This window comes from Bufo gargarizans, chromosome 1 (assembly GCF_014858855.1).
Source record: "Bufo gargarizans isolate SCDJY-AF-19 chromosome 1, ASM1485885v1, whole genome shotgun sequence".
Classification (NCBI taxonomy): Eukaryota; Metazoa; Chordata; class Amphibia; order Anura; family Bufonidae; genus Bufo; species Bufo gargarizans.
In genome coordinates this window covers 507,473,428-507,617,606 of record NC_058080.1, presented here as the reverse complement: position 1 = coordinate 507,617,606, position 144,179 = coordinate 507,473,428, and the positions used below count along the sequence as shown (strand labels likewise).

At 43.3% G+C, this 144,179-nt stretch overlaps 1 protein-coding gene across 2 annotated transcripts; it reads right to left on the bottom strand.

Annotated features, from left to right (window-relative positions):
* Positions 1 to 25,406: 25,406 nt before the first annotated feature.
* On the bottom strand, positions 25,407 to 142,657 carry GAL3ST1 (galactose-3-O-sulfotransferase 1). 2 transcript variants are annotated; one of them, XM_044288475.1, is made up of 3 exons: positions 142,532 to 142,657; positions 51,341 to 51,474; positions 25,407 to 27,379 (listed from the first exon to the last, which is right to left on the bottom strand). In XM_044288475.1, the coding sequence occupies exons 2-3, from the start codon at positions 51,472 to 51,474 to the stop codon at positions 26,224 to 26,226; spliced, it is 1,290 nt and encodes a 429-aa protein (XP_044144410.1). In that variant the 5' UTR covers positions 142,532 to 142,657; the 3' UTR covers positions 25,407 to 26,223. The 2 variants fall into 2 exon arrangements, with proteins under 2 accessions (XP_044144410.1, XP_044144419.1); XM_044288484.1 differs by having other exon boundaries at positions 142,582 to 142,633.
* Between the last annotated feature and the right edge of the window lie 1,522 nt (positions 142,658 to 144,179).

Sequence of the window (144,179 nt, the reverse complement as noted above, 5' to 3'; positions counted from 1 at the left end):
CAGTGTAAGCAAAATACAGTACAGTACAATATATATTGTACTGTACTGTATTATACAGACATCAGACCCACTGGATCTTCAAGAACCAAGTGAAAAAAAGTAAAGATAATAAAAACACATTTATCACTGAATAAAAAAATAAATAAAAATACACTACACATATTAGGTATCGACGCGTCCGTAACGACCTGATCTATAAAACGGTCATGTTACGTTTCCCGCACGGTGAGCGCCATAAAAATAAAAAAATAAAAACTATCAGGAAATTTAGATTTTGCCCACCTTACTTTCTAAAAAAGTTAATAAAAGTGATCAAAAGAGTCGCATGCACGCCGAAATAGTATCACTCAAACCGTCACATCATCCCGCAAAAAATGAGCCTCTACATGAGACAATGGCCCAAAAAAAAAAAAAAATAAACTATGGGGACACTATACCATGATTTTTTTTTGTATCAAAAATGATATTATTGTGTAAAACTTACATAAATAAAAAAAAGTATACATATTAGGTATCGCCGCGTCCGTATCGACCAGCTCTATAATATCACATGAGCTAACCCCTCAGATGAACACCGTAAAAAATAAAAAATAAAAACTGTGCTAAATAAACAATTTATTGTCACCTTAAATCACAAAAAGTGTAATAGCAAGCGATCAAAAAGTCGTATGCACCCCATAATACCGCCAATCAAACCATCATCTCATCCCGCAAAAATCATACCCTACCCAAGATAATCGCCCAAAAACTGAAAAAACTATGGCTCTTAGACTATGGAAACACTAAAACATGATTTTTTTTGTTTCAAAAATGAAATCATTGTGTAAAACTTACATAAATAAAAAAAAGTATACATATTAGGTATCGCCGCGTCCGTATCGACCGGCTCTATAAAAATATCACATGACCTAACCCCTCAGGTGAACACCGTAAAAAAATAAAAATAAAAACGGTGTAAAAAAAGCCTTTTTTTTTCATCTTATGTCACAAAAAGTGTAATAGCAAGCGATCAAAAAGTCATATGCACCCCAAAATAGTGCCAATAAAACCGTCATCTCATCCCACAAAAAATAAGACTCTACTTTAGATATTCACCCAAAAACTGAAAAAACTATGGCTCTCAGACTATGGAGATACTAAAACAAATTTCTTTTGTTTCAAAAATGAAATCATTGTGTAAAACTTACATAAATAAAAAAAATGTATACATATTAGGTCCGTGACAACCTGCTCTATGAAAATACCACATGATCTAACTTGTCAGATTAATGTTGTAAATAACAAAAAAAAAAAAAGGTGCCAAAAAAGCTATTTCTTGTTACCTTGCCTCACAAAAAATGTAATATAGTGCAACCAAAAATCATATGTACCCTAAACAAGTACCAACAAAACTTCCAACCTATCCCTTAGTTTCTAAAATGGGGTCACTTTTTTGGAGTTTCTACTCTAGGGGTGCATCAGGGGGGCTTCAAATGGGACACGGTGTCCAAAAATAACTGTCTAGCAAAATCTGCCTTTCCAAAACCGTATGGCATTCCTTTCCTTCTGTGTCCTACCGTGTGCCCGTACAGTGGTTTACGACCACATATGGGGCGTTTCTGTAAACTACAGAATCAGGGCCATAAATAATGAGTTTTGTTTGGCTGTTAACCCTTGCTTTGTAACTGGAAAAAAAATTGTAAAATGAAAAATTTGCCCAAAAATTGAAATTCTGAAATGTCATCTCTATTTGCCAATAACCCTTGTGGAACACCTAAAGGGTTAACAACGTTTGTAAAATCAGTTTTGAATACCTTTAGGGGTGTAGTTTCTTAGATGGAGTCACTTTTATGGAGTTTCTACTCTAGGGGTGCATCAGGGGGGCTTTAAATGGGACATGGTGTCAAACAAAAACCTGTCTAGCAAAATCTGCCTGTAATGACCGGTGTCACGCACAGGGAGGGAAAAGGGAAAGCCCTGCCCAAGGGAGAGGGAAAGGTGGTGACCCCTGACTCACCTTGCGGCTGGCACCTGACTGCCCTGACGTTCCTAGACGGGTTCCTCACCCGTGCGGCGATCTCGTGCCTAAGCCCTGGCTTTCCCTAAAATGAGCCCTAGAACGGGCCGGTGGGATCGCTAGTCCGCACCACTGACACTTAGAGGAAAACACCAGGGAGAGGACAGACAATACAGACAAACACATAAACCCAGGTGGGCGACCACAGCAGACCACAAAGGTCCAACAGGGTTCTGGAGGGAATTGTTCTGGACCAACAACCAGAGAACGCAGCAACACAGCTCCAGTGGGTCAGTATAGAAGTCCAGGCAGGAAGCTCTATATCTGGCAACCAGAGAAGTGTGAGAGGGGAATATAAGGAGGTTGGGAGTGCTGGACAAGGAACAGCTGGAGGAGAAGGAGCTACGGATCCCTGAGTGAGCCAAAAAGGGTTGCAAAGCAAACCCAGAAAGCTACCATAAAGAAACAGCCCTATCCTACTACATAGAGCGCGCAGCCAACCGCTGCGACTTCCTGACCCCGGGTATAACAGAGTCAGGCGTGGTTCTTGAAACCCTCGTGACAGTACCCCCCTCTCTACGAGGGGCCTCCGGACACTCAGGACCAGGTCTCTCAGGATGAGAGGCATGAAAAGCCCGAACTAGCCTGTCGGCGTTTACCTCAGACGCAGGAACCCACATTCTTTCCTCGGGACCGTAACCTCTCCAATGCACCAGATATTGAAGAGAGCGGCGGACCCGACGAGAATGAACAATTTTGGATATCTGAAACTCTAGATTACCATCCACAACAACAGGAGGGGGAACATATTTTTTGAGTAACGACTTATGAAAGACGTTATGGATTTTAAAAGTCTGAGGTAGCTCCAGGCGAAAAGCCACGGGGTTGATGATGGCTACAATTTTGTAAGGGCCAATGAACCTAGGACCCAGTTTCCAAGAGGGAACCTTTAATTTAATATTCCTAGTAGACAACCACACATAGTCATTCACTCCTAGGTCCGGACCTGGCGACCGTCTCTTATCAGCCATGCATTTGTATTTACCTCCCATATTTTTCAAGTTAGCTTGCACCTTCTGCCATACCGATGAAAGAGATGACGAAAACCGTTCCTCTTCGGGAACCCCAGAAGACCTCTTTGAAAGTACAGAATTGGGGATGAAAACCATATGCACCAAGAAATGGTGACTTGCCAGTGGATTCCCGACGACGATTATTTATGGCAAACTCAACTAACGGTAAATATGATGACCACAACTCTTGGTTTTCAGACACAACATCAACAACATCAACAACATCTTAGATATGTCTCAAGGTTTTGGTTGGTACGCTCAGTCTGTCCATTCGACTGAGGATGGAAAGCTGAGGAAAACGACAAGTGTACCCCCAAACGGGAACAAAAAGCTTTCCAAAATTTAGAAATAAACTGGGTACCCCGATCCGAAACAACATCGGAAGGGACCCCGTGAAGCTTCACGATTTCACTGATGAATACCTGAGCAAGAGTCTTGGCATTAGGTAGTGCGGGTAACGCAATGAAGTGTACCATTTTGCTAAACCTGTCCACTACTACCAAAATAACTGTTTTACCCGCAGACAAAGGTAAGTCAGTGATAAAATCCATTGACAGATGTGTCCATGGTCTATTAGGAATGACGAGTGGTAATAGAGACCCTGCAGGACGTGTATGCGAAACTTTTGCACGCGCACAGGTAGAACAAGAAGACACAAAATCCAATACATCCTGACGCAACCTTGGCACCCAAAAACGACGAGACAATAGCTCCAAGGTTGCTTTACTAGGTTCCCAGCAAGTGCCGAATTATGATGTTCCTTTAATAATTCGAAACGCAGGTTCAACGGTACAAACAATTTCTCTGAGGGGCAAGAGACCGGGGCATCCCCCTGGGCCTCTAACACCTTCCCCTCCAGAGCAGAGTGTACCGCAGAAACAACCACTCCTCTTTGAAGAATGGGTACCGGATCACTCACATTACCCCCTCCAGGGAAACAACGAGTGCATCAGCCTTGGTATTTTTTGCCCCAGGACGATAGGTAATAGCAAAGTTAAACCTGGAAAAAAATAGCGACCACCTAGCTTGTCTAGGAGTGACACGCTTAGCTGATTCGAGGTACAGAAGATTTTTGTGGTCCGTAATCACAGTGATGGGGTGGACTGCCCCCTCTAAAAAGTGACGCCATTCTTCAAACGCTAGTTTAATAGCTAATAGTTCCCTATTGCCAATATCGTAGTTCTTTTCTGCTGCAGATAGTTTTTTAGAAAAGAAATCACAAGGACGCCATTTGCCAGGAGACGGACCCTGAGACAGCACCGCCCCCACTCCCACCTCTGACGCATCGACTTCAACAATAAAAGGCTGAGAGACATCAGGTTGGACTAGTACAGGTGCCGAGGTAAACCTCTCTTTTAGAGAGGAAAAAGCAACTTTAGCGGCGTCAGACCATTTAGAAAAATCAGTCCCCTTCCTAGTCATGTCAGTAAGGGGTTTTACAGGCAGTGCAGAATTATTAGGCAAATGAGTATTTTGACCACATCATCCTCTTTATGCATGTTGTCTTACTCCAAGCTGTATAGGCTCGAAAGCCTACTACCAATTAAGCATATTAGGTGATGTGCATCTCTGTAATGAGAAGGGGTGTGGTCTAATGACATCAACACCCTATATCAGGTGTGCATAATTATTAGGCAACTTCCTTTCCTTTGGCAAAATGGGTCAAAAGAAGGACTTGACAGGCTCAGAAAAGTCAAAAATAGTGAGATATCTTGCAGAGGGATGCAGCACTCTTAAAATTGCAAAGCTTCTGAAGCGTGATCATCGAACAATCAAGCGTTTCATTCAAAATAGTCAACAGGGTCGCAAGAAGCGTGTGGAAAAACCAAGGCGCAAAATAACTGCCCATGAACTGAGAAAAGTCAAGCGTGCAGCTGCCAAGATGCCACTTGCCACCAGTTTGGCCATATTTCAGAGCTGCAACATCACTGGAGTGCCCAAAAGCACAAGGTGTGCAATACTCAGAGTCATGGCCAAGGTAAGAAAGGCTGAAAGACGACCACCACTGAACAAGACACACAAGCTGAAACGTCAAGACTGGGCCAAGAAATATCTCAAGACTGATTTTTCTAAGGTTTTATGGACTGATGAAATGAGAGTGAGTCTTGATGGGCCAGATGGATGGGCCCGTGGCTGGATTGGTAAAGGGCAGAGAGCTCCAGTCCGACTCAGACGCCAGCAAGGTGGAGGTGGAGTACTGGTTTGGGCTGGTATCATCAAAGATGAGCTTGTGGGGCCTTTTCGGGTTGAGGATGGAGTCAAGCTCAACTCCCAGTCCTACTGCCAGTTTCTGGAAGACACCTTCTTCAAGCAGTGGTACAGGAAGAAGTCTGCATCCTTCAAGAAAAACATGATTTTCATGCAGGACAATGCTCCATCACACGCGTCCAAGTACTCCACAGCGTGGCTGGCAAGAAAGGGTATAAAAGAAGAAAATCTAATGACATGGCCTCCTTGTTCACCTGATCTGAACCCCATTGAGAACCTGTGGTCCATCATCAAATGTGAGATTTACAAGGAGGGAAAACAGTACACCTCTCTGAACAGTGTCTGGGAGGCTGTGGTTGCTGCCGCACGCAATGTTGATGGTGAACAGATCAAAACACTGACAGAATCCATGGATGGCAGGCTCTTGAGTGTTCTTGCAAAGAAAGGTGGCTATATTGGTCACTGATTTGTTTTTGTTTTGTTTTTGAATGTCAGAAATGTATATTTGTGAATGTTGAGATGTTATATTGGTTTCACTGGTAAAAATAAATAATTGAAATGGGTATATATTAGTTTTTTGTTAAGTGGCCTAATAATTATGCACAGTAATAGTCACCTGCACACACAGATATCCCCCTAAAATAGCTAAAACTAAAAACAAACTAAAAACTACTTCCAAAAATATTCAGCTTTGATATTAATGAGTTTTTTGGGTTCATTGAGAACATGGTTGTTGTTCAATAATAAAATTAATCCTAAAAAATACAACTTGCCTAATAATTCTGCACTCCCTGTACAATAACTGAATAATTTGTAATGAATTTCCTATAGAAATTCGCGAAGCCCAAGAACCGTTGCAGTGCTTTGAGGTTCTCAGGAAGATCCCAATCTAAAATTGCCTGGACCTTCCTAGGATCCATACGAAAACCTGAAGCAGATAAAAAATAACCTAGGAATTGTATCTCCTGAACGGCGAAGACACATTTTTCAATTTTAGCATATAATTTATTCGTCCGTAGGACCTGCAGTACTTGTCTGACATGCACCTCATGTGTTCTCAGATCAGACAAATAAATTAAAATATCATCTAGGTATATTACCACAAACCTGCTGATTAGATGACTAAAAATGTCATTAACGAAATGTTGAAAGACGGCAGGAGCATTGGTCAGACCGAAAGGCATAACTAGATTTTCATAATGCCCCTCATGGGTGTTAAAAGCTGTCTTCCACTCATCACCCTCCTTGATACGAATCAGATTGTAGGCCCCCCCTAAGATCAAGTTTGGAGAACCACCTAGCACCCGCAATCTGGTTAAACAGGTCAGGAATGAGAGGAAGAGGGTATGGGTCTCGGATGGTTATCCGATTTAATTCGCGAAAATCTAGGCAAGGACGCAGACCCCCATCTTTCTTTTTACCGAAGAAAAACCCTGCAGCCACGGGTGAAGAAAGGGTCTGATGTGTCCCTTAGCCAAGCTCTCGGAGATATAATCTTTCATGGCTTGTCTCTCTGGACCCAAAAGATTATATAACCTGGTCTTGGGTAATTTTGCGCCGGGAATAAGGTTAACCGGGCAATCATAAGGACGGTGAGGTGGTAACTTCTGACAACCCTTTTCAGAAAAAACGTCCTCAAAATCCGAAATAAATGTAGGTAGGGTAGTTATGGAAGGCGACTAAGCAATTGCTATTTAAGCAATTTTCTCTGCAATGCTACTCCACTCCGATATCTCCCTGGCCTGCCAATCCACCACTGGATTGTGCGCTACCAACCAGGGAAGGCCCAGCACTACCGGAGTGGGAAGCCCCTCCAGAACATAACATGAAAGCATCTCGTTATGGAGGTCCCCTACCCGAAGGTGTAAGTTATGGACAATGTGGGTGAGGTTTCTCTGAGACAGAGGAGCAGAATCAATAGCGAATATGGGAATAGGTCTCTGTAGCGTACAGAGAGACAAACCCATAGTGCGGGCAAAATGGGCATCTATCAAATTTACCCCTGCTCCACTGTCTAGAAAGAAAGAAATAGTCTCCGTCTTAACACCAAAAACAATAACCGCTGGCAACACAAATTGCGATGTACGTATGGAGGAAACATATACCCCCCGGCTGACATCCTCCACACAGCCTGGGGTTAGTAGTTTTCCGACGGTCTTTTGTTTCTGAGAAAAGAAGGACAGACATTAATGAAATGACCCCTCTCCCCACAAAAAAAACAAACCCCACGCCTACGGCGAACCTCAGGAGGACGGACCTGACGAGTGGTTCCTCCTAGCTGCATAGGCTCGTCTAAGTCCGTACAGACTAACTGCTGCTTGGGAGGGGTTACCAATTGCTCCGGTATTTTCAACCTGTCCCTAAGGCGTCTATCTATTCGGATAGAAAGGGACATAACCGCATCAAGGGAAAAGGGGGTCTCATATAATGCAAGCGCATCCTTAACCCTTTCGGATAACCCAGAGCAGAACTGACTCCTGAGAGCCGGGTCGTTCCATTGGGTATCCGTAGCCCACCTACGGAAGTCAGAGCAATACTCCTCTACCGGCCGCTCTCCCTGTAGGAGTCTCCGTAATCTTGATTCAGCCAGTGCGACTCGGTCAGGGTCGTCATATATGAGACCCAAGGCCCCGAAAAACTCATCCACTGACCGAAGAGCCTGGGAATCAGTGGGTAAAGAGAACGCCCAGGACTGCGGGTCCCCCTGCAACAGGGAAATAACAACCCCCACCCGCTGTTCTTCATTACCAGAGGAGTAAGGGCGCAGTTTAAAATATAATTTACAGGCCTCACGGAATGTCAAAAACTTGTCCCTTCCCCCAGAAAATTTGTCAGGGAGAGGAACCTTGGGTTCCGCAACAACCTGGTTACCAGTAGAAACCGCTGGGCTTGCGGTCAGTTGTAATTGCTGCTGTTGCTGGAGGACCGAAGCCTTCAATCCTGCCACCTCCAAAGACAGGCCATGAAATTGCTTGGACAGAGCAGCAATTGGATCCATACTGGATTCTAAGTAGGTAAAAAAAAAATATTTTTTTTACCTACACAAAATAAGGGCCAGATATAATGTAATGACCGGCGTCACGCACAGGGAGGGAAAAGGGAAAGCCCTGCCCAAGGGAGAGGGAAAGGTGGTGACCCCTGACTCACCTTGCGGCTGGCACCTGACTGCCCTGACGTCCCAAGACGGATTCCTCACCCGTGCGGCGATCACGTGCCTAAGCCCTGGCTTTCCCTAAAATGAGCCCTAGATAGTGAACGGGCCGGTGGGATCGCTAGTCCGCACCACTGACACTTAGAGGAAAACACCAGGGAGAGGACAGACAATACAGACAAACACATAAACCCAGGTGGGCGACCACAGCAGACCACAAAGGTCCAACAGGGATCCGGAGGGAAACGTTCTGGACCATCAACCAGAGAACGCAGCAACACAGCTCCAGTGGGTCAGTATAGTAGTCCAGGCAGGAAGCTCTATATCTGGCAACCAGAGAAGTGTGAGAGGGGAATATAAGGAGGTTGGGAGTGCTGGACAAGGAACAGCTGAGGAGAAGGAGCTACGGATCCCTGAGTGAGCCAAAAAGGGTTGCAAAGCAAACCCAGAAAGCTACCATAAAGAAACAGCCCTATCCTACTACATAGAGCGTGCAGCCAACCGCTGCGACTTCCTGACCCCGGGTATAACGGAGTCAGGCGTGGTTCTTGACACCCTCGTGACACTGCCTTTCCAAAACCGTATGGCATTCCTTTCCTTCTGCGCCCTGCCGTGTGCCCGTACAGTGGTTTATGACCACATATGGAGTGTTTCTGTAAACTACAGAATCAGAGCCATAAATATTGAGTCTTGTTTGGCTGTTAACCCTTGCTTTGTAACTGGAAAAAAAATTATTAAAATGGAAAATATGCCAAAAAAGTGAAATTTTGAAATTGTATCTGTATTTTCCATTAATTCTTGTGGAACACCTAAAGGGTTAACAAAGTTTGTCAAATCAGTTTTGAATACCTTGAGGGGTGTAGTTTCTAGAATGGTGTAAATTTTGGGTGGTTTCTATTATATAAGCCTCACAAAGTGACTTCAGACCTGAACTGGTCCCTAAAAACTTGGTTTTTGAAAAGTTCAGAACAATTTCAAGATTTGCTTCCAAACTTCTAAGCCTTGTAACATCCCCAAAATATAAAATATAATTCCCAAAATGATGCAAACATGAAGTAGACATATGGGGAATGTAAAGTAATAAATATGTTTGGAGGTATTACTATGTATTATAGAAGTAGAGAAATTGAAACTTGGAAATTAGCAATTTTTTACAAATTTTGGGTGAATTTGGTATTTCTTTATAAATCATTTTTTTTTTAATTTTACTTCATTTTACCATTGTCATGAAGTACAATATGTGCCGAAAAAACAATCTCAGAATGGCCTGGATAAGTTAAAGCGTTTTAAAGTTATCACCACTTAAAGTGACACTGGTCAGATTTGCAAAAAATGGCCTGGTCCTTAAGGTGAAAATGAGCCGGGTCCTTAAGGTGTTAAAAGGACTGTGATACTCAGCTCCTTCTAGACATTTACTGGTGTGTTTACAAACATGGTGAAGTCAAGAGAATGGTCCAGGAAGACAAGAGAAGAGGTGATTTCTCTTCACAGGAAGGGCAATGGCTATAAGAAGATTGCAAAGATGTTAAACATACCAAGAGACACCATAGGAAGCATCATTCGCAAATTCAAGGCAAAGGGCACTGTTGAAACGCTTCCTGGTCATGGCACAAAGAAGATGCTGACTTTGACTGCTGTGCGCTACCTGAAGCGCAAAGTGGAGAAAAGTCCCCGTGTGACTGCTGAGGAACTGAAAAAAGATTTGTCAGATGTGGGTACTGAAGTTTCAGCTCAGACAATAAGGCGCACACTGCGTAATGAAGGCCTCCATGCCAGAACTCCCAGACGTACCCCCTTGCTGTCTCCAAAGAATAAGAAGAGTCGACTGCAGTATGCCAAAAGTCATGTGGACAAACCACAAACGTTTTGGGATAGTGTTCTGTGGACTGATGAAACAAAATTAGAACAGTTTGGGCCCATGGATCAACGCTATGTTTGGAGGAGGAAGAACAAGGCCTATGAAGAAAAGAACACCTTGCCTACTGTGAAGCATGGCGGGGAGTCAATCATGCTTTGGGGCTGTTTTGCTTCTACAGGTACAGGGAAGCTTCAGCGTGTGTAAGGTACCATGAATTCTCTTCAGTACCAGGAGATATCGGATGAAAATGTGATGCAGTCCGTCACAAACCTGAGGCTTGGGGGACGTTGGACCTTTCAACAGGACAATGATCCCAAGCATACCTCCAAGTCCACTAGAGCATGGTTGCAGATTAAAGGCTGGAACATTTTGAAGTGGCCATCGCAGTCACCAGACTTAAATCCGATTGAGAACCTCTGGTGGGACTTAAAGAAAGCAGTTGCAGCGCGCAAGCCTAAGAATGTGACTGAACTGGAGGCTTTTGCCCATGAAGAATGGGCGAAGATACCCGTAGATCGCTGCAAGACACTTGTGTCAAGCTATGCTTCACGTTTAAAAGCTGTTATAACTGGAAAAGGATGTTGTACTAAGTACTAAGATTGAATGTCACTTGGGGGTTGAATAAAACTGATAATGATGTGAGCACAGAAAATACATTTGTGGTTATTTCATTATAAATGTTATGTTATATTTGTCTGACTTACAAGTGCCTCTTTGATTTTAATTGTAAACAAGATGACTGAAATTATCAAAATCAATGGGGTTGAATAATTTTGAACACAACTGTGTATATATATATATATATATATACACACACACACTCACCTAAAGAATTATTAGGAACACCATACTAATACGGTGTTGGACCCCCTTTTGCCTTCAGAACTGCCTTAATTCTACGTGGCATTGATTCAACAAGGTGCTGATAGCATTCTTTAGAAATGTTGGCCCATATTGATAGGATAGCATCTTGCAGTTGATGGAGATTTGAGGGATGCACATCCAGGGCACGAAGCTCCCGTTCCACCACATCCCAAATATGCTCTATTGGGTTGAGATCTGGTGACTGTGGGGGCCATTTTAGTACAGTGAACTCATTGTCATGTTCAAGAAACCAATTTGAAATGATTCGAGCTTTGTGACATGGTGCATTATCCCGCTGGAAGTGTCCATCAGAGGATCGGTACATGGTGGTCATGAAGGGATGGACATGGTCAGAAACAATGCTCAGGTAGCCCGTGGCATTTAAACGATGGCCAATTGGCACTAATGGGTCTAAAGTGTGCCCAGAAAACATCCCCCACACCATTACACCACCACCACCAGCCTGCACAGTGGTAACAAGGCATGATGAATACATGTTCTCATTCTGTTTACGCCAAATTCAGACTCTACCATTTGAATGTCTCAACAGAAATCGAGACTCATCAGACCAGGCAACATTTTACTGTGGTCCACATGCGGTCGGGCTGCTCCCCCAATAGAAGACACGCCACAGTGTCAGGGGTTTGGCAGCTCCTCCAGAATTGCCACTATATATTTTTTTTGTTTTTTGGTTTCTGCCTTGTTAGATTTGAGTGCGTTTGCCTTTACTTGGCATTCTAACACTCTTTTGCACCTGGTAACCTCCATCACATGGTCTGGTGTGGGTGTGGCTCGCGGCCTGGCTTCATTCACATTGTACAACCGCAGTATTCATGCTGGGCATTTGTGGGGAGCTTGGCTGCGAGCTGAATTGTATCACCTTCAGACCGTGTTCACACCACAGTTAGAGCAGCGGTTAGGACCCCTTGCCATGCTGAGAACCGTGACGTGGTGCATGATGGGCTCCGATATCTCCATGACTGGAATATATTGGCAAAAGTCTCAGCTTTTAATACCTTTATTCATGTCTTGCCAGCATAGTCAGTGTTATATCTGTTTGGTGCATTTTCTCTCTCTGTGTTTCAACATTTTTCCAGTCTTCAACAGTCCAATTTTGGAGAGCTTGTGCAAATTGTAGCCTCTTTTTCCTATTTGTAGTGGAGATGAGTGGCACCCGGTGGGGTCTTCTGCTGTTGTAGCCCACCTTTCTTTCCCATTCTGACATTCAGTTTGGAGTTCAGGAGATTGTCTTGGCCAGGACCACAACCCTACATGCATTGAAGCAACTGCCATGTGATTGGTTGACTAGATAATCGCATTAATGAGAAATATAACAGGTGTTCCTAATAATTCTTTAGGTGAGTGTATATCTACATAGATATAAAACTGGGGGTCTGAATGGGCAGCAATAAGCCCACCTACACATATATATTATAAACATAGAGATGTATGCTGACAAGGGGGCAAACATACCTCTCTATGTATACACCTACACCACCTGGACCGGCCCATGCAAAATGGCCAATATATATGCATATATGTAAGGGCATATATACGTGTTAGGCAATATGATTGCCGTGTTTGTGAGAGGGGAGGCGGGGCCCTATTGCCTACTTATACCTGCAGGCGCACAGCCACAGGTGCGGTTCGACGGCGTTGCAGCCCTCCCAAACCCCCCCTTTCTTAGGGCACTTCATATTAGGGTTGCCCTCTTTAGGCTGCCCTTCTACAGCAGTTCCGGCATAATCCTGCTGCTATTAGGTAGAGTTAGGTAGGGTGTGTTCTTACATGAGCCGATCCGAGCATAAATATATATTTAAATCTAACACCTCCCTCAACACTTGCACACTATAGGGAAAGGCTGGAAGTGTGCATAGGCCAGCACCTTTACCTATAGTGTGCAAGCACGGCCACCACTGCTGAACTACACGGTGGTAATAACCACGGATACATGCCGTGTATAATGTGATGGAAAGGAGGCAATATGGACAATCACAATACATTAGTTAGTGCCTTGTATTAACTTTCTCTACATAATAAATGTCAATTGCTGAAGTGAGACAACCCCTTTAAGTGTGCTACACTTAATAGCGTTAGGCATAGATGTCTTGGTGTGTGCATTGCTTGATTCCTATGTGTGATTGGTGTGTGCTATATATGATCTATGTATCAGTGGTGTATGTGCAGCATGTGACATATGCATCAGTGGCATGTGAGCCATGTACCGTGAGGAACAGAAGTATTTGAACACCCTGCGATTTTGCAAGTTCTCCCACTTAGAAATCATGGAGGGGTCTGAAATTCACATTGTAGGTGCGTTCCCACTCTGAGAGACAGAATAAATAAATAAATAAAAATCAGGAAATCACATTGTATGATATATAAAGAATTTATTTGTCTTGCACTTCTGAACATAAGTATTTGAAAACCTGAGAACATCTACAGGTCCTTCTCAAATAATTAGCATATTGTGATAAAGTTCATTATTTTCTGTAATGTACTGATAAACATTAGACTTTCATATATTTTAGATTCATTACACACCAACTGAAGTAGTTCAAGCCTTTTATTGTTTTAATATTGATGATTTTGGCATACAGCTCATGAAAACCCAAATTTCCTATATCAAAAAATTAGCATATTTCATCTGACCAATAAAAGAAAAGTGTTTTTAATACAAAAAAAGTCAACCTTCAAATAATTATGTTCAGTTATGCACTCAATACTTGGTCGGGAATCCTTTTGCAGAAATGACTGCTTCAATGCGGCGTGGCATGGAGGCAATCAGCCTGTGGCACTGCTGAGGTGTTATGGAGGCCCAGGATGCTTCGATAGCGGCCTTAAACTCATCCAGAGTGTTGGGTCTTGCGTCTCTCAACTTTCTCTTCCCAATATCCCACAGATTCTCTATGGGGTTCAGGTCAGGAGAGTTGGCAGGCCAATAGAGCACAGTGATACCATGGTCAGTAAACCATTTACCAGTGGTTTTGGCACTGTGAGCAGGTGCCAGGTCGTGCTGAAAAATGAAATCTTCATCTCCATAAAGCTTTTCAGCAGATGGCAGCAGGAAGTGCTCCAAAATCTCCTGATAGCTAGCTGCATTGACCCTGCCCTTGATAAAACACAGTGGACCGACACCAGCAGCTGACATGGCACCCCAGACCATCACTGACTGTGGTTACTTGACACTGGACTTCAGGCATTTTGGCATTTCCCTCTCCCCAGTCTTCCTCCAGACTCTGGCACCTTGATTTCCGAATGACATGCAAAATTTGCTTTCATCCGAAAAAAGTACTTTGGACCACTGAGCAACAGTCCAGTGCTGCTTCTCTGTAGCCCAGGTCAGGCGCTTCTGCCGCTGTTTCTGGTTCAAAAGTGGCTTGACCTGGGGTATGCGGCACCTGTAGCCCATTTCCTGCACACGCCTGTGGATGTTTCTACTCCAGACTCAGTCCACTGCTTCCGCAGGTCCCCCAAGGTCTGGAATCGGTCCTTCTCCACAATCTTCCTCAGGGTCCGGTCACCTCTTCTCATTGTGCAGCGTTTTCTGCCACACTTTTTCCTTCCCACAGACTTCCCACTGAGGTGCCTTGATACAGCACTCTGGGAACAGCCTATTCGTTCAGAAATTTCTTTCTGTGTCTTACCCTCTTGCTTGAGGGTGTCAATGATGGCCTTCTGGACAGCAGTCAGGTCGGCAGTCTTACCCATGATTGCGGTTTTGAGTAATGAACCAGGCTGGGAGTTTTTAAAAGCCTCAGGAATCTTTTGCAGGTGTTTAGAGTTAATTAGTTGATTCAGATGATTAGTTTAATAGCTCGTTTAGAGAACCTTTTCATGATATGCTAATTTTTTGAGATAGGAATTTTGGGTTTTCATGAGCTGTATGCCAAAATCATCAATATTAAAACAATAAAAGGCTTGAACTACTTCAGTTGGTGTGTAATGAATCTAAAATATATGAAAGTCTAATGTTTATCAGTACATTACAGAAAATAATGAACTTTATCACAATATGCTAATTTTTTTAGAAGGACCTGTATGTTAATATTCGGTACAGAAGCCTTTGTTTGCAACTACAGAGGTCAAACGTTTCCTGTAGTTGTTTACCAGGTTTGCACACACTGCAACAGGGATTTTGCTGAACAACACAGCGTTTCAGCTCCCTCCAAAGATGTTCTATTGGATTTAGGTCTGGAGACTGGCTAGGCCACTCCAGAACCTTGATATGCTTCTTACAGAGCCACTCCTTGGTTATCCTGGCTGTGTGCTTCGGGTCGTTGTCATGTTGGAAGACCCAGCCACGACAAAATCTCACAATAAATGGCCCCATTCATCCTCTCCTTAATACAGTGCAGTTGTCCTGTCCCCTTTGCAGAAGAGCACCCCCAAAGCATGATATTACGACCCCCATAGTTCACAGTAGGGATGGTGTTCTTAGGATGCAACTCATCCTTCTTTTTCCTCCAAACACGACAAGTGAAGTTTAGACCAAAAAGTTCTACTTTGGTCTCATCTGACCACATGACTTTCTCCCATGCCTCCTCTGGATCATCCAGATGGTCATTGGCAAACTTCAGACTGGACTGTGATGACTTGAGCAGGGGAACCTTCCGTGCAATGCAAATTTTGACACTATGACGGAGTAGTGTTCTACTGACAGTGACCTTTGAAACTGTGGTCCCGGCTCTTTTCATGTCATTGACCATCTCCTCCCTTGTAGTTCTGGGCTGATTCCTCACCTTTCTTATTATCAGTGATACCCCACAAGGTGAGATCTTGCATGAAGCCCCAGTCTGAGGGAGACTGACAGTCATCTTTAGCCTCTTCCATTTTCTAACAATTGCTCCAACAGTTGATCTATTTTCACCAAGCTGCTTGGCAATTGCCCCATAGCCCTGTCCAGCCTTGTGGAGGTCCACAATTTTGTCTCTGGTGTCTTTTGACAGCTCTTTGGTCTTGCCCATGGTAGTAGTTGGCGTCTGACTGTGGGGTGGACAGGTGTCTTTAAAGAGCTCAGACAGGTGCTACTAAATTAGATTAATGATCGGCGTAGAGGTGGACTTTTTAAAGGGAACCTGTCACCAGGATTTGGGGTATAGAGCTGAGGACATGGGTTGCTAGATGGCCACTAGCACACCTGCAATATCCAGTCCCCATAGCTCCCTGTGCTTTTATTGTGTAAAAAAAACTATTTGATACATATGCAAATTAACATAAAAGAGTCATATCTTACTTGTGTGACCAGAGAAGAGTCATATTTTCAAGCTCTGACTCATCTCAGGGTAATTTGCATATATATCAAATCGGTTTTTATACACAATAAAAACACACAGAGCTATGGGGACTAGATATTGCGGATGTGCTGAGAACTTGCAAAATCGCAGGGTGTTCAAATACTTCTGTGGATCACTGTATCAAGTGTGCCACATGTGTCCAATGAGTGATTGGTGTGCGCTGCATGTGACTTGTTTCTGACTGACTTAAGTGCAGGATATCCATATGTGTGTAAATTCTTCCACATGTATGTGCAACGGAAGGCCAGGGGACGCGCTGGGGTCCCTTTAAAGAATGGGATAATGGTTTGTTTTTCGTGACGCCAGTTGCCATGAAGCAACAAGGGCACAGGGCCCCTTTTAGTGAGGTAGTGGATGGTACCCAGGTGTAGGAATGCCAGAGTGGTGTCGGGTAGCCTATAATGTCCCTGAATGTTGATGCACGTGTCACGGTGCTCCTACCTGGATATGTTGGAACCCCAGGCTTTAGCTCTGCAGCAATGAAAAAGGGGTAGTTGATAAAGGGGATGATGAAATAAATTGAGTCCAGACCTTGTGATGAAGTTGATAATTGCTTTACTTTGCATAGATGTTTCTCCAAACAGTTTAAAGGCTTTGTCTTGGTTTCCAGCAGGCTTTGGCATTAACTGTGGCAGGCAAACTCCTCTCTGCTACGTCAGTTACTCTCTCGCTCTGCTGTGCTAACAGGCTGGCTATAGAACTCAGCTTCTTCTTTAAGCTGTACTTCACTTTCTGTGATCTGTTCTGTCTCTAGCTTTATCTAGGGAACTTTTCACCTGGTTTTAGAGGCTTCCAGCTTTGGCCTCCATATCCAGCTGAGCTGAAGGTGCGCAAGCTGGTCTAGACAGGGCTCATCCAACAGGGACGGGCTCCTGCTTCCTTCCCCTAGCAGGGGGTAAGCTAGACTCTCTCTAACTACAACTCCACCCTCCCTGCAGCAAGTGGGACATGCCCACCACACCACAGAGGGGGGTGTTAGAATGGAAAGAAAAGCTCCATTCTCTGTAAATGTAGCTCTGCCGTGTTTGCTGCCACCTGCTGGTGAACCAGGCACATTACATATTAACAGTTACAGAACAAGATTATGAATACACATTGTGCCGGACCTGGAAATGAATACACAGGATGACATTAGGTTAACCATAGGAGATAGTGGCGGGGTGCAGAAATGGTAATGCACCTCTGGGGCGTTACATATGTTTGTGCATTTTGCTGTGAATGTCTGCCATCATACTTCATCTTTATTATTTCTGTTATCACTATAAGTTCTCATGAACACAACAGTTGGATGTTTTGTAGTCCGCAAGTTGCGAATCCGCAAACATGGATACCGGGTGTGTGCATTCCACATTATGCTAAACAGAACAGCCGGCCTCCAGTAGAACAGTCCTATCCTTGTCTGTAATGCCGACAATAATAGGGCATGTTCTATCATTTTGCAGAACGACCACGCGGACATACAGACACAGAATACACACAGGCTCAATTATTTTTACAGCTGGCAGGGGGATGCTTTTACATCAAGAAGAGTGTGATGGATCGCTGTAACAACTTGCTACAGTGATGCCATGCAGAGAGAACACTTTGACTGGTCTCCAGGATACTGACTGTGACTGTAGCTATCTAATGACAGTGTGGTTACAGAGATCTGCGGTGCCTCGGGGCATCAATCAGTAGATTGTGATGTAACCCAACGGGTTACAGATAAGAGCTTACCCCCAGTGGTAAGCAAAAATTTTAGCACAGTGATGTAAAAGTCTCTAACAGTTGCAATCTTAACAAGAATACATACAGGTAGTGTGAAACTTGAAACAGTATAAAAAAGGACTATACACTAAACGACATGTACGAACAGGTAAAGAATATACATAAGAAAATGAGTTTCATGCTGAAAAACAGTGAGAATGAAACTAATATTTGAAAGCAAAGTAATTTAGAATAAGCAGATCCTGTATTGTGCTTATTATTAGAGCAAACTGGGTCAGACTGCCATAGACCCTATTGGAAAGATTCCTTGTGAACACTGTTCATCCTCTCAGGCCTATGGGGCAGTGCACAAATGACGCAGGTGGTGGCGAAGGGATTAAAAGATGCAGACAGCACCGTGGAACAGGACTCAGGTATTAGATTTTTTATATTTTTTACTTGGGAAGCATACTATAAAAGACATTACTGGGGGCACTATAGGCATTACTGAGGAGACTACTGAGGTCATTTTAATACTGGGGCACTATGGAGGCATTACTGAGGGCACTACTAGAGCAATTTTTGTATGGGGCATTATTAATAGTGGGGGGACTATAGGGACATTACTGAGGCACTTAATGGGACATTTTTATACTGGTGACACCATAGTTAACATTACTGGGGGCACTACTGGGTGCATTTTTATACTGGGGCACTATGGGGGCATTACTGAGGGCAAATACAAGGGGCACTACGTGGTGCATTTTCAATACCTGGGCACTATAGGGGCATTCCTTGGGTACTACTGGGGCAGTATATGGGCTCTATAGGGGGCATTTATACACTGCATAGGGCATTTTGGGGGCCATTATTATTACTGGTTGCACAATAGGGGCATTATTTTTGCTGGAAACACTACAGGGGGTATTATTAATAATTATAGCACTATAAAGGACATTACTTGCGTCACTAATGTAATATTAGGCATTTTAATCCTGGGGTACCCATTCAGGAGCATTATTGGGGCAATATGGAGGCATTATTACTGGTGGCACTATACGAACATCATTACTACTAGGATTACTATTGGGAATGTTATTACTATAATGGGCAGTATAGGGGGGCTTAATGACTACTGGGGGTACTATGGGGTGGGGCTTAAATTTTACTGGAGCCACTCTGGAGGAGCATATTACTACTGGGGCCACTACTGGGAGGCATTGTTATTACTGGGGGCCCTATAAGGAAGCACCATAACTGTTGAGGGCACTCTGCTTTGTATCTGTATAGTATTTGGGGACATTGGACAGCACAATGGGTATAGTATTGGGGATAGCAACAAGATGATACACTTGATGCACAAGGATATGGAGTCTGTGTTTCTGAAGGTAGGCAGCATGATGGAAAACTGAGCAACCTAAGATGTCTGTGCTGTACTTTCCTGTATGTTTGATAGCACTGAAATACCAGGCAGTGTGTTGTTTGTAGGGCTGACTTCGTGCTGTGACCCATGTCTCACCTCCTCCATATCTTATTTAGAGACAACTGGGGGAGAAGGACAGAATGTGTCAGCTGGCACTGGTCTGGAGAGTTTATTTTGCACTGCTTTGGTGCTGGTGGGGCAGAATATTGTGCTGCACTTTGGTATTTCATTCTGTTGGGGGCGGTATTTTGTGCTGCCCTATAGTAATGCTGACCCCACCTACTTATGTTGGTGCTGCCTAGTTATGTTGTCCCCACCTACTTATGTTGGCCCTGCCTTCTGTCAATTTAGACTGACCTACAACATGGAGCCGCTTTTAGTTTTTTGTAGGGTCACTTTAAATTCCCAGTCCACCTTTGGAGGTACAGTACCAAATAACAAAATGTTCTAATAAAAAATTGCTTGCTTACTCTAGTATGGGATTCTAGGGTTCCGCAACATACACTAGTTTACCTCAGAGTGCAAAATATTTGGAAGTTGCTTCCCTTTTACTCATTTAGGAGCTTTCTAAAATATAAAGAAAAGCTGCAGGACTGTGGGACTACTGAACGCCTGTGTATTAAAACTGTCCTTTTAGAAGCCACAATTTTATCTATACCTCTGAAAAATTTGGTATTATTGTCGTTAGTTCTAATAGCTAATGTGCAATAGTATACTGCTGCTAGCATTTTACTAATGATAGCATTACTGTATTATTATCATTGGGTTACAGATGAGGTTCTGCATGCTTCACAGTAGGGATGACCACACAGCCATTACATCATGAGAAGAGAGCCCATTGAGAAATTCTCAGGCTATACGTAGTAAAGATCACCACCCCAAAACAAGAGTACACAGCAATATAATATATAAAGTACATATTTTATTGTTCAAATATACAAGAAATAAAATAAAAAAATAAAAAAATATATAAGGTATAAAAGTTCAGGGCAGCACACCTTGTGAAACAACCAGTAGCAAGGGGTGTCAGCGGTATTGCACCTTACCAAGGTGATAATCGATAAAAAATAAATACACCGCAGCACTTCCAGTAGGTGAAAATAGTGGGATCCTTTTATTCAAAATTGAAGGCATACTGAACCAGCCTGGCTACCACAGCATCTTGCAGCAGCATGCTATTCCATCCGTTTGCGTTTAGTTGACCATCATTTATTTTATAACAGGACAATGACCCCAAACACACCTCCAGGCTGTGTAAGGGCTATTTGACCATGAAGGAGAGTGATAGGGTGCTGCGCCAGATGACCTGGCCTCCACAGTCACCTGACCTGAACTCAATCGAGATGGTTTGGGGTGAGCTGGACCGCAGAGTGAAGGCAAAAGGGCCAACAAGTGCTTAGCATCTCTGGGAACTCCTTCAAGACTGTTGGAAGACCATTTCAGGTGACTACCTTTTGAAGCTCATCAAGAGAATGCCAAGAGTGTGCAAAACAGTAATCAAAGCAAAAGGTGGCTACTTTGAAGAACCTAGAATATGACATATTTTCAGTTGTTTCACACTTTTTTGTTATGTATATAATTCCACATGTGTTAATTCATAGTTTTGATGCCTTCAGTGTGAATCTACAATTTTCATAGTCATGAAAATAAAGAAAACTCTTTGAATGAGAAGGTGTGTCCAAACTTTTGGTCTGTACTGTATATAAAATCTACAAACCGGATTCCCAAAAAGTTGGGATACTATACAAATCGTGAATAAAAACTGAATGCAATGATGTGGAGGTGCCAACTTCTAATATTTTATTCAGAATAGAACATAAATCACGGACCAAAAGTTTTTACTGAGAAAATGTACCATTTTAAGGGAAAAATATGTTGAATCAGAATTTCATGGTGTCAACAAATCCCCAAAAAGTTGGGACAAGGCCATTTTCACCACTGTGTGGCATCTCCCCTTCTTCTTACAACACTTAACAGACGTCTGGGGACCGAGGAGACCAGTTTCTCAAGTTTAGAAATAGGAATGCTCTCCCATTCTTGTCTAATACAGGCCTCTAACTGTTCAATCGTCTTGGGCCTTCTTTGTTGCACCTTCCTCTTTATGATGCGCCAAATGTTCTCTATAGGTGAAAGATCTGGACTGCAGACTGGCCATTTCAGTACCCGGATCCTTCTCCTACGCAGCCATGATGTTGTGATTGATGCAGAATGTGGTCTGGCATTATCTTGTTGAAAAATGCAGGGTCTTCCCTGAAAGAGATGACGTCTGGATGGGAGCATATGTTGTTCTAGAACCTGAATATATTTTTCTGCATTGATGGTGCCTTTCCAGACATGCAAGCTGCCCATGCCACACGCACTCATGCAACCCCATACCATCAGAGATGCAGGCTTCTGAACCGAGCGTTGATAACAACTTGGGTTGTGTCCTTGTCCTCTTTGGTCCGGATGACATGGCGTCCCAGATTTCCAAAAAGAACTTCGAATCGTGACTCGTCTGACCACAGAACAGTCTTCCATTTTGCCACACTCCATTTTAAATGATCCCTGGCCCAGTGAAAAAACGCCTGAGCTTGTGGATCTTGCGTAGAAAGATGGTTTTACAGCCTTGACCCTTACGCACAAAGATTTTTCCAGATTCTCCGAATCTTCGGATGATGTTATACACAGTTGATAATGATAGATGCAAAGTCTTTGCAATTTTTCGCTGGGTAACACCTTTCTGATATTGCTCCACTATCTTTCTGCGCAACATTGTGGGAATTGGTGATCCTCTACCCATCAAGGCTTCTGAGAGACACTGCCACTCTGAGAAGCTCTTTTTCTACCCAATCATGTTGCCAATTGACCTAATTAGTGTTAATTGGTCTTCCAGCTCTTTGTTATGCTCAAATTTACTTTTTCCAGCCTCTTATTGCTACTTGTCCCAACTTTTTTGGGATTTGTTGACACCGTGAAAATTTTAATCAACGAATTTTTCCTTTAAAATGATACATTTACTCGGATTAAACGTTTGATCTGTCATCTACGTTCTATTACAAATAAAATATTGACATTTGCCATCTCCACATCATTGCATTCAGTTTTTATTCACAATTTGTTTAGTGTCCCAACTTTTTGGGAATCCGGTTTGTAGTACTAGTAGCATACATACACAGGAATAAAGAATACCGGACCACATCAAAATGTCATATGTCAATCTATACAACCCCTGGATGAAAGATATTCATGTTCAATTTCCTTTTACACCACCTAGACCTATAGGAGAGAGGAGACAGCTCTCTCCTAAAGGTGGAGGGATTTATGTGCTCGAATAGGGACGAAATGCCATAGATTTGAGTATGAGATATATAATATGGTTTGGGATTTTCAATTGCTCCTGCAAAAAAAGACACAGGAGAGAAAGCTATTGAAAGAAAGACAGTAAAGGATACATAAAAGGGAAGGATTGAATGAAAAAGCTATACCATAGACCATCAATCAAGAACAACATCTATCTTACCTATTTGAAACATTATTATATTACATGTCCATATTGATTATATAAGAATTGGAGGGTTTTTCACACATATTTAATACTTGTATTTATTTTTTCACTAATGCATTGACACATTTGAAGTATTTATTGTTGAGTTTTGAGCACTGTGCATTGTCACTGTCACTTTGCATTGTCATGTTTGCTGCACTTTTGCACTTTATATATATATTTTTTGTATACACTAAGTAGGGTATGAATTTAGGGAGTAATTAGATATAATTATGGTATGCAATTGAGTAATTATATATAATTTGGTATGCAAATAATAATGGGGACATTAATATAATCATGGTATGTAACTGTTATTTATTTAAAAATAATTACAGCATTTACTGTTATTATGTGTCTTATACAAATATAGTTATGACATGCAACATAGTGGGTGTCATCATGTGCTGTGGTGATTTTTTTTAAATATATTTTCATTGTATTTTGATTCACTGATCTTATTATGATATAAATAAGGCTTTATTATATTGTAAGGGGTTGCTCTCTCAAGCAGGGAGGCGGTGACAGATTTGTTTGCAGACAACAGGATTAAAGTCCAAATTGGTGCTTTATTTTATGACACTTCAGCAATTTACAGGCAAACCCAGTTATAATCCACTAGGTACGGTGAAGTTCCAGAACCACAAAACAAAAGCCAAACAAAATAAACTCCTGCTCGTCTGGGCTCCAACTAATACAGATTAGTTTCTAGCTCACCTATTGAGCGCAGGTGACACACAAGAGAATCTGGTATCTCCAGCCAGCAAGGCATAACTCTCCCAGACTGACAGCCTGGGATGTGTTTTTATTTCCCCCTAATGATCCCAGCTGGCTACTCCTGGGGATCCCTCAGGCTAGGGGAAAACCTGCCCTGGAATGGGAGAGGTCCCACTACCAAACCTTCCTTCCCAGTCCAAATAAAATCCAGCCCTTGAACTTTAAAACAAAACTGTCTCAGCAAGCTACACCTTGCTGAAACCACTTTAGATTTCTGGATTTTACTTACCTCACCCAGTTGAGGAGCCTGGGTGAGATATACACCAATCCCAAGACTTTTCTATACACTTTAGCACAATATATATATTTTATGAATTGATTTATAGTATTGCGATTATAGCCAACTTATCATCATCTATAATCATGACAATATAACTATGAACTTATGTGCATATCTTTTCAATATGGTCGATTGATGCTGTAGTGAACGATGCATTCCAGTTTGGAACGCAATCAGACGCCTGGAGAGGGTGGATTGGGATCTACGTTCTACGGTGGTGCACATGCTGGATATCCGGCTTGGGTATATGCGTTCCACTGTGGATTGCGCCTCTGATCCGCCTCCTCCTAGAATATATCTACATTTATGGAGGTCTAAATCGGCACCTTATAATGAATTTCAGCCTCTCTCTTCCATTTTTATATATTCACTTTCCACCATTTGTGGGTGGATCTCTAGTGAGATAACCAGGAGATGGTTCCCTACTAGGAACTGAATGCAACATCATGCGTTCCAGCGTGGAACGCACGCCATATCCACACCCTAAGTACATGGGTCGGCACATTTTCTAAAGGTATTTCACACTTGTTTTAGATGTTTCAATTAGTAGGGTATATAAGGATAAGGAGCACACTATACTATTTATTCCCTGAGGAAGCGACTGCGAAACGGGTGTCGGTGTCAGGAATACATTGGTCGGTATTATGCTATAGTATTACTCTTTGATGAATTGTCTATTTTATTGCACTATGCACTTTATTTGTTATTTATATTGGAATTCTCTGACTTTTTCCAACAAGGAGGGTGCACTTTGCAGTTCGGGGTAAACCTAATGTCCCTCTTTCCTATTGGTCTAGGTTGTGTAAAAGGAAATTGAACATGAATATCTTTCATCCAGGGGTTGTATAGATTGACATATGACATTTTGATGTGGTCCGGTTTTCTTTATTCCTTTGTATGTATGCTGCTAGTACTGGAATTTTTATAGATATATATAATATATATATATATATATATATATATATATATATATTTATTTTTTATTTTTTTATTTTTTGTATATTTGAATAATAAAATATGTACTTTATATATTATATTGCTGTGTACTCTTGTTTTGGGGTGGTGTTTTGAGCTTGCAACACACAGCAATTGAATTGTTTGGAGCCAACGGTAATTTGATGTTTATACGTAGTAAAGGCAAACACCCCTGCGCCTATAGCTCTGACCCCATGGTCAGTCACCCTGTACAATGACCGTACAGGTATAGATCCCAGATAACTCTTACGACCCTGAAAGTTTTTCTTGGCTTATATAACTGCACAACAAGACAAACAATCTTTAGGTTTATTTAACAAAAAAAAGCTTACATAGAGCATAGTATGTACATTTATCGTCCATAGCGGTTTCAACCAATCAGAAAGTAACTAACTATTAATTTTAGTGCAAGATATTATAATTATATTATCTAACTGGTTGCTTCAAGTGACTGCACATTTATGCCATTTGCAGCTCTATATAAACACACGTCCTAAAACACTGTGATCTCAAAATGCAATTGTAAAATGAGGTCTATTGCTAATCTTAATTGTGCTGAAAGATCGAGACATCCCTAATGGATAGAGTCATCTTGCTGAGCTTCTATATGATAATAAAACTGAACAATTCCAAAAGGACTACAAAAAAAACATTAGTTTAAAGCATACACAATTAGTCCTGGAGCTGGGGCTTCATACATGACCATAAAGATACATTATCCACCCCTGTTGTCCCAAAGTGAGAGCAATTCTAATGTTTTTTTTATTTTTATAAAGACTATATTCATAAAATCCTCCCAGCTGTCCATCTGACGTGACTGAGTCAGAGCCATGAATTGAAACCAGTGCACAGTTAATGATTCTCTCAGTCTTTCACTGGTACAAAGACACCCTGTTCAGAAGATATTTTACGCAGTTAACATACCATGCCTAAAATACTGATTCTAGACAAATACTTGAGCGGGTATAAAGTAACATCATCACAAAGTGTTCACTCTTTATAGCATCCTGCTTTTATCTCAGCTTGCTTTTATTGCCTTTTGGTCAACTCAAATACTGCATGTAGGTCCCAGCACATTTGAAGCACATAATTTCTTCTCTATTCACCAGTCACCAGTTCAGCAGGGCTCTAATTTTACTCCATAATCGTGTGACCCACAGGTCTGCCCCCAGCCGGCTCATGTACTGTAATTCAGGAGTCAGCATATTCCTACACAGCTGTCTGTGTTTGGGTGAAATGTTTTTTCGGAGGTTATATCCTTGGATAGATATTTTCCCCAAAGGTTGCCACGGCTGAAGGCCAGATTCCTGTATCTTGCTGGCATCTACTGGGCCACCCCCTGCAATGCACTCTTGTTTAAGTTCTTCATTTCGCCTCCTTAATTCTAGGACATCCATTTTCATCCTCTCCACTCCATACTTCTCTACCTTTTTCCAGAATGTTGCATTGAAATGTTGGTAGATAAGTGCGTCTAGTGCATTCCATTGCTGAGCTAGTCGGTATATCTCTGGGCTTAAACGTGAGCCAGTAGAGTCTTTTCGGGCATTAAGTTTAAAGTAAAGTATGTCATCCATGTTCCAACACATCAAGTCACGCAAGAGCAGCAAAGACTCATCAAAATACTCTAACAGCATAATTAAATGAAAGCGACTATCAAGTTGCTTAAGTAAATTTGATACTGCAGAGTCTTCAATATCCATTTCATTGTCATAGCCAAGGTCAAATGTCAACAAGTTATGCAGGTAGTGAGCACTGAATCCATTGGAATCATAGTAGTTCCTTGGGTTGCGCAAGAAGGTGTCCATCTTCTGCTCACTTGTAGCACCTGGTAACTTCCAAGTTAAGGGTACAATACGTGCAAAGTACTGAAATGAAGATTCAAAGAGAAGAGCTGGATTTCTCAGCACAGTGACAAACACTGTATGTGGGGGTATGAGCAGGTTTACCTCTGAATGGTGGTATCGCAGGTGATTGCAAATTATATTATAACATAAGCCAGGATGGTATCCCTCAACTTGCCATCGCTGGAAATAGCTCGGGTAGTCAAAATCATTGCGTCCACGAGGGAAGGCAAACCGGAGTCGATGCTTCTCTCCATAACGGAACAAGATGTTAAGGATTGTGCTACTGCCTGTCTTGTGAGTTTTAAGAAACATAAGGTTATGGCGTGGGAGGCAGTGCAATTCAGAATTTGCAGAGGAATTGGATCCAGGTAAAGTGGATTCACGAAGTGAAGATGGGCGACACTGGAAGGATGTAGGGTTTCTGAAAGAAAAAAAAGTAATCAATATAATAGAATAACAGACATTTACATTTTACAAATTATGGGGCACATTTATTAAGACAGGCGTTTTAGACACTGGTCTTAATAAGCCCTAGCGCTGGATCGCCGAAGTTTATGTAGAGGTGTCGGCCTCTACATATCTTGAGAGTATCCACCGCCGATTCTAAATGTAAGATGCTGTATAAAAGGTAAGAACACTGATGCAGAAACACCAACTCATTATCAGATATTCTGTCCAGTTCTTTTTATCAGACAGATTATGTGTGAACTCATCATTACAGTGCACCAGATTGTACTGTCTAAACAGGGATCTGCTGCCCAAGAACGATGATTTTCTAGAGGGACAACTGATCACTGTAACGACTGCTTATCCCCATACAGAGGACATATGGGGATAAATGTAGATTCATCTCTGCTGGGCAATCAGGAAATTATCAGGAACATTTAATTTCTTCCTGATAATCAGCCTGATTACGGTCCGTGTAAAACAGGGGTGCACAAGCTTTTCTAGTTGGGGCCACACTGTGAGAATGAACCAATCCCAAGGGCCGAAAGTAAAACTTAAAAGCTTATTACCAACTAAAATACTGTATTTATGGCATATCGAACATACAGTATATATCATAAATGTCAGGACTCCCATCTAATGGGCGAATACATGAAAAATTAATGTGAGCACCGACAAGACATAGACATACATGTATGTTACCAGATGGTGACCGAATGATATCGAGGACTGCATGTGGCTCCCGGGCTGCAGATTGTGCACCCCTGGTGTTAAAGGACCTTTAGGAGGGACTTTACAAATGCCTTTTGAAAAGAACACAGAGATATTTGTCACGGTCTCTGTTGTGTGCACCTTGACACAGTTGCCGTACATGCTGTTGCCTGCGGCAATGTGTTGTTGCGGCATATAGGTGGCTCCTCCTTTCCCCAGGGTCCTTCCCTGTCTAGTGCCGGAGGGGTTAATTATCTGGCTGGTGTGTCCAGTGGGAGGGTCTCCTAGCTAGACATCAATGTCACCTTGATGTCTCCCCTATGTCTTTTCCTTCCCTTGTATCTATGTTTGGTGTGGGTTATGTGAGGGGTCTGTTGTATGTCTAGTTGTCGTTACATGTCTGGCATGTGGTGTCTCCGGAAGGGGGTGTCAGGGTTTCCCGGAGGGGGAATCACTAGTCGGTGAGCAGCTCTGCCTGGGGCCGCCATGCTTTCTGTCTGCATGGGGGTCCAGTTGTCGTTGTGGCTGCGGCAGGTAAGTGCGTGTTGTTTCTGGGCTCTTACCTGCCGTTTCAGTGGCTGTTCACTGGCTGTCCTTTCCTTGCAGCTAGGCCGTTGGAGACTCCTGTTCATCTGTGTCAGGATGAACAGGTCGTCTCCTGCTCCTAACCTTATTTCAGGGATCTTCAGGGTGACTCAGGGTCTGAGGTTCCTGTGTATGAGCCCACCTACCATCTGGGTCGGCTCATACGGTTAGGAGTCAGGTGACCTGCTCCCTTTTCCTGGTTTCCAGGCATAGCTGCTTCGCCGTTTTCCTACGCTATATGGTGGGGAGCTTTCTCCCACTCCCCACTGTGACAATATTAGAGTAAATTAGTATTATCAATGTCACAAGGCTGCAGCAAATTATCCACACTGTATGGTTCACCATAGTCATAGGTTTAAAGTCACCTTTTTAGAACTTTAGATCAAATTAGTAAAATTATTTATACCTCATTAGGCCTGATACCTGCAGACAAAGTAAGTAGAATCCAGATGGCACTAAATCCATGTTCACACATGTGCCTCAAAACTGCACAACAACCCCAAGGAAAGAGTTGATCCATAAAATTGTGCAGCAAGCTTGTGTTTTATTTAATTGCTCACAGAACTGACAATGTTTGTATGCATATTTACATGCATTTTCAGTTGAAAAATATTAATGATATTTGTACATTCATGTTACACTCGAAAGTTAATATGTAAAAATGGCATTAGATGCCAGTCGTAATACCCCTTGCGCTTGTGTAAGCTTACGCTTCTATTTTCAGTAATTCCTTTTAAGTTAATGGAGAGAATTGCATATATATGAAAACCTCTCCATTCACAGCAGTCACAAGATGGGCATGAGGGGACCCAGATCTATTGGATATTTGTGGCTATATGACTCTTTTCTCTGTGTCACCTCACAGGACTGGATTAAGCATTGAGGAGGTCTCTGGGTAAAGATCTGATGGGGACCCCCATTATTTTTAAACGCAACCATAGCTGCCATAGTGCCATGCATGCCTGTCAGCTGCTGCCACCATCATTCAACAACCAACTATATTAAAATCATGCTTTTTTAGATAACTGGCTAACAAGAGATTTTTAATATGCCAAATATTACTGCCCTTTATAAACACTGTAAGGCTACTTTCACACTAGCGTTCGGCTGTCCGCTCGTGAGCTCCGTTTGAAGGGGCTCACGAGCGGACCCGAACGCTTCCGTCCAGCCCTGATGCAGTCTGAATGGATGCGGATCCGCTCAGACTGCATCAGTCTGGCGGCGTTCAGCCTCCGCTCCGCTCGCCTCCGCGCGGACAGGCGGACAGCTGAACGCTGCTTGCAGCGTTCGGGTGTCCGCCTGGCCGTGCGGATCCGTCCAGACTTACAATGTAAGTCAATGGGGACGGATCCGTTTGAAGATGCCACAATATGGCTCAATCTTCAAGCGGATCCGTCCCCCATTGACTTTACATTGAAAGCCTGGACGGATCCGTCCGAGGCTATTTTCACACTTAGCTTTCATATGCCAAAATAATGCAGACGGATCCGTTCTGAACGGAGCCTCCGTCTGCATTATTATGATCGGATCCGTTCAGAACGGATCCGATCGAACGCTAGTGTGAAAGTAGCCTAATCAGTTCAAATTTTAATGTAAATGCTGCTCCTATCAGTTTACAGTCTAGTGTAAATTCTGTACCAATCAGTCCATAGTCTAGTGTAAAGGCTGTTCCGGTCAGTCCACAGTCTACTGTAAGTGCTGCAGATTGTTACGTACGCAATGATATCAAATATGTCTACTGTCTATGTTTGTTGTTTATGAAAAAAAAAATATGTTTTTGTGTCATTTTCTGAACGCCTTATTTTTTTTAGTTTTCTGCCGATTGTCTTGTGCGGGGACTCGTTTTTTGCAGAAAGAGTTGATGTTTTTAGTGGTATCATTTTTGGGTACATATGATTTTTTGATCATTTATTATTACACTTTAGGGGGCAAGGTGACAAAAAAAATTGGTTGTTTTGGAACAGTTTTTATTTATTTATTTTTACAGCGTTCACCTGAAGGGTTAGGTCCTGTGAAATTTTTATAGAGCAGATCATTTTGGACGTGTCAATACCTAATATGTATACTTTTTCTTATTTATTTAATCTTCACACAATAATAGAATTTTTTAAACAAAAAAATGATGTTTTAGTGTCTCCATAGTCTGAGAGCCATAGCTTTTTAATTTTTTTGACCAATTGTCTTAAATAGGGTCTCATTTTTTGCAGGATGAGTTGATTTTGGGAGGCATACGACTTTTTGATTGCTTGGTGTTTTTTTTTGGGAAGTAAGGTGACCAAAAAATTGCTTTTTTGGCACAGATTTATTTTTTTACGGTGTTCAGCTGAGGGGTTAGGTCATGTGATATTTTTATCGAACTGGTTGTTACGGACGCGCAATACCTAATATGTCTACTTTTTAAAATTTATTTCAATTTAACACAAAAGAATATTAAAAAAAAAAAAATATATGATCTTTTAGTGTCTCCACGTTCTAAGAGCTATAGTTTTTTTTATTTTATAAGCGATTTTCTTATGTTGGGGCTCATTTTTTGCGGGATGAGGTGACGGTTTTATTGGTACTATTTTGTAGTACATACGTCTTTTTGATCGCTTAGTGTTTGATCGCTTACTTTTTTTTATATAGGGTGCCAAAAATGGCTTTGACACAGTTTTTATTTTTATGGTGTTTATCGGACAGCGTGGATCATGTGATATATTTATAGAGCCGGTCGTTACGGATTCGGTGATGCCTAATATGTGTAGTTTATTTATTTATTTTCTATTTTTTAATCTCTTGTAAATGAGCAGATATAGGAAAAGGCAATTTATTTTATTTTTCATTTACATTTTTATTTATTTATTTTTTGTACTTTTTCTATTTTCATGCTTTTTTTATCAAGTCCTACTTGGATATTGAAGATCCAGTGGGGCTGATGGCTGTACTATACTCTTGCATTGCAAAGTATAATACTATCAGTTTTACACTGATAGATGGCAACACTGGACGCCTTTGCAAGGCGTCAAGTTGCCATGGCAACCATAGGGCGCTACCATCGTAGCGCGGCAGCCCGATAATGGAGAGAGGCAGCCCCCTCCCTCTGTTAACCCCTTGGATGCCGCGGCATCAAAGGGGTTACAGCAGTGTGTCAGAATACAGCTGACACTCGCTGCTGATGGCGGTGGCTCAGGAACGGAGCTGCCGCCATCACAAATAGTAGGGGGACCCACCAGGGGCAGGGGGGGGGGGGGGGTCGAAATGAGGGCAGGGCCGGCACAGATGGGGGCAGGGCTGGCACAGATGGGGGCAGGGCATGAAGGAAACACATCCACAACCTGCGGACACCAGGGAAGACATCAAGGGGCAGACAGGCCACAGGAAGACATCAGGGGGCACAGATCGGGGTACACAGCAGCCAGTGCCTGATTTCAGGCTCCGAACTGCAGAGTACAGATCAGAGCCTGAAACCGGCATTTTAACATTGCCGCAATCTGATTGGTTAGTTTGCACAGACTAACCAATCTGTGCGACTCCCGCAAGGGACCACTCTGATTGGTCCCTTGCCAGCATTACTGGACTGTACACTGTCTGTGACAGCAGCAGTCCAGGGGCAGAAGCTTTAATCCAAGCGCTTTGCAGCGCTTGGATTAAAGAGCTGCCATGACGTTTATACACGCGCTAGCTGCACGGGGTATGTGCAGATAGCACATATATAGCCGTATGGCAGTCAGGAAGGGGATAATGCTGTGTTAGTCAGTCCACAGTCTAGTGTAAATGCTGCACCAATCAGTCCATAGTCTAGTGTAACTGCTGCTACGGTCAGTCCAAAATCTTGTGCAAATGCTGCTACGGTCAGTCCACAGTCTACTGTAACTGCTGCTCCGGTCAGTCCAAAGTCTAGTGTAAATGCTGCACCAGTCAGTCTACCGTCTAGTGTAAATGCTGCACCAGTCAGTCCATAGTCTAGTGTAAATGCTGCACCAGTCAGTTCACAGTCTAGTGAAAATGTTGCACCAATCAGTCTACAGTCTAGTGTAAATGTTGTACAAGTCAGTTCACAGTGTAGTGTAAATGCTGCACCAGTCAGTTCACAGTTTAATGTAAATGCTGTGCCAGTCAGTCCACAGTCTATTGTAAATGTTGTGCCAGTCAGTCCACAGTCTATTGTAAATGTTGTGCCAGTCAGTTTACAGTGTAGTGTAAATGCTGCACCGGTCAGTCCACAGTCTAATGTAAATGCTGCTCCGATCAGTCAACAGTCTATTGTATCTGCTGCACCAATCAGTATACAGTCTAGACTAGAGGGACGGCCATACTGGACTTAGTATTAACCAATAGACCTGACAGAACCACAGATGTCCAGGCCAGGGGACACCTGGGAAATAGTGACCATAAAGTAATAACCTCCCAATTGTCATTCAAAAGTGTTTCTTCAGGAGGAACAAAAATACAAATTTTGCCAACTGACTGGGGGTCATTCACATTGGGGTCTGATCTGAGGTCTTATTGGGGTCTTATTAACATTGGAAGTCTGATTGCTGGTCTGACCTGAGGTCTAATGAAAAATATTTTTTTCTTATTTTCCTTCTGTAAAACCTAGGTGCGTCTTATAGGGCGAAAAATACGGTAATTGCCAAAGAGCGTGAAACTAACCCTAAAACGTTCTTCAATTATATAAATGGTAAAAAGTATAAATTTGAAGTTGTCGGCCCTTTACAGAGTAATGAGGGGGGAGTTGCAGAGAGTGATGAGGAGAAAGCAAAGCTATTATATATTTGTTTCTCCACTGTAATCACTAAGGAAAATAAACTGTCAGATGACATGCAGAATGTAACAGTAAATTTCCCATTAAAAGTGCCCTGTCTGACCCGGGAAGAAGTATAGTGGCGTCTTAAAAAGATTAAAATAGACAAATTGCCAGGACAGATGGCATACACCCCCGTATCCTAAGAGAATTAAGTAATATTCCAATCAAAGGTGACCACAGCACTCGTGTATAGGGCTTTTGTGGGTGCACGCCTCCAAACGATTCCTTCCACCCCAGGTGTCTTGTATACAATTTTCCACAAAAGATGGCGGAGACAGCACACCAAATGAAGTTGCTATTTGAGTTTTAAAAAGAAGTAAAATGGGCACTCATATATCTAGATCACAAGGTAGGCAAAGCGACTCAAATGATATATTAATTTATTAATAGCGATAAGTTGAACAAATTTATATGAGCAATACACAATAATAATGTACCCTAAATAGAACTAATTTCCCGAAATCAACATAAAATGATAAAACTTATAAAATTGATAAAATGAGCATACAACTGTCCACTGTTATAGCTGATAAAAAATCCAAGTATCCAATCCAGTGTTAATAGGTCCAGTCTGACATTAGCAGATGTAACACAGTACTTTTGTCTTCTATTATCTACAACAGTGGTTGACAGCAAATATATCTCCAGAAAAAGGATAAATAAATAGATAGATCAGTGAGTGAATAAATAAATGAATAGTAAGTGCACAGTGACTAATGGTGACCAATGGGTAAAATGCAGCATAAAATGTTACATAAAATCCACTGGATCAACAATATATAATTGAAAAACAATTGGTGAGATGATGTGTATGAATGAATAAATAAATAAGTATATTTCTGAATAGAAATGGCTCTTACTCACATATCGTCCTATTCCCACCGTGGCGTCCCACGTGGTGTAGTTGTTGCCGGTGTATTGTCAGATCCAATTGCTCCTTGCCAGACGCGTTTCAAAGGCTAGCCACTGAGGAAGAAGGCAGGTAGCCTTTGAAACGCGTCTGGCAAGGAGCAATTGGATCTGACAATACACCGGCAACAACTTTGTACGGTATTGGATTGAAAGCGCTTTCTAAAAGGACTATTATCATCGATCCAAAGAGGCAGAATATCTATCTACCTCAAGCAAAGACATTGGACGTGGATCTGCAGCGTGACACAGCCAGCACTTCTGCTCACAGCCGGGTGGATACAGCATCGTTAGCAGCTAATTCAGCTGTGTTATCCAAAGGCAAGTCCTGTTTGCATCTACACCACGTGGGACGCCACGGTGGGAATAGGACGATATGTGAGTAAGAGCCATTTAGCTCCATAATACTGCTGGATATATGTATATTGCTGCCCAAACATCTTGATTTGCTGTTTGAATATTGCGTAATATTGCTGGACATATCTATACCATTGCTCAAGTATCCTGCCGCATATATTGCGGTTGTTCAAACATACAGCCTATTCAGGCAGATATCTGCTCAAATTGAATATATTTGTGGACAATTGTACGGACCAAGCCAGGATTTTAGGCCACATGTTCTACCACTAAAGAAACACTGCGGCATCAGTGGTATACAGCCACTTTATTGACTCTTCAGAAATATACTTATTTATTTATTTATTCATTCATACACATCATCTCACCAATTGTTTTTCAATTATATATTGTTGATCCAGTGGATTTTATGTAACATTTTATGCTGCATTTTACCCATTGGTCACCATTAGTCACTGTGCACTTACTATTCATTTATTTATTCACTCACTGATCTATCTATTTATTTATCCTTTTTCTGGAGATATATTTGCTGTAAACCACTGTTGTAGATAATAGAAGACAAAAGTACTGTGTTACATCTGCTAATGTCAGACTGGACCTATTAACACTGGATTGGATACTTGGATTTTTTATCAGCTATAACAGTGGACAGTTGTATGCTCATTTTATCAATTTTATAAGTTTTATCATTTTATTTTGATTTCGGGAAATTAGTTCTATTTAGGGTACATTATTATTGTGTATTGCTCATATAAATTTGTTCAACTTATCGCTATTAATAAATTAATATATCATTTGAGTCGCTTTGCCTACCTTGTGATCTAGATATATGAGTGCCCATTTTACTTCTTTTTAATATTATTGTTCTTGGTGATTGGGTACAACATCTGTTTTGGTGCACCTTGCCATCCCAAACCAGAGGTGAGCCGTCCTTTATCCCTTTTATCGCTATTTGAGTTTTATTCGTACAGTAGTACACACGATTACATTTTACGGCTTATGCAACGTTTCGGGCCCTAATACGGTACCCTTTGTCAAGCTTGAGCCTGGGTTATGACAGGTATGGCGTGGTGCTGTTAGGACGCTGATCAATCGCAATTTTTTATTAAACTCGCTTTATTGGAAAATGATAAGCAAGTTATGTAACAGTACATTCAAGGATTCTTACATTGAACAGAGTCGTACAGTGTTGCATAGAGAATATTGCCATAGCATGCAGTTCTTGTCATTACAAAGAGCAAAAAACAGTATTCAGTATCCACAATACATCATTTGTCTGACGTCATTAGGCCATGCATTACAGGTCATATTATGATTTACGGCATGCAAGTGAAACGCTTCAACAGAACCTGATAACTCTCATTCAGGCGGGAACACCCCTCAATCCATCGAATGCAGATGGGCCGTCGTAGCAGTCAGATGGGAAGCACACCATGGACCCCATATTTTCTCAAATTTTTGAGGGCAACCCCTGCGAGAGTACATAATCCTCTCGAAGGGAATAATGTTATTGACCAAGGTCTTCCACTGTCCAACCGTAGGAGGTCTGTCCGCCATCCATCTAATTGCAATGGCTTTCCTGGCCAAAAATAGGGTTTCCCTAATGAGGGTGAGAGTGTAACGTGATCGTGACTCATCTTCCACTATACCCAGAAGGCAAGATTTGGGACAAACAATTAGTGAGTCCGGAATCAGGGACGAGACCACATCCACCACTCCTTTCCAAAACAATTGTATGTGACTACAATCCCATATTAGATGCCAGAAGTCCGCATTCGCCAGTGAGCACCTATGGCACTCCGTGTTCTGCCTCCTACCCCTTTTAAAAAGCCTGGTTGGGGTCAAATAACATCTATTTAAAATGAAGAGCTGTGTCAATCTGTTATTGAGAGATGGGGATACAGCCACCGGAGCCTCCAGAGCTTCTCCCCATTCCTCACCCGTCAAAGTAGGTATATTCCCTCTGAAATTTTGAGACCAAGTAAGTGTGCATAAATGGCGGATATCAATCCCTTCGGGCCTTGGGTCCTGAAGACCCCTATCAGGGGATAAACTGACACCGGCCTATTCAGATCCTTCAACTGAGCTTGGAGGGCATGTCTCAATTGCAGATATCTGAAAAAGTGTGACCTCAAAACACCCACTTTGGACTGCAGCTGTGAGAAGGAGAACAGTATACCCTTTTCATATAGATCTTTCAAACAGCACACCCCATATCCTCTCCAAATCACCTCCCATTCACTCTGCAACAGATGCGGAAACATCGGGTTGTTCCACAATGGTATATCCTCTGGTAGGTCCTTATATTGCTGCAACTTTGCAGCTCCCCATACCTGGTGCGCCAATTTATGAATCGGTAGGAGCGAGCCCGACACCGAAGATCGGCCCTCGAGTACAGGCCACAGGGTGGGAAGCTGCAAAAATTCCCGCAAATAGTATTCAGAACTAGGAAGCACGTCCCGGGTCACCCATGGCACCAGATATCTCAACTGACCAGCAAGGAAATATAGATGCAAGTCTGGCAGAGCTGCTCCACCCTGATCCCAACTCCTCTGTAGAGACTTGACGGCTAATTTTCTTCTATTCCTACCCCAGATAAATGTCGCCATAAGGGAGTGTAGCTTATCAAAGAATACTCGTGGGACAGGTGTACAAGCGTGTTCTAATAGGTATAAGGCTTTGGGCTGAAGAACCATTTTGATTAAGTTTACCCGGCCCATCGTGGACAGCGGTAAAGTATTCCAGGATTTAAACTTGTCCATGAAGTATGCTACCGGGGGGGACTATCTTCAGCAAATGAGAGGACTCCGGGACTTTAGTAATAATCACTCCCAGATATTTAAATCCGTCCACCACTAATAGATTCCGGTACACCGCTGGCCAGGCTGAGGTCCATAAAGGCATAATGGCCGACTTGGCCCAGTTTATACATAGTCCGGAGAATGCACCAAATTGCTCAATAATGGATATTGCTCTCGGTAAAGTGCACTCTACGGAATCCATGTAAAAAATAAGATCGTCAGCATATAAACCCAGCCTGTCCTCCCTGCCTCCCAACCCCACACCTCTATAGACTGCATCCTGACGAATTCTCAGCGCCAGATGTTCGATGGCAACCGCAAATAACAAGGGAGACAGGGAGAACCCCTGCCTGGTACCTCTGTATAGCCTAAATGTGGGTGATAAGGAGCCATTAATCATGATGTTCGCAGATGGGGAGCTATATAGTATATTGATCCACTTGGTAAACCCAGGACCAAAGCCAAAAAACTGCAGGACCTGCACTAAGAAGGGCCTCTCGAAGGAATCAAACGCTTTGGCAGTGTCCAAGGCCGCCAGCGCCCATGGCCTCCCATCCGCACAACCCAGCTGGGCAATAGCCTGCGCTCTGCGTATATTACTAGAGGTAGATCTACCTGGAATAAAGCCTGATTGGTCGTCATGTATGATAGTAGATATGACTCTGTTCAGTCTATTCGCAAATATTTTAGTTAGGATCTTGTAGTCTAGATTTAACAGTGAAATGGGCCGGTATGACCCACACTCTATAGGTTCCTTATCAGGTTTTAATAAGACTACAATGGAAGCCTTGTACAATGTCTCCGGAAGGACCCCACTGCTCAGAGACGCCTTGTACATGCGCAGGAGCTGTGGTGCCAAAATCTCCACATATTTGGAGTATACCTCCAATGGTATCCCGTCCGGCCCGGGGGCTTTTCCCAGATTTAACCCTGCAATTGGATCAATCGCAATTTATAGCGCCAAATATATAAATTGCGATTGATCAGCGTCCTAGCAGCACCACGCCATACCTGTCATAACCCAGGCTCAAGCTTCACAAAGGGTACCGTATTAGGGCCCGAAACGTTGCATAAGCCGTAAAATGTAATCGTGTGTACTACTGTACGAATAAAACTCAAATAGCAACTTCATTTGGTGTGCTGTCTCCGCCATCTTTTGTGGAAAAGAGAATTAAGTAATGTCATAGCCAGACCCTTATTTCTGATATTTAAGGGCTCTATACTGACACAGGATTGGCGCATAGCAAATGTGGTGCCAATATTCAAATAGGGTCCAAAAACAGAGCCTTGAAACTATAGGCCGGTAGGTTTAACATCTCTCGTAGGCAAACTGTTTGAAGGTTTTCTCTGAGACGCTATCTTGGAGTACCTCAATGAAAATAAGCAAATAACGCCATATCAGCATGGCTTCATGAGGGATCAAAGAAAAAGGGGGTTAGTCAGCACATCCCAATGCGCAGGTGCGCGCTGTCATGGCTAGAAACACAAATAAAAATAAAAAAACACAATGCAACAGCACTCTGCAAACTAAATAAAGTACAATAATGCCATAGTAATAAAAAATGTTCTGGTAGCTGCATCCCCTACATTTTGGCACCAAGAATGATAAAAAGCAGAGTGAACCCAGCATGCATGTGGAACCTGCACTCCCTGAATTTTATGGTGGCCGTTATGGCACATAAGAGGTAGCATTTGGTGTTAGGTTCCCGTCTTACAGAGATCGCCTTGACATGTGGCAGACGGGGCCAAATAATTTTGTACAAAATGTACCGTATTTTTCGCCCCATAAGACGCACTTTCCCCCCCCCCCAAAAAATGGGGAGAAATGCCCCTGCGTCTTATGGGGCGAATGCTGACATATTTACATCGCAGGCTGCGATGTATGAGTGACCGGGGAGGGACTGGGAGGAGGAGCTGGGGGCCGGCAATTGTGGCGGGGCGGTGCAGTCACTGTACTCCGGCCCCGCCGCTCCAGTGCTGCATTATGCAGATATAAAATGTCTCATTCAATTAAAAGTGATTAAACATGCCCCCTCACTCCTAATATTACCGTACACACTAACAGCTTCTGTAGAATGCAGGCAGGCAGGCCAGGCGGGCGGCAGCGTAATTCCCTGATGTCACGTGCCTGCGCCGCCTACTTTATGAATGAAGCATGAGGGCCTGCCTGCGTTGTACAGAAGTTGTTAGTGTGTAGTGTACAGTAATATTAGGAGTGAGGGGGCATGTTTAATCACTTTTAATTGAATGAGACATTTTATATTTGTATACTGCAGAACTGGAACGTTGGGGGGGAAATCTGTTGATGACAGTTTTATGGGGGACATCTGTGGATGGCACTGTTAAGGGGTGGGGGGTCTGTGGATGGCACTGTTATGGGCTGGGGGGGGTCGGTGGATGGCACTGTTATGGGCGGGGGGGGGGGAAGGGGTCTGTGGATGGCACATATTTAAACAGTGACATCCACAGATCCCCCATAACAGTGTCAGCCACAGATCCCCCTCTGTAACAGTATCCTTCACAGATCCCCCCATAACAGTGTTCATCACATAACCCCCCATAACAGTGCATCACCCACAGATCCCCCCATAACAGTGAGTCATCCACAGATCCCCCAAAACAGTGTCCTTCACAGATCCCCCCCATAACAGTGTCCTTCACAGATCCCCCCCATAACCGTGTCCTTCACAGATCCCCCCCATAACAGTGTCCTTCACAGATCCCCCATAATAGTGCCATCCACAGATCCCCAGTAATAGTGCCATCCACAGACCACCATTAGTTCCAAACCCACCAAAAGCACACCAAATTTAATCAGTTTCTATGAGGAGGTAAGTTCTAGACTTGACCGGCGAATCAATGGATGTCAATGGATGTTGTATATCTGGACTTCTCCAAAGCATTTGACACTGTACCACATAAAAGGTTAGTACTGTATATAAAACGAGAATGCTTGGACTGGGAGAAAATGCCTGTGGGTAAGAAACTGACTCAGTGATAGAAAACAGAGGGTGGTTATTAATGGTACACACTCAGATTGGGTCACTGTCACTAGTGGAGTACTACAGGGGTCAGTATTCTCTTCAGTATATTTATTAAAGATCTTGTAGAAGGCTTGCACAGTAAAATATAAATTTTTGCAGATGACACTAAACTTTGTAAAGTAATTAACAAGGAAGAGGACAGTATACTACTACAGAGGCTTGGGCAGAGAAGTGGCAGATGAGGTTTAACACTGACAAATGTAAGATTATGCATATGGGAAGGAATTATGCAAGTCACTTGTACATACTAAATGGTAAAACACTGGGTAACACTGACATGGAAAAGGACCTAGGAATTTTAGTGAACAGCAAATTAAGCAGTAGAAACCAGTGTCAGGCAGCTGCTACCAAGGCCAATAAGATAATGGGTTGCATCAAAAGGAGCATAGATGCCCGTGATGAGAACATAGTCCTGGCATTTTACAACTCACCTGTGAACAAGGTAGACATAGCAGAGCTGGAGAGGGTTCAGAGGAGAGCAGCTAAAGTAATAAATAGAATGGGTGGACTACAGTGCCCAGAAAGATTATCAAAGGACTGTGACGAGGGGACATTCTCTGCGTCTGGAGGAAAGAAGGTTTGTACACAAACATAGAAGAGGATTCTTTTTTACGGTATGGAACTCTCTGCCTGAGGAGGTGGTGATGCTGAATTCACTAAAAGAGTTCAAGAGGGGCCTGGATGTATTTCTGGAGTGTAATAATATTACAGGTTATAGCTACTAGAAATGGGTTGTTGATCCAGGGAGTTATTCTGATTGCCTGATTGGAGTCAGGAAGGAATTTGTTTCCCCTAAAGTGAGGAAAATTGGCTTCTACCTCAGCTTTTTTTTGCCTTCCTCTGGATCAACTTGCAGCATAGCAGGCTGAACTGGATGGACAGATGTATTTTTTCAGCCTTATAAACTATGTTACTATGTTAGTGTAAATGTTGTGTCAGTCAGTTTAACCCCTTAAGGACACAGGGCGTACAGGTACGCCCTTGTGCCCTGGTACTTAAGGACACAGGGCGTACATGTACGCCCTGTGCATTTTCGATCACTGCCGTGCGGCTGGCAGTGATCGGAACCCGGTGCCTGCTCAAATCATTGAGCAGGCACCTAGGCTAAATGCGCGGGGGGGTCCCGTGACCCCCCCATGTCGGCGATCGCGGCAAACCGCAGGTCAATTCAGACCTGCGGTTTGCTGCGATTTCTGCAGTTTCTGATCCCCGCGGTCCCTGACCGCGGGGATCAGAAACTTTTGCATTTGTAAAATATAAATGTATCCCTCCCCCCTGCACCCCTTAGTGATTTTTGCCCGGTGGGAGGTGCAGGGGGAGGGTTGCGGGCGGTGCGGGCGGTGCGGGAGGCGGGCGGTGCGGTAGGCGGGATCGCGATCCCCCGCCCGCCTCCCATTGCGTAATCGTTGGCGTCTAGTGGGTTATACCAGGGTGCCAGCACATTGCTGGCACCCTGGTATAAACGGCTGACATCGGTGATGCGATGTCAGCCGTTTAACCCTTTCCATACAGCGGTCCGTACGGACCGCTGTATGGAAAAGGTTAACAGTAAGAGGGAGCTCCCTCCCTCTCCGATCGGGGGGCTGCTGTGCCTTTGCAGCCCCCCGATGGGAGAGGGAGAGAGCTCACAGGCAGCCCCCCCAAGCCCCGTCCTTACCCTTCCCCGTCTGCGAAGTTCTGGCCACTACTGAGCAGACGGGGAAGGTTCCCATGGCAACAGGACGCCTCTCAGGCGTCCTGCTGTCCATGGTGCTGAACAGATCTGTGCTGAAAGCATAGATCTGTTCAGTGTAAGTAAAATACAGTTACAGATACCTATATAGGTTCTGTACTGTATTTTACAGACATCAGACCCACTGGATCTTCAAGAACCAAGTGGGTCTGGGTCAAAAAAAAAGTGAAAAAAGTGAAAAATAAAGTAAAAATCAAAAAACACATTTATCACTGATTAAAAATGAAAAAAATAAAATTCCCTACACATGTTTGGTATCGCCGCGTCCGTAACGACCTGATCTATAAAACGGTCATGTTACTTTACCCGAACGGTGAACGCCATAAAAATAAAAAATTAAAAACTATGATGAAATTGGAATTTTGCCCACCCTACTTCCCAAAAATAGGTAATAAAAGTGATCAAAAAAGTCGCATCTACGCCAAAATTGTAACAATCAAACCGTTATCTCATCCCGCAAAAATCATACCCTACCCAAGATAATCGCCCAAAAACTGAAAAAGTTATGGCTCTTAGACTATGGAAACACTAAAACATGATTTATTTTGTTTCAAAAATGAAATCATTGTGTAAAACTTACATAAAAAAAAAAAAGTATACATATTAGGTATCGCCGCGTCCGTATTGAACGGCTCTATAAAAATATCACATGAACTAACCCCTCAGATGACCACCGTAAAAAAATTAAAATAAAAACGGTGTAAAAAAAGCCATTTTTTGTCATCTTCCGTCACAAAAAGTGTAATAGCAAGCAATCAAAAAGTCATGTGCACCCCAAAATAGTGCCAATCAAACCGTCATCTCATCCCACAAAAAATGAGACCCTACTTAAGATAATCGCCCAAAAATTTAAAAAACTATGGCTCTTAGACTATGGAGACACTAAAACATTTATTTTGTTTTAAAAATGAAATAATTGTGTAAAACGTACATAAATAAAAAAAAATTGTATACATATTGGGTATCACCGCGTCCGTGACAACCTGCTCTTTAAAATTACGTCATGATCTAACCTGTCAGATGAATGGTGTAAATAACAAAAAAAAAAAACGGTGCCAAAAAAGCAATTTCTTGTTACCTTGCCGCACAAAAAGTGTAATATAGAGCAACCAAAAATCATATGTACCCTAAACTTGTACCAACAAAACTGCCACCCTATCCCGTAGTTTCTAAAATGGGGTCACTTTTTTGGAGTTTCTACTCTAGGGGTGCATCAGGGGGCTTCAAATGGGACATGGTGTCAAAAAAACCAGTCCAGCAAAATCTGCCTTCCAAAAACCGTATGGCATTCCTTTCCTTCTGCGCCCTGCCGTGTGCCCGTACAGCGGTTTACGACCACATATGGGGTGTTTCTGTAAACTACAGAATCAGGGCCATAAATAATGAGTTTTGTTTGGCTGTTAACCCTTGCTTTGTAACTGGAAAAAAAATATTAAAATGGAAAATCTGCCAAAAAAGTGAAATTTTGAAATTGTATCTCTATTTTCCATTAAATCTTGTGCAACACCTAAAGGGTTGACAAAGTTTGTGAAATCAGTTTTGAATACCTTGAGGGGTGTAGTTTCTTAGATGGGGTCACTTTTTTGGAGTTTCTACTCTAGGGGTGCATCAGGGGGGCTTCAAATGGGACATGGTGTAAAAAAAACTGTCCAGCAAAATCTGGCTTCCAAAAACCATACGGCGCACCTTTCCCTCTACGCCCTGCCGTGTGCCCGTACAGCAGTTTACGGCCACATATTGGGTGTTTCTGTAAACTACAGAATCAGGGCCATGAATAATGAGTTTTGTTTGGCTGTTAACCCTTGCTTTGTAACTGGAAAAAAAATATTAAAATGGAAAATCTGCTAAAAAAAGTGAAATTTTGAAATTGTATCTCTATTTTCCATTAAATCTTGTGCAACACCTAAAGGGTTAACACAGTTTGTAAAATCAGTTTTGAATACCTTGAGGGGTGTAGTTTCTTAGATGGGGTCACTTTTATGGAGTTTCTACTCTAGGGGTGCATCAGGGGGCTTCAAATGGGACATGGTGTCAAAAAAACTGTCCAGCAAAACATGCCTTCCAAAAACCAAACGGCGCACCTTTCACTCTACGCCCCGCTGTGTGGCCGTACAGTAGTTTACGGCCACATATGGCGTGTTTCTGTAAACGGCAGAGTCAGGGCCATAAAGATACAGTCTTGTTTGGCTGTTAACCCTTGCTTTGTTAGTGGAAAAAATGGGTTAAAATGGAAAATTAGGCAAAAAAATGAAATTCTCAAATTTCATCCCCATTTGCCAATAACTCTTGTGCAACACCTAAAGGGTTAACAAAGTTTGTAAAATCAGTTTTGAATACCTTAAGGGGTGTAGTTTCTTAGATGGGGTCACTTTTATGGAGTTTCTACTCTAGGGGTGCATCAGCGGGCTTCAAATGGGACATGGTGTCAAAAAACCAGTCCAGCAAAACATGCCTTCCAAAAACCAAACGGCGCACCTTTCACTCTACGCCCCGCTGTGTGGCCGTACAGTAGTTTACGGCCACATATGGGGTGTTTCTGTAAACGGCAGAGTCAGGGCAATAAAGATACAGTCTTGTTTGGCTGTTAACCCTTGCTTTGTTAGTGGAAAAAATTGGTTAAAATGGAAAATTAGGCAATAAAATGAAATTCTCAAATTTCATCCCCATTTGCCAATGACTCTTGTGCAACACCTAAAGGGTTAACAAAGTTTGTAAAATCAGTTTTGAATACCTTGAGGGGTGTAGTTTATAGAATGGGGTCATTTTTGGGTGGTTTCTATTATGTAAGCCTCGCAAAGTGACTTCAGAGCTGTAGTATTCCCTAAAAATTGGGTTTTTGTAAATTTCTGAAAAATTTCAAGATTTGCTTCTAAACTTCTAAGCCTTGTAACATCCCCAAAAAATAAAATATCATTCCCAAAATAATTCAAACATGAAGTAGACATATGGGGAATGTAAAGTCATCACAATTTTTAAGGGTATTACTATGTATTACAGAAGTAGAGAAACTGAAACTTTGAAATTTGCTAATTTTTCCCAATTTTTGGTAAATTTGACATTTTTTTACCAGTGTCATGAAGTACAATATGTGACGAAAAAACAATCTCAGAATGGCCTGGATAAGTCAAAGCGTTTTAAAGTTATCATCACTTAAAGTGACACTGGTCAGATTTTCAAAAAATGGCCTGGTCCTAAGGTGTAAAAAGGCTGTGTCCCTAAGGGGTTAAAGTCTAGTGTAAATGCTGCCACCAGTGAGTCCACAGTATAATGTAAGTGCTGCACCAGTCAGTCCACAATCTAGTGTAAATGCTGCACCAGTCAGTCCACAATCTAGTGTAAATGCTGCACCAGTCACTCCATAGTCTAATGCAAGTGCTGCCACCAGTCAGTCCACAGGCTAGTGCAAATATTGCGCCAGTCAGTCCATAGTCTAGTGTAAATGCTGCACTAGTCAGTCCACATTCTAGTGTAAATGTTGTGCCAGTCAGTCCGCAGTCTAGTATAAATGCTGCACCAGTCAGTCCACAGGCTAGTGTAAATGCTGCACCAGTCACTCCATAGTCTAATGCAAGTGCTGCCACCAGTCAGTCCACAGTCTAGTGTGAATGTTGTGCCAGTCAGTTCAAAGTTAGTGTAAATGCTGCCACCAGTCAGTCCACAGTTTAGTGTCAATTTTGCTCCAGTCAGTTTAGAATGTAGTGAAAATGCTGCTCCAGTCAGTCTAGTCTAGTACTGATCCTCTCCCAATCAGTCCCCAGTCCTCCACCAGTCAGTCCACAGTTTAGTGGTAATGTTACTGCCAGTTAGTCCACAGTCTAGTATAAATGGTGCATCAGCCAGTCCACAGTCTTGTGAAAACACTGTTGCCATTCAGATATTAGTCTAGTGTAAATGCTGCCACTAGTCAGTCCACAGTCTAGTGTAAATGTTGTGTCAGTCAGTTTACAAGCTAATGTAAATGCTCTGCCAGTCAGTCCAGTCTAAAGTAAACACTGCTACCACTCAGTCCAGTCTAGTGTAAATGTTGCCACCAGTCAACAGTCTAGTGCAGTGATGGTGAACCTTTTAGAGACCGAGTGCCCAAACTGCAACCAAATACCCACTTATTTATCGCAAAGTGCCAATACGGCAATTTAACCTGAATACCAATATAGTATATCTTCTATGTACTTTATTATTTAGCTATAATAGCTTAATAGCCTACATTCAGTGTGCAGTGTGCTGCCTGTGCTGTTTATAGTGCGTCCTGTGCTGATGAATGGCAGGAAAAGTCTAAAGCATATTGGTACGCCATAGACTTTTTCCAAGGCGCGGGTGCCCACAGAGAGGGCTCTGAGTGCCACCTCTGGCACCCGTGCCATAGGTTCGCCATCACTGCTCTAGTGTAAACACTGCCACCAGGTAGTCCACAGACTAGTGCAAATGCTGCCATTGGTCAGTCCACAATGTAGTGCAAATGTTATCGCTGGACAGTCCACAGTCTAGCGTCACTGCTGCTGTCAGTCTACAGTCTCATGTAAATGCTTACTGAGTCACTATTTGGCAAAATTCTGTAGGGGTAGTTGAGCCCAAAGTGACAGGTCTGCAGGGGCGTGGGGGGGGGGGGGTACAATAAGTGATGGGTGAGAGAGGCAGTGCAGGGGAGTGAGATTAGTTGGCAAAGACTATTTGGGGGATGTCATGATGTGGCAGTACTCTGTGACAGGGACAGGTAGGACAAAAACAGCCAGATCTCGGATGTGGCATAGAAAGGGCAGTGAGAGACATAACCTGCCAGGGGCTCTGCGGGGGATGGAGGGGCAAAGTGAAGTAACCACTTGGTAGTGAATGGCAAAGTACCTACCTACCACAGTGACTCAAACAGCCACTGACCGGTAAAGTTTCCTAATTATAGCAGCCACTTTACTTGGTTGAGGAAGGAATGCAGGAAGACTTCCCTTGTTCATCTTCCTCTTTTTTATCTTCACTTTCTAGCAGCAGGGAGTAGTGGTACTGCCAGTCCACCAAATTTAACACACCTGCTCACTATTCACACTTAAGACCTTGTAACACTAAGGTGACACCGGGGAGGGAAAATGGCTAATTGGGCACAATTCGACCATTTTTACTTAGGGGTGTACTCACTTTTGTTGTCAGCGGTTTCGACAGTAATGGCTGCATGTTGAGTTATTTAGAGGGCACACCAAATTTACGCTCTTATACGAGCTGTACACTGACTACTTTACTACTTTGTCATATCTTCAGTGTTGGCCCATGAAAAGATATAATAAAATATTTACAAAAAATGTGAGGGGTGTACTGACTTCCGTGAGGTATTTGTAGTATCATTACCAACAGAATGCAGCATCACACTCTGCCACCTACTAGTTGGAATGATTATCTCCCCTCCTAAAGAGGAGGAGAGATAGTTATTTCTGCAGCAAATATGGGCCCCTTCTTTCCTTTGTGGCCCAAGCAGTGTGAGGACCAAGAGGACTGTAGATACAGCAGATGCTCCCTTTTATTAAAGGGCTGTTTCAGCCTCTAGTGTCTTGCTGCAGGTTTCGGCAGAGCAACAGTCTGAACCTGCTGATCTGATCTTCCTACTTAGTGGTGAAGACCCCTTTAATTCACCTCTGCTCCTCCTGTTCTTCACTCAGGTGTCTGGCTGAAAAAATACTTGGGGTGGGGTGCATTGGGACAAAAAAATCATTAAACTCTATCCCCTGAGGTAAACCTCACCACCAAATTTCATCTCCAGTCAAAGATCGGAGTATAAAAAACTGTTTGTGCCAGGCTCCTACAGAAAATGGAGACGACTGACAAACAGTGAGGGCAACTACATAGTGGGAGTCATATTATTATGACCAACATCTAATATCCAGAGTAATCGCCATGTGCAACATGGGCAGCAGCTAGACAGGCTGGGAGTGACTCAGTCGGGTTTTGGTGGGTTGTCTCATATATCTGGAGCCTTGTTGACTGTAGTGCATCACACAGCTGCTGGAGAGTGGGTACGGGAGGATCCACAGAGCAAACATGATTATCGAGGTGGTCAGTTGGGTACAAGTCTGGGGAATTGGGGGTCCAGGGCAGTACTTATAAGGTTTGGTCATGCTCTTCCAACCTACTGTAGAAACTCAGTCGGCACTGCAGCCTGGGATCAGTGGTGCACGTGTCCTAGGGTTGGCGTCCCACACATCAATGTCAAAAGAAGGACCGGCACTCAATATTGATTTACATGCAAATAGTACTTCTTTATTGCCACATAACTGACGCTTTTCGACACCACACCGTGCCTTTGTCAAACCAATACTACAAGGAATTTAGACTAGAACCTTCAGAATCACAGGTGCATATCCATGAAGCAAACATGATAAACAAAATAAAATGGCTGCACACCATTATACATACATACATACAATAGAGCTAAGAAATGGGGGTCATTCTAAATAAAAGTGGTACAATACCGACTATAAATGAGTTAATGGAAGCTCTTAGCACACATATTTGATCAAACGTGTGTCGGGCCCATCTACCAGGCGTCAAGGTGGCTTCCACAGATGGGTCCCTAACACTAATATACTGCCTCTCTTTAGACTTACCTAAGCCTACAATATTCAGGGCAGTGTAGAGACCAGCTACATACGAACTCTGCTCAGAAGTCCCAGGTAGATGGGCATGTTCAGTCTAAAAGAGGCGCTACCCTCAATATATACTACAAGAAAATTTAGACTAGAACCTTCAGAATCACAGGTGCATATCCATGAAGCAAGCATGATTAAAAAATTAAATGGCTGCACACCATTAAACAATAGGGCTAAGAAATGGGGGTCATTCTAAATAAAAGTGGTACAATACTGACCAAGCTCTATTGTTTGTATGTATAATGGTGTGCAGCCATTTTTATTTATTTTTTTATCAAACCAATGTCGGATATTTCTAGCAGTGTGACATGTCGTATTGTCCTGCTGGAAGATCCCATCCGCCCTAGGGAAGACAATCAGCATGTATGGGTGTACGTGGTCTAAATCAGTTGAGAGTGCCTTCCACATGGATGAGTGGGTCCAGAGAATGCCATAAAAACATTACCCAGACCATAACGCTGCTCTTCTTCCAGCAATGGTTGCAAGGTGTTTGATCTATGATGTTTCTCGCCTGACACGCCAAAGTCCATCCGTTCAATGAAGCAGAAACGTAACTCATTGGAGAAGCAGAAGCAAAAATCCTATTCCGATACTCATGAGAAAATTGAAGCCTTTTCTGACAATACAACTTCGTTTACAGAGGTGAGTGACCATTCATCTGCTTCGGAGCCCCATACACAGCAGGGTCATTTTGGCGGTGAGCTGCTCAATTGTAGAGTTTCGGTCTGCCCTTGTGCACTTTCATAGCTGACGTTCACCTCTCACACCATTGGTACGTGATGCTCTGCAGTTTTGACATCACTTATTGCCAGTGGTGCCATTTGTCCACTCACAATACACTTTTATCACAGCAGCACATGAACAAATCACAAACTGCATAATTTCAGAAATACTGCCACCACTTGACCCAAAAGACAGAAATAGCTAATTTTGACCATTTAAAATTTATCTCTCAGAAGACTGAATCTCTACCTTTCTTGAAGCACCAAATCTGTCACGTAGGGATGAGAGCAGTAGATTGTGCAAAACTCAATAAGAATTCAACAGGGATGTCTGGTTGTTGTGGCAGGGAGCAGTGGGTGGCATAGTGGCGGTGGGTGGGGTCTGGGACGAATGCACAGGAGGCAGTTATAGGACAGTCATACACAATGTATTGGACTATTGCATAGTATAGTGTACTTGACGTCTCTGTACTTCACATCTATGGGTACTGTGGCTTTCACTATAAGGTGTCAAGCACACAACTGTATCCGTTTAGCAGTCACGGATATGGTCCGCGTGCAATCCGCATTTTCTTGCGAACCCATTGACTTCAGTGGGTCGGCCAGAACAAGACATGCTCTATCTTTTGCAGCATGGAGACGTGGATAGCACATGAATGTCCATATTTTGTGGATCAGCAATTTGCAGACCTCAAAATGGATACAGTCGTGTACATGAGAACTAATGGGGGCAAAATGGCTGTCCCTATATCTGGGACAATCTATTGCCCATTTGCCAACCCTCCTTTGTTTTCCTGGAGTCTCCCTAAAAATTTCAAGCCCTCTTAGATCCCAGCAGGATATATATAACATTGCACCAATCACAAATTGTGCCGTCTAATTACGATAAATTCATTTAATGTGCTCACCAATCATAAAAGTCTTCCATGTAATGACAAGCTACTAGTCCAATAGTCACATTCACTTCATGAAGTTCTGGACGGTCAGGCTGCGGGTCACTTTCTCATGTGCTTACAGCGTCCTCTCTAGTGAGGAACGTGCGCCCAAACTCATAGCCCACCCCAACTCATCACCATCATCCCCCCACCCCACACCCAATCTCCATATCAACATGCGCTGCGCCCGACTGGCCTAGCACGGACCCGATCATTTTATTCATCCGACCAGGGCAAGCATGCTCAGGCATATTGGCACTCTTGGTATCTGGTTACTATGGAGTTTGGGCGCACATTCTTCACTGGAGAGGACGCCGTGAGCACATGGAGGAAGTGACCCACAGCCCAAAACCGCTTACCCCGCCAGGCGCAACCTGGTGAGAATCTTGCACCGCTGTAGGACTCTTCCTCCTCACTTCAGAGCGTTGTGCCGAATGGTCCGGCTGCCCGCTCAAACCGACCAATAACAAAGCTCCTTGATGTAAGGATCTTTGTTATTGGTCATTTCAGGCACAGGCCCGCGCCGTTCACAGCGCTCACTGCACTGATGAAAGGCAGGGAAAAGTCTATTGGTACGCCTTAGACTTTTTTTAAGGAGTAAAATCGCGTGAACACGCGTCTATGAAAATGTCACAGTCAAGTAAATCATAATTATTTGAATTACTGTATATAATACACAAATGAAATGTAAATGTTTGTATGGGAATGAAATCAGATGACTCACTCTGTGCTGCTAAAGCTAAGTGGAGGAGCTGCATATGAATATAGCAATATCACAAAAGTGGTGAGAAGAGTTCCCAAGACCAAACCTTTCCATACTGATCGACAGACCTTGCCCTGCATCTGCGCACACGTCATCTGCAAAAGAAGATGCATAAAGCTGTTATGGATTGCTATTCAGATTTGCAGTCAGAGAAAATATTCATTCAACTTAAAGGAGTTTTCCGAGATTTCAGTACTGATGACCTAACCCCTGAATAGAGTAAAATTGTATTTGAGAGCAGCACCAATAACCTTGAAGATGTATTCAGGAATGCATCAGCTCGTCCTTGACCTCAGATCCATTCAGTCATTAGAAAAACATACAAAATCCAGATTGACAGCAGCATCTCCATAAAAGAAAGCTTCTTTATTCACAGTGGGTCAATGAAAAGCATGTGTACAAACGCACCAGTAAAAAATGCAACGTTTCGCTACATGGCAGCCTTTCTCAAGCATAACATGAAGTGAAATACAGGAGTTTAAATGGTGCTTATACTCCTCCCCTCGACTAATTATTCCAATGAATTATGTTAATATACAAAAAAATCATTGCCTCCAAACAGATATAGACCAATACCAGTGTATCTTATCCTATCCACCTACCAATATCTTTGTTCCCTCCTCTCCTCAGTGGACCCATATATGATATTGAGGAAGAAAGAATTAAGATGGATTTATAATTTGAGATCATTACAATCCCATGGATTGAATATTGATTTTAATGTAAGCGGAATTGAATAATAACAATCTATAAGAACAATAAAAAATGATGAATGAGATAGGAATAAATACATAAATAAATAATGATAATAGATTCTCCATAAACTCAATGTATATAGAATTAACTCCACTCTGGTATGGAAGGTATTTAGTCCATTGATATTAATCCTCTTACTATTCAGTGCTTTTCATTATCTAATCCATCCACTATAAAATCGATTAGGTAGTTCAAGACAAATAGTTCTTTATAGCAGTTCTCCTTAGTTATATTATTTCGATTAATGTGAATTTTGCCTTTTCTCTTGAAATTGTAGCATTAAATCTTTAGACGGTTAGGGATCGTATCGATCTAGCGGTATACGTGTATTCGATATCACACGATTATATTCCAGAGGTACTCACTGTTCAGTCGGTCTCTACGAGGTATGTGTATAAAGAGGTATGTGTATAATCTTCAGTGTGGGTCTTTCTTGCTTACCTCCGCTTCCAACCTTATTTCGTATTGGTCCATTGGTCCAGTGTTTTTATGTATATTAACATAAGTAATTGGAATAATTAGTTGAGAGGAGGAGTATGAGTACCATTTAAACTCCTGCATTTCACTTCATGTTAGGCTTGAGAAAGGCTGCCATGTAGTGGCAGCCTTTTTTACTGGTGCGTTTGTACACATGCTTTTCATGGACCCACTGTGAATAAAGAAACTTTTTATGTATGGAGATGCTGCCGTCAATCTGGATTTTGTATGCTATTCTAATGACCGAATGGATCTGAGGTCAAGGACGAGCTGATGCATTTCTGAATACATCTTCAAGGTTATTGGTGCTGCTCTTAAACACAATTTTACTCTATTTCTGTATCTGGTGAGCGTGCACAGGGGAACTTCTCTTCTGATGAAAATGGAGGATATCTCTGGACTGGGTAAGACCAAAGACACTTTGGGCATGATTATGTGTTTGTACACTGAAGAAGACATACATAGACTTATTAATGGGCAGAAAAGTGATGTATCTTTTTTGATTACACCTTCTTTTGATCTCCTGAAAAAGAAAATATGAACAAGAGTCTAAGAGACTAACGACTATTGAATTACATTTGAATACCTAACGGGAATACTATAAAATATAGAAGATCCCACGGGGATTGAGATCTCACTTACGACCTAATCTGTTTCCTAATAACAGTGACTTTTGTAAGAAGTTTGAGTTGGTCAGTAATAAATATTAGTTTGAAATTATGTTATGAATATCTATAGAAGGAGGTAGAGAATATTAAGAAGACCCTACTAATTCTGACAACCCAGATACAAGATCTATTCGGGGTTGATGAGTTCACGACCCAAGAGAAGAGAGCACAATATGTTCAATGCCACAGAGTAGAGGTGGAGAGAGCAAAAAGAGATAAATGGGACCGTGACCTAGATGATTATCAATCTTGGAAGGTGTACAATTGGCAGAGCAATCAAACTCATGGGAAACCCAGGAGAAGAAAAGGTAGAAAATTTGAGCAGGGCCACTTTTGATTTAACACCTGTGATTCCGAATCTACTGATGAATCGGCGCAATCTGTCTTTTTAGACAATCAAAGAAAAGGAGGAAATACAGGAGGGGTGGGAAGAAACATTGTAGGCCCCAGAAGAAATTTATCTCCACAGGGACAGCAATCACGGAGACACAAGGACGTACAACGAGACGGAATACACAGAAATAAATAATTTGGTAGTTAATATATCCTCGGTGGAGTTAAGATCTGATAAGATTAAGGTTTTGAGTTGTGGACTCTCTTACAGTCCAGTTGCCAATAGCGACTGGTTTGAAATAGAACTTGACCTTCAGAGATACTTTAGACGATTACGTCTGAAGGGGTATTTTGCTGATGAAGTATTGAGAGACACTAGAATAAATTAAGATAAAAATATGCTATGTTTAAAAGATCTAGATTTGAGGAATAAGAGTTATTTTTCTCCTCCTCAGAATACCCACACTATAGAGTCTTACATTGAAATTGTCACTAAACAAATTAAAACATTAAAAGATAATGAATTGAGAAGTAGCTCATGTAATATGTCCAGGCGAGAGAATGAGGCCCTTAGGAATTTAGAGAAAAACAAGAATATAACTATTAAACCTGACGACAAAGGTGGAGCGGTGGTGGTTTTAGACACTATAAAGTACAAAAATGAAGTGTTTAGACAGCTGGAGGATGTTGAGGTGTATGAGGTGCTGAGAACTGATCCCAAGCCCGAGATTGTGGATCTTGTAGCAGTTTTATGTGGAGAAAGCTTTGGATGAAAAGATTATTGATAAGGAATTGGGTAAATATTTGAGGGTACAATACCCTATAACCCCTCTGTTATATATACTGCCTAAGATCCATAAAGGACTTGAGGATCCCCCGGGGAGAACAATTGTCTCTGGGAGGGGGATCTGTCTTTAGCACCATAGCAATATTCCTTGATAGGTTCCTCCGAAAATATGCCATTGAAGCCCCCTCGTATATTAGGGATACAAGTCTTTTTTTTTTTTTTTTAGTTTCTTTTGATATTGTTTCTTTATATAAATCTATTAAACATGAAGACGGCTAGAGGGCAGTCGGTATGGCGCTAGACAGCATAGGGTTCTCTCCGACTGGTGCACTGTTTGTCCTCCAGCTCCTAGAAGTGGTCCTCAGGAGGAATTATTTCCTTTTTGGGGACTCCTTTTACCAACAGAAGCGCGGAACCGCGATGGGGTCACATGTGGCCCCCACTTATGTCAACATCTATATGGCGGGAGTGGAGATCAGGCTGGTGTACCGGTCAGAGTTAATGGAGAGGATCCTGTGCTGGTAGTGCTATATATGATTACAAATGTCGAGTTGGAGCTATTTCATAAACACCTGAATAGTGCTATTCCAGGCCTACAATTTACTATGACTGTATCCACTAATGAATTACAGTTCTTGGATGTGAGGATTTTTGTGGAGGATGGTGGAATTAAAACTGATTTGTTCCAAAAGGCCACAGATAGGAATAATCTGTTGAGGTACGATAGTGCACATCCACGACGAATGTTAGAATCACTCCCCTGGAGCCAATTCCTTAGAGTTAAGAGAGTGGTTTCAGATAATCTGATTTTTGATGCTCGAGTTGATGAAATGTGTGACAAATTTACTGTTAGAAGTTATACTCGAAGGTTGTTGCAGAGATCTAGCGAAAATGTTAAGGATGTTGAAAGAGAAACCACACTGCAGACTAAACAAATAATCAAACAAGGTATACAGAGGATTACATTTGTAACCACGCTTGGTTAACATAGCGCCCACATATCCGATATTTTGAAGAGCGATTGGAGTATCCTACAGAAGGGTTTGCCCTCAAAAGGAGAGTTTGGAATACCTCCATTGATGGCATATAGGAGGAATACCAATTTACGTGACAGGCTGCTAAACCACCTCAACCCCCCTAGCTTAAACACCCTTAATGACCAGACCACTTTTTACAATTCTGCACTACACTACTTTCACCGTTTATTGCTCGGTCATGCAACTTACCACCCAAAAGAATTTTGCCTCCTTTTCTTCTCACTAATAGAGCTTTCATTCGGTGGTATTTTATTGCTGCTGACATTTTTACTTTTTTTGTCATTAATCGAAATTTACTGAAATTTTTGCAAAAAAATGACATTTTTCACTTTCAGTTGTAAAAATTTTCTAAAAAAACGACATCTATATATAAATTTTTCTCGAAATTTATTGTTCTACATGTCTGATTAAAAAAAAAATGTTTGGGTAAAAAAAAAGAAAAAATTGGGGTAAAAGTTATAGCGTTTACAAACTATGGTACAAAAATGTGAATTTCCGCTTTTTGAAGCAGCTCTGACTTTCTCAGCACCTGTCATGTTTCCTGAGTTTCTACAATGCCAGACAGTAGAAAAACCTCACAAATGACCCCAATTCGGAAAGTAGACACCCTAAGGTATTCGCTGATGGGCATAGTGAGTTCATAGAACTTTTTATTTTTTGTCACAAGTTAGCGGAAAATGATGAGAAGTAGGGCAATGTGTTTTGGGGTGTCTTTTTACATATACCCATGCTGGGTGAGAGAAATATCTCGGCAAAAGACAACTTTTCCCATTTTTTTATACAAAGTTGGCATTTGACCAAGATATTTATCTCACCCAGCATGGGTATATGTAAAAAGACACCCCAAAACACATTGCCCAACTTCTCCTGAGTACGGCGATACCACATGTGTGACACTTTTTTGCAGCCTAGGTGGGCAAAGGGGCACAAATTCCAAAGAGCACCTTTAGGATTTCACAGGGCATTTTTTACACATTGTGATTTCAAACTACTTCTCACGCATTAGGGCCCCTAAAATGCCAGGGCAGTATAACTACCCCACAAGTGACCCCATTTTGGAAAGAAGACACCCCAAGGTATTCCGTGAGGGGCATGGCGAGTTCATAGAAGATTTTTTTTTGGGGCAGAAGTTAGCGGAAATTGATTTATTATTTTTTTTCTCACAAAGTCTCCCTTTCCACTAACTTGGGACAAAAAGTTAAATCTTTCATGGACTCAATATGCCCCTCAGCGAATACCTTGGGGTGTCTTCTTTCCGAAATGGGGTCACATGTGGGGTATTTATACTGCCCTGGCATTTTAGGGGCCCTAAAGCGTGAGAAGAAGTCTGGAATATAAAAGTCTAAAAAATGTTACGCATTTCGATTCCATGAGGGGTGTGGTGAGTTCATGTGAGATTTATTTTTTGACACAAGTTAGTGGAATATGAGACTTTGTAAGAAAAAAAAAATATATCAATTTCCGCTAACTTGTGCCAAAAAAAGTCTAAATGGAGCCTTACAGGGGGGTGATCAATGACAGGGGGGTGATCAGGGAGTCTATATGGGGTGATCACCACCCTGCCATTGATCACCCCCCTGTAAGGCTCCATTCAGACGTCCGTATGTGTTTTGTGAATCCGCGGTGTCCGTGTTTTGCGGATCCGTAAAACACATACGGACGTCTGAATGGAGCCTTACAGGGGGGTGATCAATAACAGGGGGTTGATCAGGGAGTCTATATGGGGTGATCACCCCCCTGTCATTGATCACCCCCCTGTAAGGCTCCATTCAGACGTCCATATGTGTTTTGCGGATCCGATCCATGGATCCATGGTTTTTTGCCAGAAGTTAGCAGAAATGGAAACTTTATTATTTATTTTTTTCCCTCAGAAAGTGTCATTTTCCGCTAACCTGTGAAAAAAAATTAGATCATACATGAACTCACTATGCCCCTCCGCAAATACTTTGGGGTGTCTTCTTTCTACAATGGGGTCATTTGGGGGGTATTTATACTATCCTGGCATTCTAGCACCTCAGGAAACATGACAGGTGCTCAGAAAGTCAGAGCTGCTTCAAAATTTTTTTTATCAAAGACATGTAGCACAATATATTCTGACACAAACATGTATAGAAATGTAATTATATTTGAACAATTTTACCAGAAAAAGTTAAAAATACACTTTCTTTGAGAAAATTGCGGTCTTTTTGGATTAATATCAGAAAAAAAGAAAAATCTCAGCAGCAATCAAATACCACCAAAAGAAAGCTGTATTTGTGAGAAGAAAAGGAGGTAAAGTTCATTTGGGTGCCAAGTTGCATGACCGAGCAATAAACCGTTAAATTTGTGAAGTGCCGATTTGTAAAAAAAGGGCCTGGTCCCTAGGGGGGTATAAACCTGTGGCCCTTAAGTGGTATTAATATTTAGTCTAATTGAGTTTATATATTTTTAAGATAGGTGGGATACTGCTATAGGCGTTCTACATCATGAATAAAAAAGCTATATTGAAATATGCCCGGGATAAGGTAATATAAAAGTCATCCTTTCCTATAATAACACTACCTTCTTGTGCTGTCATTTCACTAATATACAACACAATGACTGATGTAATCAGTCTGCGTTTGTGTCGCATGGTGGGTCGTTTCCTTGGATATAGGACGCTTCCTTGATAGGGAGGAGTGTGCTGATGCTTAGGGAGGAATGATGTGTACGGGCGCTCAGAATTACGTTCATGTGATGTGTCACGTGATTAGAACCGGTCACATGTCCGAAAGAGGTGGAGAAAGCGCTTGGGCATGCGCATTGTCGTCGGGGGAACGCTGAGCTGTACATCATGATGTGAAACCTATGACTGTGTCCCACGAGACCTGTTTTTAATGCACTGAGTCACTATTGGTAAGTGGATAGAATAAGATACACTGGTATTGGTCTATGTCTGTTTGGAGGCAGTGATTTTTTGTATATTAACATAATTCATTGGAATAATTAGTCGAGGGGAGGAGTATAAGCACCATTTAAACTCCTGTATTTCACTTCATGTTACGCTTGAGAAAGGCTGCCATGTAGCCGAAACGTTGCATTTTTTACTGGTGCGTTTGTACACACGCTTTCCTTTCATGGACCCACTGTGAATAAGGAAGCTTTCTTGTATGGAGATGCTGCAGTCAATCTGGATTTTGTATGCTAACCTCTGGATAGGTCATTAGTATCTGATCAGCAGGGTTCCGACACCTGGGACCCCCTCCGATCAGCTGTTTGAGAAGGCACCGATGCTCCTGTCAGCGCTGCGACCTTCTCACAGCTTTTCCTACGCCAGTGATGACGTTCATCGGTCACATGGCCTAGGAGCAGCTCAGCCCCCATTGAAGTGAATAGGCCTTAGCTGCAATAACAAGCACTGCCATTATGCAATGTACAGAGCTTTCTAAAAAAACTGAAACCGGCGGGGGTCCACGGTGTCAGACCTCCACCGATCAGATACTGGTGAGCTATCCAGAGTATAGGTCATCAGTATTAAAATCCTACAAAACCCTTTTAAAGTGTTGCTGTACTTTTAACGTTAAACTTGAGATTTCATGATGACATAGCAATACCTTACAAAACGTTAAAAAAGGAGATAGAAGCTCCTAAACCGAGCGGTCTCCTCGCTGCAGGAGTTGTACTGGAGATGGGCTCATAGCCTTTCCATTTAGCCCATTTACAGCAGTGAGGTGAGACAGCTCTCTGTGTGAGCACTTTTTCTTGTCCTTCTACCAACTGGTGGGGGTCTTAACACTCAAAACCTTCGACATATCACTATACACACTTATAATAAATGCCTTATTATAGATGACCATGAAAGTGACCATTACACAAAATTTGCCTGGTAACTGCTTGCAGTGGAGACAAGGACGTCTCAGACCATGGTAACGGATAAAAAACAAGAATTCCCCAGCAACTATTCCAAGGATGATCTGCTGTGTTAATACGTGACTACTGTAACAGTCATGGTTCTCCAGCTTATGCCAAAAAACTTGAATGAATAACTTGTATACATCCCCAGCAGCAAAATGTCTTTAAGAACTGCAAATATATGCTGACCTAGCCTTCTTGCGTGAAGCTTGCCCTGGAGTAAATGTCATAAATGCTTTATTGAAATGATACATTTTTAATTACATGCAGTTACAAAAGTATTCAGATCCAGATGCTGGTTTGAAAACTGTAGACTATTTTTCCTGGGACAACCCCAATAGCTGAGCCGATCTCCCCCAAATCTCCCATATATGTACACACTTGGATGGTCCTTCATACTACAAATAACCTGACCTGCATGTGCAATAGCAGTCGGGGTGTTATGACAAAAACAAAAGAGGATAAGCCAGAAATTACAGCCTAGCCAATCCTTTGTCCCTTACAATGGATGTTATATGTCAATATCCATAATTATTAAATTACCTAAAAGTTTATGTATTCTGGCAAAACACATCCAATAATAAAAATACTGTATGTACCCATATAATCTAAGTGGCTAAAGGGGTTGACCAGGTTTAGAAAAATATGGCTGCTTTCTTGCACAATAGCACCACCCTTGTTCACAGGTGGTGTGCGGCACTGCAGCTCTGCCCCATTGACTCCAATAGTGCCAATACCAGACACAACCCACAGACAGGGGTGGTGCTGATTTGGAAGGAAGCAGACGAGTTTTTTTCTGATCCTGGACAAGCTCTTTAATAGTTTTAAGGGAGGATTTGAATGTAGAGCCCATTGGCTGCCATTACTGCACCAAAGAGAACCACTCCACAACTTATTATAAACATGTACAGTCTTTATTAATGCATATAGCTATATTAAAAACAAGTCACAATAACAAGAAGGTAACAATGTGTATCACAAATGTAGCAGCTGTGGCGGGTCACAAGGCACTGGGGGCTGAAATAATGAAAGAAGTTTATCCAAGTCAGTCACCTCGTGTTGATAATAGACACATATCTGATACAAAGATTATCTGTGAGCCTCTAGGGTTAATACTTTTAGTATAGGGCACATATGTCTCTATAAAAATGTCTTAAATCTCCAATTCGTGGTCTCACAATGGTTTTACCGCTGCAGATCCCAGAAGTGAAGTGGGCTCAGTTCACAATGTCAATATGCGTTTTTGCGGGTCTACGCGACTTTTCACTAATTTCTCCTCGCTCCGTCAGATCATCCAACTATACAAGCACCGATAGGACACTGTATTCACCCAAAAATCCTCCTTCCACTACAGATCCTGCAGAAATAGCGCACCAATAGTGTAGCACTGTAAATGCTCCTCACCCGCACGTTCGCTGTTATACTCACAGGGGCAGGTGGAAATCAGTCACATCAGACACATAAGACCATTGCATCCAGCTACAATTCCTCCGGTGTTTTTTTCTTTTCACCTGTAGTTCTATAGAGCATAAAGACTCCAATAGTGAAGAACCGCTGTTCAGTTTAATTTAAAACTTTTTTTTTATATACTCACAAACGTAGGTGGACACATAAGCAGATAAAACAAATCTCAGCCTACTGCTCCTGCCCGACCCGGGTTTCGCTCCAAAGCTTCATCAGAGGCGTAACCTAAAATCCCACATCCCATCTTTAACCAGTACAGGACCGCCACACGCAGGATCGCGTCCTAGCGGCGGCCCTGTAATTCCTCCTGGACGTTCCGGCGCGTCCTAGCGGCGGCCCTGTAATTCCTCCTGGACGTTCCGGCGCATCCTCTCGCGAGACGCGAGATTTCCTGTGAACGCGCGCACACAGGCGCACGCGTTCACAGGATCGGCAGGTAAACGAGTGCATCTACAGCCTGCCAGCGGCAATCGTTCGGCTGGCAGGCTGTAGATGCGATTTTTTTAACCCTTAAAAGGTATATTAGACGCTGTTTTGATAACAGCGTCTAATATACCTGCTACCTGGTCCTCTGGTGGTCCCTTTTGCTTGGATCGACCACCAGAGGACACAGGCAGCTCTGTAAAGTAGCACCACTACACTACCCCCACCCTGTCACTTATTAACCCCTTATCAACCCATAATAGACTCCCTGATCACCCCCCTGTCATTGATCACCCCCCTGTAAGGCTCCATTCAGACGTCCGTATGTGTTTTACGGATCCGCGGATCCATGGATCTGCAAAACACATACGGACATCTGAATGGAGCCTCACAGGGGGGTGATCAATGACAGGGGGTGATCAGTGAGTCTATATGGGGTGATCACCCCTCTGTAAGGCTCCATTCAGACGTCTGTATTATTTTTTGGGTCACAAGTTAGTGGAATATGAGACTTTGTAAAAAAACAAAAAAAAAAAAAACATTTTCCGCTAACTTGTGACAAAAAATAAAAACTTCCATGAACTCACTATGCCCATCAGCGAATACCTTAGGGTGTCTACTTTCCAAAATTGGGTCATTTGTGGGGTGTTTCTACTGTCTGGGCATTGTAGAACCTCAGGAAACATGACAGGTGCTCATAGTTTGTAAACACTATAACTTTTACCCAAACCAATAAATATACACTTATTGCATTTTTTTTTTTATCAAAGACATGTAGAACAATACATTTAGAGAAAAATGTATATAGAAATGTAGTTTTAATTGAAAAATTTTACAACCAAAAGTGAAAAATTACGTTTTTTTGCAAAAATTTCGTTAAATTTCGATTAATATAAAAAAAGTAAAAATGTCAGCAGCAATGAAATACCACCAAATGAAAGCTCTATTAGTGAGAAGAAAAGGAGGTAAAATTAATTTGGGTGGTAAGTTGTATGACCGAGCAATAAACCGTGAAAGTAGTGTAGTGCAGAATTGTAAAAAAGTGGTCTGGTCATTAAGGGGGTTAAAGCTAGGGGAGCTGAGCTGGTTAAATATACCCACCCCTCCCACCTTCTCCTATATCCACCTAAAATCTCTTTAAAACAACAATAATCCTCACTTCTCTTCCTCAATTTTTAAAGCAACTATCCACATTTACCGCCAGTTATTTATCTAAATTAAGCACTTTTTTTCAATATTGTTTTCATTCATCCATAGATACTATGCTTCATGCACCAAACAGGGTCACATGTTCTTTTCTAACCTATCCTGTGTCAGCCAGCGCACACGCCCTCCAGCTTGCTCAAATATTCATTCATCAGAAGCCTTACTCCGGTCTCCGCCTCAGATGACGTTGTATCCTATCTAGCCCTAAGGTATGTGTATACATCTCGGGATCTAAATTAATGTAGGGAAACCTGTCTTCTATAATATCTCCATTTAAACTCTTAAGGACACAGGGCGTACAGGTACGCCCTGTTGTCCTGGTACATAATGAAACAGGGTGTACCTGTACACCCTGTGTATTTACGATTACTGCCGTGTGGTGGGCAGTGATCGGAACAAGGTGCCTGCTCAAATCATTAAGCAGGCACCTTGGTACAAATCATTGAGCAGGCACCCCCGTGTCGGCTTTCGCAGCAAACCGCAGGTTAATTCAGACCTGCGGTTTTCTGCGTTTCCGGGTTATTCGGGTCTCTGGTGACCCGATAACCCAGAATAGGACGGTGATTGTGGTGTGATAATACACCATCAATCACCGTCCTGCGATCCTGAGAGGTGAAGGTCACGCCACATCTCAGGATCGCTTCTGATTGGTCGGCTGGGCAGATGGGCGGGCGGAGCGGCAGTTTTGAGCCTCTGGCTGTACCGTGAGTTTTTTTGTGCCATCAGGCACAAATCTGTGTTTTTGGGACAGGTAGGGAATGGTAGATTAGGTATATTAGGCAGGGATAGTGAGGGAGAGTTAGGGAATTTTTTTATTGCTGTCTAGCACTCGGATCGGGTGTCTAGCACTCAGCTGTGTAACCCTAGACCCTCCAGGGGTGCTGCAGCTTGCCCCCCGCCCCCAGACAGAATTTTTTTGTGGGTGCAAGTGTTTGTTTTTTTTGCATACGCTGACTGTGGCCGGCACTCTTAGCGTCTGGCTACTGTTAGCGCATCGCCCGCCCCACCGCTGATCAGCTTAGTACCAGTGATCAGCGCGTTTGAATCTTTTTTTTTTTTTTTTACACTTTTGGGGATTTTCCACGCACGCACACACACGCACTCCCCTATGGCCCGCCGGACGTTCTCGGCCGAGGAGGCATACGCCCCGCTTGCCTGCGAATCCGAGAGTCCCGGTGAGGACGAGGATGACCCCACTTTCCTCTGGTCATCCGCGTCCTCCTCATCATCAAGCGATAATGATGAGCCACCAAGGCGGCAGAGACGCCGCCAGGCGGAGCAAGGGGACTGCCATGCCAGGGAGCATGTGGCCCACACAAGTACGAGCAGCTCTGGGGCTCGTACTAGTTTTCCGGCCCACCAGATAAGTCCACCTGAGCCCCCTACTGGTGGACTTGTCTGGTGTACCCCAGAGCATTTTGAGCCTCTGATTCCTGATTTTGTTGGCCAAGCAGGAATCCAGATTCCCACAGTGGGCTTTACTGAATATGACTATTTAGTCTTTTTTTTTCATTGACCACTTTGTAAATCTGATGGTGGAGCAAACGAACGTGTTCGCCCAACAGTTCATTGATCAACACCCGGGCTCCTTTTTGGCTAGGGCCGATGCAGCCGAGATGAGGACGTTTTGGGGCCTCGTGCTGCACATGGGCCTAGAAAAAAAAAAAATGTGTCAGGCATTACTGGAGTGGGGACGTCCTCTACCAGACCCCACTTTACAGTACGGCCATAACACGTACTCCGTTTGAGGCCATCCGGAATGCCTGCATTATGCAGCATGTCCCCCCCCAGTCATCGATCACTTCGGGGCCAAATGTTTGGAGGCCTATGTACCTGGAAGGGAGGTCGCAGACCTTATGCACTCACTGCAAGATAAAGGTTACCACCTGTACGTGGATAACTTTTATACTAGTATCCCCTTGTTCCAGTCCCTCGCCGCCAGATCCACGTCCGCTTGTGGGACCGTGCAGAAAAATCAACGCAGCCTCCCTACCCACCCCCTCCAGGTACCTATGCCCACGGGTGAGACCCGTGCCCTTACCAGTGGAAACCTGTTGGTCAGATATAAGGACAAGAGGGATGTCCTTGTACTGTCCACAATTCACGGCAAAGGCATCACCCCTGTCCCTGTGCGAGGCACCATGGCAACGGTCCTTAAGCCCGATTGTATCGTCAACTACAATCGGTATATGGGAAGAAAAAAAGTTGCAGTCTACTTGGTACAGGTTGCCTTGTACATCTCTTTTGTGCTGTCCCAGAGCACAGGGAAATTCCTCCAGTTCTATGAGGCAGTCCTCAAGGCCCTGATCTTTTCTGACCGGGAAAGAGCAGGCTGGACTACCTCAGAAACTGATGGTCCCCCATACTGGAAAGAAGGGACGGTCCCAAAAAAAAGTTCAGAGTGTGTCACAGGAGGGGGATACGGAAGGACACCACCACTCAGTGTGACACGTGCCCCGATCATCCGGGCCTCTGCATTATTGGTTGCTTCAGGGAGTACCACACTTCCATGAAGTACTAAATTTATATTCCCCTTCCCTAATTTGAATTCCATTTAGCCACTGACAATCGGAAAAAAACTTTGGTTCTCAGGCTTGAGACACCAAAAAAATAAAAATATTATTTTGTAAAACTAAAATAAAAATAAAAAAATACATATTAGGTATCGCCGCGTCCATAAGAATCTGCTCTATAAAAATATCCCATGACCTAACACCTAAGATGAACACATATATGTATTTTTTTTGTCACCTTACATCACAAAAAGTGTAATGGCAAGCGTTCAAAAAGTCATATGCCCCCCCAAAATAGTGCCAATAAAACCGTCCTCTAATCCTGCAAAAAATTAGCCCCTACCTAAGATAATCGGCTAAAAACTAAAAACAAAAAAGACTCAGACTATGGAGATACTAAAATTTTTTTGTTTGTTTATAAAAGGATAATATAGTGTAAAACCTAAATAAATTTAAAAAAGTTGACATATTAGGTATCGCCGCGTCTGTAAGAATCTGCTCTATAAAAATATTTAACCCCTCAGATGAACAGTCAAAAAATATAATAAATAACGGTGCCAAAATAGCTATTTTTTGGGCAAATTTTCCATTTTAATCCGTTTTTTCCAGTAACAAAGCAAGGGTTAACAGCCAAACAAAACTCAATATTTATTACCCTGATTCTGCAGTTTACAGAAACACCCCATATGTGCTTGTAAACTGCTGTATGACCAAACGGCAGGGCGCAGAAGGAAAGGAACGCCGTATGGTTTCGTTGAAGGCAGATTTTGATGGCTTTTTTTTTTTTGCACCATGTCCCATTTGAAGAACCCCTGATGCACCCCTAGAGTAGAAACTCTATAAAAATGACCCCATATAAGAACCTACACTCCTTAAGGTATTCAAAACTGATTTTACAAACTTTATTAACCCTTTAGTTGTTCCTCAACAGTTTATGGCAAATGGAGCTAAAAGTTCAGAATTTCTATTTTAGGTAACCTTGCCTCACAAAAATGTAATATAAAGCAACCAAAAATCATATGTACCCTGAAAATAGTCCCAACAAAACTGCCACCTTATCCCGTAGTTTCCAAAATGAGGGTTACTTTTATGGAGTTTCTACTCTAGGGGTGCATCAGGGGGGCTTCAAATGGGACATGGTGTTAATAAAACAGTCCAGCAAAATCTGCCTTCCAAAAACCACACGGCGCACCTTTACCTCTACGCCCTACAGTGTGCCTGTACAGTAGTTTATGGCCACATATGGGGTGTTTCTGCAAACTACAGAATCAGGGCAATAAATATTGAGTTTTGTTTGGCTGTTAACCCTTGCTTTGTTACTGGAAAAAAATGGAAAAAAATGGAAAATTTGCCCAAAAATTGAAATTCTGAAACTTCATCTCCATTTGCCAATACCTCTTGTGGAACACCTAAAGGGTTAACAAAGTTTGCAAAACCAGTTTTGAATACCTTGAGGGGTGTAGTTTCGTAGATGGGGTCACTTTTATGAAGTTTGTACTCTAGGGGTGCATCAGGGGGGCTTCAAATGGGACATGGTGCAAAAAAAAAAAAAAGGCCATCAATCTGCCTTTCAAAAACCACACGTTGCTCCTTTCCCTCTGTTGTTTATCAATAACCTTAATAAAAATGATTAGAATTTAAAATTCACCAGTAGCATTAGTGATAGGGCCATCAACTTCCTAGATTTGACCATATTTCTAGAAGATGGAAGATTTAAGATCAAAACGTTTTTTAAAGATACAGACGTAAATGGGTATATAGATATACAAAGTTGTCACCATAAGTCCTGGCTGAGAAATATTCCAAAAGGTCAGATAAAAAGAATTTACCGGAACTGTACGGAGTATGAAGTATGATTATACAGGATAGATTCGCCGAAAAAGGATATAAGAGGGAAGATCTCCGTATGTGTAGCCAGGAGATAGAAGAAATTGGAAATAAAGAAAAAATTATGGGGTTACAAAGAAAAAAGACTTTAGATATTCCTTTATAACGCAATATACCGTGCAAGCTGGACTTGTGAAGAATACAATTTAGAAAAACTGGGGAGTACTCAAGAATTACCTTTGGGTTAGGGATAGAAATACCGGATAGTCTGGATGTTATCTTTAGAAAAGCTCCCAATCTCCGTAACTATTTGGTCCATGATGCTATTCCTTTCGGAAAGTAAGAAAAAAGGACAGGAGAAGTTTACATGGTGTGGCTTCTGCCCTCCATGTAAAAATAGAATAAAGAAAGGGAGAGATATGTGTTGGTAGTACATTCAAATATAAGAAATAAAGATTTTAAGGTTTTGGGGGAAATAACATGAGAAATCTCAGGAGTGGTCTACATGCTGGAGTGCCAGTGTGGCCTCCAGAATGTGGGCCGAACAACTAGGAGCCTGAATGTCCGAGTGCAGGAGCATATTAGAAATATAAAAAAGGGCCTAGAAACACATGGGGTGTCTTTACATTTTAAGAGGACTCATCAGAAGAACCCAAAATGGTTAAAATTTATGGGGATAGAAGCAGTGAAAAGCAATTGGAGAGGAGGAAGCACCGTGGCAAAGATAGATCGGCGTGAAGTTAAATGGATCTACGAGCTAGACACGCTTTAACCAAAAGGTCTTAATGTTGAATTTCCCTGTCTCGTAGATTAAATGGAGATTATTATAGAAGACAGGTTTCCCTACATTAATATAGATCCCGAGATGTATACACATACCTTAGGGCTAGGTAGGATACAACGTCATCTGAGACGGAGACCGGAGTAAGGCTTCTGATGAATGAATATTTGAGCAAGCTGGATAGCGTGAGCGCTGGCTGACACAGGATAGGTTAGAAAAGAACATGTGACCCTGTTTGGTGCGTGAAGCATAGTATCTATGGATGAATGAAAACAATATTGAAAAAAGTTCTAAATTTAGATAAATAACTGGCGGTAAATGTGGATAGTTGCTTTAAAAATGGAGTAAGAGAAGTGAGGATTATTGTTGTTTTAAAGAGATTTTAGGTGGATAGAAGGGGGGAGGGGTGGGTGTATTTAAAGAGGGGATGTGGGATTTTAGGTTACGCCTCTGATGAAGCTTTGGAGCGAAACCCGGGTCGGGCAGGAGCAGTAGGCTGAGATTTGTTTTATCTGCTTATGTGTCCACCTACGTTTGTGAGTATATTAAAAAAAAGTTTTAATTAAACTGAACAGCGGTTCTTCACTATTGGAGTCTTTATGCTCTATAGAACTACAGGTGAAAAGAAAAAAACACCGGAGGAATTGTAGCTGGATGCAATGGTCTTATGTGTCTGATGTGACTGATTTCCACCTGCCAAAGGTGCTCCAGTTAACAGAGTGACCTCATTCATAGTGTCAGCAGTGTGCCGTCCCCATTATTAGTGGAGATTGGCCACTAATAATAGTCACAGTTATAATACAGATAGGAGGCTTAGTTCTTGAGTTCAGGTCAACAAAAGAAAAACTGTGTTTTAATCAGGTGAACTACAGCTATGTGTCTAAGCAAACAGTTTGACCATGCTGAACTGATGACAGCACTAGGTAGGGGCTGAGGAGGGCAGTACAAATATGTTTTGTGGAGCCTTTATCATCAGGAGTAGTGTGACTATGACATTTATTTTTCCAGACTCTGCCCCAGCAAGAGCCCATGACTTTACTGCTCTTTGCATGGAGCAGCTTCACAGCCCCTCCTCTCTGCTCTGAGCGACACCTTGTGTAGTCCCCTGGTTGGATGCTACTCTCAGAGTGATCACTGTCAGAGGTGGGGTTGTGAAGCAGCTCGATGAAGAAAGCAGAGAACACTTCACAGTGAAGTCTATCCCTAAGCACTTGCAGGAGCAGGATCTGACAGAATAGAATATCATATTCACACTACTCCTGATGATAAAGACTCCCAAAAAAGTTTGTATCACTCTCCCCAGCCCCTACCTAGTTTTGTCAACCGTTTGGTTTTTCTTGTTCCCCTGGCTTCCTGGGGCCATAACTCTTTTTTTTTTCCATTCACATAGAAGTATGAGGGTTTTTTTTTTGGGAAGGGTGGGACAAAAAGCCCATGGCACCATTTAATATTGCAAATGATGTAGTGGGAAGCTGGAATTTTTTTTTCCAAAAGGGTTGAAATTGGAAAAGTTTTTTGCTTTGCATTGCTATAGTCTGATCCCTGTAAGGAATCGTCTCTTATCCGGTAGTCATTCTCACAGACTTTGCTACGGACACCAGATTGAAGTCCAAACGATGCTTTACTTTCAAGCACATCAGCACAAAACAGCAACCAAAACATAAATCAAAAACATAAATCCTCAGCCGTCTGGCCACTGACTAGACAGTCTTTCCCTCTCTATCGGGATCTGGGTCTACCACCCAGCTCCCCAAAACACATCACTAGTGCTTACTCCACACACAGAGTTAGAGGGTCCCGACTCCCACAGGCCTCGACACAGCCTGCTCTTTTCCCAGACTGGGAGCCACACCCAAGTCCAGCAACAGGATTAAATAGCATCCCTGGACATGGGCATATTCCAAAATCCCTGTCTGGAGCATGGGGAACAGGCACCCTCCCAGCACATTGCCTGTTCCCAGTAAAAGCCCGCCCTGGACTAGCTGGAGCCAGCTAAGCTATCTTGGTGTCCACCAACTAACTTAGCGGCCACATATATCTAGGGCCTTTACTCCAACAAGGCCGGGCCCCTTGGTGACACGCTCCTGGTGCAAACAACACCCCTTTTTCATGCTTCCCCGGGACTTTACTGCACCCATCACTATTCACATTGCCACATCCCCAAAACATTTCTTATATTTACATCTACAGAGCTGTGTGAGGGCTTATTTTTGCAGGGCATTCACTATTTTGGAGTGGGTGACTTTTTGTTCACTTATTTAATTTTAATGGGTGAAGTGACAAAAAGACTGAGTCATTCAGATTTTTTTTTACCGGTATGGCATTCACCATACAGGATACATACGTTTGTATTTTATGAGCAATTTTGGACGTGGTGGTGCAAATGAACTTTATTTTTTTATTGTTTATGAACAGAGGGCCCTTCGCCCCTTTTGATATGATGGGGAAACTGAAGCTTACGTCCACCAGTATGCAGAGAAGTCTGCAGTCACAATGTAGATGCATTACCTTTCTCTGACAAATGCTCTGCACTTCCCTGTATTTGGCCGCTATACGTTCTGCTGAATCCAATAGCTGTTTCTCTCAAGGGCTGATACATATGCTGTCACTTTACTGCTAATAATCCATGGGGAAAGAGGTTTTCCTGTTCAGCTCTGGTCTTTGCTCCATACACATACACAGCTCCCACTAGACTGGAGGCTAGGGCCATATAGCTCTCTTCATATAAGTCTTTGGAGCATCTAGTGTATGAAATACTGAACAATAATACTTGCAGTGCGGTCAGTTAATGGAATGTGTCACACACAAGTAATACAGACATATAACACGTCCCAATACAGGCTAACTTCAGTTCCCTCATAAGTAAGCGTAGATGAAAAATGGTTATACAAGTGAAACTCAAAAAATTTGAATATTGTGCAAAAGTTCATTTATTTCAGTAATGCAACTTAAGAGGAGTTGCATTAATGCAACTTAAAATTAGAAAATTGAAGAAAGGGTCAATATTCTAGGCTCAAAGTGTCACACTCTAGTCAGCTAATTAATCCATACCCCCTGAGCAAAGGGTACCTGAGATTGTGACATTGGGGTTTTCATAAGCTGTAAGCCATAATCATCCAAATTATAACAAAGAAAGGCTTGAAATATCTCGCTTTGCATTTAATGAGTCTATCTCATATATTAGTTTCATCTTTTAAGTTGCATTACTGAAATAAATTAACTTTGTACGATATAATAATTTTTCGAGTTTCACCTGTATAATTCCTTGAAGGTTAATAGCTTCAGGGAAGTAATGCAGCACAAGAGAATAGATAAGAGTTAAAATAGGTCATCAAAGCTAAGACTAATCTCACCTTTAAATAGATATTTCTACTCTACGAAGTTTCAGACCTTTTACCGGGTGTTGTCTACAATACAATAAACTCACTTATCCTTCTTATTAATCTGACTGCTCAATTAGCACACTTTGAAACATTGTGCCTTTTTTTCCTGTACCTCCCTCACAATCAACCTCTCTGGTCTATGGTATGCTATTATCAGGAGAGTCAGAGGATGTCACACCTGGGTTATAGAATCAGGGAAGGGAGAACTGTGTAGGAGTTTTATGGATGACCAACGGTGTAAAGTCTCTTTACTAACACATGAATTGTCCATCTCATGTTAATTATAGGAAATGAACTCCCTCAAACGCATAAAACCTCTGTCAGCTTATAAAATGTATCCTCAGGTACCACATTTGTGTTGGAGATGCTCTTCAGCAGTGGGAACTATGTTGCATATATGGTGGGGGTGCCGACCATTTCCCTATATGGAAATAAGTGATTTATTTCTATAATGTATTAGTCCTCCCAAGAGGTGGCCTTGTTATCTATGTTCTCTGGGTTGATTTCTAAAATCAAATTAAGCTTCTTACTCCATTTCATTTTACTATCACACAGGTCATCTGGAGACTGTGGCAATCCCCTGTTCATCCTTCTCAAGCAATGTGGGGAAGGCTCTTAATCGGCTAATTAGAATGAAAGCACTTAGAGCCAACAACAATAATTCTCACCTCTACCTTGATTTTGCCACAAGGGATTCTGGAGGAGTTCTGCCCACTCAATAAAAACTGTCTCACTAAATAGTAGGTGTGGCGAAAATAACCTCGCCACTGGGTTTTGGAGGGGCCTGTTTGCCTGCCTCTTGCCTTAGGATTATGGCCTATATACTAACTATGAAGGAGAAGACAGACCGGCCGCACAGCTTAAATCTGTGGAACGGTTTTGGGCAGGAAAGCCATGCTTGCGGTCGGCCAAATGTGACTTCCATGGAATTCTGGAACCCCTGCTTGGATCTGGGTGATTTGTGGATATGTTGTTCACCCAGATCAGAGCTATCCATGGATGTATAAATTATGTGGGGTTTTGAGGTTTTTTTTTGTGTTTTGGGAAAAATGTGTTTTCTGCCTGTGAGTGATTAAGTTAGCCCATTATGTTTGGTAATTGTATCACAGGCAGAGCCCAATGTGTTTTGGTAATTGTATTTTGTTAATTGCGTCAAAGACAATGCCCATTGTATTTTGTTGATTGCGTTACAGACAGAGGGAAGGGGGTTTTGTGTACAATTGCTGGGAAGGTTTCCAGACTGTAAATGCATGCGATTGGCTAATATATAAACTGTCACAGTCTTCTACAAGGGCCCCAGGGGGAGTGTCCCTTGCTAGGAGACCTGCATTAAAGGCTGAAAAATAACCCATTAAAGAGTTCCTGTTTTACATTCAACATAGAGCCTCATCTCATGTGTGTGGGGATTGCTATACGCTGCATACTCCCCTGGCTATAACTCCTAGCTCTTGTAAGAGCTGTTCCTGTTCCTTGTTCCTGTGGTGGTTACGATGTCGAGCGGAGTGCTTGGAGCCCTCGGGAAGCACTAGGAGCATCCATCAACAGAGGTACCCAGTCGGAATGCCAGGAGATCCGTTCCTCTCCTTCCCTCGTCTTAGGCTTTGAGTTCTGTATAACTAAATATGGTGTCTGCATAAGTCAATACAAATACTAGAGTCGCTCTTACATAAATCTAAAGTTAAACATTGTCTTGAGCTTTGGATCATATTTTATTTGACTGTGATGCTTAAAAGGGTTGTGCCAAGTTTTAAGTTATCCCTAATCCACAGGATAAGGGATAACTGCCTGATTACTAGGGTATCAAACACTGGGACCATCACCTATCCCAAGAATGTTCTGATGGAGCTACAGATCAAACATATGCCCTGACGTTCCATTCCTTTTTTATGGGAGCGCCAGAGATAGATGAGTTTTTTACAGTCTGTCTCATTACCGTAAGAGTGTGGAGTATTACTTTCCTATATAAATAGTCAGGTCCATAAATATTGGGACATCGACACAATTCTAACATTTTTGGCTCTATACACCACCACAATGGATTTGAAAGGAAAATAACAAGATGTGCTTTAACTGCAGACGGTCAGCTTTAATTTGAGGGTATTTACATCCAAATCAGGTGAACGGTGTAGGAATTACAACAGTTTGCATATGTGCCTCCCACTTGTTAAGGGACCAAAAGTAACGGGACATTTGGCTTCTCAGCTGTTCCAGGGCCAGGTGTGTGTTATTCCCTCATTATCCCAATTACAATGAGCAGATAAAAGGTCCAGAGTTCATTTCAAGTGTGCTATTTGCATTTGGAATGTGTTGCTGTCAACTCTCAAGATGAGATCCAAAGAGCTGTCACTATCAGTGAAGCAAGCCATCATTAGGCTTAAAAAACTAAACGAACCCATCAGAGAGATAGCAAAAACAACAGTTTGGAACATTCTTAAAAAGAAGGAATGCACCGGTGAGCTCAGCAACACCAAAAGACCCAGAAGACCACGGAAAACAACTGTGGTGGATGACCGAAGAATTATTTCCCTGGTGAAGAAAACACCCTTCACAACAGTTGGACAAATCAAGAACACTCTCCAGGAGGTAGGTGTATGTGTGTCAAAGTCAACAATCAAGAGAAGACTCCACCAGAGTGAAGACAGAGGGTTCACCACAAGATATAAACTATTGGTGAGCCTCAAAAACAGGAAGTCCAGATTAGAGTTTGCCAAATGACATCTAAAATCATCAAAAGCCTTCACAGTTCTGGAACATCCTATGGACAAATGAGACCAAGATCAACTTGTACCAAAGCGATGGGAAGAGAAGAGTAAGGCGAAGGAAAATAACTGCTCATGATCCTAAGCATACCGCCTCATCAGTGAAGCATGGTGGTGGTAGTGTCATGGCGTGGGCATGTATGGCTGCCAATGGAACTGGTTCTCTTGTATTTATTGATGTGACTGCTGACAAAAGCAGCAGGATAAATTCTGAAGTGTTTCGGGCAATATTATCTGCTCATATTCAGCCAAATGCTTCAGAACTCATTCGGCGGTGCTTTAGAGTGCAGATGGACAATGACCCAAAGCATACTGCAAAAGCAACTAAAGAGTTTTTTAAGGGAAAGAAATGAAAAGATATGCAATGGCCAAGTCAATCACCTGACCTGAATCCGATTGAGCATGCATTTCACTTGCTGAAGACAAAACTGAAGGGAAAATGCCCCAAAAACAAGCAGGAACTGAAGACAGTTGCAGTAGAGGCCTGGCAGAGCATCACCAGGGATGAAACCCAGTGTCTGGTGATGTCTATGTGTTCCAGACTTCAGGCTGTAATTGACTGCAAAGGATTTGCAACCAAGTATTAAAAAGTGAAAGTTTGATTTATGAATATTATGTCCCATTACATATGGTCCCTTAACAAGTGGGAGGCACATATGCAAACTGTTGTAATTCCTACACCGTTCACCTGATTTGGATGTAAATACCCTGACAGTCTGCAGTTAAAGCACATCTTGTTCGTTTTATTTCAAATCCATTGTGGTGGTGTATAGAGCCAAAATTGTTAGAATTGTGTTGATGTCCCAATATTTATGGACCTGACTGTACATATTGGAATTAATACTCAAAAGAGCAAGAGGAGCATCAAAGTATTTTTAGGAAAACCATGAATATATGATAGCAGTTTGGCAATTATCTTTCAATGTGATTTGCACAGTCCCACCAGATGTGTCGAAAGAAACCAACCATGTTACATCGCCAGCATGAGATAATCTGGTAGGTGCCATATACCACTGATAAAGAAGTTTCCTAGAGAATTCAGTGTGATTTGTGCATTGTGATACAGTTGGGATCGATGTGTATGCCATGAAATCATTGTTCACCATAATATTAGATACATTTTGCATTCCTTTTGTTTTACAACCTGTGAAATCGGGATCAAGAATAATAAATTTCATCACTTGGAACTCAAAGTCTTTCCTAACAGTTGTCTTTTGACTACTATATTACTCCACAAGTCCATAATCACCTTCATAGTAGAGTAGGGGGAACAGGCGAGTTTACAGAATAGAGACAAAGCTGTTTAGCTAAGCAGAGTCGGACTCTGGATTTTTGGGCCCAACAGTGGAAATTATTCTCAGGGCCCAAACATCACATCGTCAATAAAGTCTAATAGATTTTGATTCAAAGAAACAGACCCTATTTGTCAAGTTATTGGCTCCAAAGGCAGCCCAAATGTTATTTTCTCTCATGGATCTTTGGGGTCCACTATGGTATCAGAGCCTGCCCCACCGGAGGATTCTCAGTTACTCTAATGGGCCACTCCAATGCTGTACCCATGATACAATGCTTGCCTAAGATTCGTAATTCTATATCAACCCAATGTTTGAGTATATCTTTTAACCACAGGGATTTCAATTGATCTAGTAAAGTATCTCTATGAGTTGTGGGGATTTGCTCTGTTAGACAGGCTAGCCGACGCAGTACAGAGGCAAAAACAAAGTAGTTAACTTAAATAGTTCAGTGTTTTATTCACACATAAGGAAAAACAAAAAGTAACGGTTTGCAGTCTTGGTGTTTGTCCACACCATAAAAAGTCCACAGAACAAATGCCTTCACCTGGTCAGCAGTTTTTCCACCCAGTCAGCAGTTTTTCCACCCGCAGTCCACAGATGGCTTTAGGGCCTGTTTCCCAGCAGGTGTCTCTCAGCTAGGGCTGAAACGATTAATCGAATACTTCGATTAAATCGATTCAAAATAATCCTCGATGCAGTTTCCCTGCATCGAGTAATCGTGTACAGTCACATGATAACGGAGCGGTAGTGAAATTAAGAGTCTCACTCACCGCTTCCTCCGTCCGGAGTCAAGAGAGATGGCACCGCCCTGCAGGCGGGACTCTGCTTAGTGCGCCGTTGCGCACATACATCGTCAGCACGCTTTGTTACGTCACCTAAGGTCCCAGTGCATGCTGGGATGAAGACTGCCTCGGTCCAGAGTCGGACTCCATGTACCTGCGGCTGCGCCATTCTCACTAGCGCCAGTGCCATTAGGTACCGTGATTTAAGTTAACCGCACCAGAGGCACTCCAGGGGAGGGGGGAATCGGGGGGCACTCACTGTAAATAGATTTATTGAAAAGAGTGGAGAGTGGTTAATGGTGGCACCACCTTGGCATGTATAAAGGTGCTTCAATTAACTCCTCCAAACCAATGGGCATCAGGGCATGTATAAAGTTATTGGTTTGGAGGGGTTAATGGAAACACCTTGGCAATGGGCATGCATAAAGTTACTGGTTTGGAGGGGTTAATGGAAGCACCTTGGCATTAGACATGTATAAAGTTTTTGGTTTAGAGAGGGGTTAATGAAGGCACCTCCAAGGTGCTTCCATTAACCCCTCCAAACCAATTATTGTATACTTGCCCATTGCTAAGGTGCTTCCATTAACCCCTCCAAACCAATTACTGTATACATGCCCAATTGCCCATTGCCAAGGTGCTTCCATTAACCCCTCCAAACCAATTACTTTATACATGCATGGAAACACCTTGGCATTAGGCATGTATAAAGTTATTGGTTTGGAGGGGTTAATGGAAGCACTTTGGCAATGGGTATGTTATGTATAAAGTTTTTGGTTTGGAGGGGTTAATGAAAGCACCTTGGAGGTGCCTTCATTAACCCCTCAGGGGTTAATGAAGGCACCTAAGGTGCTTTCATTAACCCCTACAAACCAAAAACTTTATACATAACATACCCATTGCCAAAGTGCTTCCATTAACCCCTCCAAACCAATAACTTTATACATGCCTAATGCCAAGGTGTTTCCATTAACCCCTCCAAATCAATAACTTTATACATGCCCATTGCCAAGGTGCTTCCATTAACCCCTCCAAAGTAAACCAATAACTTTATACAGCCAAGCCATCTTCGTGGCATATATAAAGTTATTGGTTTATTAGACTCTGGAGAGGGTTTAATGGAGGCACATTGGCGCTGGCAAATTGCAATGGCACCTTGTTATTGGTTTGGATGGAGAGATCTGTGTGAAGTTGAAAGGTGATATTCTGATTGGGGAAGGGGGGTAGTTTGATCCGATGTTTCTGAAATCTGAAATTCTTCTTTTACCCCCCGTAAGGTGTGACTGTGTCACTTAAGTTTTACTAATTGTTGCACAAAGCAAGAGGCAAGGCCTAAAGAAGTATTAATTTACTTTCAACTGCGAAATGGAGAAAGAGAGAGAAAATATAAGTGAGGCCGCCGAGGGGCGATCAGAAGAGACAGGACAGAGAAAACGACACAGAGTGTCCAAAGTTTGGGATCATTTCAAGCTGAGAAAGAAAGAAAAATCCGTACAGTGTGTCTATTGTAAAAGCGAACTAGCCTACCATAATAGCACGACATCAATGCTTCAACATTTGACCAGAAAACACCCAGTTTACGCATGTACTAGTAGTTCACCAAGCGGACCGGACCCAAGGTAAGTAAATCAAACATTTTACATAATCACACACCACACATGCTTCGTATTGTAATAATAATAGTTTATTTAACATCTTTTTCAGTACATCACAATCACAGCGACGTATGGACAGCTATGTGTGGACAGCTGCATCACGTTCAACTGAAGCAGCTGAGCTTACAGACAGCATTCTGAACATGATTGTCACAGACATGCGCCCGCTATCTATGGTGGAGGATGAAGGTTTTCAGAGGATGATTTCCACTTTCAATCCAAGATACACTCTTCCTTCCAGAACCTACTTCATGAAAATTATGGAGAAAAAGTATGAAGACATCAAAGGCAAGTTGACGAACACTCTTAAGGAGACTGACAGCATTGCACTTACAGCTGACATTTGGACGAGCGTCGCTACAGAAGCTTATCTGGGGGTGACGTGTCATTTTCTTGGGAAGGATTGGGAAATGGAGTCCTACAGCCTAACTACGATGCCACTTGAAGAAAGGCACACAGCGGCAAATATTGCAGAGTGGCTTGAGGATGTTATTGTCATATTTGGCATTCCAGCAAAGAAAGTCAAAGCTGTTGTCCATGACAATGGTGCTAATGTTGTAGCAGCAATGAAGATTTTACAAGAAAAACATGGATGGGCATCGGTGCGATGTGCAGGTCACACCCTGAACTTAGTTGTGCAAAGCGCTCTGAAGAACCACCAAGCCATTTCTAAGTGTGTGGCTTGTGTAAGATGCCTTGTTGAGCACTTTAAGAAGAGTGAGTTGGCATGTACAAAACTAAAGGAGAAGCAACAGCAGATGGGCACGCCACAACATATGCTGGTGCATGATGTAAGTACACGCTGGAATAGCACTTATCACATGATAGCAAGATTGCTGGAACAAAGATGGCCGGTGACTGCTGCTCTCTCAGACCCAGAAGTGACTCCAAGAGGAAAACACCACTACCTTGATCTGAAGCCTGAACAGTGGAGCCTGATTGAGGAGCTTAGCCAGGCACTTGAGCCATTTGAAGGAGCTACGGTATTTCTGAGTGGGCAGAACTATGTTACCCTCTCTGCACTTCCACAGCTAGTGCAGAACTTAAAGAAGTCCATACAGACTTTAACTTTTGAGACTGCACCATTAATTTCATACCAGGCTCATGCAGTACAACAGATCACAACAAGATGGCAAGAACTGTCTACGTTTCAACCTGACTCGTCTTCAAACACTGCCCTAATTGCTGCTGCTCTGGATCCCAGATTCAAGAAACTGAAATTCTTGTCTGCAGATGAGTCATTCAAGGTCCAAAGCACAGTACAGACCATGGCAATTGTTGCCAAAAACGAAATGACACGGTCCAGTGAACATGGTGAAGCAGAAGCTTCTTCTAGAAGAGGACAAGATAACCCTGCTGCAGCAAAGCCAAAGGATCATTCGGCGGTATCTTTCCTTCAGAACATACTGGGATCATCAGAGTCCAGCTCCAGTGATGAAGAGGATAAAGAGCAGCAGTTAAGCCAATCTGTGCAGAAGGAGGTCTTGATGTACTTTGGAGAACATCCCGTATCCAAGAAAGAGAATCCGTTGTCATGGTGGAAAACAAATGAAGCACGCTATCCAGTACTAGCAAAGCTAGCAAAGTCCTTTCTATGTATTCCAGCAACATCCACGCCATCAGAACGACTGTTTTCTGCAGCAGGAAACATAGCATCAAAGCGGAGGGCCAGCCTCAGTTCTGAGCATGTGGATATGCTCACTTTTCTCCATAGTAACCGCCGAATGATCCTTTAGGCCACGAATCAGCAACCTTCGGCACTCTACCTGCTGTGAAACTACTACTCCCTGCATGCAACAAACATGCTGTTCTTCTAGTTCTAACGCCTATAGAAGTGATTGAAGGAAGCATTCTGGGAGTTGTAGTTCCCAGACAGCTGGAGTGCCGGAGGTTGCTGATCACCGCTTTAGTGTAAGCCAGGGCAAGCTACATGCACTTTACCATATGATATTGATATGTACCTCAGGAGGAGATAGCCTTTATCCAAACTGGTGTAAAGGTCAACTGGTTTAGCAACCATCAGATCATTACACCTTTCATTATTCAGAGCTCCTTTGGAAAATGAGGTGGAATCGGATGATTGGTTGCTATTGGTAAACTAAGCCGCCAGTTTTCCTTTACACCACTTTTGATAAATCTATTCTCACCCACCAGTTCTTCTTTTTGCCTTCTAAAAATGCCAGAAAGCCTTTGAAGAAAATATGTTCAGAGTTGAAGTTGAACAACAAAGGGTAAGGCAATGTTTGTCTTACTTACTACTACTAAACACTATTCTGCTGTTGCAGTGGTGAAAGTAAATTCACAAAAACACTACTAACACCTTTCTATATAATTTTATATATATATATATATATATATATATATATATATATATATACAATTATTGAAAAGACAAAAAACTTCATGATGTGTAGCCCAACGTATATATAGGCCCAAAACCCTCAGAGAGAGCAACATATAATAAAGAGGATACATAAACCAGGATTCACTTCTTACTCACATTTCTGTAGATCATATCAATACAGAATTTCTCACCATTGCATAGAGGTAGATGTGATATACACTCAATCCTTGTAGGTTCCAACACCAGGGATTGTCTGTGAATATGCTGGTCTTGGAAGGAACCTACAAGGATTGACTTGACTGTATCACATCTACGTAAAACGTAATGATGAGCTATTCTGATATCTACAGAAACGTGAGTAATCCAGAACCCTGGTTTAAATTTATCCTCTTATATGTTGCTCTATAGGAGGGTTTGGTAACTTTGGTTTGGGGCTGGACCTATATACTTCGGCTACAGATGAGTCTGTAGTTTTTCCTCTTTTAAATAATTGTAGATGTTTTATATAGAAAGGTGTAGTCACGTTTTTGTGAATTTACTTGATTACTTTTTTAGTAATTTAGCATTTTTATTTGAAATCTGCTTTTACAAGTTAAAGTATTTTGATCATCTTATTAACAGCTTAGCTTAGGCCAAGTTAACTTCACATTGCATTGCAGTGTCAACACTGGGAGTCAGTCAACTCTGATCAGCTGGCGACTGGCTGGAGTCTGGCAAAAAAATGCTATGTGACTCAGACTGACTCACTTCACTACACACTCTGTGCAGCATTTTTTGTCCTGATCCCCATTACAGTCAATGGGCATGATGCCCAGGGCATCTATCTAGCTTGACAGATGGAGCCGGGTGTACTCCAGCAGTCCGATCCTCCACCGGAATAGACTGACGGAGACACAGAGTTCACAAATCACAACATAACCCAAGCCTGCTGGAGTATACCGTAATGGGTATAGCCGGATACAACCAGCTATATGCTCTGCGACTGCAGTGCTCTCATAATCTTATTGACTATAATGTGTATGTGTTCCATATCTAAGGCCATCTGGCCATGTGCTGGCATTCCTGATGGATATCGTCCAAACTTAGCTTGAATGCTGTAACAAGGCAAGACCCTTTACACCATTACAGTTAAATGCTGCAGCAGCCGGCAGTATCCAGTTATACCCGATATGGTACATTCTGGCTGGCCTGGCTGTTCTTCTGACAGAACCAGAATGTATATTGCAGGCTGCAGCTGTGAAAGAAACCTTATGTCATGTGTGTGCAATTATTTGCTATACAATACCACCACTGTAAGAAATAAAAATATTGTTTTTATAAACAAAAACGTCATTACGTACGTTATTTTAAGAAGGCTTTTCTTATTAGATTACTCGATGAATCGAGAAATATAATCGATAGAATACTCGATTACTAAAATATTCGTTTACTGCAGCCCTACTCGCAGCCCTACTCTCAGCCCTTTAGCACGGCACAAGTTTTCAGTTCCCCAAACACACAGAGATTGACAGCGCTCCACTGTCAGAGAGGAGTAATCCACACCCAGCTGAGACTGCTGGCCGGGTTTGATATAGGTCAGTAAAGACCCAGCCTGGAACGTGGGGAGCAGCCACCCACCCAGCACTTTGGCTACTCCCAGTAAGAGCCGTCCCAAGTTGGCATTACAGCCATACTAACAGCAAACAGCTGCCGCTGACCCTTGAAATTATCGGCTCTTACCTCACCGAGGCCAGGAACCTCGGTGACACATACCTTGTGTCAATGACGTTCCCTTGCTACATACCTCCCCCCTTTGTTCAACCCTGAGGGGGTGAACTCCCGCCAGACAGACAGTGTACCCGGGACAGGGCATCTGCGTTTCCCTGTAACCTGGTGACTCGAGCATTGCTCTCTTTGGCCTGGCTCATCCACTTGAGAGGGGAGTGGTCGGTCACCAGACGGAACTTTCTCCCTAACAGATAATAGCAGAGAGACTCAAGTGCCCATTTGATGGCCAGGCACTCTCCCTCCACTATACTGTACCGGGTCTCGGCTCGGGTGAGCTTACGGCTGAGGAAGACAACGGGATGCTCCTCCCTGTTGACTTCCTGAGACAGTAGGGCACCGAGACTACCTCGGAGGCATCGGTCTGCACTATAAACTCCCTTTTGAAGTCAGGCATCACCAAAACCGGGGACCCACACAGGGCCAACTTCAAAGCGGAGAAAGCTTTTTCTGCCTGTTCATTCCAGTGGACTGTCACTGACTTGCATCCCTTCAAAAGAACTGTCAATGGAGCGGCGACTGTAGCAAAGTGGGGGACAAACTTCATATAGTATCCCACCATTCCCAGGAATGACTTTACTTGCCGAGTAGTGACAGGTCGGGGCCAATTCCGAATTGCCTCAATTTTGTTCAGCTGCGGTTTAATAATTTCGTTCCCAATTACATACCCCAGGTACTTGGTCTCTTCTAACCCTATTGCGCACTTTTTTGGGTTAGCGGTCAGTCCAGCCTTCCTAAGGGAGTCCACTACAGCCTGCACTTTTGGTAGATGACTTTCCCAGTCGTTACTATGAATGACAATATCGTCCAGGTTATCCAAAGCGTACCGACGATGTGGATGAAGTACAACATCCATAAGCCGTTGAAAAGTGGCAGGGGCGCCATGCAGACCAAAGGGTAACACCTTATATTGGTATAGCCCTTCTGGTGTAATGAAGGCAGTTTTCTCTTTGGCAACCTCCATCATGGGTACCTGCCAGTACCTTTTGGTGAGGGCCAAAACAGAAAAATACAGAGCTTGGCCCAACCTCTCAATAAGCTCATCCACCCGAGGCATGGGATATGCATCAAACTTAGAGATTTTGTTTAGTTTGCGAAAATCATTACAGAACCATAATGTACCGTTCGGCTTGGGTATTAAGACTATCGGACTGGCCCATTCACTTTTGGACTCCTCAATGACGTCTAGCTGCAGCATTAGTCCGCAATGGCTTGTCGCCGAGCCTCGGGTACCCGGTACGCTTTTAACCGGACTTTTGCCTGAGGATCAGTGATAATGTAATGCCGGATTATGGACGTGCGTCCAGGGAGGTCCGAGAACACATCCATGTTCCAACTAATTAACTCTCTGGCTTCCTGAGCCTGTTTAGAGGAGAGGCTGCCAGCAATTTTCACTGTGGCAGCAGCTTCCCTTGCTTCAGACAGAGGGGCCTAAACTGCTTCCCATAGAAACCCTGGTCGTGGGCTGTCTTCAGTACATGTTTCCCTATCTTTCCATGGTTTGAGCAGATTCACTTGGTACAATTTCTGAGCTTTCCCTTTAAGTGCAAGGATACGGTGTGTTACAACAATTTACTACCACTTATGTCCTATAGGACTACTTGACACCTATTAATCCTGCACCTACCAAGATCCTAAGACTTAACTTTTAATGATTGTTCTTACTAAAACTTATATGCGTGACAAATAGTGATTTAAAATTCCCAGTATCACTGGCCTTTAATTAACACTTAGGGCATGTTGTCAGTATAATCGTCTGACTAGATATGCCTGCTAGTAGGTTCAAACACACTGCTGCCGTAACAGGCTGCGCGCCTGCCTGTATTGTATCGGCACTGTGTTTTTCTTTGTTCCTATATCAGTGGGCCACAGTGATTGACTGTTCAAAAGCAGAGTTTACACGCTGCCCCCCGACATGTTTCGCCGTACCACGGCGTCTTCAGGGGTTAGGGCAGTGTCTAAGCGTGTTACTCTCAGTGCTGGCTTTTATGACCTTCGTTTGTGACGTATTGTCACTACGTTTCGTTTGGGGGCGTGGTGGATATGCCTGCTGGAATTATGATTGGGTGTATCATGGGGCTCGATTCAGTGACGCACTGGCCACGCCCCTTCGCGCCAGTCGCCCTCTGTCCCTCTCTTTCTAATTGGTGCGCGTCATCATCTGGTGCCGCGCATGTCAGGTAAGCCCGAGCTCTCTCCGTTAGGCATGTTACTGCGCATGTTCGCAGACTTAGTTCGCAGTCCCTCTGATTACGGATCCTACACTTCATCACTGCGCATGCCCTCGGACTTAGATTCCAGCGACATTGCGACTCCTATGCTCCAATCCTCCTGCTTTTCAGGTGACATCCACCTCCGGATTCCTTACTTTCGATTACCTGCTTTCTATTGCTTTGTGATGTATCATCTTATTGCTTTACATTATTATTTTCTATTAGACTTTGCCTCTATGTCCTTCGGCAATCGTCACCATTACTCAGCAGGTATCCCCCAATCACAGCTTGATATATATCCCCACTAGCTTCTCCATTTAGCTCCATATATTATTATATATTCAACTGGGCTTTAATACTTTTATATGTACAGGGGGGAAGGGTTTACAAGCTATTTTCCTTACTCATTCTACTTACGATTGACATCACTATATATCTCTAGATTTATCCATACATTATTAGTGATGACTTTTTGGGGGCGAATTAGGATCCACTTATTCGTGGCGTACATCTTCTTACCATCCTAAATTGCCTTATACCTAACTCCTTTATTGCCCTTTCATTATTTTATACCTCCTTACATTTATTTCCCACAATTTATCCCCTATTGCCTGGTCATAATTCATATATTCCGCCCTTTGTATATTGGCTATTGGATAAATTTCTAGCATTTTCACAGTGTTGCCATCTTTTTCAATAAAACTGAATTTATCCAATAGATCAATGGAGTTTTCCTGGAGTTGCCGTCTTCTTCAGTGGAGTTATCCTTATTCTATTTCACTTTTCTTTCCCCTTTCTTTTTCCCCTTTTGACAAAAAATATATTTTTCTCAGGTCTTTCAGCAAAGAGGTTACTCTATTTATTCACAATGTTGCATCGTCAATTTATTTATATAATAATTTCTTATATTGTTTTTGTTTCTTTTATTCTTAGGTGAAGGTGACATCTACAGGAAGGACGAGTACGTGAACCCCTCATTGAGGCCATTAGGGGATAGACTGTTTAACAGGTAAATCCATTTAGTTTCTTCTTGTTGGAGTTTTTTGTCTATATCCCCTTTCCGTGGACCTGACTTGACCTTCATCACTCCCCAGACTTTTATATCTGTGTTGCGATCCTTATGCTTCTCTCTCATGTGTCTGGCCAGACTAGTGTCCTCTCCTGTATTAATGCTACTCAGGTGTTTCGATATTCGCCTTCTCAGCTCTTGAATGGTCTTCCCAACATATAATTTTGGGCATTCGTATTTGATGACATAAACCACTCCCTTAGTCTTGCAGTTGATATAGTCCCTGATTTCATAGCTTTTCCCGTCTACTGGATTTATAAATGTTTTAGTAACTTTCATCAGACTACAGAAAGTACAATCCCCACAAGGGTAAGATCCATTGTGGGACAACCAAGTAGTTTTTTTACCAGTTCCATGGGGTTGGTAGTGGCTGTGGACTAGCTTTTCTTTCAGGTTCTGTCTCCTTCTGAATGTTATCGCTGGATATTTCGGTATTACTTGTTGCAGGTCTACATCAGCCTGCAGTATATGCCAATGTCGTTTTAGAATTTGTTGTACGGCTCTATGTTCTGTATCGTATGTTCCTATACATCGTATAGTTTTCTCTCCCTCTTTTGTTTTTTTATCTGTTAGGAGGTCAAGTCTTTCTGTCCTCCTTGCCCTGTTGTAAGCTCGATGTAGGCATTTCTTAGAGTACCCCCTTTCATAGAATCGTGAGTACAAAGTACCGCACTCTTTTTGGAACGCTTCCTCAGTGGAGCAGTTCCGCCTGGCTCTAAGATACTGCCCCACCGGGATTCCTTTCTTGAGCGGGTCAGGATGGAAACTTTGCCAGTGCAACAAATTGTTTGTTGATGTTACTTTGCGATATATTTCAGTTTGGATTCTGCCGTCAGGTTGCAGATTTATTTTGAGATCCAGGAAATTCAGTGTATTCTCATGTATTTCGGCTGTAAATCTCATGCCTACTTGATTATCATTCAGTTGGTATACAAACTCATGAAATTGTGCTTCCGTGGCATCCCAAAAAATTTAAATATCGTCAATATAACGACCCCAAAATAATATGTGCTGCGTGTATCTTTCCATTGTGTCTGTGAAAACTATACGATCTTCCCACCACCCTAAAAATAAATTTGCGAAACTTGGTGCACAAATCGTGCCCATAGCGGTGCCTGTGACCTGTAAATAATATTTACCATTAAACATAAAATAATTGTGCTCCAACAAAAACTTTAAAAGTGAAATAACAAAAATATTGTGCTCGTGGTACTGTGTTCCCTTCGAATTCAAATAATGTTGTATTGCTTGTATGCCCAAGTCATGTTGAATGCTCGTATACAGTGCCTCAACGTCGAGACTAGCTATTAATGTATGTGAATTTACCTGGATTTCCTGCAACCTGACGACAGTATCCTTAGTATCCCTAAGGTATGAGGGTAAGGTTTTGACAAATGGGGAGATGACCTGTTCCACATACTCACTAATACTTTCACATAGACTCTGGTTACCAGAGACAATAGGTCTTCCTGGGATCGGTTCCCTTTGTTTGTGGACTTTAGGAATAGCGTAAAAGGTTGCTATGGTAGGTCGCGGCCTGTACATGACCTTGTACTCTTCCTTTGTAATTAGATTACGGTCTTTGGCACTTTTTAGCAGTTTTTTTCATTCTAATACATATTTTTCAGTGGGGTCTGATCTCAACTCCCTATATGTACTACCCTCATTAAGGAGTTCCATTATCATTAGTTCGTAATCTTTCCTTTCCAGTAACACAATATTCTAGGGCTGCAACGATTAATCGATGTAATCGATTATATTCGATAACTGGATTCGTTGTCGACGAATCCAGTTATCGAATAATCGCCGATTTGTTGCTATTCGGGCGGGCGGGCGGTCGCTGCATCTTTATTTTACCTTTTTACAATGACGCTCCCGCTCCTGTAACAGCCAGGCAGAGCGGACGGCGGCGTAACGTCACTCACTCACGTGACACGCCTGCTCCGCCTCCTTCATTCATGAAGTGGGCGGAGCAGGTGCGTCACGTGATTGAGTGACGTTACGCCGCCGTCCGCTCTGCCTGGCTGTTACAGGAGCGGGAGCGTCATTGTAAAAAGGTAAAACAAAGATGCAAGCATCGGGGCCGGGGCTGTTATGGGGAGGGGGGGGGGATCTGTCTATGGCACTGCTATGGGAAGGGGGGTCTGTGTATAGCACTGCTATGGGGAGGGGAGGTCTGTGTATAGCACTGCTATGGGGAGGGGGGGTCTGTGTATAGCACTGCTATGGGGAGGAGGGGGGGGGGTCTGTGTATGGCACTGCTATGGGAAGGGGTATCTGTGCACTGTTATGAGGAAAGGGATCTTAACAGTGCACATATCCCCCTCTCCATAACTGCGCCACCCACAGATCCCCCTCTCCATAACAGCGCCACCAACAGATCCCCCTCTCCAAAACAGCGCCACCAACAGATCCCCCTCTCCAAAACTGCGCCACCCACAGATCCCCCTCTCCATAACTGCGCCACCCACAGATCCCCCTCTCCATAACTACACCACCCACAGATCCCCCTCTCCATAACTACGCCATCCACAGATCCCCCTCTCCATAACTACGCCGTCCACAGATCCCCCTCTCCATAACTACGCCGTCCACAGATCCCCCTCTCCATAACTACGCCGTCCACAGATCCCCCTCTCCATAACTGCGCCGTCCACAGATCCCCCTCTCCATAACTGCGCCGTCCACAGATCCCCCTCTCCATAACTGCGCCATCCACAGATCCCCCTCTCCATAACTACGCCGTCCACAGATCCCCCTCTCCATAACTGCGCCGTCCACAGATCCCCCTCTCCATAACTACGCCGTCCACAGATCCCCCTCTCCATAACTACGCCGTCCACAGATCCCCCTCTCCATAACTACGCCGTCCACAGATCCCCCTCTCCATAACTGCGCCGTCCACAGATCCCCCTCTCCATAACTACGCCGTCCACAGATCCCCCATAATAGTGTCGTCCACAGATCCCCCATAATAGTGTCGTCCACAGATCCCCCATAATAGTGTCGTCCACAGATCCCCCATAATAGTGTCGTCCACAGATCCCCCATAATAGTGTCGTCCACAGATCCCCCATAATAGTGTCGTCCACAATTTGTTTTAATATGGCCTTTGAACATAATTTTTCAAGTAAGATCATATAAACCTCTCTGTTTTGTAATTTTGTCGTTTTTCCCGATTAATCGTAGAAATTAATCGGCAACTAATCGATTATTCAAATAATCGTTAGCTGCAGCCCTACAATATTCCCTCCTTTATCCGAAGGTTTTATAACCAAATTGTCATTACTCACTAGATCTTTCATGGCTATCTGCTCTTCCATACTCAAATTACTGTACTTGTTCTTTTTCGAAGCTTTCATTTTTTGCAGATCTCTAGTGACAACGTCAACAAACGTTTGAATATTTGCATATTTCCCAAATGGGGGGGTAAATTTGGACTTGGGAGTTAGCGTGCTGAATGGTGGATTCGGGGCTATTAGTTCTCCTTCTCTCAGTAAGACCTCTAGTGTTTCAACTGCTTCTCTCTCACGCCTCTGTATATTAGCTTCCATTTGTTCACTGGAATTAAATTCCTTGTGTAATGCTAGTTTCCTAGCGAAAAGGTTGATGTCCTTTATCCATAAGAAGCAGTTGAAATACGGTGCTGGGGTGAAGGAGAGGCCCTTTTGTATGAGGCTGACGTGTTCCGCAGTTAAATTTATCTTTGTTTTATTGATTATCTGCATCGCCCCCATATTACTTGAATTCTTTGTTATCTTTGGGTCTATATTCCCTTCTACTAATTGCGGTAATCTGCTTTTCACATCTTTTGATTGTAGCCCCATTTCTCCCTGTCCCGTAGTTGTACCCCCATTCCTTGTCCTAAAAAAAACCCCTGTATCACATTTTGGGGTTGTAAAGCAGCGTTTGTTGGTATGGATAAGGAGGATGACTGCGGATATTGTGAGAATTGTGAGTACTGTGCTTGAATATTTTGCCCAGATTCTTGGCTTATTGCCCATGTTGTATTCCCTGTTGAGCTCGGATTTATATTAGAAGTAGGATTCCTTTGGGGATGTTTTCTCTGTGGGTATGGCGGTTTATTTTTGGATTTACGCTTGGTATTTCCTGTAGTTTGGGTATTACTACCCTCTACTTCAGAGGTTTCAGATTCGGATATGTCCGTATACTCTCTCCAGTTCTCTTTTTGTCTAGATGTAAATCGCCCCCCTTGTTTTCTAAAGTATATATTCCCGGTATCGAAATCTTTTTTGTCTCGGTTATACTTCCTATGTTTGCGCTCTTTAATTTCACCTTGCAAGCTTTCTACATTTTTTTGTAGTTTCTGTTCGTACTCCACAAACTCTGGTTTGGTTCTAAATGTTTGGATCTCCTGAATCTCCTTTTGTAATTGTGTAGTGATTTTGGCCAAAGATTTTTGTTCGTAATCAAGAAGGTACGCTTGCATCCGCAGCGAGTTTTATGTAAGGAGTATTTCCCACCCCTTTATAAATTCAACGTCTTCCTGATGGGAATTTGGAGTTATGTTGATTCTCATTCCTCTGTAGACTATTTTTTGTTGAATGTACGTTTCCAGGCTAGCTGTTTCCCATACACCTCGGATATATCGTTTATATGTCTTGTTAATTTCTTTAAAAGCTTGAACCACATCAAGACAATCCACTGGTAAGCTTTCAGTCGAGAACACTCTCCCTGCCTCTGCCAGAAATGTTTGGGAAGTTGCGGGATTAGAGAGGAAGCCTGCCATTTATTTTCTATACACCTATTGGGGTGTACTTTCGTCCCTCCTGCAGAATATCTCCCTCTGGTATTAGGAAGTATTGGGATTTTGACCCTATTTTGAACTACAATTTCTGAGCTTTCCCTTTAAGTGCAAGGATACGGTGTGTTACAACAATTTACTACCACTTATGTCCTTGGTACACCTGCTTCGGCTTTCGCCTCTCTGGCTGGTGTACCTTGTAATCTACTGCAGGGCTCGACAAATCCCAGGCGCCAGGTCGCCATGGCGACCAGAAATTTAGTCCTGGCGCTTGGGTATTTGTCAGCCGGTTTTCAAAGGTGCCCGGGCGATGGGTGCGGAGCTGCCGTTCTGTCCGGAGGCAGCAGTTTGAAACAGCTCGGTCACAGCACACAATAGCAGAGCCGCTGGCAGCAGGGAGGGGAGGGACTCGGGAGGAGTGTAATCTGATCCTAGAGTGGAAGCTGCTTCTGCCAGCCCCTCCCCTCCCCGCCCACCAACCAATCAGAGCTGAGGCAAGGCAAGCACTAGCAGCTCTGGGTCTGAGTCAGACACTGTACAGGGAATCGAATAAGTCACAGGTTAAAAGAAACTAAAGACTTAGTTGGAGACTTATTTGATTCTTGGAGTTAAAAGAACTAAGTCACTAGAACAGTTTACACTGAGGCTGATGCTTTTGCAGCAGTGATAAGATTAAGGGACAGGAGCAGAGAGATAAGAGAAGTGACAGGACACAGTTTAGATTACAGTTTGAATTAACCCTTTAGGATAAAATTGGCTTCTCAAGGAGATATATATGTTAAAGGCATCCCTTCTTCTGTCTCATTCAGTAGCTATATAACTAAGGGTACTTTCACACTTGCGGCAGGATGGATCCGGCAGGCTGTTCACCCTGTCGGATCCGTCCTTCCGCTGTTTCGCCGGGGAGGAGCTCCGGCGCAGCACGGCAGTGCATGGTGAAAGGCCGCCAGACTAAAAGTACTGCATGTCCAACTTTTTAGTCTGGCGGCCTCTCACCGCGAACTGCCGTGCTGCGCCGGAGCTCCACCCCCGTCCCCATTATAGTCAATAGGGTTCGGGGATGGAGCGGCGATATATGTAACATGGTATACAGCATTATTGGGGGGGCTCTATGGAAAAGTGTGGGGGGGGCACTATGGGGGCACCTACTAGGGGCTTTATGCCGCGGCTCCGCCTGGCTCCTAAATTTTTTAGCTGGCTCCTAGATTCCAAGGAAATTTGTCAAGCCCTGATCTACTGTACCTCTCCAATTTTTTCAAGTACCTCATAGGGCCCCTGCCACCTAGCTAGGAACTTACTGTCTACGGTTGGTACCAGAACCAACACCCGATCACCCGGGTTAAAGTTCAGGACCCGCGCCTGCCGATTATATACCCTACTCTGGGCTCGTTGCACTGCCTCCATATACTCCCTAACCAGAGGTAAAACTGTTTCTATCTGTCCTTGAATCTGGGTGACGTACTCAACCACACTTTTGTGCAGTGTGGGTTGTTGTTCCCAAGCCTAGGCCACGTCAAACAGACTGCGAGAGTGTCTGCCATATAGCAGTTCGAAGGGCAAGAACCCAGTAGAGGCCTGGGGCACCTCTCGCACTGTGAACATGAGATAGGGCAGAAGAAAGTTCGAGTCCCTCTCATCCTTAGAAACCACTCTTTTTAACATATTTTTTAAGGCCATCCGTTTGCGGATGATACACGGATGTCGGCAGCTGTTTTATGTGGAGCAACTTACAGAGTTCCTTCATGACCTTGGACATAAACTGGGTCCCTTGGTCCGTCAGAACCTTCTTAGGCAGACCCACTCAAGAAAACATCTCCAGTAACTTCTTAGCTATGAGTTTGGCTGATGTATGACACAGTGGCACTGCCTCCGGGTACCGAGTGGCGTAGTCGAGGAGGACCAAGATGTGTTGGTGCCCTCTAGCGGACTTCAGTACCAGGCCTATGAGATCCATAGTGATTCACTCAAATGGGACCTCGATAATCGGGAGGGGTACCAACTACGGAAATGTGGCTGGGGGCTCGTTATCTGGTAGGTTGGGCAAGACTTACAATATTCTTCTACCTCTCTGAACACACTGGGCCAATAAAACCGTTGTAGTATCCGGTCCTGTGTTTTCTGCATTCCCAGATGACCCCCGAGAACATGCTGGTCGGCTAACTCTAACACGAGTTTGTGATAAGCCTGGGGCACCACCAACTGTTCAATGGATTCACGCAGCTGGTTTACCCGATACACCATATCTTGATGAACCACAAAACGAGGAAACACTCTGCCCCTGGTTGTTTTGGTTCCTCATCTATCATTAATACATTTTCACAGGCTCGGGATAGGGTTGGGTCCCGGTGTTGTGCAATACCAAAATTATCCCCGGAGACATTGAGGTCTGCCAGCTCAGGACCTGGCGGCAAGTCCTCCCTGTCTCCCACCATCATACTTAGTGGGGTTGTCTCCCCCTCTTCCACCGAAGTGGGGGTCACCCCTACCGCTGGCCCTGTGTTCTCAGGTTCCCAGGGTTCTGGTCTCCCCCCTGAGCCGGGCCACTCTGCTAGGGTTACATCTGTTTCACGGGTATCGGTAACTTTTGTATCCAGCCATAGTGCCGGGAAACCGGGGAAGTCTTTCCCAGTTAATAGTTCATACTGTAATTTTGTGGCGCCGGCCACCTCACGAGTCCACCTGCCGGCCACCGTTGATAGTGAGACCAGGGCGGTGGGATAGTCCATGAATGAACACAACGCTGATCTTTCGGCCAGTATACTCAGCGGGCCGTACCAGGGACACCAGGCTCCCTGAATCCAGCAGTGCCACCGCCAGAGTGTCCCCCACTTCCACCTGGCACAGGTGGCTATTGTCTATAGTCTCGGAAGTTCCTTTAAAACATAGCTTCCTGGCATACAATGAGTGGCGGTAGCCATAGTTTGTATCCATGGGTTTACCCTGATGGGGACAGTCGGCCCTTATGTGTCCAGGCTCGTGACACCGCCAGCAGACCACCAGGGCTGGGTCTGCAGGGGGTATGTCCCGGGCAGGTTTGGCTGGCACCAGCTGCCGGGTCTGGGGTGATATTTCTGGGGTTTGACTGGCCCCCTCCCAAAAGAACCCCCTGCAGATTTCTGGTGGCCTTGTAGCGCTCCACCAGGTCGACCATCTCTAAAGCATTACCAGGGGACACCTGGCCGATCCAGTGCTGGAGAAGATACGGCAAAGCCCTCCAGAATACATCCGCAAACAGACGGTCCAACATATCAGTGGGAGTCAGTATGTCAGGCTGCAGCCATTTTTGCAACCGGTGTAGCAGGTAATAATATTGTGGTCTGGCGGGTTCAGCCTGGTTAAATTCCACTGATGCACCCGCTGGGCCCGGACCAATACATTCACCCCCTGTCTCGCCAGGATCTCACCTTTTACGGTCGTGTGGTCGGCCGCTTGATCATTGGGGAGATCAAAAAACACTTGCTGCGGTCTAGACGCCAGGAACGGAGCAACGACCTCAGCCCACTGGTCTCGGGGTAACTTCTCCCTCACGGCCACCTTTTCAAACACCGCCAGATAGGTCTCGATGTCATCTGAGGGGGGTCATCTTAGGGATCGCCGCACGGACAGCTTTCCGGGCATTGTGGACGTTCTGGGATGCTTTTGCCGCTTGCAACACCATCACATGTTGTAATAGCAGCTGGTTAGTTTCCCGCTGCTGCAAGTTAGCCTCCACTCTTGCTCTCCTCCCGTTCCAGATAAACTTCATGATCAAAGCTTGTAATTTATTAATGAAGGATGTAGGGACAAAAAAGAGACATTCCTGAAGGTGTAAAGAATTTGGGGTAATATTTTCGCTACAGCTATTCTGCCTAACCATGATATTCCAAATGTTTTGTAGGAGGTAAGTTGTTTCTTAATTTCTTCCATTAAGACAGAATAATTGGATTGAAACAATGAGGAAGGGGGATAAGACAGTGTTATACCTAGGTATGGGAGTTTATCTTTAACCCATTGAAAGTGGTATTTAGCTTTTAAAAATGCAAGCTCTGTTCTGCCTACATTTATAGGTAGTATATGGGATTTGCTTACATTGATCTTGTAGTAAGAGACTTCACTAAACTGGTTAAGTATCTCCACAGCTTGAGGGAGTGAGACTGAGGGGTGTGACATGATCAAGATGGTACTACAAGAAAATTTAGACTAGCACATTCATATACATAGTCACAGGTGCAAATCCATCAAGCAAACAGGATTAATAAAATGGCTGCACAACTTTACACATACAAACAATAGAGCTGAGAAATGGAGATCATTCCAAATTAAAGTAGTATACCTACTATAAATGGAAAAATGGAAGCTCTTAGCGCACATTTTGATCAAACTTGTGTCGGGCCCATCTACCAGGCGTCAAGGTGGCTTCCGCAGACGGGTGCCTAACACTAATTTACCGCCTCTCTTGGACTTATCTAAGCCTACATTTTCAGTGCAGTGTAGGAACCAACTACATTAGTACTCTGCTCAGAAGCCCCAGGCAGATGGGCGTTGCTTAGTCTAAAAGAGGTGCTACCCTCAATGTATACTACAAGAAAATTTAGACTAGCACATTCATATACATAGTCACAGGTACATATCCATCAAGCAAACATGGTTGATAAAAAAAAAAATTGCTGCACAACTTTACACATACAGTTGCAAGAAAAAGTATGTGAACCCTTTGGAATGATATGGATTTCTGCACAAATTGGTCAGAAAATGTAATCTGATTTTCATCTAAGTCACAATAATAGACAATCACAGTCTGCTTAAACTAATAACACACTGAATTACATGTTACCATGTTTTTATTGAACACACCATGTGAACATTCACAGTGCAGGTGGAAAAAGTATGTGAACCCCTAGACTAATGACATCTCCAAGAGCAAATTGGAGTGAGGTGTCAGCCAACTGGAGTCCAATCAATGAGATGAGATTGGAGATGTTGGTTACAGCTGCCCTGCTTTTTACAAGAAGCATTGCCTGATGTGAATGATGCCTCGCACAAAAGAGCTCTCAGAAGACCTACGATTAATCATTGTTGACTTGCATAAAGCTGGAAAGGGTTATAAAAGTATCTCCAAAAGCCTTGCTGTTCATCAGTCCACAGTAAGACAAATTGTCTATAAATGGAGAAAGTTCAGCACTGCTGCTCCTCTCCCTAGGAGTGGCCTCCTGTAAAGATGACTGCAAGAGCACAGCGCAGACTGCTCAATGAGGTGAAGAAGAATCCTAGAGTGTCAGCTAAAGACTTACAAAAGTCTCTGGCATACGCTAACATCCATGTTAGCAAATCTACGATACGTAAAACACTAAACAAGAATGGATTTCATGGGAGGATACCACAGAGGTAGCCACTGCTGTCCACAAAAAACATTGCTGCATGTTTACAGTTTGCACAAGAGCACCTAGATGTTCCACAGCAGTACTGGCAAAATATTCTGTGGACAGATGAAACCAAAGCTGAGTTGTTTGGAAGAAACACACAGCACTATGTGTGGAGAAAAAGAGGCACAGCACACCAACATCAAAACATCATCCCAACTGTGAAGTATGGTGGTGGGGGCATCATGGTTTGGGGCTGCTTTGCTGCATCAGGGCCTGGACGGATTGCTACCATCGAAGGAAAAATGAATTCCCAAGTTTATCAAGACATTTTGCAGGAGAACTTAAGGTCATCTGTCCACCAGCTGAAGCTCAACAGAAGATGGGTGTTGCAACAGGACAACAACCCAAAGCATAGAAGTAAATCAACAACAGAATGGCCTAAACAGAAAGAAATACGCCTTCTGGAGTGGCCCAGTCAGAGTCCTGACCTCAACCCGATTGAGATGCTGTGGCATGACTTTAACAAAGCGATTCACACCAGACATCCCAAGAATATTGCTCTACTGAAACAGTTCTGTAAAGAGGAATGGTCAAGAATTACTCCTGACTGTTGTGCACCTCTGATCTGCAACTACAGGAAACGTTTGGTTGAAGTTATTGCTGTCAAAGGAGGTTCAACCAGTTATTAAATACAAGGGTTCACATACTTTTTCCACCTGCACTGTGAATGTTTACATGGTGTGTTCAATCAAAACATGGTAACATTTAATTCTTTGTGTGTTATTAGTTTAAGCAGACTGTGATTGTCTATAGTTGTGACTTAGCTGAAGATCAGATCACATTTTATGACCAATTTGTGCAGAAATCCATATCATTCCAAAGGGTTCACATACTTGTTCTTGCAACTGTACAAACAATAGAGCTGAGAAATGTGGATCATTCTAAATTAAAGTGGTATTATACCTAGGTATAATACCACTTTAATTTAGAATGATCTCCATTTCTCAGCTCTATTCTTTGTATGTGTAAAGTTGTGCAGCAATTTTTTTTATCAACCATGATCAAGATGGTTTCATCTGTAAACAGTCCAATTTTGTGTGTTGACCCATATGTGTTGATACCTGTGATACATTGGGATTGCCTAGTACCATTGGTAATATTAAATACCTTGGACAAAAAAAACTGAGATATAGACCAAGGCGTTGGGGTAGGAGTATAATGAAAGTAACGTGGTGAGGAATGCGCCTTGGAAACCAAATTTGAGTAATGTAGCTTTCAAGAAGTCCCAGTTAATTTTGTCAAACGCCTTCTCTGCATCCAAGGAGAGAAGCAGAGACGGCGCCCCCCGCTTCTCAATAACATCTAGTAGATCAACAAATCTTCTCGTACCATCAGATGTTTGCCTATTTTTCACAAATCCCACTTGGTCGTTGTTAATTAGTTACGGTAGAATATCTACTGAACGGTTGGATAAAATTTTGGAGACAATTTTTAAATCCGAATTGAGAAAGGATATAGGGAGGAAATTAGCTGGAGAATCCAGGGGTTTAGCCGCTTTGGGTAGTGTAACTATCATAGCTGTTAGCATTTCTTTTGGTATGGATCCATCGTCAAAGAATTGCTGGAAGCATTTTTTCATATGTTCTTAAAGTATTGGAGATAGTACCTTGTAGTATTCATTGTAGTATTCCTGTAGTAGAGCCAAGTATCAACAAACCTTGTTTCATTCGTGAGCCCATCAGGGCCTGGGGATGTATTCAGTTTGAGGGAAGATATAACCTGTACTATCTGAGATGTTTGTATTTTTTTAATTAAATGCGTCTAGATGAGTCTCTGAAAGTGTGGGAAGAGATATTTTATTCAGGAATGTATTAATGGTTTCCATCATGGGTTGTGGCATGCAATCGTCTTTAGCTAGATTATAAAGTTTTGCTAGCAGAATGCTTGGGTGTATAGGGAGAGGCATTACCAGTAGAAAGAAGGAGGTGCTCATGCCGCTCTACAGAGCACTAGTGAGACCTCATTTGGAGTATTGTGCTCAGTACTGGAGACCATATCTCCAGAAGGATATCAATACTTTGGAGAGAGTTCAGAGAAGAGCTACTAAACTGGTACATGGATTGCAGGATAAAACTTACCAGGAAAGACTAAAGGACCTTAACATGTATAGCTTGGAAGAAAGACGAGACAGAGGGGATATGATAGAAACTTTCAAATACATAAAGGGAATCAACAAGGTAAAAGAGGAGAGAATATTTAAAAGAAGAAAAACTGCTACAAGAGGGCATAGTTTTAAATTAGAGGGGCAAAGGTTTAATAGTAATATCAGGAAGTATTACTTTACTGAGAGAGTAGTGGATGCATGGAATAGCCTTCCTGCAGAAGTGGTAGCTGCAAATACAGTGAAGGAGTTCAAGCATGCATGGGATAGGCATTAGGCCATCCTTCATATAAGATAGGGACAAGGGCTATTCATAGTATTCAGTATATTGGGCAGACTAGATGGGCCAAATGGTTCTTATCTGCCAACACATTCTATGTTTCTATGTAGTAGGACGCAAATTAATTCGCAATTTCTTGTGGGTTAATAATTTTTTGGCGGTCTGAGTTGTATAGGAATGGTATTCTGGATTTAGCTGATTTGGTTTTGATTCTATTTGCTAATGATTTGTTAGCTTTGTTCCCGCTATAATAGTACATGGATTTGGATTTCCGAAGGAGAAATTCAAATCTGAAGTGCATGAGAGCATATAGTTTGTGTCTTAGATCATTTAATTGTAAAGTGAGGGTAGTTTTAGGTGATTTTTTTTTTTTATTCTCTAGCTGTGTGATCTTTTTAGTGAGTAATTCCATTCTTTGGAGGCATTTTTTCTTTTCAGTAGATGAATAATTCAAGAAAAGACCTCTCATAACTGCTTTATGAGCGCACCATATGGTAGTTATGGAAACATCTGGAGTTGAATTGATTTCAAAGTATTCCTGTAGAGCCAAGCGGAACGCTTTTTGGTATTCCTGGTTATTTAGAATGGAGTTGTTAATCTCCAGGTAGGGAAGTGAGGTGTGGTGAATTGCGTTTTAATAGTTAAAGAGATTGGTGCATGATCTGACCAGGAGATGAGACCTATATCGTCTGAAAGAACATTCTGTAATAAAACTTTATCCACAAAAAACATACCATATTTTTCGCCCTATAAGACGGGGGGGAAATAGCAGTGAGTCTTATAGGGCGAATGCTGCTGATTTTGCCGAATTTTCAATGATACAGCTGTGAGGGAGGAGGGGCCAGCATCTACTTTTATAATGACAGCGGGGCCCGTGCAGTGACTGTATTCTACTACACAGGCCCCGCTCACTGTATAATCATATCTCTAATAGGTAATTGTTATGTATATACCGTAATCGCATAATCAGCACCTGTATACTTACAAGCGCTCAGTAGGTAGCAGAGAGGAGAGAGGAGGGAGGAGGCAGGCCGGGAGGACGGGCGCTGGCAGCGTGAGTCACTACGTCACGTGCCTGCGCCGCCCACTTTATGAATGAAGCAGGCGGCGTGGGCGCATGACATATGACTCACGCTGCCAGCGCCCGTCCTCCCGGCCTGCCTCCTCCCTCCTCTCTCCTCTCTGCTACCTACCGAGCGCTTGTAAGTATACAGGTGCTGATTATGCGATTACGGTATATACATAACAATTAACTATTAGAGATATGATTATACAGTGAGCGGGGCCTGTGTAGTAGAATACAGTCACTGCACGGGCCCCGCTGTCATTTTAAAAGCAGATGCGACCCCCACCCCCTGTATTGAGGGTCATTCACTACAGGGACACTTATGGAGGGGATCTGTGGATGACACATAGCATAAGATGCTATATATGTGTCATCCACAGATCCCCCCCATAACTGTCATACACAGATCCCCATAACAGTGCCATCCAGAGACCCCAATAAGAGCCACCCACAGATCCCCCATAAGTGTCACCCACAGATCCCCCATAAGTGTCACCCACAGATCCCCCCATAAGTGTCACCCACAGATCCCCCCATAAGTGTCACCCACAGATCCCCCCATAACAGTGCGCCATCCACAGATCCCCCATAACAGTGTCATCCACAGACCACAATTAGTTCAAAACTTACCAAAAGCACACCTTTTGGTTCAAAATATTTTTTTGCTGATTTTCCTCCTCAAAAACCTAGGTGCGTCTTATGGGCCGGTGCGTCTTATAGGGCGAAAAATACGGTATCTATGCGAGAGTATGAATTATGTGGAACTGAAATAAATGTTTTTTTCAGATGCGTGCAAAATGCGCCATGGATCAAAAAGTGCCTCCTTGTGCAGAAAGTCCCTAAAAGAGGAATCCTTATCTCTGGTATCTATGGGGGATTTATCCAGTTGGGGGTCAGAACGTCACTACAAAGTATCAACAAACCTTGTTTCATTGATGTTAGTACTGAGCAGAATCTGCGTAGAAAACAGATTTGGGATTTGTTAGGAGCATATATAGATGCTATCTGGTTGTCAATTGAACCTACTACTACCATATATCTTCACTGGGAATCGGCTAAGGATGTAATGGGTTGAAAGGAGACAGTGTCTTTAACCGCTATCATGACTACCACTTTCTTTTTTGAGTGTGAATGGTAAATGTGGGGAAATCTTTTGTTGTGAATTCTAAAGCTGATCTTAGCCAACAGGTGTGTCTCTTGCATGCAAAGAATATCACACTTCAATTTAAAGGATTCTTTCCATAGACTTGTTCTTTTAAAAGGGCTGTTTAGTGAGGATAACTTAAGCGTCATAGTGTCTGAGTAGATATATGCTTGAGGCAAGGTTTTTGAGCAGTGGTTTGGATGTACGGAAAAGAATATGATTAACTCCTACTGAATTATTGTGTGTCTTGTCAACAGCATCTGAGGCACATAAAACACCTACAAAACAGGTAAACTCAAGAACAAAAAAAAACAGTGTAGCAATCTAATCGCTCCTAGACAGTCGTCAATCCTTGTCAGAGTTATGAATAGGATTGAGGAAAATCCAGTGGTAGGGCGGTGGAAGAATAGAGTAACAGTCCTGTATGTCTAGAGGTAAAGTAGACCTCAGAACAGTCAGAGGACCAATAAACAGTGAGACTGAGGGTATTAGAGTGGTTAGCTCCAGCTAACCAAAAACCACAAATGAAAAGTTCTCATGATGAGGTGAGATGGGTTGGCAAGTAAATCAAGTGACCCTGAGTGCGAGAGAGTGTGAAAGTACCTTTGACAGACAATAAATGTACGTCTTTATCTTGAGGTTTTCACCACAGTCCATTCCTGCATTAAGGTTGGTGGCTTCTGCTTGCCAGGAGAGTTGTCTCCTTCTTGTGGTAGTTGATAAGACCATTTCTTGTAAATATTTTATTTTTAATCGCCAAGAAAAAAGGCAATTTTAAATTTTTTGAAAGGAAGTTTCGTTACATATCAAAGAAATACAGTGCATGTCTTAAGTTACTTCACTTCAAACATAAAACACTGTTTGAAAACAAGATTTGACGATTGCAAAACATCAATGTAAGATAAACATTGGAAATTGGGAAATAAAGGGAAAACAGACTTCTTTAGCAGCTCTGCAGCTTGTGATGGGGACATTAAAACATGGTTAGTGCCATTCCTGCTAACAATCAATTTCACTTGGAACCCCCAGGGGTAGAGAATATTGTTTACTCTTAGTATAGCAGTGTACTTAGCAAATTCCCTTCTTCTCGCTAGGGTCGCAGGGGAGAGGTCAGCATACAAAGAAATCTGGTTGAACCTCTCTGGGATATCCTTTTTGCGACCAGCTTCTCTCAGCAGGTTGTTTTTAAAGTGAAAGCAGGTTGTTTTTAAAGTGAAAAAAGTGTAGTCTCACCAACACATCTCTGGGCGTACTGGCAGGCATAGATCTGGGTTTGGGAACCCGGTGTGCTCTATCTATAAGGAGATCCCTTTCAGGGGTATCTGGGAGAATTGACATAAAAAGATCCATCAGGAATTCTTGGAGAAAATCATTTTTAACAGTTTCAGGGATATTTCTAAGCCTGATGTTGTTTCTCCTGGAGCGGTCTTCAAGATCCGCTAGCTTTAGCTTAATGGCTGCCACATCATCCTGTGTTTCATTATAAGAATCAACCATGGAGTTGGGTGCTTCTTTAAACTCCTCCATTTTCTCCTCTAAATGAGCAGTTCGATCCCCAATGGCTGTAATGTCAGCTCTGATAGTGCTTAGGGACGATTGTATGTCTGAGTGGATAGAGTTCTTTAAGTCAGCTATTAGGTTTTGCATGATAGATAATGTAATTATCTCCTCTTTCTCAGACCTGAAAACACCCCAGAATTGCCCCCTACACTGGGAGTAGAAGATTTAGTTGCCGGTGAGGAGTGTTCAGTAGCTGCTGAGGTGGTCTGGAGTCTGGTGGAACGCTTGTATGAGGATTCCTGCGCATCCTGTGCTGTCTCATGAGGTGAGCAGCCGCCATCTTGGAGAAGAACGACATCAGTTTAGTAGGAGGACCTGGCGTTTTCTTTGTCCTCGTCATGGTCCTGCTTTCCCTGCTTGTTGGAGGCACTGTGGAGGTCAGGCGCACGTGTCCTCTCAGCATGGCATCAGGCCACGCCTCCCCCAATAGTTTTGAGAAGGGGTATGTAATTGTGTTCAAAAAGGTATGAAATTGGAAAAGTGAAATTAATGAAGGGCAATTTGGAATTTTGGTAAGTGAATATTTTGGTCATAGCAGCAAGTTTAATAAGATGGCATCTGAGGACAGCTTTATGAGCACAGCATGTGTTTAAAGGCATTTTCCAAGACTTTTATAATGAAGACCTATCTTCTGGATAGGTCATCAGTGCCTGATTGGTTGGGGTCCAAGACCCGCTAATTAGCTGTTTGAGAAGGCACCTGCACTGGCAGTAGCTCCGCAGTCTTCTCTGAGTTCACCAAATACAGCACTGCACATTGAATAGCGGCTGTGCTTGGTATCCTATCATTCACTTCATTGGGGCTGAGCTGCATCTAGGCCATGTGACCGATAAACATGACGTCATGTCTGTGAACACCGGTGCCTTCTCAAACAAATGATCGGTGGGGGTCCCAGGTGTCGGACTACTACTGATCAGATAACAGATGACCCAGTGGAAACATCTGGAAAAACACATTGAACCAATAGGATCCCAGCGCTGATATGAGCATCGATGCATTTCAAAGGTATTTTATGGAGATCCGGTGATGTAGTATTCGCCCCATAAGACGCAGGGGCATTTTCCCCCACTTTAGGGGGAAAAAGTGTGTTTTATGGGGGGGAAAATACTGTATATAAATTTGGTATCGCCATAATCGTATCAACCTGCAGAATAAAGTTATCATATATACCACATACTGAACCTCATGAAAAATAAAAAATAAATTTCTCACCTCCCAAAAAATGAGCTAAAAAGCGTTTCTGGAAGCCAAATGGTGCCAATAAAAAATAGAGCTTGTCCCGCAAAAAATGAGCCATCATACAGCAAAGTCAACATAAAAATAATAATTCCATGTTAGAAAATCCAGATGCCTCTCCTTCCCTTCTAAACCCTGGTGTAGCCCCAAACAGCAGTTTATGACCACATGGGGTGTTCATTCAGGAGAAAATGGGTAGCAAATTATGGGGTGCTATTCTTCTGTTATCCCTTGTGAAAAAGAAAGTTTGGGACTAAAGCACCATTTTCTTGTAAAAAAAGAAATGTAATTTTTCATTTTCACAGCCAAGTGTTATAAGTTCTATGTAATGCCTGTTGGATAAAAGTGCTTAAGGCCTCCTGCACACGACCGTTGTGTGCACCCGTGGCCGTTGTGCCGTTTTCCGTTTTTTTTTGCGGACCCATTGACTTTCAATGGGTCCGTGGAAAAATCGGAAACTGCACCGTTTGGCAGCCGCATCCGTGATCCGTTTTTCCTGTCCTATTTTTTTCACGGCCAACGGTTCACGGACCCATTCAAGTCAATGGGTCCGTGAAAATCACGGATGCACACAAGATTGTCACCCGTGTCCGTGATCCGTGTCCGTGATCCGTGTCCGTTTTTTCCTATCATTTCAATGGCAAACTTGACTTCGATTTTTTTTTTCATTTTTCATGTCCGTGGATCCTCCAAAAAACAAGGAAGACCCACGGACGAAAAAACGGGCACGGATCACGGTACAACGGAACCACGTTTTGCGGGACGTTAAAAAATACTGTCGTGTGCAGGAGGCCTAAAGGGGTTATCGCGGGTGACTCTAGGGAGGCTCGTCCCCGTCGCGGCCTGCTATTGGCTGCTCCCACTGTCGCCGGATGTTTTGATCTGCACTATGGGGAATAGCAGCGGCAGCCATGGGGGGATCAGGACCAACGCGGGTGTCGGGGAGCGGGGTAAGTATAATCTATATGAGGGCCCGCGCATTATGGGACATGTAGGGGTACCTCAGGGTCTCCTCAAATGCAACATGTCACCCAAAAACTATTCTAGCAAAGTTTGCCCTTCAAAAACCATATGGCGCTCCTTGCCTTTCGAGCGCTGTCATGTGCCCATACAGGAGGTTATGACCACATATGGGGTGTTTATGTAAACTGCAGAATCAGGGTTAGGGCTGGGCGATATGGCCTAAAATCTATATTGTGATATATCATTATATCGCACATGCTTCAAATTATATCACGATATATTATTTTCTTCTGTATGTATACAAATTACATAGCCATCATCATCCATGTCCTCCAGCCAGCGCCATCAGCCCCATCCTATTGCCATCATCCATGTCCCTCAGCCAGTGCCATCAGCCCCATGCCATTACCACCATCATCTTGTCCTCCAGCCAGCGCCATCAGCCCCATGCCATTGCCATCATCATCATGTCCCACAGCCAGTGCCATCAGCCCCATACCATTGTCACATCATTATGTCCCCCAGCCAGCGCCATCAGCCCCATGCTATGGCCATCCACTCCCCCACCCACCTCCCCCTGGTAGATTCGTATACGGAACCATTCATTTCAATGGGTCCGCAAAAAAAATAAACAGAAGTTACTCCGTGTGCATTCCATTTCCTTATGTCCGTATTTACGTTCCGCAAAAAAATAGAACATGCACTATTATTGTTCGCATTATGGACAAGGATAGTACTGTTCTATTAGGGGCCAGCTGTTCTGTTCCGCAAAATACTGAATGCACACGGACGTCATCCATATTTTTTGTGGATCCGTTTTTTGCGGACGTCAAAATACATACGGTCGTGTGCATGAGGCCTAAAAAAGATGATTTTCTCAAAAAATTTAAAAATTGCTTTTAAATTCGAAATCTTCTTACGTCTTAAAAAATATTAAATAACATTACCAAAATAATGGCAAAATAAAGAAGACATATGGTGAATGTTAATAACTATTTTATGAGGTATCACTGTCTTAAAAGCAGAGAGATTTAAATTTAGAAAATAGTAAATATTTTTCAGATTTTCTGTATATTTGGAATTTTTTTTATAACGGTAAAACATATTCACCTATCATTAACATGGCGTACAATGTGTCATAAATAACTATCTCAGAATGGCTTGGATAAGTAAAAGCGTTCCAAAGTTATTACCACATGAAGTGACATGTCAGATTCGCAAAATTTGGCCTGGTCAGAAAGGGGGTAAATAGCCTGGTCTGGAAGTGGTTACTGGTAATTATTTTATTTATTACTCTAATCTATTATTCTCCATTAAAATGTACTTTGATGGTACAATTCTCTTTTGTATTTTGTATGTACTCTGCCTGTTTACCGACTCTGATTCTCCACTGCCTGCCCTGACCTCGGATATGTTTTAAGCACAATCTCTGCCTGCCCTGATCCTGGGCCTGTCTCCTGACTACGAGTATCTGCTTCGCACTACTGTATCAGACCTCTATAGTCAGGGTTAAATGGTGAATACCAGGGGACAGGCAGGACAAAGGCGTTGGGTTTAGCCCACAATCAAATGGTTAGTTGGCACAGTGGGTCTATGTCCACTGCCAGTTGCACTGACAAAGGTTTGGCATGATGAATAGTGTGGAATAGATGAACGGAGTGCCCGGTGTATCATCCTCCTTACCCTGCAATTTAAATTATGACGCCTGCTTTCTCTGGGAGGGAGGTGAGGACACACATGTCAAAACCTGGTTGAGGGAGAAGGTTTCATAGCGTCAGAATATATACACTGCAGTTTGGCCGGTGCTAGTTTGAATAACCTGTGCTTCGCTGGAGAGGAATCTGAGCAGGGAATTAATATTAATGGGTGCCCCGATATGAATGAAACATGAGTTGTGCAAGGTGACCTCTAACTTTGGATATTGGAGAAGTACTGAAATGCTGCATAGCCAATAAAAGAACTTAATAAATGTTGTTCATAATGGGGGTGTCTATTAGTAACGGCATTAACTTTTTAACCATAACTGAACAAAATCCCATAAAACTGTTCTGAGCCAGCAGTTTTATTCATAAATCTAACGTATTAACAGTACAAACTTAAAGAGGACCTTTCACTACTCTACAAACGAAAAACTAACTATACCTGTGGGCAGAGCGGCGCCCAGGGGTCCCCCTGCACTTACTAGTAAGTCTGGGCGCCGCTCCGTTCGCCCTGGTATAGGCTCCGGTGTCTGCAGCTCCCTCTGACTGTTTTCTTGTAGGAGGCGTGTCCCTTGCTGCACTGCTGGCCAATCGCAGCGCACAGCTCATAGCCAGGCTATGAGCTGTGCGCTGCGATTGGCCAGCAGTGCAGCAAGGGACACGCCTCCTACAAGAAAACAGTCAGAGGGAGCGCAGACACCGGAGCCTATACCGGGCGAACAGAGCGGCGCCCAGACTTACTAGTAAGTGCAGGGGGACCCCTGGGCGCCACTCTGCCCACAGGTATAGTTAGTTTTTCGTTTGTAGAGTAGTGAAAGGTCCTCTTTAAATTTCTCAGCCAACTATCCTTATGCTGACTGTACATATCTGAACAAGAACTGATCTGGTTACTTTTAGGACAACTAAGAAGTCAAATCAGAACAACAAAGTTTGTAAAACTCTTCCGATCAGGATGAAAAACTTCATGGGTACTTTATAAAATAACTGCATTTAAAGAGTACATGCAATTAATACTAAAACATTTATTGATGACTGCTTTACTATTTCAAATGAGGTGAAGAGTTTAAGGGATCCTCTCATTCTGTACCAAAGACCCCCAGATGGAAGTCTGGAACTACATGGTCGCATCCTCAGGTCAGCACCAATTGGCAGTGGGACGCAGGTAACTATTTTGTAACTGGAGAGTAGTCAACCAGAACCAAGGGTCAGAATTTGAAGGTCAATTCCATCATCGCAGAGCAGTAGGTTGCCCTAGCCACGCAGTGCATCCATCAGTGAAATGTGGAGGAGTGCCACTGGAGAGAGGAGAGGTATGTAACAGTTGAAATGTAGATCTACTTCTTGTCCAGGCAGACACTGAAATGATGCAACAATACGTTTGGGTGTATCTGATATTAAAGTTTTTTTTTTCAGGACTTGCTTAGAATTGACGTGACTGCTGCAGTAACCAGGCACAGCCTCTACACACTGGATGTAGCTGTGTAGTTCTGGTGTCTAGTTTCAGCACCGGAGCTCATATAAATGGGGGTTCAACTCCAGGCACCTGATCAGAGTTAGTAAGACATCCTAGCATCTACTTATAGCTTTGACATCTCGTTTTACCTTGTTAATGGGGTTGGACATCTTTGGGGGGGATAAGGGGTTGGCAAAGGCCTGCAAAGGGAAGGATACTTACCTGCTCCCGAGCACTCAGTCCCAGCTCCTTTGCTCCCCAGTTTCTGTTGCCTGACTTGGGTCCCCCGCTGTCAACATTCACATTGAAACCGCTGCATCAGTGACCTGCTTCACTTGTCGCATGACCAATTGACATGGTGCAAGGGGAATAGGTCACTGCTGTGGCCAGCGATTGCCTGCAACAGTGTCAATGCTGATATTGACAGCAGGGGACAAGAGCAAGGCAGCTGTGGCTGCAGACTCGATGTCACAGCACCCCTATACAGGGATCTGGACTTCACTACAGGGGAATCACCAGGCCGCTACCTACTGGAGTAGGTTTTCTGTGGTGGACAGCTAACCCATGGGGGTCAGAGACACCAGTGTGGAGCATTGAGGGGAAAAAGCAAAAACATAGTCATGGACAAGCCAAGGTCAGGACAGACAGAGTATGAGCAATCTGATAAACAGCCTGAGATTAGGGCAGGCAGCAAAGGCAACAGGTCAGACCAGGCAGTGGAGGATCAATATCCAGGAAATGGACACAAGTCAGTACATGGACAAACAGACACAGCACATCTTTGCAGAAACTAACAAGCTAGATAACCTATTGCTCAAACACCCTACCACTGGGGAAGGTGCCTCAAGTACCCCTAGGTTGAAAGCCATCGGCTGGTGAAAATGTGAATCCACGCGCTGGATACCTTTGGGATCACAATAAAGGTCTGCCTACACGAAGACTTTCACAGAATGATTCTCATTGGTGTCGTCTTGAGACACGAAACATGCACACCCTGCTGCAGAACACAGAGTACCCCAGAATAAATGGCACACCACCTTGGTTATGTGATCATTCACCATGCAACAGTAGCAGTTTATACATGGTCACTCTAAGCTACCAAATCACTGAATAAAGTGGCCTAAATGGGAGGAAATGCTCAGAACCCCAAATACTGTAGCGTATTTATAACCGGGGAGCAAAACCTCCACATGTGATCGGCTGCAAACGACAATCTCCAGCAATTAATGCATACAATGGAGGATGCCGGCAGCGGACCACATGTGCCACAAAAAAATCCTACACAATAGCATGAGGGTTTAGCCTTGTACTTCCTTTGCATATATTGTAGTGCACCTTTGCAGTGATTTATTCACTCTCAACTGAATCACAAAGTTTTCCTTTCCCTTTCGGTCTCTGATTAGTGTACATATCAATCTGTTCAGCTCCTTGTGTTATATAACATGCTGCCCGCAGACCTCACCTATAAGACAATGGGGGCCTATCCTAGTGATAGGCCCCATTGTCTGAGATCAGATAACTCCTTTAACCATATGAAAAATGCATGAAAAATTCAAATGAGAAAAATTTGCATCCTTTAGGCCCCTTTCACACGAGCGAGTTTTCCGCGCGGGTGCAATGCGTGACGTTAACGCATAGCACCCGCACTGAATCCCGACCCATTCATTTCAATGGGTCTGTGTACATAACAGTTGTTTTTCACGCATCAGTTCTGCGTTGTTTGAAAATCGCAGCATGTTCTATATTCTGCGTTTTTCAAGCAAGTGCGGGTGCAATGCGTTTTTCACTGATGGTTGCTAAGAGATGTTTGTAAACCTTCAGTTTTTTATCACGCGCGTGAAAAACACATCAAAACGCACCCGCGCGGGAAAAACTGAACAATTGAACGCAATCGCAGACGTAACTGACTGAACTTGCTTGCAAAATAGTGCGAGTTTCACTGAACGCACCCTGAACGCATCCGGACTTAATCAGTCACGCTTGTGTGAAAGGGGCCTTACAGATGGACATGGTTATCCGACTTGTGCTGCGCTCCGGTATGGCGCCCACTCTCAGGAACACATGCCGTAAATTGAGCATGTGATCCTATTCTGGGGTTAGAACCCATAGTGCATACATGGGAATGAATCTCTCACTAGTGGCACATGATCTGGGAAGTGGGGGATTTTATTGAGATGGTGGGAAGAATAATGGAAATGTGAGGAATCTAAGATGTCTGTATGGCAAACTCTGCAGAGACGCGACATCAGGAGAAGTTGCCATGATGGTCTGGCAATGCAGGCACATATGAACATGGGACCAACACAGATGCCTTCAGCTGCCAAGTGCACATGCAACAGGTCAGCCGGTGTCATAGGTACAAATCTGCTGACAGATGTCCTTTAATGCAATAGAATATACACATGAAATGTAACTGTCCCTCCTGCCTGGACCACACTGGAAGGTATTGTGGTCCACAGGTCTGCAGTATATACACCACAGGTACAGGACAAGTGTGGCATTCGCTCATTATACCAGTGACTGATGGGTGGTCTGAATTGCTACAGACAGGCATCACTAAATCATTGACAGGCTCTTAACCCAAGGTCAATGCACTGTTTGCTACATATTCAATGAGTTCAGCGTACCACTGGGATCTCCTCACCGTGACCTATTAGTAACCATGGTCCCTTGTATAATTTTCTGCTGACATTTGAACTCTCTAACTTAAAGCAAATACACATCACTAAAATCCAGCATGGTTAAAGGGATGAAGACAGGTACAAGGTGCTAAGTTTATGCATTGATTTTACCTACAAGCATACAATGCAGACCAATTATGTTCTTTATATATCCTAATATACAGTAGCGGCAAAGTAGGGATGTCTGAAACATAAAATTTTTACGAATCAACATAGTGAGGCAGAATTACTAATAGTGTCGCATTTTGCAATGTCTTAGAATCTAGATCACAGTCTCCAAATAACCATAACCATTCACTTCAATGGGGCAGTCAAAAATGGAAATGACATGTGCATTCGGTGTCTATATGTCCATGCCGCAAAAAAATAGAACATGTCCTATTACGGGCCGGACGTTCCATTCCGCAAAATATGAAATGCACACGGCCGATATCTGTGTTTTGGGGACACACAATTTGCAGACTGCAAAATACCCAACGGTCGTGTGCATGAGCCTTAAGGCCTCAGATGACATCCGTGTGAATTCCATATTTTGCGGAACAGAACAGCTGGCCCCTAATAGAACAGTACTATTCTTGTCCGTAATGCGGACAATAAGGGGGCATCTTCCATTTTTTTGCAGAACGGAAATAAGGACATACGGAAAGCGCAAGGAATAACTTCCGTTTTTTTTGCGCATCCATTGAAGTGAATGGTTCCGCACACGGTCCGCAAAAAAACGGAACAGACATGGCAAGAAAATAAGTTTGTGTGCATGAGGCCTAAGACTGTGATTAAAATGTTCTGTCTGTTTCTTCACTAAATATTTCATGTGTAGCCTGGAATTACGCTCCAGATCATTGCTATGATTGAAGAAGCCATTTACACCAGTCAGGCTCTGAATGCAGGGGATGGCATAATGTACTTTGTATAACTCTCTTATCTGACCTGCACCAAGACCAGAACCATCCCCTTACATTTCTTCCACCATGCCTAACACACACTAGGGCCAATTTCATAGGAAATGAAAGCCCCTATAAGTATGGCTACTTTCACATTCGCGTCATGGATCTGCAAAAACGCTTCCATTACAATAATACAACCGCATGCATCCGTCATGAACGGATCCGGTTGTATTATGTCTTCTATAGCCAAGACACCATGAACACCATTGAAAGTCAATGGGGGACGGATCCGTTTTCTATTGTGTCAGATAAAACTGATCTGTCCCCATTGACTTACATTGTGTGTCAGGACGGATCCGTTTGGCTCAGCTTCGTGAGGCTCCAGAGAAGAATGTGACTGAACGGAGGCAAACTGATGCTTTCTGAGCGGATCCTTATCCTTATAAAACTGATCCGTTTTGGACCGCTTGCGAGAGCCCTGAACGGATCTCAGAAACGAAAAGCCAAAACACCAGTGTGAAAGTAGCCTATGTTTTAAGAGGGTAGGAGGCAACCCGAGTACTTGGAGGAACCCCTGCAGACACAAAGCGAACGTACTGACTTTATGGAGATGTTCCTTACGATAGGTTGGCATCTGACTCCGTTCGTTTCCGTCATTCTGCCGATGAATGCTGCAGTGTTTTTTCCTGCTTTTATACCAGAAACCTATGATGGAGGCTCCTAACGGAACCTCTACTGTAGATGTGAACATGTCAGATTCACACAGGTCAGCAGTAATCTGTGAGAAGAATAATACCTCTATACCTCTAACAGTTAATCCCTACATTGCAATGCTTCACCTAGACCAGTCATGACAAACCTTTTAGAGACTGAGTGCCCAATCGACAACCCTACAACCCACCTATTTATCACAAAGTGCCAGTACGGAAATTTAACCTGAATGGTAAAGTCCACTATAATATATCTTCCATGTACTTTATCATTTAGCTATAATAGCCTGCCTACATTCAGTGCGCTGCCTGTGCTGTTCGTAGTGCGTCCTGCACTGATGAATGGCAGGAAAAGTCTAACGCATATTGGTACACCATAGACTTTCTCCAGGGTGCGGGGGCCCACAGAGAGGGCTCTGAGTGCGGCCTCTGGCACCCGTGCCATAGGTTCTCCACCACTGTTGTAGGACAATAGTATCTTTGTTTCCTTTTTGGGCTCATTTTAATAACTCTTTCGTTAGCGCTACTTTGTGATCACTAACTGTAAAAACCTAACAGCGAAACAATAGATAAGTGTAAAGTGCTCATACATCTTTAATGGCAGTCAGCTGAACGCTCATTTGGCTGACAGCTTTCTCCTCTGACTGCACATACACATACAGTCATGTGAAAAAATTAGGACACCCTTTGAAAGCATGTGGTTTTTTGTAACATTTTTAATAAAAGGTTATTTCATCTCCGTTTCAACAATACAGAGAGATTAAAGTAATCCGACTAAACAAAGAAAACTGAAGAAAAGTCTTTTCAAGATCTTCTGTAAATGTCATTCTACAAAAATGCCTATTATAACTGAGGAAAAAGATAGGACACCCTTGCCCCTAATAGCGAGTGTTACCTCCTTTGGCTGAAATAACTGCAGTGAGACGGTTCTTGTAGCCATCTACCAGTCTTCGACATTGGTCTGAGGAAATTTTACCCCACTCCTCAATGCAGAACTTTTTCAGCTGTGAGATGTTTGAGGGGTTTCTTGCACGTACAGCCCTTTTCAAGTCACCCCACAGCATCTCAATGGGATTCAAATCTGGACTTTGACTTGGCCATTCCAGGACTCTCCATTTCTTCTTTTTCAGCCAATCTTTGGTTGATTTACTAGTATGTTTTGGGTCATTGTCATGTTGCATGGTCCAGTTCCGCTTCAGCTTTAATTTTCTAACTGATGGTCTCACATGTTCTTCAAGCACCTTCTGATACACAGTAGAATTCATCGTGGATTCTATGATGGTGAGCTGACCAGGTCCTGCTGCAGCAAAGCAGCCCCAAACCATGACACTTCCACCTCCATGCTTCACAGTTGGTATGAGGTTCTTTTCTTGGAATGCTGTGTTTGGTTTACGCCAAACATGTCCTCTGCTGTTGTGTCCAAATAATTCAATTTTGGACTCATCTGTCCAAAGAACATTATTCCAGAAGTCCTGGTCTTTGTCAACTTTATCTCTGGCAAATGTCAGTCTGGCCTCGATGTTTCTCTTGGAAAGCAAAGGTTTCCTCCTTGCACACCTCCCATGCAAGTTAAACTTGTACAGTCTCTTTCTGATTGTAGAGGCATGTACTTCTACATCAACAGTAGCCAGAGCCTGCTGTAGTTCTCGAGATGACACTTTAGGGTTTTTGGAGACCTCTTTTAGCATCTTGCGGTCTGCTCTTGGGGTGAACTTGCTGGGGCGACCAGTCCTGGGCATGTTGGCAGTTGTTTTGAAAGCCCTCCACTTGTAGACTATCTTCCGGACAGTGGAATGGCTGATTTCAAAATCTTTTGAGATCTTTTTAAATCCCTTCCCAGACTCATAGGCTGCTACAATCTTTTTTCTGAAGTCCTCTGACAGCTCTTTTGCTCTCACCATGGTGCTCACTCTCACTTCAACAGTCAGGAGCACACCAAACTAAATGTCTGAGGTTTAAATAGGGCAAGCCTCATTCAACATGCAGAGTAACGATCTACTAATTATGTGCACCTGGTGTGATATACCTGTGTGAGATCTGAGCCAATTTAAGAGGGAATACATGTGAGGGTGTCCTATCTTTTTCCTCAGTTAGAATAGGCATTTTTGTAGAATGACATTTACAGAAGATCTTGAAAAGACTTTTCTTCAGTTTTCTTTGTTTAGTTGGATTACTTTAATCTCTCTGTATTGTTGAAACGGAGATGAAATAACCTTTTATTAAAAATGTTACAAAAAACCACATGCTTTCAAAGGGTGTCCTAATTTTTTCACATGACTGTATATGAGAGTGAAGAAAGACGCTACAAGACACCTCTGGCAGCGCTGAGCTCCAGGGAAAACTAGTTGACATGATGTCAGGGATAGTCTGGGGCTCTCCATACAGATTCCATTGTTGGCTTGTCTGGCCGAAAACGGTGGGTTCAACCAGCAATGCTCAAATATCTTTAGTTGTTCTGCATTTCCTTAAAGGGCATCAGTCAGCAGATTTGTACCTATGACACTGGCTGACCTGTTACATTAGAACTTGGCAGCTGAAGACATCTGTTTTGGTCCCATGTGCATATATGCCTATATTGCTGAGAAAAATTATGTTTTAGGCCTCATGCACACGACCGTATTTTGTTTCCGTGTCCGAACCGTTTTTTTTTTTTTTTTGCGGATAGGATGCAGACCCATTAATTTCAATAGGTCCGCAAAAAACACGGACAGCACACCGTGTGCTGTCCACATCAGTATGTCCGTTCCGTTGCTCCGCCCAAAAAATAGTGCATGTCCTATATTCTTCTAGTTTGCGGACAAGGATAGGCATTATTACAATGGATCCACAAAAAAAAAAAAAAAACGGATGCCATACGGAACGTCATCCTTTTTTTTTGCGGATCTGCAATTTGCGGACCGCAAAACACATACGGTCGTGTGCATGTAGCCTTAATATGCTCTCTCTGCAACAGCTCAGCCCTCTGCACTTTGATTGATATGGCCAGGTGTGATGATGCTTTTACTGCTTGGTCCTGTCAAAGTGAAGGGTGTGGCAGTTGGAGAGAGAGCTGAGCCTCTAGGAGTAATGGCAACGCCCCCATTGCACCTAGAGGCTCATTTGCATATATTAAAAACTTCTGCCTCTTCAAGGGGTTGTCTCACTTCAGCAAATGGCCTTTATCATGTAGAGAAATAGTGTTGAGCGCAAATATTCTAAGTGCGAATATCGGCACTTCAAGAATTCGCAAAATCTAGAATATAATGCTATATCTTCGAAATAGTGATTATTCTAGATTTTTTTATCACTAGATAAACCTATAATCTTTTCTCACTTATTATATATAGCTTCTCTTAATCCTTATGCTATCATCCATACCTTCTTATTCTATATAGTTATTATTTTACCTATCATTAATAAACTATTATAAGTATTTTCCTACCTATTAATATTTTTTTAATAGATGCTTTATTATTTTATTTTTAAAATAAATTATTACTCATAAGGCTCCTTTCACACCTGCGTTCAGGTGTCCGCTCGTGAGCTCCGTTTGAAGGGGCTCACAAGCGGCCCTGAACGCAGCCGTCTGGCCCTAATGCATTCTCAGTGGAGGCGGATCCACCGAGAATGCATCTGCCTGCCAGCGCTCAGCCTCCGCTCCGCTCAGTGAGCGGACACCTGAACGCTGCAAGCAGCGTTCGGGTGTCCGCCTGGCTGTGCGGAGGCGTGCGGATCCGTCCAGACTTATAATGGAAGTCAATGGGGACGGATCCGCTTGAAGATGACACCATATGGCTCAATCTTCAAGCGGATCCGTCCCCCATTGACTTTCAATGTAAAGTCTGAACGGATCCGCTCAGGCTACTTTCACACTTAGAAAATTTTTCTAAGTATTAATGCAGACGGATCCGTTCTGAACGGAGCCACCGTCTGCATTAATATGAGCGGATCCGATCGAACGCAGGTGTGAAAGTAGCCTTACACACAATAAACAACATATAACAGACAATCACACAAAGGCTGTATGCGAAAAGCCGGGTATGTGCAAGCTAATAACCTATCTATAAAACAGGTACAGTTAGCATGCCTTACAATAGCATCCTTGTGCACTAAAAGACATACAAAACCAGCTTTACATTTTTATTCTAAAGCTAAAAAACTTACAATCAAACGTTCAATTTGAATTTCAAACTTTCATCAAAAGTTACTCAAGAAGCACATTTAAACAAGCTACATGTTAATATTCCACAATGTAGCAGCTCTAACACCTAAACGTTTTCTGTCACGTAAATAGAAAACATAAGTCTCACTTAAAACAAGTTTGATGCATTCCTTTTCATCGATCAAGTCTCTCTTGAAAACAAAATATTACGAACTTTCCATAATGCATTGTAGTTTTTTTTTTGTAAATCTTTATTTTTTTTCATTTATACTTAATATTTTATTTTATTTTTTACTAACTTTTAGCCCCCTTTGGGACTAGAACCATTGTCCTATTCACCCTGATAGAGCTCTATCAGGGTGAATAGGACCTCACACTGTCCCTGCTGCTCTGTGCTTTGTGCACACAGCAGCAGGGAGCTGACTCAGTAGCGTCCTGGCTGCCATGGTAACTGATCAGAGCCCCAGGCTTACACTGCTGGGGCTCCGATCAGAAGCTGCCACTGAGGAGGAGGGGAGAGGGGACCCTGTGGCCACTGCCACCAATGATTAATACTGGGGAGCTTGGGTAGGGGGGCGCACTGCACCACCAATGATTAATACTGGGGGGCTTGGGTGGGAGGGCGCACTGCGCCACCAATGACTGTAGCGGCGATTCACGGCAGTTAACCCCTCTGCAGACATGGTGACAGCGCTAAGACCCCAGCTGTTACACACAGCCAGAGATCTCAGCTTACCGGCCGGGGACCAATGAGGGGCGGTCCAGGGCCAACGATCGCTCCGATTGGCTAGTCTGTACAGACTAGCCAATCAGACGATCCTAATACCGGCTGACAGGTTCTGATCCCCGCAGTCTGTGACTGCAGGGATCAGAACCTTCTAAAGTGTACATATAATAACCCCCCCCTGCAGCCCTCAATGAGCCCCCTGAAGTGCCCCCTCCTCATTTTATGGATGGCCGAGCGGGCGAACCACCACGCGCGATCCCCTCCCCCATTTTCATTATGGCCAGAGCGGTTTCGCAGAGTGTGAGCACACTCTGCTTCAAACGGCTGACATTGGTGCTGGCAGTGATGTCAGCCGTTTAAACCCTTACATGCCGCGGTCCATAGGGACCAATGTATGGAAGGGGTTAACAGGGAGGGAGCTCCCGCCCTCTCCCATCAGCTGCTGCTCTGTTGTGTCAGCGTCCGATGGTTACCATGGCAACTGGACGCCTTCACAGGCTTCTGGCTTGCCATGGTATAGCTAAGACGGATCAGGCAAAGTCACAATATACTACAGTACACTATATAATGTACTGTAGTGTATTATAGTGACATTAGACCCACTGGATCTTCAAGATCACCCATTAAAAAAATAAAAATAAAAATACACTACACATGTTTGATATCACCGAGTCCGTAACCACCTGATCTATGAAAGGGTCATGTTACTTTCCCCGCACGGTGAACGCCATAAAAAAAATAAAAGAAAGAAAAACTATGATTAAATTAAAATTTTGCCTTCACTTCCCAAAAATGTAATAAAAGTGATTAAAAAAGTCATATGTATGCCAAAATGGTACCAATCAAACCGCCACCTCATCCTGCAAAAAAATGAGCCCCTACATGAGACCATCGCCTCTCAGTAGAGACACTAAAACATGTTTTTTTTTCCTTTCTAAAATGCTGTTATTGTGTTAAAGTAAAATAAAAATAAAATAAAAAAAGTATACATATTAGGTATAGCCGCGTCCGTAAGAACCGGCTCTATCAAAATATCACATGACCCAACACCTCAGATGAGCACCGTAAAAAAAAAAAAAAAAAATGTTGTAAAAGAAAGCCATTTTTGGTCACCTTACATCACAAAAAGTGTAATACCAATCGATCAAAAAGGCGTATGCCCCCCCAAAATAGTACAAATCAAACCGCCATCTCATCCTGCAAAAAATGAGCCCCTACATAAGACAGTCGCCCCAAAAAAATATAAAAAAATATAAAAAAAAATAACTATGGCTTTCAGAATAAGGACAAACAAATAAATATTTTTTTTTCAAAAATGTTTTATTATGTAAAACTGAAACAAACAACCATAAAAAGTCATATTTGGTATTGTCAAACCTGCTCTATAAAAATACCACATGATCTAACCTGTCAGATGAACATTGTAAATAACAAAAAAATGTAACTGTCCCAAAACAGCTATTTCTTGTTACCTTACCTCACAAAAAGTGTAATATAGAGCATCCAGAAATCATATGTACCCCAAAATAGTACCAATAAAACTGCCACCTTATCCCGTAGTTTCCGAAATAGGGTCATTTTGTTTGGAGTTTCTACTCTACGGTGCATCAGGGGGTCTTCAAATGTGACATGGCAGCTTAAAATGATCCCAGTGAAATCTGCCCTCCAAAAAACATTCCTTTCCTTCTGCGCCCTGCTGTGTGCCCATACAGCAGTATACGACCACATATGGGGTGTTTCTGAAAAAATTATTAAAATGGAAAATCTGCCAAAAAAGTGAAATTCTGAAATTTCATCTCCATTTTCCATTAATTCTTGTGGGTTAACAAACTTTGTAAAATCCGTTTTAAATACCTTGAGGGGTGTAGTTTCTAAAATGGGGTCACTTTTGGGTGGTTTCTATTATGTAAGCCCCACAAAGTGACTTCAGACCTGAACTGGTACTTAAAAATTGGGTTTTGGAAATTTTCTTAAAAATTTTAGGATTTGCTTTCCAAGCCTTCTAACATCCCAAAAAATGTAATTTACAAAATGAACAAACATGTAGTAGACATATGGGAAATGTAAAGTAATAACTATTTTAGGAGGCATCACTATCTGTTTTAAAAGCAGAGAAATTGAAATTTAGAAAATTGCAAGTTTTTACCCATTTTTTGTAAATTTTGCATTTTTTTATAAATAAAAATGAAATATTTTGACTCAAATTTACCACCGTCATAAAGTACAATTTGTGACAAGAAAACAATCTCAGAATAGCTTGGATAAGTAAAAGCGTTTTAAAGGTATCACCACATAAAGTGACATGTCAGATTTGCAAAAAATGGCTGGGTCCTTAAGGTGAAAAATTGCTGAGGAGGGGGACGTCTCTAAACTCCACTCAGACCACAAGACAAATTGAGGCATTATAACAAGAGAGAGAGGCTCATCTTGTTGGGTTGTGCTAATAATAGGCACAACTCTATTGTAGATACAAATAAGATCCAATTCCACAGGACTGCAGCCGCAGAGAGTGTCTCTCCTGGAAAGGTGGTCCAATCCTCCAGAGAGTGTTAGTCACGAAGAAAAATGCTGCAGTGGCGCGAATTCACTGATAGAAATGATTGTGGGACTTCAATTTGGATATTATTATTTTTTTATTTAAAGAAAGTGCATGACATGTAAACAACGCATTTCGGGGACAAACAGTTCCTCTTCATCAGGTTATGTAACAATAAATACATAAAAGTGAGTATTTATAGTAAAAGAAAGGTGAAAAAAAACGCACCCATGTACCGCCCACAATGGGAGGGGCTGGCACTGGGTGTCATCTTGATGGCAGTGTACAGAAACCACATGAAACCAGAAATGGCAGATGCCAAGAGGGATTTAAATATATAAAAACGATTATATCAAAAGTTCTGATTGTTTCTCATCATATTATAACAACAAATTATTAGTAGATCGAGTGGGGAGATCATGTGACCGCTGATGCAGTCACGTGGTGTATTACGTCCCAAGGGAGGGCGGGGATAGGCCAACCAATTCATTCTTCAACTGGCGGTCACATGGTATGGTACGTCCCTGAGGATACTAGAGATAAAAGATATACACACACACACACACACACACACACACATACATACATACACACACACACATACACAGAATAATAGATAAAAGATAAAAAAGATGAAGATAATACTAAAATGACACTGTGAATGAATAAAAAAAAAACTGATAATGAATAGCTAGATGGGACATTTTGCACAGAGTAAGTACACAACGATGGGAATTTACATGGCAAATAAATAATAGAATGGGTGATAAAAAGGGGGGGTACTAAAAACGGCACAATGAGTGACATTAGGAGACATATGAAATGTCAAAAATTGGTAAATCAATAGGTAGGGCAATTAGCCCAAAGGCTACATGACAAATTAATTTAATATATACTGAAAAAATAAAAATAAAATAAAAAATTTAAATTATTATATTACATTTAACTTTTGATGTGAAGGGCCACAAGAATGTGTAAAGGAGAACATATTGAATTTATACGTCAATCTCAAAGGCTTCATTTAACCCATATGGGCTTAAACTATTCATTTTGAATATCCAGAACGTTTCCCATCGCCTGATATATTGTGTGTCTCCTTTTAGGTTCGCTGGTATTTGCTCTATAGGCGTAACCGTGAAGCCACATGAACTCATGGTGAAGCGCTGCATGTCTAGAGACACTGTGTTTAAGGTATTTCTTCTTAATATTTGACCGATGCTTATTCACACTAATGTTTGTATAGTGCGGCCGACGTACTGTAGATGACATGGACATTCTAACAGGTAAATCACATGGGAGGATTCACAACTCAATGTACTAGAAATGGGAAAGGATTCCCCACTGCTCCGACTTGGGAAAGATGGTTTCTGGCAAATCATTCTGCAACATAAAACATCTTGGGCAGCCGCATTTATAACTGCCCATGGGAATGGACTGATCAGAATTTGTGATTTTTAGTTTGACGGTCCGTTGGTCTTAATTTACTAGGTGCAAGAATGTTTTTTCAAGGTTCGCGCTCTTCTATAGGTTAGGCGGGGGACCTTCGGGATGATTTGGTTCAGTATGGGATCCCTTCTCAGGATGTGCCAATGTTTCTTCAATATTGTTTTAATGTTATCATACTTTTGGTTGTAGGTTGTAATAAAATTACAACAAAAAGGATTACTATCTGTATCCCCTTCTTTTTTCCGTATGGGTGCTAGGCATTCTAATTGTGAGAGTGCTGTAGCTTTTTTCTAGCGCCTGAGACAATATTTGTTGGGTAACCTTTTTGACTAAACCGGGTAGTGAGCGCGTCGCACTGGTTAACTAAATCTTTGAAAAAAGACAATGTTTTTGGACCAAAAGGTGGTTTGATAGATATAGGATTCCTCAAACACTCCCATAAAGGAGGTTGGCAAAACTCGGCGCGAAACGCGTCCCCATTGCTGTCCCTCTTATCCGTTTATAGATTTGTTTCTGGAAGAGAAAGACATTATGTGTAAGGATGAACTCAATACTTTTGATGATGAACTCTTTTTGTTGTACTGGCATATCGTGATCTTTTTCCAGAAAGATGGACGTGCACTTTAAACCTAATTTGTGCGTAATGGAATACAAAGCCGAAACGTCAAGGGTTAGCCACAAATAGTTGGTCTTCCATTCAATGTCTTTTAATGATGTTATAAGGGAAGTCAAGTCCCTTAGGTAAGATGTTAAACCTAAGACATACTTCTGGAGGTGGACATCGATATAATGGGAGCGCAGAAACTCCAGAGATAATAGGTCTACCGGGTGGGTTCTTCTCATCCTTATGGATCTTAGGGAGGTAGTAGAATGTGGCTAGTGTTACATCTTTTACAAGAATATATTCCTTTTCTTTTTTTACTCAGGATAATTCCAGCCGACTTAATGAGTGTTTCGAATTCCTCCCTGTCATGCCTTGATGGATCATTGCTCAGCATTAGATAGTAATTTACGTCAGAAAGTATGTTGGGAGCTTTCTTAATATAATCCTCCCTACCTTGGATGATGATGCCTCCACCCTTGTCTGCATTCTTGATGATGATATCAGTATTTGATTGGAGATTTTTCAAAGCAGTTTTCTCAGCTGCTTTGAGATTGTATTTGTGGTTGGTTTTTTATTAATTTGTCGAAAATCGTTAGAGACCACAGAATAGAAAGTATCCAAAAAATTCCCCTTGTGGTGAACGGGATAAAAATTGGATGGTGGTTCAAACCTGACTGGATTGCATCAATGTGTTCTTACTTCGGAGGTACTGTATGCTGTTGCTCGGTTGTGGATTTGGTTATGGAGTTTTCAAGAATCTTAAAAGGTCTCTTCAGTGTTAACTTCTTTATATAACGATTTAGATGCAAAAACAAAATCAAACTCGTTGATTTTATTCGTAGGGCAGAAGGATAGGCCCTTTGATAACACCAAAATTTCCGGTCTGGTAAGATTATATGAGGACAAGTTGAATATGCCTGACTCCTTGGTTAGATCCCCAACGTATATAAATTCTGTTGATTTTGACTTTTCCTTCTACCTGCTCTGCATCCTCTTCTGAATTTTTTTCGTTTTGTAGGTTTGCGGCCTAGTGGACGAAAAAAATGAGTGATGTTTGTAGTTTTTGGGCTTTGGAGGATGGGATAGGTGGTCGCAGGATGGATGAGAGGGGGTAGGGTGAGAAAAGAGACCGATGTGGAGGGTACTGGTGAAAGAAGGTTCTCTGCCGAAGTGGTGTCGCTACCTGGTTTGGGGAACTCCAATTCTGGTACAGATGTTGGGGATGCACAGGCATGGATCGTAATAAGCGAGTCAGCCTCCACATCTGAAGTGGGGGATGGAAAGGGAGATTCCAGAGCAGATGATGATGGTGATTGAGGATGAATTGAGTGGGAGGTAGGTTAAGAGGCGCACATTCGGATGTAACCTCTTCTGGGAAGAGTAAAAGGGGAGGAACCGACAAAAGGGGTAACATTACTAGAGACCGGATGTGGGAACCTACCTGGAGTAGGTAGTGGAGTATGAAAGTCCGATAGATCAGACTGGTTGGCGGGTGTACCCTTTAGGAGAGGAAGTTTGGGTGTTTTGTTGATGGGGTTGGTGTTGACGGGTGGTGACTCATGGTGATGTGCTAACCTATTATAATGGATATGGTGGTGTTGTAGGGAGTTTGTTATTTTATTGTGCTGAGCTCTGTGATGTGTGCATGGGCTATAGTGATTATTACGCCCATTACTGTCGGAGTACACATTCCAAGTTTTCCGATACCTTTGTTGATGTTCATTATGAGATAGTGGTGGTCCGATTGTGGTCGCCATCCGGGACAAAGGCTCTACCTGGTGGGGAGTGTTGGGCTCTTGTCCAACTTCAGTTTATTTACTAATTCTAGTGGGCCTGGTGTGGCTGATTAATGGTGGCACTATGTTATTCTAGTCCAATTTGAGCCAATATTTGATATTGTTTGTGGCAAAATCCAACTTAAGGTGAAAAATGGCTGTGTCATGAAGGTTAAAATGTGAGTTTTTAAAATATAAACTTGATTATCTGCCTGTTTCTCTCAATTTTCCACATTTTAACGCCAACAGCACTAAAATATATATTTTTTTTATTGATGTCCTGTTTTTACAAGTCATACCTAGCTCTCAATCTCTATTTACCAACTTCTTACAGCATTAACTGCCCTGCATTTATGTATTCATGTATCCTTTTATCCAGTCACGACCTCATGATTCATGTGATCACTTTTTTTACTTTCATTACTCGTGACGGCTATGTTACCACTACCTTTTATCCAGTATTATCTTTTACCGAGCAATCCTGTAGCCTTAGGCACACCTTTGTGTTTCTAATGTGTGTAATTTTGTGTATATGTTGTTTTAGACTTGAAAAAGGGGTCCACAGAACCCCGAAACGCTTTGTCACTATAACAATAATAAAAAAAACATTGTTTTCTAAAAATACTCTGGTTGCGTTTTTGCGCCTACGGTCCACCCCTCCACTCGACCCCTGGTCCAGTGGAAATATATCCTATTCATCGACCCAGACGGCGGCTTGGCCCCCGCCAAAGGGGAACGCAGACGGAATCGGCAGCATCAACCAGTGAGACGTAATCAGTCCTATCCACCTCCAGTCCAGTTGCACCAAACAATAGGTGCATCAACAACAGGTGAGCAGTACCACTCTTCCTGTTGCTCTGGAGGCTCGGCTCCTAACTTATTTACCCTATGAGCGCCTTTTTCTCTCCTTGGCCATTATCTACATTCTCTAAAGAAGGAGAGACCTATGGAGACAAAGTAATCTTTAATTGAGGAGAGGCCTATGCCGCCTGCCCTCTTTTTCCTAAACATTAGAGATTGGGCTACTCTAGGACGGCCTGCATTCCATATGTAGGAATTAAGGATTTTCTGCGCTGCCTTTGAAGAAAGAGTCGGGTACTGGAATTGGTAATGCCCGGAAAACATATCAGCTTTGGCAAAGTCATCATTTGGAATGACGTCACTCTGCCAACCCAGGATACTTATTTCATGTTGAAGCTCGTGAAGTCTTTTGAAATAGTGGAGAGGAGGAGTTCGTAATTATTCTGGTATGCAAGCGAGCAAGCTTATGTAAGCTTGATTCCAATGTAAGAAAGAGTCGATGTCTGCCAATCTATAGGGAATTAGCCTTTTAAGTATCTTAGTTCTGAAATTGGAATGTTAATGGGGAGGGCATAGGCGTGCGCACAGTGTGTGCCTAGGCACACCCTAATCAAGCCTGCTGTCCGGTGAATACTAATGAGCGCTTCAATTTTGGAAGCGCTCATCAGTACCGGAGGACCAGGAAGCAGTGAACGCTATGTATTTACCACTTTCTGGTCCTCGGCTGTCGGCTGTGCAGGGCTGCGCACAGCGTGAGGCGCTTTGTGACATCACGCTGTGCGCGCCAGTTCAGAGCACAGCCGACTGCAGGAGGAAGAGGATCGCGGGCGGCGAGGAGCTGCGGCGTCCAGGAGCAGAGAGGTAAGTGTTTTTTTATTTTATAAAAATGAGGCTGCTGGGGGCATAATGGAGTCTAATGAGAGGCATAATGGGGGCTAATGAGGCATAATGGGGGCTAATGAGGCATAAGGGCTGATAATGGGGCTAATGGCATAAAGGATATATATATATATATATATATATATAGATAGTAAGGGATCGTCTCTTATTTGGGGGTCATTCTCACAGAATTATCTTCATAACCACTGGGTCTCAGGTCCAAACAGTGCAATTTATTTTACACTCTTCATACACAACATGGCATAAAACAAAAGCCTGCCCGTCTGTGCTCTACCTAAACATAATAAACATCGTAACCCTAACTCCTTTTGGGGAGGAGTCAGGAGAGACAGCCCATCGTAATAGCCCGGATTTGCATACTGGTCGTCCATCTCCTCATATTACTTCCCCAGCAGGCTGCTGGCTACTTGGAAGGCCTTGTAGGCGGAGGGGACGTCTTTTACGACCTGGTCCAGGTTACACACTGTCATGAGACTCTTGACCTCTGCATCCACATCAGCCCCATCAACTGGTTTAGCCGATACCTTTTCAACCTTCTCTGCCTTGGCCAGCACCCTGGCACCACCATCTCCAGACCCACTCTTACCAGGCTCTGACTTCTTGGCACCTTCCAGAGGATCTTCCTCTTCCGGTTTCTCATTTTCTTCCACCTGCTGTGCAGCAGCACGCTTAGGCTTCTCCACCTCATAGATGGCATCTTTTGAGCTCATGAGAGCTTCCATCTCTGCTCTGAGTTGCTTGTTCAGCCTCTCTAATTCAATTCGCTCCTCAAGCACTTCTTCAAGGGCTCTCCCAGGCATCAGCCTCAGCTCGGTCACGTTCTTCGGCATATCGAACCGATATGTATTTCTCTTCAACCAAGAGCTGGTCAAACTTCTCTTGTTTCTAGTAACCTAGCTACTAGTAACCACTTTAGTTTTGCTAGGTCTTGACACTCTCGGAGTTGCTAACTGTCACGGCACATAGGCCACTTATACTGCTCGTGTCATTATTAACCCTGGCCTCTAGGGGCACCCCTGAGTCAATCCCCACCTGGGACATTTTATTAATCATAGAAACCTGTGGAGACTGCACATCCACCTCTGGTACATGTGGTACACCCTCTAGCCCCGCCACATTGTCTACAATGGGGTCTCCTAGCGGTGTTTCTTCAACATTTATCAACACTTTTATATCAGACACATGTTTACCAACAGGGGGAGCTTTTTCCCCAATCACAGCCTGCAAAGGAAAAGGCATGTCATTATTATCACATATTTCACATTCCCATTATGCATTTCGGCAAACACGGTACCATCACTGTTTTCAATGGTCCTTTCCCTTACACGTTCACTTAAAAAGTACAGGTACAAGTTCTGCAGGAGTTTTTGCACTCTCTGCAGAAGTGTCTCCATTACTCCACAACTCCCAGCATAAGGGAAAATTACACCCCAACACTCCCTCATGCATAAGCTTATCTGTAACATCAAGTTCATCAGTCTCTGTTCTCATTGGAGTCTCACGCTCAGTGAAAATCAGCGGATAGTCCTTATCCGCACGACTGTCCAGCACCTTTAGGCCTCTTTCACACGGGCGTCATGTTTTTTGCCCGGATAAGAGGCGGGTGCGTTGCGGGAAAATGCGCGATTTTTCCGCGCGAGTGCAAAACATTGTCATGCGTTTTGCACTCGCGTGAGAAAAATCGCGCATGTTTGGTACCCAGACCCGAACTTCTTCACAGAAGTTCGGGCTTGGGATTGATGTTCTGAAGATTGTATTATTTTCCCTTATAACATGGTTATAAGGGAAAATAATAGCATTCTGAATACAGAATGCTTAGTATAATAGTGCTGGAAGGGTTCAAAATAATAAAAAAGTTAACTCACCTTCTCCTCTTGTTCGCGTAGATCCCGGTCTGTTCTTTAGCTGTGGGCTGAATGACCTGAGGTGATGTCAGATCACATGCTCCAATCACATGGTCCATCACCATGGTGATGGAGCATGTGATCTGACATCACCACAGGTCCTTTAGCCCACAGATAAAGAACAGACCGGCATCTACGCGAACAAGAGGAGAAGGTGAGTTAACTTTTTTATTATTTTTAACCCTTCCAGCACTATTATACTAAGCATTCTGTATTCAGAATGCTATTATTTTCCCTTATAACCATGTTATAAGGGAAAATAATACAGTGAATAGACTGTCACCTAGAACCCATGCGTGAAAATCGCACCGCATCCGCACTTGCTTGCGGATGCATGCGATTTTCACGCAACCCCATTCATTTCTATAGGGCCTGCGTTACGTGAAAAACGCACAAAGAGGAGCATGCAGCGATTTTCACGCAACGCACAAGTGATGCGTGAAAATCACCGCTCGTGTGCACAGTCTCATAGAAATGAATGGGTCAGGATTTAGTGCGGGTGCAGTGCGTTCACCGCACGCATCGCACCCGCACGGAAAACTCGCCCGTGTGAAAGGGGCCTTATTATTTTACCAGTCTCAGGTTTCAATATTGTGCTACTCCTTACCCGGGCTAGCATGGGATCCTGGATCCTTGTCATCCCAAAACTAGCTTTGGTCATGGGCAACTGAGGTAACACAGAAATCTACTGCTCTGTAGATTTCTGCGAGGGAGCAATCACAGCAGGCTTATCCGCCTGTTCAGACACAGTTGTCTCTCTGTGACTTATTACCTACCGGCCCAGCAGGTATCAACTGCCGCTGGCTCACTGTCACTGGCTCTGCCACATAGTTAATAACAGGAACAGTCTTACCCTTTGCAATCAACCATTCTGGTAAAGCAGTGACATTCTCTCCCGCGGACTCATCAAGGTTGTGGTTGCCCCTAGCAACAGCTTTACTGCACCTCCGCACTTCCTCTCTAGGACTCCGGACACAGTCGCAGGGAAGATATGCACTCCTGAGAACCACACCGCTTTCCACCTCTTGGTCTTCCCGACGGTTGCCCTTGGCAACGGCACATATCTGCTGTTCATCGGAGTCTCCAGGTACACAATTTGTAGCATTTTCTCCACTCCACAGCTGCCAAAATAATAGGAAGCCTTTGCCAAGCACAAACTCCACTTCCAGGGTCTCACATTTTAAGAGCTCCCATTGCACAGGGCCATAGTCTGTTATAAAGGTAAGTGACACCTTAGTTGTTGTCTCTGGCCCTCGTCACAAAGTCCAGAATTTCGGGCAGGACCTGAGACACTTGTTGGCGGGAGTCTAGTATAACCCCCAGCAGGATCCCCCCGATCACCATCTCACAGGACTTTTCCCACGCGCTCCACCATTTGGCAGCCATTTTGATAGGTCAGTTTCTTTTACTGTGCCCTTTAAATCCCTGCACACCTTGCACCTCAGGGAAAAAAAAAGTCCAGATTAACCAGCAGTTTTCCAGCAGCACCTGCTCCAGCTCCAGCGAACAAGCAGGCTTCCGGCCCTTTAAATCACTGCAGAGCAACACAGCAATTCCTTGGCAACATTCAGCAGCACCTGCTCTTTTCCGTCAGGTCATTGCCCCTAGCAACCTGCTGTTGTTATTGCCCGCATCCTCCACCAATTGTAAGGGATCGTCTCTTATTCTCACAGAATTATCTTAATAACCACTGGGTTTCAGGTCCAAACAGTGCAATTTATTTTACACTCTTCATACACAACATGGCATAAAACAAAAGCCTGCCCGTCTGGGCTCTACCTAAACATAATAAACATCGTAACCCTAAGGCCTCATGCACACAACAGTTTTTTTTCACGGTCCGCAAAAACGGGGTCCGTAGGTCCGTGACTTGATCAAGGTCATCCTTGATTTTTGGAGGATCCACGGACATGAAAAAAAAAGTCGTTTTGGTGTCCGCCTGGCCGTGTGGAGCCAAACGGATCCGTCCTGAATTACAATGCAAGTCAATGGGGACGGATCCGTTTGACGTTGACACAATATGGTGCAATTGCAAACGGATCCGTCCCCATTGACTTTCAATGTAAAGTCTGGAGTCTCTTTTATACAATCGGATCTGAGTTTTCTCCAATCCGATGGTATATTTTAACTTGAAGCGTCCCCATCACCATGGGAACGCCTCTATGTTAGAATATACTGTCGGATATGAGTTACATTGTGAAAACTCATATCCGACAGTATATTCTAACACAGAGGCGTTCCCATGGTGATGGGGACGCTTCTAGTTAGAATATACTATAAACTGTGTACATGACTGCCCCCTGCTGCCTGGCAGCACCCGATCTCTTACAGGGGGCCGTGATCAGCACAATTAACCCCTTAGGTGCCACACCTGAAGGGGTTAATTGTGCGTATCATAGCCCCCTGTAAGAGATCAGGGGCTGCCAGGCAGCAGGGGGCAGACCCCCCTCCCCAGTTTGAATATCATTGGTGGCCAGTGTGCGGCCTCCCCCGGCCCCCCTCCCTCCCTCTATTACATTAATAACATTGGTGGCAGTGTGCGGCCTCCCCCGGCACCCCCTCCCTCCCTCTATTGCATTATTAACATTGGTGGCAGTGTGCGGCCTCCCCCGGCCCCCCTCCCTCCCTCTATTGCATTATTAACATTGGTGGCAGTGTGCGGCCTCCCCTCTCCCCCCCCCCACCCCCATCATTGGTGGCAGCGGAGTTCCGATCGGAGTCCCAGTTTAATCGCTGGGACTCCGATCGGTAACCATGGCAACCCCAGGACGCTACTGCAGTCCTGGTTGCCATGGTTACCTAGCAATAGTAGAAGCATCATACTTACCTGCTGGCTGCTGCGATGTCTGTGTCCGGCCGGGAGCTCCTCCTACTGGTAAGTGACAGGTCTGTGCGGCGCATTGCTGTCACTTACCAGTAGGAGGAGCTCCCGGCCGGACACAGACATTGCAGCAGCCAGCAGGTAAGTATGATGCTTCTACTACTGCTAAGTAACCATGGCAACCAGGACTGCAGTAGCATCCTGGGGTTGCCATGGTTACCGATCGGAGCCCCAGCGATTAAACTGGGACTCCGGTCGGAACTCCGCTGCCACCAATGATGGGGGGGGGGGAGAGGGGAGGCCGCGCACACTGCCACCAATGTTATTAATGCAATAGAGGGAGGGAGAGGGGGCCGGGGGAGGCAGCACACTGCCACCAACATAATAATTCAATAGAGGGAGGAAGGGGGGGGCGCACACTGTGCCACCAATGTTATTATTACAATAGAGGGAGGGGGGGGGACGCACTGGCCACCAATGAAATTTAAACTGGGGAGGGAGGGGGGTCTGCCCCCTGCTGCCTGGCAGCCCCGGGTCTCTTACAGGGGGCTATGATACGCACAATTAACCCCTTCAGGTGCCGCACCTGAGGGGTTAATTGTACGGATCACAGCCCCCTGTAAGAGATCGGGTGCTGCCAGGCAGCAGGGGGCAGTCATGTACACAGTTCGTTGTATATTCTAACTAGAAGCGTCCCCATCACTATGGGAACGCCTCTGTGTTAGAATATACTGTCGGATCTGAGTTTTTACGAAGTGAAAACTCAGCTCTGAAAAAGCTTTTATGCAGACGGATCTTCGGATCCGTCTGTATGAAAGTAACCTACGGCCACGGATCACGGACACAGATGCCAATCTTCTGTGTTCTTTCACGGACCCATTGACTTGAATGGGTCCGTGAACCGTTGTCCGTCAAAAAAATAGGACAGGTCATATTTTTTTGACGGACAGAATACACGGATCACGGTCTCGGCTGCAAAACGGTGCATTTTCCGATTTTTCCACGGACCCATTGAAAGTCAACGGGTCCGCGAAAAAAAAACGGAAAACGGCACAACGGCCATGGATGCACACAACGGTCGTGTGCATGAGGCCTAACTCAGCTATACGATAGCGTTGGTATGGAACCAGGTGTGGCTTACCCCAGACATACAGTCCACCAGCCCTCAGGCTGTAACAAATGCAGTACCTTTGGAGGGGGTTGTGGTCTAGCAGTCCTCCTGACTCTGACCTTTCAATGCTTGTTCCCAGGTGTCGCTGAGTCCCCCAAAGTCCAGGCTATTGCATAGCCTCAAAGCCCCTCAGCCTTGCCTAGCTGAGACCACACTTACAGAGCCTCACTAGGCCTCTGTCTGCACACTCTCCAGAGTGAGACACACCCAAGATCCAGTAGCAGGATTAAATAGGATCCCTGGACATGAGCATGCCCTAAGTCCCGGACTGAAACCTGGGGAAACAACACCTCAATGTTCACATTGCCACAAATTATATATATATATATATATATATATATATATATATATTCAAGGAAAAATCAACGCAGCACTCTTCTTGTAAAAAAACGCAGTGTCTTTATTCACACATGTGACACAAAAATAGGCAACGTTTCAATCCCCTTCCGGGATCCCGTTTTTTACAAGAAGAGTGCTGCGTTGATTTTTCCTTCTATATACAAGCCTATGGTCAAAGGCGAGACGCTTGCACCTGATAACCTCTAAAGTGAGTGCTGCCAGATTTCATATACTATATATATATATCTATATATATATACACATACATATATATATATATATACATACATACACACGCGCGCGCGCGCGCGCGCACACACACACACGCTCGCGCGGTTGGTGTTTTTGTGCTTTAGGGTGTGCACCCTAACACAAAATAGTGCCACACTACTGTACTGTCCCCCACCATCAGACCATGGGGTTGTGCCAGATATATTAGGAAGGGTCCCAGGCAGGCATTACTTGTGTGGAGAAGAAGGAGGGAGACGCCGCCTGTCATGTCTAGGAGTATTAAAGAATGGAGGCTTTCCCGGATCAGGCTCCAATATAGGAAGTTTCCACTCCGGAAGCATAAGCTTGCCATCTTCGAAGGTGTGAACCACATGTGTATGTCCATCCTTAGAGACAAATCCAAGCAGGCGTGTTGATTCTTCAATGCTATATTGATCCATATGACAGGAGGCGTTTCGGCCCGTCCAGCCTTCCTCAAATGCAGTTGAGGAAGGCTGGACGGGCCGAAACGCGTCCTGTCATATGGATCAATAAAGCATTGAAGAATCAACACGCCTGCTGGGATTTGTTTGATTTTGGAGTTGGGAGCGATCCCTTCCCGTGCAGGCGATTTTCAGGAGAGTGGTGAGCTGTCTTTCCTTTTGATTAACATCCTTGGAGACAAGCAGCTTTAGAGGGCATCCCCATTTGTAAGCAATGTTGCAATTACATAGTGTTGCTGTGATGGGTATTAAGGAGCGGCGTTGCCGCAGGGTAACTGCCGAGACGTATGGATTAATAAGGTGCCGGGAGTGCACCTGCTTTTCTGGCAGCTACCATCACCTCCTTTTTAATGGGGAAGAAATGAATACGGGCTAAAGTGTCCCTTGGTATTTTTGGGCCCAGGTGTTTCAGTTTCGGGACCCTGTGGGCCCTATCTACCATTAGCTCCTGAGTTGCCTTTTAGTCTTCAACATGTTGTTAGGGATCAGGTCTAGAAGCTGCTGGTCGGTTTTAAGTGACAGTAGTGGAGGGTGTGCTGTGTCCTAGTCGCTGAAGTGCAGGAGCTGTGTACTCACGCAGCCATCTCTCCTGGCGGCCAAGTCACACGCCACGCTTCCTGTTTTAATACTTAACTATCACCTGTTCCCATGTTGAATTGGTTTTTCTTTTCATAAATGCGAATTTTTATACAAAATAGCACCACATAAACTTTAGCCCGTATATAATTGTCTGCAACCATTTGAGCCATTTCTGCCGATAGATGAGGCCTAATATGCACCAGTTTGATCGCCCCGCCCACTTTGACATTTATAACTTATTTCTAGCGTGATGCATTCTTTATGGTGAAAATTCTGGAGAAAACAGCTGATATATTTGGCGCAAATCAAAATGACATTCTTTTTGGTGCATTTTACGCTTAGCAAATGTCTCCCTTTGTGTATTTTTTCTGTCTGGAAAGTGACCCGCAGAGAAGATTTGGAAATCCGCAGTGTGTCAATTTTTGTGTGGATTTTTCATGAGGAATTAACCCTTTGCAATGCAACGTGTGGATTTGGTGTGGAAACGCAGCGGATTCCACATGAAAATCAACAAAGAAATTCTGTTTGGAAACCAGTATCCATGTGCAGGTAGCATAGCATACATTGGAGATTATTAAACTGTGGTCAACTTGCATCTATCATGTGTTTTTATGTCTTTTGTATTTTTTTGAGAGGGGGGCTTTTGAAGCATTTTTTAGAAAAAGATATTAGAGGGTATTATAAGATCGTTTAAATTTGTGGTGTGAAAATACGTGCTTTTAAAAAAAAAAAGTCTCAGCTCATAAATCTGTAACAAACTGAGGTCCTCTCACAACCACATAACAAGAGTGGCTATAAAAAAAAAAACAATTGTCCACTGATGCAAAAAAAAAAAGATTTACATGAGGTGAAACAAAAATATGCCACTGAAGAAGATCTGGCCTCCCACAAAAACTTCAACTATTTTCATCCAAACATCAGTCTCGCTCTCAGCTACTCAAAATCTCAAATACACTTCCTGGATACAACCATATATATCAAGAACACCACCATACAAACATACCATGAACCTACAGGCCGCCCAGCATACCCAAGATGGGACAGCTTCAATCCAGAATGCACAAAGAAGTCCATAATTTACAGCCAAGCTCAGCGATATATCCGGATCTGTTCAGACACTGAAGACATAAAACATCTGCTAACACTGAGGAATACACTTTTACGACACCATCCCCTGATGACAGATGAACAGATCCACGGATTCAAAGAAGCAGCCTCTTAAATGACAAAAAGAGGACAATAGCAGGGTGCCCAGGGTTGCCAATCAGAAATCTTCTTTTTTCTGGACTTGTTCCAAAATCACAGACAACCAACATTTTTTTTACAGACAAACTGAAAAAGCATAATGAATGATGAAGATTATAAGCAGTGGCGTAACTAGAGTTCTATGCCCCCCCTCAACAACACACTTGGCCTGGTTGCACCTTTTGTGACCACGATCATTACACCCCCGGTCTCTGGTGATAATATCCCCCAAATAATACAGCTATAGCATCCACAGTAATATCCCTATAGTGCCCCCAGTAGTGTCCTTCCACTGCCCCCAGTAATGTCCCCCACTGCCCCCAGTCTTCACTCACATGTAACGGGCCCGACACTGTCACAGTACTTCATGGCAAGCCCGTTAATGTCGGTCAGGCTCCACCTACCCGCTTCATTTGTGAAAAATACTAGTATTACAGCGCTGAGGCCTGATAGATCCTGGACCGCATGTGATGAAGCTGACATGAGCATTATGACGGGGCCTGGCATGAAGTACAGTTACAGTGCCAGGCCCTGTTACATGTGAGTTTTTTTTGTTCAATTAAGTACCTTTACTTGCAGGATACGCTCCACTGATGTTGCCTTCCTTGTTCTTTTTTTCAAATACCCCTTGCATGCCCCGCTGTGCCCCCCTGCAGTATGTTAATACTGAACATTGGTACAGTGAGGAGGAGTCACCAGAGTTTTGTTAGTGGGCGTCTCCTTCTCCCTGGCTGTGCCGCGATCCAATCACAGCAGAGAGAGTCACAGCCAGGGAGAAGGAGACACCCACTGAGAAATCCTTGGTCTATCCCAGTGGTCAGCAACCTGCGGCTCTAGAGCCACATGCGGCTCTTTAGCCCCCTGATATTGGCTCTTCCAGGTGCGGGCTCACATGTACAGTGCGATAGCATTTTCGTTGCCCGTAGCAAAAATAGGTAGGAGGGTGAAGACCAGGAAGCGGTGAAGGCTCTGTACTCAACGCTTCCTGGTCCTCGGTTGTAGGCTGTGCAGGGCTGCGCACAGTGTGAGGCGCTCTGTGACGTCACTCTGTGCACGCCAGTTCACAGCACAGCCGACAGCAGGAGGAACACAGAGCGCAGGTGGTGAGGAGCAGCGGCATCCAGGAGCCGGAGAGGTAAGTGCTTTTTTATTTTATGAAACTTGGGGCTGATCTGAGGCAATGAGGTGATGAGAATCATAATGGGGGATATGAGAGGCATCATGGATGATGAGAGGCATCATGGATGATAATGGTGATAATGAGAGGCATCATGGTTGATAATGAGGACGATGAGAGGCATGGGGCTCTTATCTGAGGTCTGATTGAGGGGGTCATTTACTTTGGGGTCTGAGCTGACATCTGATCTCAGGGAGGTCTTATTAACATTGAGGTTCTGCTTAAGTGCTTGAGGCATAAGGTCACTGACTTTTTGAATGTTCGTATTGCGCTTCAAACAATACCTTCATGGGAATAGGGGTTCTAAGTTAGTCTCCAACCTTATTAAGAACTAAAGAAATAAATCCTTTATTCAAGCCATTAAATCAGCCTCAGGCCCCCGACTTATTAATACTCCAGCGATAGCTCAGGAGTTTTGCTCCTTTTATTCAAATCTGTATAACCTCCCAATACCCCTCACCAGCCAGCAAATCGAGACACGCACGTCGGAGTTCCTTAGCTCTATTAACATCCCAAGAATTTCTGAGGTCGATATACATCAGCTGCTTCAACTGTTTACAACGGAAGAGGTAGAAAAGGTTCTAATGTCTATCCCTTCAGGCAGGAGTCCCGGACCTGACGGTTTTCCAAGCTCATATTACAAAAAGTATAAAGATATTTTAGTCTCACATTTTGTCACGGCATGCAATCTCCTCCTTACAGGTGGTTCTCTGACCCCACAAGCCTAGGAAGCGCACTTAACGATTATCCATAAAGAAGGGAAGGATAAGGAAGCATGTGGAAGTTACAGGCCGATTTCACTGCTGAACACCGATTTGAAGTGGTGGGCTAAACTGCTTAACAGCAGGATGCCAGGGTTGCTCCCTGGGCTTGTGGGTGAAGAACAGGTAGGTTTCGTTGCAGGTAGAGAGGGTAGGCATAATATCAGTAGAGTCATACATGCGATCACCCACGCCATCAAATCTAAGTCCCCTCTTGTACTCCTGGGCACAGATGCGGAGAAGGTGTTCGATAGGGTTAGCTGGGCCTATATGGAGAAAGTACTACAAGCCTTTGGCTTCCCTGAAGGCCTCATCAGAGCTATCTATACTCTATACTCTGCACCATCTGCGTGCGAGAGTACTAGTCAACGGCACCCTATCGAACGCCTTCCAAATTAGAAACGATACTCGTCAAGGATGCCCATTATCCCCCACCTTGTTTGTACTCACCCTAGAGACGCTTCTTCTTAAGTTCCGCCAATCCCCCACGATCAAAGGAGTGAAACTAGGCAGATTTACTGCTCCTGATGATTTACTGCTCCTGTTGTCAAATCCTGAAGAGGCTTTGCTGGAGGTTATGCAGATTTTCGAAACTTTTGGGGTTCTCAAACTTTAAGATAAATTTCGATAAGTCGGAGGCCCTTGGCGTTTCCCTCCCAGCTGTCCTGCGTACTAAGGTCAAAGCCCTCACACCATTCAAGTGGCCTACACAAGCAATAAAATATTTGGGGGTGACGATCCCGATGGACCCCAAGTTGTTGTTTAGTCTTAATTTCCCCCCGCTACTCTCCAAAGTCACCTCTATTCTCTCTAAGAGCAGCTCTCCTTTCCTAACCTGGCTAGGCAGGAAAAATGTCCTCACCACCTACATCCTGCTGCTGATAATGTACACCTTGAGAGCCCTACCCATATCGGTACCTGTTAGTTTCATTAATAAACTACAATCCATCAGGAGCAGTTATTTGTGGGATAAGAAGCGCACTAGAATGTCCTTTCGCCTTCTTTCCCGAAGAAAGAAACATGGGGGTATCTCCCTCCCTGACCTATCAACCTATATACAGGCTATTAGTTTGGAAAGGTGGCTTAAACTGGCCAGACAAGAGACATTCTGTATGCATGTAGATTTAGAATTGGCCCTGTTGGGTAAGGAATTGTTCCATAGGTTATGGACACCTGAGAGGACAGGAGAAGGGACCAAAGTAGATAGCGTACTCACCAGAGGAATGCTGCATATTTGCCATAAGTCTTTGGTCTTAACATCTGCTCAGGACAAGATTTCTCCCTTAGCTCCTATCTCAGTTATCCCCACACTACTGTTCCCACAAATTAAATCTCCATCAGACATTTGGCTATCAATGTCACATCACAGATTAGGAGATTTGAAAGGGTTACAGATCACTTCCGACTTCTATACTGCCCTCTCGGGTGTACCTGCCCTTGGTAAAGATTTCATTCAAAGAAATGACTTTGAGAATGCTTGTAGGCAGTTTATGATTTCCAAATTTACTCCTCTCCCTGATCCATCATGGTTGGAGAATTATGTTCTGCTGCCAAATTTACCTCATAAATGCACCACCCTCATTTATAGGCAGATTCTAAGTGAGAGCTATTCTAGCGTACCGCCCTGGGTTGCTGAGTGGGGAAAAGAACTCCACCTTGAATTTAGTGACACTGACAGTAAATGGATTCAGAAATCTTCGCACGGCTTTTCAAAGTGCATAAAAATTCAAGAAAACTCTGTTAAGACAGCGTTGCGTTGGTACAGAACCCCCGAGGTTCTTTTTTTCTAATTTCAAAAGAGATTTCAAACATTGAGGTTCTGATTAGTGGTCTGACCTGAGGTGTAATGAAAAATATTTTTTTACATATTGTCCTCCTCTAAAACCTATGTGCGTCTTATAGGGTAAAACGTTGTGGAGTGAAAGAAGATGTAGTGTCGAGGATTGAGAAAGATATGTTCAGATGGTTAGGAATACCCTTATGAAGTAAATAAGTTTAAAAAATTTGCCTTTAAAAAAAACAAAAATCGCTGTTTTGTCGATATTTGGCTCATTTTACTAATAAGGTTGCCCACCACTGGTCTATCCCAACAATCAGTGGAGCCCAGCCGCGCCCATTCTGAGTGAGCCCAGTACCTCCCCTCATCCTCAAATCCCCTCCTAGCTCCTCCGACCGTACTGTAATCTTGTGGGTGCGGGATCACTCAGAATGGGTGCAGCTGGGCTCCACTGATGGTTAGGACAGCCTCTTTGGCTCTTTTCACAGGTGATTTACGTATATTTCAGGGTACTTTCACACTTGCGTTGTTTGATTCCGGCAGGCAGTTCCGTTGCCTGAACTGACTGCCTGATCAGGCAAACTGTATGCAAACGGATGTCATTTTTTCTGACTGATCAGGCATTTTTCTGACTGATCAGGATCCTGATCAGTCAGAAAAATGCCTGATCAGTCAGAAAAATGCATTGCAATACCGGATCCGTTTTTCCGGTGTCATCAGGCAAAACGGATCCGTTTTTTTTTTTTTTTTCATTTTTAAAGGTCTGCGCATGCGCAGACCGGAATGACGGATCCGGCATTCCGGTATTTTGAATGCCTGATCCGGCACTAATGCATTCCTATGGAAAAAAATGCCTGATCAGGCATTCAGGCAAGTCTTCAGTTTTTTTCGCCGGAGATAAAACCGTAGCATGCTACGGTTTTCTCTTTTGCCTGATCAGTCAAAACAACTGAACTGAAGACATCCTGATGCAAACTGAACGGATTACTCTCCATTCAGAATGCATGGGGATATGCCTGATCAGTTATTTTCCGGTATAGAGCCCCTGTGACGGAACTCTATGCCGGAAAAGAAAAACGCAAGTGTGAAAGTACCCTCAGCAAAACGACAGCAATCATAAGTTACCGGTATATTTCTGACATGCTATAGGAGACCTCCAATAACAACGTAATCTTGCTGACAGAATCCCTTTTATACTGATGATTTATTTTCAGTATTTGATCGGTGGGGGTCCGACACCCACCAGCTGTTGGAAAAGGCATCGGTGCTCGCAGTAGCGCTGCGGCCTTCTCACAGCTTTCCCTAGGCCGAGTGACGTCACGTTCATCAGTCATGTGGCCTCATAGAAGTGAATGGGGCCTAGCACGAGTAAGGAGCACCACTGCCTTCTCAAAACAGCTGATCGTAGGGGACCTGGGTGTCGGACCCCCACCGATCTGATACAGATGACCTATCTAGAGGTCATTCATTTGTATACTGCCTGATGAAGGAGCCTGTGTTATACTGCCATAATAAAAAGTATTTACCATCACATCTGCTGTGTGACATATTTATTAACCATTTGAACCATAATTTAGTCATGATGTAAAAGTGGAGAGAAAAGGTCTTGGATTCAGACAATATATAGACAGTGATGCATGCCGTGACAAGTTTATCACAGAAGGCACATGCAGTCATGAAATCTGGCACAATATATACCAATAAGTTAGCCTAGCCTGATTCTGCCTTGGAGAAATGAAAAGAGCATTGCCAATAAGTCTCCATACATAGCAGCTTTCTTTAAGGAGTGCCAAAACGTTGTACGTATGTACGTTAGAGTGATCGCACGAGCCTCCGAGCTGTGACAGACGGACGGTATCTCACTGCAACATCAATACAAGAGGAGGCAATGGAAAGCCTTAGATGAAAGATAAAGTCACACTGAATAAAATATATATAAAGCCTCACCTCCCCTCCAAAATCTGTCTTTTTTTTAAAATAATTTTTGCATAGTTTTCTTCAATTAAATTAATTTTTACTGTAAGCAAAAATGACATATTTGGCACCAACCTAATTGTAACGACCCATAGCATACGAGTAATTATAGTGGGAAAAAATGCACAAAAACAAAGCAGGAATTGCATGCCTCCCAAGTGTCCCTCTTTTGGAGGGACAGTCCTCCTTTTGGACCCAAGTCCCTCTGTCCCTCTTTGATCCTTAAATGTTCCTCTTTTTGACCTGGGGAATTAATGCATAAGGCCTCATGCATACAGCCGTTGCCTGGCCGTGACCGTATCCCGGCCCGCATACGGCGGTTCCGCAATACTTTTACTGATGAAAAATATATATTTTTGCTAGCAAAAATATATAGTACATGAGGTGAAACAAACATCAGTCTCTACTCAAAATCTCAACAGAATCTGCGCCAGATATATGCCCCAAAAGTGGCATATATCTGGTCATAAGTGACCCCCTAAGTGCTGCGGATCACTGGCCCGATCACAAGTATGCATGCTACCCCAATCCTAGCCACTAGACTTAGAAGAGGGGCTCGCACTGTGCAAGCACTGCCACCGCTGCTAGAGCGTGGTGGTGGTGGCTGTAACCCCTGACCGAGCAGTAAACAAAGAGGAGGAAGACCGAGCCGAAACAAGAAAACAAGTATTTGGCGCCTTTTCAGTTTTTCTGCAAGAAGGGAGGCAATTAAGGAGATGAGAATACTCTTGATGCTTCCCTAGCTGGGACACACCCCATTGTAGTCAATCCGACACTGCCATCAATTCCACTATTCTGCTCCTATGACAGAACTGAGCCTTGGAAACCATTTGTCCATGACAGAGCCTGTCATGTTGGAGGAGCGTGCAGTCTGCTCTTTGGGCAGCAGGTCATAGAGCAGGAGGAGCTGAGCAGATTGATATGCAGACTTGTATGTACTCTAGTTAAATACTGTCGCTGCTCAGTCTGAGCTTAGGAGTCCAGTGGGTGGTCCTATCGGTGATTGACAGATATCTCCATATGACTTAGCATAGAGATCGCTATCAGTCACTGAGTAGGACCGCCCACTGGACTCCTAAGCTCAAACTGAGCAGATATTTATTTGAAAAGTTCAGAATGAGCAGGAATAAAAATTAAGAAAAAAATAAATTCAAGCTTATTCATACGTCAGTGAATCTTAGATGTGTACAGTCAATGTTCTCCACAAACAGCACCCCGCAGCCATTGATTTTAATACAGTATGTATATTCAGACTTTGTTTTTCCAATGATCCTGGGTCACGAAAAGATAGCAGAGACATGTACTGCTTTGGTCCGTGGTGTAGACCAAACCTGCCCATTGAAGTCTATGGGTCTGTGAAAACCACTGAAAGGACATTGATGGCTCTGCATTCTATTAGTGGTTATTTGTAGGAGATGCTCCAGTTTTCAGCCTAGCAGTGCACATGGAATACGGATGACGCACGGAGAACGAAAATTGAACACGTGGACCAAAAAAGAATGGACCCTTCACTGATGAAACACTGACTGCCTTGTCAAGGACGTAATCACGGACATGGACTCAGGCTAGGGCTACACAGCGACATGTGTTGCGCAACAAAAAGAGAACATGATAGTCAATGGTGTTCCAATGTGACAAGCTGCGACACAAGTTAGGTTTTTGTGCGACTGTCGAGTCGAAGCATGTCGCAGTGCGACACCATTGATTGTCATTACAAAAAATGTATTGCGACATGAATGTCACCGTGTAGCCCTAGCCTTATACTGAATCTTTTCCTATAAAACTATACATCAATCTGCTGCTCAGCTCCTCCTGCTCTATAATATGCCGCTCATACATGGGACTTGCATGTTCAATGAGACAGATTCCGTTGAAAGGGGTTCTCCGTTCTTATTTCAAATTGATGACCTATCCTCAGGATAGGTCATCAATATCAGATCAGTGGGGGTCCGACACTCGGCATGTGCGCACTGTGCGCGCCGTCTCCTAGTACAGCTGATCCGCGGGGGTGCCGGGTGTCGTACCCCTGCCGATCTGATATTGATGACCTTGCCCTGCGGGTTGGACTTGAAATCTGCAACATTTCAATTTATGTTGCGGTTTTCCTCTGTGGATTTCATTCTTTTCTGCAGGAAAACCGCAAGTAATACATGCAGTTTGTCGCTGTTCATGAAAAGGCCTCATGCACATGACTGTTGTGTGTTTTGCGGTCCGCAAAACACGGATGGCGTCCATGTGCGTTCCGCAATTTGCAGAATGGCACAGACAGCCATTGATATAACTGCTTATTCTTATCCGCAAAACGGACAAGAATAGGACAGGTCATATTTTTGGGGGGGACCACGGAACAGAGCAGGGTCTGCATCCAAGCAGCAAAAACTGCAACTCGGATGCGGACCAAAACAACGGTCGTGTGCATGAGGCGAAAACCAAAGAGGATTTTTCCGCTGGATTTCCTTTTTCTTTAGGGCACGTTCACACGCGGCAGATTTTGTTGCAGAAAATTTCTGTCACTGAGAATCAGTTCCATTCACCTGAATGGGGTAGTTTGGATTTCTGCAAGTCTCATTCACTTGAATGGAACTGATTTTCAGTTACAGACATTTTTCCCCTAATGCTCCTACTCAGATAACATGACAAAATCATTTACAAGAAAAGATACAAATAATAAAAAGTATAGTATATACGGTATATTATAGTATTTTATCAAAAAACATCCCATTAGTGAAAAATACTAGCAGTCTTCGGACACACACAATGGGCAGTTGCAAATATATTTTGCTTTCTTTGTCGTCTTAACCTGAAATAGAGAGTCTCAGTCCACATAATTATTAGGGTCCATTCACATTCATTTTGTGGTCCGCAAATTGCGAATCGGCAAAACACAGATACCGGCCATGTGCGTCCTGCATTTAGTGGTCCTGCATATTCCGCCCTATGTTAGAAATGCCTATTCTTGGCCGCAAAATTTACAAGAATAGGACACGTTCTATCTTTTTTGCGGGACTGCGGAACTGATATACGGGGTGCTGTCCACATCTTTTTCCGGCCCCACGGAAATGAAGGAAAAAAATGCAGATCAGATTCGGACAGAAAACACGGTTATGTGAATTGACCTTTGTTCATCCGACTGATTTTGAAAAACACGCTTTAAAAAAATCAGAGCGGAACTTGCATTTTTTATTTTTACTGCCAAAAAAGCACTTTTGTGCTGTTTTGACACGTCTTTTTTAACTAATGGGATTTCACTTCAATACAGTACAAAGCAGAATTTTCAGCTTGAGGATTTTAACGCAGAAAAAAAAAAAAAAAAAAAAAAAGCATGAATATACTGAAATTCAAAATAACGGTCGTGTGCATGAGGCCAAAACCGAAAAGGATTTTTCCGCTGGATTTCCTTTTTCTGTCACTGAGAATCAGTTCCATTCACCTGAATGGGGTAGTTTGGATTTCTGCAAGTCTCATTCCCTTGAATGGAACTGATTTTCAGTTACAGACATTTTTGCCCTAATGCTCCTACTCAGATAACATGACAAAATCATTTACAAGAAAATATACAAATAATAAAAAGTATAGTATATACGGTATATTATAGTATTTTATCAAAAAACATCCCATTAGTGAAAAATACTAGCAGTCTTCGGAATCAGAGCGGAAAAAATCAGAGCGGAACTTGCTTTTTTTTTTTCACTGCCAAAAAAAGTACTTTTGTGCTGTTTTGACATGTCTTTTTTTTTTTTTTAACTAATGGGATTTCACTTCAATACAGTACAAAGCAGAATTTTCCAGCTTGAGGATTTTAATGCAGAAAACAAAAAAAAATGCATGAATTTACATGGAGCTTTTGTTTTAAGCTTCGTATTCATTTCAAAAGGAAATTCTGCACCGATTTGAGGCATTTCTTGGAAACGCTCCAAAATCAGTGCCAAAAGACTTTGTGTAAACTGGTCCTTACAGTCCGGTGTGGAGCAGCCCCGGATCCTCCGGAGGGATCAGGGTCCGAAATTAGGACTCCAGCTCCCAAGCTGGAGACAATCCTTGCTCTAGGTCCAGGGTATATTTCTTCTGATCTTATTGATTTCGGTAAAAACTCCAGTCCAGATGGAGCCACCCTCACTGCTAATGGTAGATCAGACTGGTATAGAATATTTACTGTATAATGTGAGGTCTTAGCTAATGCAAGTTAATACCACCTACCAAGCACTGCACACAATGATCACACAATGATCACACATGATATCGAGTACTGGGTGGATATCATATTCCCAACAACTAAAGCCAAAAAAGAACTTCTGTCCAGTAAAGGCGCTAAAAACAAACAAACGTGCTTATGAAAGTTCCCTGACAGCACAGCGTGTGAATACAGCCCTAATACTAGGGAGGACTGGCTGAAGCGGCACCTGTAGCACTCACCTCGGGAGGTAGATGTCCGTCCTACAGTGCAATGTCGCAGTGTGCCATACCTCAGAGGAGTCCCACAGTCTAGGTCCTCCGTCACACACTGCGTCCTCCAGGACGAGCAGGCACTTCAATGGTGGCGCTTTTCTCCACTTTCTTCCTGACTAATGTATCATTAATCTCTCTCAGCCCCCCACCACCACCCTCTCCATCTCCGCCCCTTTTCTTCCTCAGCACAGAGAGGCCATTCAGCGCCCGGCGGGAACAAGGCTTCTTTTATCTGCTGACAGAACAAATAGCAGTCTCACAAGGCAGTCTCTGGGGGTCTCAATGTCACAGGGGGGGGACTGGGACTTACAGGTGGGTGTCCCTAGTGCTGCTGACACAGGAGCATTATCTTCAGCAGGGCTGAGCTGTGGGGACCATGCTGGCAGGTGTAAACAGGTGCAGCAAAAAGGCGACTTTCACACTAGCGCTTTAGTTTTCCGGTATTGAGCTCCGTCATAGGGTCTCAATACTGGAAAAAAAAACAACGCTTCAGTTTTGTCCCCATTCATTGTCTTTGGGGACAAAACTGAACGGAATGCTCCAAAATGCATTTCGTTAGGTGCGTTTCCATACCGGAGATCAAACCGGAACATGTTGTAGTTTGCCTTCCGTCCTGGGATGCGGAGCAAGACGGATCCGGCATTACCCCCAATGCAAGTCAGTGGGGACAGATCCGTTTTCTCTGCCACAATAGAAAGCAGATCCAGGTCTTGGCAATGTTAAAGATAATACAACCAGATCCGTTCGTATTATATGTAACGGAAGCGTTTTTGCTGAACCCTGCCAGATCCAGCAAAACCGCTACTCAAAGCAGCGATTTTTCAGTTTTTTCATTTTCACTCCCTGCTTTCTTGAAGCCATAACTTTTTAATTTTTCCGTTCACATAGCCGTGTGAGGACCTGCTCTTTGCAGGAAAATTCCTCCATTGCTTTATGGGTTTTGTCTTTATGTGGTAAAAATGACATGTTCACTTCATTCTACAGGTCATTACGATTACAGAGATACTACGTTTATATAGTTTTTCTTGTATTTTAAAGAGGTTCTCCAGGCTTTTTATATTAATGACAAATTCTCAGGATAGGTCATCAACATCAGATTGATGGGGTCCGACACCCAGCACCAGTGATGGCCAGTTCGCATTGTTCGCCAGCGAACACATCCGGCTGACATCTTTTCTCACAAGTCCAGCGAGTCACAGGTAAGCCCTTACCTGCACCTGTGCAGCGAGCCGGTCTGAAACAAATGCGGTCACCGGGAGCAGGCAGTTCCGAGAACGGTAATGGCTAAATACTATATTCGGGAAGGACCTGCTGACGTCATAACATCTCGTGGCACTCCTAGATCACGTGGATCGGAAACAGGAGAGCCGCGCTCTTTTTTACATGCGTCCTGGAGCTCACTAGGGTCAGCAACGCGGAACCTACTGATTTTTAGTAACTTATTTTGTATGGAAACTGTTGGTGATGTGCTGTGAGGGTTTGTACACCGCAGGGGGGCAGCTGCATGGATGCTGAGGGTGGGGTTATCTGGTTGTATGGGTGGGCAGCTGCATGGATGCTGAGGGTGGGGGTATCTGGTTTTATGGGGGGCAGCTGCATGGATGTTGAGGGTGGG

Bases quoted from the DNA above. Each gene is read 5' to 3' on its own strand.
- GAL3ST1 (XM_044288475.1), bottom strand. From the start codon at position 51,474: ATGACGTGTGCGCAGATGCAGGGCAAGGTCTGTCGATCAGTATGGAAA. The intron at 27,380-51,340 runs GTGAGTCATCTG...TTTTTCTTTCAG, and splicing joins CTTAGCTTTAGCAGCACAGA to AAACCCTACATCCTTCCAGT.